General features: G+C 44.6%; 2 protein-coding genes and 1 pseudogene across 2 annotated transcripts; 2 read left to right on the top strand and 1 right to left on the bottom strand.

Annotated features, from left to right (window-relative positions):
• Positions 1 to 14,916: 14,916 nt before the first annotated feature.
• Positions 14,917 to 16,618, bottom strand: LOC146199955 (uncharacterized; annotated as a pseudogene).
• Positions 16,619 to 46,281: 29,663 nt separating this feature from the next.
• On the top strand, positions 46,282 to 85,503 carry LOC146199954 (uncharacterized). Its single transcript, XM_084592242.1, has 5 exons — positions 46,282 to 46,404; positions 49,297 to 49,463; positions 57,035 to 57,128; positions 71,042 to 71,120; positions 85,364 to 85,503. The coding sequence occupies exons 1-5, from the start codon at positions 46,282 to 46,284 to the stop codon at positions 85,501 to 85,503; spliced, it is 603 nt and encodes a 200-aa protein (XP_084448368.1).
• Positions 85,504 to 90,644: 5,141 nt separating this feature from the next.
• Positions 90,645 to 112,139, top strand: LOC146199953 (uncharacterized). The gene is made up of 5 exons (XM_084592241.1): positions 90,645 to 90,767; positions 94,613 to 94,779; positions 99,255 to 99,348; positions 108,402 to 108,480; positions 112,000 to 112,139. The coding sequence occupies exons 1-5, from the start codon at positions 90,645 to 90,647 to the stop codon at positions 112,137 to 112,139; spliced, it is 603 nt and encodes a 200-aa protein (XP_084448367.1).
• Positions 112,140 to 144,179: the final 32,040 nt, after the last annotated feature.

Raw genomic sequence — 144,179 nt, 5'->3', positions numbered from 1 at the left:
TGGCGCTTATCACTTCTGAAGCTAATATACTATTGCATAAAGGATAGAAAGATGCTGGCTTCTTCTTGGAGCAGTACCTTTCCAAAGAAAGGAGGGATCGGGCGAAGGACAGAAGTTCTTAAATTATTTTAAATGAATGCGTTTACACGGAAGTTTCACTGAAGAGGACTAGAAGATTCTGTCGCCTTGGGCAGCGTAATGCATGGTGGGTTGTCTTTGGCAGATTTTCCAGTACTGTAGTAATTTCAAATGACACAGTCCATCAATTAACGAAAGATTGAACATCGCATGCATGTTGTGATGTGCTGATCGATATATGCGTTATACAAAAAACCTACTGTGCACTGGGAAAACATATATTCGGTCTAAACAAGAGTGCACGTGACTGTAGTCACTACGCGAGAATTCGCTGCGCTTAACACATGTCTTCACACTCACTAAAAATTAATCCATGTCATTCCCACAATAAAACATGTTTTCTCTACTACGTTCAAGGGAGCAGGCGAATGGTGCTGCTTCCGCCGACGCTATGCGAATGCGCTCAGAGTATGTCAGGTTCCTGATAGCCCTGTGCTCTTGCACAGGAATCCCATTTCCTGTGCACTTACTGCTTACATCTGACTGGTTGTGTGGTAGCTTCAGTTGTTATTTTTTCCTATCAGCAGAAATGCTGGAGCCGGTGCGCGTCGACGGTAGAAGAAAAGCTTGCCAACTTCGATAACTCTGAATCGGTGAAGGGCTTTTTGGCCGATAAAGTTGGTCGAATACCTGCAATCAAGCTTATACAGGCCCAGATCTACGTGCATATTAAATAGATAAATGAACGTAATGCTAACACCAACTGAACTGCCTAGGAAAGCATCCTACAGCAGCAGCTCAACGTGCGTTATCCCACTTACTTCGTCATGCGGACGCTTCAGGTGGCGCCACGGTATGTCCTCGCGCCAAATACTGGCTGATTGTCATGTTGCATGAAATAACAATGTATATGGGTAAAGTACTTGTACAACTATCTTCCCTCAATTGCAATCTCAGTGACGGTACATGCGTTGCGTCCTGCGTCTCTCATGAATATTCTCATGGATACGGAAGGCGTGTCCGGAGAGTCACGAGAGTCACGAGAGAAGGAGAGGCACGACCTAATAATGGTCACGAGCACGACGTACAGCAATGGTTTGTGCGCTCGCCTGGGGATTGGAAGGACAGTGGTTCAATTCGCCGGTGAAGAGGAAGGCGTTTTAGACTCATAATTTCCGATCACACTTTCTGTACACGCCGCGCATGAGTCAAGAAAGGCTTTCGACCTAGCAACACGTTTCGACAAAATACCTCCCCCCCCCCCCCCACAGGAAGCTTCCTTTTGTTACAATAGTATTTCTGTGCGGTTTCGTATAGTGAACCTGTTGTGCCAACACAAAAGTCTCAAGTAAAAACCATACTTTTGTGACATGACAACAGATGTGTGCTATAACTACCGACTCCAAATGCGTTCTACGCAACAATACAAACTGCCCTGAAGTACAAACGAACAATAAAAATTGTGTACATTACCTTAGAGAACATTAGTCGTATTTCTGGCATAGCTCTATGGATCGCATCATACCGAATGGACCTGGATCACATCAAAATGAAAATTGTATTCGTCACAAAAATATCTGATAGGTCGAAATGTTTAAAGGCGCCTTTGGATCACATGACGACACGTGCGCAAATGAAAAAAACTTGGTTTGTTTTTTAGTATCTTCCTTCTACCAAGAATTCTTGGGATGGTCGAGAGAAATCATTAGGTTCATTGCAGTCGCCAACCCACGCTCGGCCAGGTCACGTGGCTTTGCGCCGTAATGAAACTCGAAAAGTAAGGCATTACGGAGGCGACTTATCATCCTTGTGTTTCGCGATGTCACTTGAATTTAAATATCCCAAGAGGTCGAAATCATTCCGTAGCCCTCCACTACAGCTTCTCAAACTCCCATTTTTCTGTGATTACCACCGTCCTCCCATTCTTTACGGTGCAGTTCAGGTTTCCACAGGGGAATGTATTTGGTGTAATTGTGAATCAAATTTCTTCAAAGCCAGTTATTTTTTTTACAAAGTGGCCAAAGTGCGGCCTATCACTGTCTTTGGAATCCATTGGAAAAGCGAAAATAATGTGGTAGCATTCGTACATTGCAATCAAAGTTAAGGTACTTGAATAGTCAGAAAGCAGGAAGGCGTCCTAAAGTTGCACAAAACTGAAAAAAAGTAAGGTTTCACTGCGAAAGCAGTACTAATCCCATTTTCAGCCCTTCGCGTAGCCACGGTCGGTAGGCACCTTTGACCTTTAATGACTCCAGATGGCTGTGACGTCATACCAGCTGCGAGAGATTGGCTACCAAGTCGAATCGTCGGGTTGCGGCGGCCGGTAGGCAGGGCGCGCCGTGTATGAGATGATGACGCTACTGTAACGTCATACAAGCTGCGATGATGAGGGCGCCGAGCAAAATATAAGTAGAGAAGCCTGGGAGATCTTGCTGCGGAGCGAGAGCCGCGCTCAACCGCAACAAGCCATCCGCCTGGCGGCTGAGGCCGTGAAGCAACAATGTGTCTTCACAAGACCTTAGTTTGCGAGGCTCCGGAGTAGGGCTCCCTTAGGCCTGCGTGTCGGGGTGTCCAAAAAGAAGTTTCATTTCGGTGGAAATAAAACGTTTTGATTGTGATGATGTTGATGAAGCTGCGCGAAAGTCGAGTCGTCGGGTGGCGGCGGTCGGTTGGCACGGCGCGCTGCAGCTGGAGCCGCGCTGCTACCGAGTCGAGGAGCTTCTGTCACCTTTTTTTCTCAGTGTTGAGAGGAGGAGGAGGAACACAATGGGTATATAAATGCTCGCGCTCTCTCAGCTGAGGCACTCGCTATGCACCCTGATAAACAGAAAGAACACTCACGCCGTATTGATGACACCAGGAAACGCGGTCTACCGAGACAGATGAAGAACGGGAACAGCGTTTCGCTCGACGGCGCGCTCAAGATGCAGCTAGACGAGCGCATCGCGCTTCTCTTGAGTCGTTTTCAACCGGTGACGACTCCGAATGGAATGTAATTTACGTTTTGAACAGTCAAAACTCTTTGTCGACGTGTTCACTCAGGAGCCAAGGACGTAAGAATGCAACTAGGCGGCAACGAAGCGTACAGGAAACAGAAGAACGGCAGCGGAACTGTAGCGTAGCTATTCTATTATTGCTTTCGTAACCTACCGGGCTTAACTAAAGCTAAACCCCACCTAATGTTTTTTTTTGCTTAATATGCTATCTTGACTTCTGAGGCAGAAACATTTTCGTATTCTTTTTTTTTTCAACTAGGCGAAAACATAATTTAAAGGATGCCTGTCTAATGCGATCAACAGGATAGGAGAATTAGGGCGGTGGCCGCTATTCTGAATAATTTCTGCTGCTAAAATATACGCTCCCCTTGAAGTATAGGTTACTTAGGTACTCGTATTCTATAGAAACACAGCAAATATATAATTTTCTGCGTTACGTTTGTTCAAAAGACCTTCCCTTGAAAGGTCTAAACGACGACGGTGTCCATAAACATTTTGCAGCCCTTCCCTTTTTATATACGAAATTTGCAATGCGAAGAGACATGTGAATTATGTCTCCATGCGTCGTGCAGAGCAAGAGCGCGTTTACACAGTGGTCTTGTTTCAGTAAACTGCTGACTGCTCACTGAAATGAATTTTTTTATTATATGTTGTCAGTACCCCTATTTAAAAACGAAGACACGTGTTTATTTATTTATTCTAAATGCCTTACAGACCCCAGTTCGGAGCACAGTGTAACTGGGGTAAAAACTGTACACCTATGCAGACTCTGGAATTAACCAGAAAAAATGGGCACCGACGAAATGCAGACAGTGAAATGAATTACCAGCTCTAAAACAATCTGAATATACTGTTCATGATATCAAAACGTAACGTCAGAAAATATTGTTCAGGAATGGAAAAAAAGAACATCAAACGCATTTGAAGAAATATGCTACAGAATAAAGTGGAGAAATGCATTGAAGAAAGAGAACAGCCCAAAATCAGTGTAATAGCTGAATAAAACCAGTCGTAAGGCAATTCGTGGAAATTTGATAAATGGCATAAATGGTATCACAGCGAGTAATGGCTGAACCTCTCTCGAATTGTGTCGCTGTTAAGTATCGAAACGTTAATGCAATGAAGATCATTCCGAAGTAACATAACCCGTGATTATGCCGATGAATTCAATGCCCGAGTATTCCACCGATATAGTCCAGAAAGAACACTGAGCGGACCTTTAAATCTATCTAAATATTAAACAAAAAAAGACTGAATCACTCATATATAATTATTCAAGGTTGCGATGACGTTTCATGCTTCCGGCTATCATTGCTTTTAGTTGTGAATCTTGCCGCACGATTCTGCATGGCTGCATCACGTTATTTAAGAAGAGTTGTTGGCTCCAAACGTATGATGCGGTCTTGAGGATGTAGAAAACGCTTAGGCAGGAAATTTGCAGATGCTGTAAGGAGAATTACGTAATCCTGAGCACAAATATTCTAATGTTGTAAAGGCAATGCAATCTGCTGTGAGAGTGCCAGGCGAGTTGAGGTTTGTAGCGAGATAAAGTTACAGGTATTTCTATGTTAACGCACAGAGCAAACACCCAATTTGTTTCACATCAGCATATTCGAAGCATTCAATTTTCTCTTTTCTACTAAATGACTTTCTCAGCACAAATAATGCCTATACAAAATGCCAAATTTAGCACCACAGTAAATAATTTTTGTTTCTTGTTAGAATGTTCGGTAACTGTTTCTGTTAGCCTTTTGCCTATCTGTGCGTAAAACCAACTACATGCGCTACTCATTTTGCCGACCTGTTATTTCATTTTAATATGCAGATTCAGGTTTTTTTATTGAAAATAATAAGCTCTATATCACACCATTGCGCAGAAATTTAAAACTAGGTCTTTAGAAAACCCACTGTTTTCAATTTCTGCAACGCCAGGATTTCGGGTTTTTCGGCCAAAGAAAACTGAAACAGACAAGGCGATGTGCTCATGCAGCTACTGACGCATGAACAAAAAGAGCAGCGTACAAACGGCAGCAGCTGATCTGACTGGAAAATAATGTTGGTTCGGCAGTGAGAGTAAAATTTATCGACTTAGTAAACCATCGCTAATCAGTAAAGCAGCGCGTCAAAACTACCGGCTGCGGAGTTGAAGAAGCGTGTCGATAAAGACGCTAGATAAGAGAAACGGTAAGGCAGTATGGCAGGAGCGCAACATCACGACGAACTCTTGGTGCGCGCCTCGTGGATACTGGTGAATTCTCTTTGCAGTGGTATCTCCTCCTCTGGTCTTGTGTCTGAGCTATCTCAAGAGGATAAAAATGTAGAGGCCGAGGCTTTGGAGTGGGTTTAGCAGAAATGCAAGAAAATATGTTCTAAGCATGAGAGATCAAAAAGCCCAAATCTGGTAATAAGACAACCTCGATGCATATCGCAGAACTGAAGTGGATGATGGGAGACAAGTGATAAGCGCACTTGAAGCTAAGATAAAGGTAAGGCCTGGAGACAGCAGTGAATGACCTACTGGGTCGAGGTAGTAGCTAAGCTCCAGGGAAGACAATAGTTTTTTTTTCAGCTTTATTATTGTAAACGATTGTAAACAGTATAAAACGCCTTAATACTGTAAACGAATCAGTTATCACGAGCACCTACAGTTGGCATCGTTGATGAAAAATACTAATTTAAAGAAAAGTGCGAACGCCCAACGCCTGCAGTTATTGAGATTAACAACGTATCCGATACGTCGCTGGAGAGACGAGAGCAAATTCAACAGTTGTGCTCTGAGGAGCATCCCGATCCTGAGCCAGATGAGACCGAGAGCGAATTGGGGGCTATGAGGATTTGTTTTCCACGGGATGCAACAGAGGACTGGTAGATATCATCATCTGCTGCAGCAGCCTGCAGATATACCAACTGCAAGGCGAATGCCTCCCCATATTCCTCTAATTGCCCCGCTCCTGTACTAGCTGCATCCACGTGACCCCTGGAAACTTCTAAAAACCTCAGTCGTTCACCGAACTTTCTGCCGCCCCTGCCACCCTTTCCTTCCCTTGGAATCCAGTTTGTTACCAAAAGCGACCATCGGTTAGCCTCTCTTCGCACTATATGTCCTGCCCATCCTCATTTGTTCTTCTTGATTAGTCCTCAATGATTAGTCCTGGTAGATATAAACGGTAGTTAAAGCGACCATCGGTTAGCCTCTCTTCGCACTATATGTCCTGCCCATCCTCATTTGTTCTTCTTGATTAGTCCTCAATGATTAGTCCTGGTAGATATAAACGGTAGTTAAAGCGATCAGCGATGCATCGACGGACATCGCGAGTAATAAAGCAGGAGATCCCGAGAAACCGAGAAGAGGACTTTCCCGAATGTGGTGGAAGCAGCGCGATAATAGCAAGTTACGCAAACGAAGAGCTGCTGTCCCTATTGCGGCAGAGCCTAATGCGGAAAGGCTGACGAGATAAATACTTACGCAACATATGCTACATACATACTGGCGTGTCCCAGAGCGCAGTATGGGGACGGATCACATCATAACGAACGCCGCCCCCCCCCCCCCCCTGCCCCGGGAGACATTACATAATCAGAAGTTCGTGCGCTATGCTGACGTGCCTGAGACGAAGCTCAGCACCCTGGTTATGTGGTGTTACTTACAGGATGTTCCAGAACCTTGACGCTGGTTCAGTAACCGCACTTACTGATTATTATCATGAAATGCGGTGGACCAGCACACTCCCACACGATTAGTGCTACGCTGATGTCAGCCTGATTCCCGATGAAAATAAAAGTTGTGCAACCAACCAACCAACCAATCAACCAGGCAAGCTGCTGTCCATCGATTGATATCCCTAATGTCGTTCACTGGAAAGCTAATGGAGCATGTCATTCTGAATCGGCTCTACCAACATCTACAAGCTATTGTCGTCTACCCTGACCCCCCCATGTTCGGTTTGCGACTGAATATCTTGACCCAGCTAGGACATGCATCTTTCAATGAAGGAAGAAATAAAGCAATATCTGGGCCCGAGCTGTCCTGGCCTTCAACCTGAAGGGGTCCATCGACAATGTGCTGCACGATCTCATCGTGGCTGGTCTAGCTAGGTTGCAATGTGTCCAGAACCATTTATTTATATGCGAGGATCTTCCTCTCCTCCATCCCAATTATAATGCATACATAACTCATTTCTTCCCCGTATTACAGCCAAGTGGAATTTTTTGCCAGTTACTGTCCTTGAATCAAACAATGTTATCTTACTTTTAAGATCTAACTAACAAGAACTTGCAAAATGCATTTTGTATATTCTGTAACTTTATTCATGTTTCTATTGTTTGTTGCGTTGTTCTTTTTTCTACAAATATTTACGTTTTGTTGTTACAAAGTGTATTATCTGCCTCCCACCCTGTAACGGCCTTCACCGGCCAACAGTACCGGAAAAAAAATGTCAGACGTGGACTTCGAGGCAAACCATCTTACAGGCCGAGGCAATCCAAAAGGCTCGGTGCTGTTGCCCACTTTATTTAACGTGTCTATGGCTGGACTTCCCTAACTGCTCTCTACTATTGCTGACATGCGTCATACCTACTACACCTATTTCATTGCAACGTAGATGAGGAAAGGCTTGGGCGAGCACATCCAACACAGTATTCAGATAGCCATAGATGTCACAACATTACACTGCTGAGAGAAGGTTTACATGCGCGCCTGAGAATTCAGAACGGCCTGTTAATAACGCACGCGCGAGTTCCCTATGTAGTCAACCCGAAACTTGACCTCCACCTGGAAAGACCCCCTATCACTAGAGTGGACACACATGAATTTAATGTCCGAGTGACGTAGGCTATACAGCTGCTCCAAAAATATTTCGCACAGGTACACACACGGTACACGGCATTTCCAACAGATCTACGTTGGCGGCTTAAAAAAAGTGACACCATGCCAATTATTCAAGAGCTGCTAATCAGCCGTGCATCTCATGCACCATATCAAATGTCTACATCGAAGTAAATTGAATCACCTGAATGTCCTTTCGCGACCAGTTGTCAAGAAAACTCTCAGACTGCGTCCGTGCCCCCGACATAAATCCTCTTCTAGCTTGGTCTTCACAAGACGGCAGAAGAGGAAGCTCAATGATTAGGCCAGCTGACTACCCTTTGCAAAGGTTGCAAAGGAATGGGCCAGGCTAGTTTGCGCGGGCTAGCTAGGCTACCCGGAGCCGACCACTCCGTTGCAGCAGTCGTACCACGCCATCCCGTCGAAGCTGGAAGGTGAGATCAGAGTCCCGTCAATTCATAAGAACATGCACCCTGATAGGCACGCTGGCCGTATGGCTGCCAGAGTCAAGGCACACCTTCAACAACATACCTGTGACAAAAAGGTCCTATATATCAGAGTATATATATTGTTACGTGATAGGACGACTCTTAGGACATAGACGCAGTCACAGACCGAAACCGCCGTTTTCTTCTTCTTCTTCTGCCTTGATATATGGCACATACCCACAATGGGGGATTGGCTCAGTGTGGACTGCTAAATATCCTACACAAACTGGATTATTGAATTAAAGTAATTGTCAACTAAACAAAAACATAAGATTTAGGATCCCAAAATTGACTGAAAGCACAAATACGCAGCAAAAATTTAGAAGTTTGTAAATTTGGAATACAATTAGCAAAGGAATCTGTCCGTAGCTGTGATGTAGTCATGTAAGTACTGACAAATTTTAGGCAGCGCAAATCCTTTCGCACTCGCATTGAAAGAGAGTAGATGCGGGACCGACAACGTAAATCCCAAGCGTGCAATTGGAGTTTCTAAATGCACCCTCCTCTGATGTGAAAACCTTCGGCAGGCGAGAAGGAAGTGATCAATATTTTCAATCTCAACGCCAGCCTCACAAAGGTTTGTGGGGCTGATCCCGCATCTACATAAAAAAAGATTTAGACGAGGAATCCTGGATCTCATGAGGACAACCTACTCCTTCGTCTTCTTCCTCACGCTCCCCCTTCCATGCGCTTGCCCCGCGCGCTAGCGGCGCCGCTTTTTCTCGTCTTTAATACTGTAACATCTTTCCACTGGGGGGGGGGGGGGGTGTAGAGGGAGAGGACATGCACTGAATGTGGCCCACTCACACACACACAAACACGAAAACAAACTACACAGGGAATGACGATAAGACATGAGGTCACACCAACACATCTCTAAGAACACACACACACACAAACACACATGTATATATATATATATATATATCCCAATTGAAGCATGGCTCTGGGCTTTATATGGGGGCTGGTGTATCTCACTTCGCTGACGGGTATTGTGACTGACTGCTGAACAGCGTTGATGCGCGTGCGTTCTCTGAGACTCGTGTTACTGGGGGAATTAGTGCCAATTCCCGGACTTAGCCTGCTTGCTGATACCACTTGTCTTTAAGCAAACACGAGTGTCGGAGTCTGCGTGTACGTATGATAAGGCCTCCCCGCAATTTGACGCCTCGTTTAAGTCTTGTTCAACAACGGCGAGACCCGCTATGTTAGGCTCTTCGGCAGTGGCATCATCCTTCAGGGAGTCTACCTCGCACCGTGAATAGCAATCATGGAGACAACTGGCGTGGTCACCACGTGTGTGATTGCCTACGGCTCGGTCTCGGAATTGTGCGTAACACTGGGCAACTCCAACCGGAACACTGGGCAACTCGTAACACTGGGCAACTCCAAGAGGACTGTCAGGCAGAACATGAAGGAGAAGTTTAACTTTGAGCTGGCCTCGGACCCTCTCGTTTAGACCACTCAATGGGGAACCCCCATCTGCTTGGTATATCAGACGAAGACAGTTATGCCAGCCTACTGTATAGACAAAGTTGAAACAGCGGCAAACTAGTTCACGCATGACAGGAAAGTCATCGTGACCATCAAGCAACAATATGAATAAAAATATGTACAAGCCAATGTGTGTCTTCTTTAACCACAGCCTAATACCTACACAGCCGAAAACAAAACTAAACCAAGTAAACCAGGCTAAACTTTGCTTTCCCTACGTAAAGACTGGCATAGCCATGTTAAGCCATTGCCAATGTTTTGTTTCTAAGCATTTTGTCCAGTCTGCCATCGCGCAATCTAAAACGATCTATGACGAACCAACAAGCCCGCAAAAACGACCTTTATGTCGATGCGGCGAAATACGTCCTGCATAGACGTTATGATGTTAGCTGTTTTGAACGCCAATGGCTGGTTAGGATTAGAGGCGCCCTTTGGGGCAAGAGCTCGAGGGCGACGGCTGAAGAGATCACCATATCGGTACTGCTCCCTACCATATAGCGCATGGATGCACACAACGAGCACCATACCAGTACAGCATAAATAATAATAAATATTAATTGGTTCACAGGAAAGGAAAGGCGCAGTATCTGTCACGCTTGTTCTGTGGACACCTGCACCGCGCCGTAAGAAAAGGATGGAAGATGGGAAGGAAAGCGGAAAGAGAGAAAGGGGTGCCGTAGAGGAGGCCTCCGGAAATTTTGACCACCTGGGGTTCATTAACGTGCACTGACATCGCATAGCACATGGGCGCCAAGCTTTTCGCCCTTTCGAAATGGATATACTTTTATTGCGAAGACATACTATGGTGTCTATACACCATAGCAATACTACTTTAGCTACCACCTCAGCCCGCGCCATGCCGCGGCCGCATAGCCACGCTTGACCTTTCGCGCGACCTCGCTGCGTGACGTCATACCATCTGTGTAAGCACGCCGTCGCCTTGCGCGGCGCATAGCCACGCCCGCGGTCTGACTCCCGCTCCCCTCACCAGGGGCGCTGCGCACTATGTGACGTCATACCATCTGTGTAAAAACGGGGCCTCTTCCCCGGCACGCGTGCCAGGGGCGGAGAAGAGGAAGCCCATTTCCGATGGAATTAAAAGTTGTACAACCAACCAATCATCACACGCCGTCGCCTTGCGCGGCGCATAGCCATGGGACTCCCGCTCTTTTCGTCAAGTCCATGAGATTACGCCTCCAGCCTTTACGCTTCGGCAGGTTGCAAAGAGAAATTGGATTGGATTGGTAAAACGTTTATTCGGGGCCTGCAGTAGAACGCGCGCTCGTGCGCACGCGCTCCGGACGGGGCCTACGTCGTCCTCTGAGCACCGGCCGTGCGGCCTGGGTCCCCGCTCGCCGTGGCCGGCTCGCTCGTTCCCTGCCGGGCCAGCGCCTTGATGACCTGCTGGACGGCCCAGAGTTGCTCCTCTTGATTGTCGCTCCCTGCGGCTGCTTCCAGTCGCGGCGGGATCCTCCCAGACTTAGCTTCTTCCTGGTACTGGGTACAATTCCGCAGCATGTGTGCGAAGCCGGCAGTCTCCGTTCGACAGACTCTGCATTTGTCTGTCGGGTGCGTCTCGGGATACATTCTATGCATCAGCAACGGACTGGGGAGTGAGCCCGTCTGTAGCTGTCTGAATAAAACGGCTTGCTCTCCACTGAGCCCCGAGCAAGGGGGTGGAAGAGTTCTGCGAGCTAGGTGGAACACCTTGGTTATTTCGTTGTAGTCCGTCATTCGGTCTTTGGTGCTGAACCACAGCGGCCAGTCGACCGAGGCGCGGTCCGTTAGCGCGCGCGCCTCGGCGTGTGCCGTCTCATTGTGGTTGGCGTTTCGGTCTGACGCCTCGCCCGTGTGCGCCGGGAACCACTTGATTCTCACTTGTCTGCGGCCATTGTCGTTTTTGGTTGTCTGCAGTATGCGCACAGCTTCTTTCGCTATCCTGCCTTTGGCGTAATTTCTCACCGCCTGCCTCGAGTCGCATAGCACTGTGTGGCAGTCGCGGTCGGCGATGGCCAGGGCGATGGCCACCTCCTCCGCTTGCTCTCCTTGGTGCATCTCGTGCTGGCGGTCGTGCGAACGGTGCCGGTCGCGTCGACGACGACCGTTGTGAACCCGTGTATATTGGCATACTCAGCCGCGTCAACGTAGCGCGCGTGAGTGTCGGCCGCGTGCTGGTCTATCAGGGCCTTGGCTCTCGCTGCTCTCCTCCCTTTGTTATACTCCGGGTGCATGTTCTTCGGTACCGAGTCCACTCTGATGTTGCGCCTGATCTCATCGGGGATGGAGAGCTGCGTCTGCTCCCTGCCTTGATATCCAATTCCCAGGTTGTCCAGGATTTTCCGGCCGGCCTTGGTCGTAGGCAGTCTTTCGAGCTGTGCGGCACGTTGGGCCTCCGCTGTCTCCTCCAACGTGTTGTGCACCCCTAGCTGCAGGAGGCGTTTGGTGCTCGTTGTTTCGAAGAGTCCCAGTGCCGTCTTGTAGGCTCTGCGGATGAGTATATCTTGTTTCTCTCGCTCTTGTTCCACTTGTGGTAGGCCGCCACGTACGCTACGTGACATATGACGAACGAGTGGATCATTCTGATCAGGCTCTCTTCCTTCATTCCACTTTTCTTGTTCGTGACTCGTTTGAGTAGTCTCGTGGCGTTCGCCGCTTTCGCAATGAGCCGGGTGACGGTCTCGACGTTTCTGCCGTGCGTCTCGATCGTCATCCCCAACACTCTGATCTTGTTTACTCTTGGGATCGCGTTTCCCTCTCTGGTCTTGACTTTGATTGCCTCGTAATCTCTCGGGCTGTTCTTAGGTTTGCGGTGCTTGACGGGTGGGTAGACGAGGAGCTCAGACTTGCTCGGCGAGCACCTGAGCCCCGTTCCGTCGAGTTGGTCTTCGATCCCATCAACGGCTGCCTGTAGGGTGGATTCGATGTGGGCATCGCTGCCCCCTTGCACCCACAGCGTTATGTCGTCCGCGTATATCGTATGTCGGACTTCCTTGATGTTCCTGAGCCTTTCGGCCACTCCTATCATCACGAGCTTGAAAAGAACCGCCGAGATGACCGATCCCTGAGGTGTGCCTGTGCTTCCCAGCTTCTCCTGTGCTTGGAGGTCCCCCGCTCTGAGCTCGGCCGTTCTGTCCGTGAGGAAGTCTTTGATGTAATTGTATGATCTCTCTCCCATGTTGAGTTTCGAGACTTGGGATAGGATCGCTGAGTGCTTCACCTTGTCGAAGGCGCTCTGTTGGTCGAGTCCCAGTACTGCTTTGTTGCCAGTTTTGCCGTCGATGATCTGGTGCTTGAGCTGTATCATGGCGTCTTGGGTACTTAGATGCTGCCTGAAGCCAATGATCATTTCCGGGTAGAGATCTTCTTTCTCGAGGTATTATTGCCACCTGTTGAGCAGGACGTGCTCCAACACCTTGCCCATGCAAGATGTGAGCGATATGGGTCTGAGGTTATTTGTGTCAGATGGCTTGCCCGGCTTGAGGATTAGGATGATCTTGGCCTTCTTCCACTGCGTCGGCAGCGTTCCCATTTTCCAGCATTTGTTGTAATAACTCGTGAGGCTTTCTATGGATTTGTCGTCGAGGTTCTTAAGCGCCGTGTTGGTGATGCGGTCCAGCCCGGCCGCCGACCTGCTGTTGAGGTCCTGCAGTGCCATGCGAACTTCTTCTACGTCTATATCTCTGTCGAGACGGGCGTTGGGCAGCCCCCCGTACGGCCCATGGCACTCCGTGGGCGTAGTAGGCAGGTATCTGTCGCTGATGCGTTTCGTCACCTTATCGGCGCCGTGTTTAGTGACTTCTCGATGGATGAGTTTCGCCAGTCGGTCCCTTTGGTGTGACTTAGTCTTGGTTTCGTCGAGCAGATGCTTCAGCAAGTTCCATGTTTTCCCGATGTCAGCGCACGTTAAAGAACCCCAGGTGGTCAACATTTCCGGAGTCCTCCACTACGGCATCTCTCATAGCCTGAGTTGCTTTGGGACGTTAAACCCCACAAACCAACCAACCAACCAACCAACCATTGTGCATCTGGCCGTCGGCAGCGTTGCATATCTCGTTCCACTGTTGCGCACATAGCGTTCGACAGTGGTCCTCGATTGCTCTGTTGAGTTCTGCGACTTTCTTTCGTAGCCTACGATTAAGGCGTTGTTGTTTCCATCTGTTGAGAATGGACTGCTTGGCCTCGATAAGGTTGGCCAGTCGGCTATCCATTCTGTTCGTTTCGAAGTCTGTTACTATGTCTTTGGTTGAGTTTCGAACATCTTGGAGGATCTTGTTGGTCCACGCGTCGATGTCGTCGATTTCTCTCTCTTCCGCTTCCTGATTTCTGTTATCTCTGAAAGCAGACCAATCGATCCACGTATGTTTCATGACTTTGGTACTGCTCTGCTTCGGTATGACGATTTCCAATATCATGTGGTCGCTACCGAGGTCCACCCCCGTGTTCCTCCACGTGATCGTGATCGGTTCGTTGTTCTTGACGAACGTGAGGTCGGGGCTGGTATCTCGGGACACGGAGTTGCCAATTCTCGTTGGGTAAGCCGGGTCGGTTATGAGGGTATAGTCGAGTTCCGCTGCGTCTTAGGATAGGTTTCTGCCTTTCGCATTGCTTTTGACGTAGCCCCACGCCGGATCCATCGCATTAAAGTCGCCGCATGCGATCAACGTGCTCTGGCCGGCCGTCGAGCTTGCCTTGTTAAGAATGGCTTTGAACCTCTGGAGTCTCCGCGATGGGTTACTGTAGATGTTCAAAATGAAGATGCTGTTTTTTCTTTGCTTGGTCGGTGTGAGTTCGGTGAGCGTGTGTTCAATCCTGACATTGCTTAGCTGGTGTTCGACGAAGGTGAGTCCCTTCCTGACCAGGGTGCACAGGCCTCTGCCGTCGGGCTGGCCCGCGTGCACCCTGTAGCCGGGGAGGGACGGCTTGTCCGTTAGTGTTTCTTGGAGGAGGAGTACGTCGGGCTTGCGAGCCGCGTGCTCGATATACTGCTGGACGACTGCCTTCTTGACGAAGCCGCGGCAGTTCCACTGCCACACTGTTATGCCTGTGAAGTTGGAGGCCATGATAGTCCGATTCGGAATTATCCGTGTTGATGCGCTTGGTTGACTTGATGCTGTACTGGCGCGAACGTTGGGTTGCTTAGTATTAGTTGCACGCTTCTTTCCATATTGTTGAGTCTATTGACGCTCTCCGTTTGGAAGGCTTCGATGGCTTGCTTCATCGATTTGATCATATCCTCGAGGCTCTTGAGTTTGGCCTCGACGTTGTTGTTGCTACTGTCGGTGCTGCAGTTGCTCATGTTGTTCTTGGTCTTGCGCGATTCGACGGCCCTCTTCTTCGTTGCCGGCTCCTTGTCTGCGTCGGCCGTAGTTGCTTCGGCCTTGTTGTTGCCGCTCGGGCTGGATCTTTGCTGTTTTGCGGAGGGCGTTGCGGATCTCCGCGATTTCCTTGGTGAGGTTGTTGATGGTGGCTCGCAGGGTCGCGTTCTCCTTTTTTAGGGCCTCGTTGATCTCTCGTTCCTTGGTTGAAGCGTTGTCTTCTGTCTTGGTGTTGTAGCTCGGATTTGTCTTCATGATACCTTGTTTGGCGTTGCCCCAACCGACTCTCCCACGCGACAGTGATCCTTGGGTTTTCGTTTTTCGCGCGTCTCTGCTGTGGCTCCAGCAGCTGCTATTTCTCGACTGCGCGCGGTCTCTCGATGGCATTCTTGACTTATGGGCAGCTAGCTTGTCAAGTGGTGGGAAATCGCTCTCCGACGGCAGCTGATGGCTGACCTTTCGGCGCTCCCACTGACGCTTGCGAACGACGTAGGGAACCTTGTATCTGGCTTTACATTCTCTGTCGGCGGTCGGGTCAGCGCCGCCGCAAAGTTTGCATTTTGGTGTACATTTGTGGTCACCTTTTGGGTTCGCTTGGCCGCAGCCCCTGCAGATCCGGTTGGTTGGCGTCGGGCACATGTCCTTGCGATGCCCGACCCGACCATACTGGTGGCAGACGTCAATTTGCTTTCTGTACAGGTGGCACGGTATGAGCGTGACACCATATCGGACAAACTTCGGTACCTTGGGTCCTCTGAAGGCTGCTATGATCGTGGTCGTGTTGCCGATTCTTTTGGCGCCTACGGCGAGTGGGTTTCTGTCGTTTACAATGTTGCTGTCGAGATCTTCGGCTTTCTCGTCGACAGGGATGCCTCGGATGATGCCCTTCACGTTGTCGTACGGCGCCGTGCGGTACGCGCTGACTTCGAAGGTCTTGTCTTGAATGTATATAGCTTGAATTCTTGCGTAGCGGACGGCGTTTTCTTCCTTGGGCGTGCTGATTACCATTATATTTTGTTGCGCGTTTGGGCAGATCATGTCCGATGCGTTCTCTTCGTTCGTGATCTTGGTCGCGGCGAGAATGGCCGCAGCGACGGTCGTAGTGCTGATCTTGGTGATGTGGAGTCCCCCTCGCGGTCTGATTACGATCTTGCTTTCCTCCAGCGGCATGGCTGGCATTCTCGCTGCCTTGATGGCCGAGGCTCTAAAGTTCTTATTTCCTTTCCCTTTCTTGCTTACTTGGTTGTCGGTGCCGGCGAGCTTCGCGTCGAGGTCTCGTTGACGGAGTCTTGACATGCGTTCCCCCGCGAGCGTCCATCCATGGCCGCGACGGTGGAATTCCTCGGGTGAAATTTCTTCGCCTTGAACTTCTACGGTAATTGGAGAGTCGGAGATCGTTGCCAGAAGGGACGTTTCCTCCATCTCGGGGCTGAGTGGCTGCAGCCGAGACGGCGAGCGGCGGCAGCCGCGACAGCGACGAGGCCTATCGCTCGCGGAACACACCTAGCGGGACGCCCCCCGCACGGCGGTGATGAAAACTGTCCGGTAAATCGACGAAAAGGCGTATCTTTGGGAACTTTCAATATCCGTCGGTGCTTTTCGACTTCACGAACATGTCGAGATAGAGAAAACTTCGATTCGCGCAAATTAGCACTGCGAAATTAATCATAAATGACGGAGCCGACGTGAATGCGTCCGTTCGCTTCGGCGATCGCAGCGCCACCCCTGCAAAGAGAAAGAATCAGCGAGCTACGGAGACAGAAGAAGAACGAGAACGGCTTTCCAAGCGACGAGCTCAAAATGCAGCCAGGCGAAAAAAACCGCTCAGCGTCTTCTGCAGCAGAATCAACGGCAGAAGCAAGTGTGGCCGACAGTGTGGAATATGCATCTCGTTCCAGCACTACCAGTTTTGAACACCGGAACGCAGCCAAACGGGAGCGACATGCACATGGCGCGCGAATTCTTTGGTCGAGACAGTAGGCCTCGGTTCACTCGCCATCCTGGCGGGCTGGGGCGTTTAGCTTCTTTGTGTTTTGTGGCGAAAGCCTTTAATGGCTCATGCTGTGCGGACAAAATGTGTCCCGCTTTTGCGGCGTTCTGATTGGGTGTAACATGTGTGAGTCGTCATTCTTGTCTGTGCGTGTTTACCCATGCCAAACATAGCAGAAACACACCACAGCCAAGAGTATCACCGTAGCCATACTAGCATAAGCATAACCAGAGCATTACCACAAGCGGTACAATAGCAGAACCCACGTATTGCTTCGCAATTACCAGGCTTAACCAAGCTAAGCCACAACCAATTTTTTTTTTATACTCTTAGCCCTCGTGTTCAAAGCGTCACTTGGAATCCCAATTTTTTTCCCTAAATCTAACCTACACTTTGTTTAAAATGGGTTTTCAATTGTGTTTAAAAAAAGTTTTATTAGACAATAGGCGTTCACATTAGACATTCACATGAGCGGTGACAAATGACCAAAACAGGAAATACACATGATTAACAACAAATGAAAGTGCACATAAGATACATCCTAAGGAACAAATACATCACAAATCAGTATTTCCATTCAGAATAAAATTTGGCAGTTCGTGATGATGACATATACAACTCTGAATGGCAATATACATAAAGTTATAAACAGTGTAGAATAATTTGCCAAATAAAATGGATATAAACATATGCAGCAATCGCATGTACAGTATGTATTGCACATGCGAGTTGCGATGTGAACATAAATATTTACATTATATTACAGGTACCAAGGTTGGGTAAAAACCACCCGTACACGTCCATCCGACACGGAAACAAAAGGGCAAGACCATTGACGGAGGAACTCTCAATTTACAAAACAAGAACCTACTGGCAGCGCTTGCATACCGACATTTCGTGCGGTTTTCAGGCGTGTGCCTGTTCAGGACGCACCGTTTTAAGACATTAGTTTTGCACGTGCATTGACTGTTACATGTATATTTTTATGTCGTATACAGTGCAGCTTTGTTCAAAACACTGCATTAGTTTTGGTAATCGATAATTATAATTGGAAAAAACTGGCTTCGTTTCCGATATCAAAAATTTTGATGAAAAGAAGCATTGCCCGACCAGCTACAGGATGGCGAGAGTGGCACATAGCCTGGGAATAGTAACGGCGTGTCATTCTGGTCATGCTCCTACGAATATCTACGTGGCCTCGCTGTTTGGCTCTTGTTATCTGATAGGCGTTCGGAAAAAAGTTGATATAAAGGGCCTCACAACGTTCGCCTTCGGCGCAAACTGTCAAATGAAACGCGCACATATTTTGGCTCTTCACTGTGCAGTCACGCTCCCTTTGGTCCTATCGATAGGCTTAGTGAGCTCCCGTCGAAGAGTCGCGCCAATTAAGTGCTTTGAGCTCGAATTGATTTATCATAAAATGCTTGATCATATTGCTGACTCATCACCAACAACTTTTCTCGAAGTGAACTCAAGACATGATTGATTTCAGCACGCTTTCGACAGCATTACGAGCGGAATTTCACCGCGTTCGCGAGCGGGACGTTCGCTCGCCACAGAGATTGTGTTTGAGTGCTATATTTTGCCGTGTACCCGGGCAGAATAAAGCCCTTCCCAGTATGCAGCTTGTGTTTGTTCCCTTTTGCTCGACCCCGCCACAGTGGGGACATCTCGCACCGAGTGTGGGGGTCACAGCTCTGACTGCTAGGGCTGGCACGCTGGACCTAGAAGGCGATTTAAGCGTCTAGCCGCGTTTGATGCATTATATCAAAAGTAACCTTCATACAGTTCAGAGAAAGCCAAATTCCTTAGTGATGCACATAAGTTATTTGTTCCGTTCACATAACAACTGCGTGATAATGAGAGGTAAGATCTCCCGGTCAGAACAAAGCATTTGCGTTTTTGGCATAACGGCGCCTTGTCTCATAAGTGTGGTGTCCAAGGTCGCCACGTTTACAGTGTGTTTAAAAGCGTACTTCCCTCGGTCGTTTTTAGCATCCAGTTCGGCATTCCGAAATCTGACGTGCTCTACTGGTCCAATAAATTGTATCGCGCATCCCTGTCAAACACTGGAGTGCGGAGGCCTTTTCCTCGAGCCTTTGATAGCGCTTTATCTAGTGATTCGTCCTTTCGATCTAAGGAGCCCCTTCAGCGAAGGAGGAGTGTCGGGACCTCAATTCGTAAGCGTGTATATTCGTGCTGTCTTTTAGCTCACTCCTCGTCACTCCGGATATTATTCTTGCGGAAAGAATATTCCGGGCATGTCATGCCATCTGGGGAGAAGCCATATAGATGCATAGAACAAGCCGGGTATAGGAATGGATTGCAGAACATTTAGTGTCATTTATAAGCCTTCGTGGGAATATAATAGGTGACTTCGAGTCCATGGCGCTCGGTGACCATGCGAGCCCACTCAGTGGCACGTACTTGTATCAACGTGTCTGAGCTGGCCAGTATATAGCCTCCCACCACTCTAGGGAAGGGACTAATGGTAGGTTCGGGGTAAACTTTAATCAAAATATTGGAAGGGTGTTTTTTCGTTCATTTCCTCATCATGAACTCTGCGTCGCTTTCCCGACGTTAGCATTGCAATCATGCCGAGACACTGTACCTTATGCGTCCAAGGTTCGACGGGCGAAGAATATTAGGAACTGCTGCTGAATTATGATTCAATTGAAAGTGACAGCAATGAAGAAGCTGAGGTGAATGGCTTGTCGAGCGAATACAACGAAGACATGCCTTTGCCTTTTTCAAATGCTGGGAACAAGAGGAAATCCGCCGAGTGTAACAAAATATCTAATAAACTTGTCCTGCAAAACATACTACTGCTTTAATAGCATGAAATTCCTATGGAACTAATATGCAATAAAAGCCTGGCATACACGCAAGAAAAAGATAACCAGCAGTTCATATGCAGCAGTCCACCTCGTCCCCCAAATAAAAAAAAGCTCCGCTGTGAAAAGAATGAAGAAGAGGGAAAGAGTACAAAACAAATATATTATAGCGAAATTCTAACTTGGCTCATGGTGAAAATCATGCGTAGGCTTAATATGTCTGCGAGATTCGGCGGGGTTCTGTCTAACCCAAAATAAAAAAGCAATCATTCGCTGTGAATCGAACTCCTATCCCTCCGATCACCCGCCGTGTGTGTTAACCGACTATTTCACGCTGGGTTTTTATTATTTATTGCCTACTGGCAAGAACTTTACCACATATGTCAAAAAGACATATATATCTTAGTTATTTTCTAGCGTTTCTGCCGTCTCCGTGGCAACGTAGCAGCTCGACGATGACGCCTTCACCCCGGTCAACAGGAGGGACCGTGGCGCATGCCATCTGCCGTCAGCTATGAAGACCAAGCTGCGCAAACTTGTGCGTGCCATCGGCGCCGAGTGAAGCTGCTCACCTTGAATCCGGTGGATAGAAGCGCCCCCCTGTTTGAAAGCGCGTGAAGAAGCGCTACAAATGTGTACCGCCGCCGGTTTCCCCCAACGCCTGCAGTACAAGCTCCCGTGTGCCTTAGATTCGGAATCAAGACGGAGAGCAACGAACACGTTGCACTCCAATGCAGCCGTCTCTTCCCGCGACCTACAGAGAGCGCCACACTGCCACAGGCGCTTGGATTTGCAACGGAAGAGGGCCAGCTGGACTTCTTTGCTGCATCCATCATCAAACCTCGGCTGCGAAAGGGGTTGAAAATGACTGCAGCTAAACAACGAAAAACATCTGGTGACAACAGTGACGCACCACATGAAAATGTGACCTAGCGTGAGGACGAACAGCTGATCCACATTGTGAATGCATAGTTACGGCCGTTTAGTGGAGGCGCACTTGGTGCGGCCCCTCGCGTCGCGTCTCAATGGCTCGGGAAGCGCGTATTTGGAGAAGTTAGAGTTTCTGCCGTCCTTCTCCGCGGGGGCGTCACCACTCCATGAAAAGACGCCGTCGGCAAGGACGAGCGCGCTGGCTGTGTTGGTGCGTTTTCGTTTTGACTGCTAAGCATAACCGCGTGGTTCTGATAGTTCTGCGTGCGTGTCATCGGTACCGATGGTAGCCGAGTGACGTCACTGGTATACTCTCTGCACTTCACAGACGACTATTACAAAAAAAAAATTCAACTTAAGATCCTGCTTCCTTCAGCCATTCCCTCGGTGTTCCCGAACCACCCACATTACAAGTTAAGTTCCTCAGGCGGGCTCATGTTGAGCCAAACAACCTTGAAAAAGTAAAGGTACGCAGGCCAATAGATATATTTTCCCCATTTGTTATAGCTACACTTCATTTTCTCCTGGACAACCTCCAGTGTCATCCTGAAGCTTGTGTATTTCAAGATAGCTCCGCCACGATTCCTGCTATGACAATGATAGCAAAATTGTATGACTTGCTCAACTTTCATCAGTGAAGCCACGGAGAGATCAAGAGGAGCCATTCTATTTGCCAGATGACGAGCGACTCTCTTGGTTAGAGTTGGACTTTGCCATATCGAAGGCATTCAGGTCCAAGGAGGCACGTCGAAGCAAAGGCTAACCAAGCAAGCGTACGAAGCGACAATCATGACAATCAGATCAACAGTGGCGCTAATTAAGTACCTTCTTTATCACATCAAGTATCTTACAATAATGCCTTCTGTGTGCCTTACTTGTGCATTGCATTTAATCGAATCTCATTTTGAGCTTCCGATATGTCCTAAAACAGGTCCTCGACAGCGATCCTGTAGTATCGATTTTTAACAGCCTAAGGCAATTCAATGCTTTTTTTGCACTTGGAAAACATCGGAGTAAAAACGATTTTTTCTTTGTTTCAACTAATATAAGTCTTTATGGTCTGTATTTGTCGCTATACATTTGACCGGCGCTTTACCAAGAAACAACTTGGACAAGCTTGAAACATTCACTTTGAAGAATGAAGAAATGCTTCAAAACCATATATTTCGAGACATCTCGTTTACATGCGGAATTACCGAGCTTATATGGATGTCAGCGGCATTGGCCAATTTTTCATGAGCCACAGATGGCAGTTGCGTTTATTAACTGTAGCGCTGCTACAAAGATTCTAGGTAGGACGAGCATGTTCTGCTCGCAATAAAATATCGAAAGAAACGCAGTTCCTCTTGTCAATTATTCCTTAACTGGTAACTGGAGCCAATGTTGCGTGTCTCTCATTTTAAAGCGAAAGCTTTACTTGGCTCATGGTGAAAATCACCTGGGCCATGAATGTCCGCGAGATTCCACGGGACTGGGCGGCATATTATTGGCTAGGTATTCAGCTCTAACTCAGTAGAATAGGTATTCAGCTCTAACTGAGGATGGCGACATTACCCTAGAGGCAAGGAACAATAATTTCAGAGATATCATTACTGAGTGCGCGGTAGAAGTAGGCGGTAGGATAGTTAGAGAGGATACCGGTAAGCTTTCTAAGGAGACGAAAGATTTGATTAAGAAACGCCAGAGTATGAAAGCTTCCAATCCAACAGACCAGATCGAATTGGACGAGATATCAAAGCTAATCAATAAGCGCAAGGTGGCTGATATAAGGAAGTATAACATGGAGAAAATTGAGCATGCTGTAAAGAACGGGGGAAGCCTTAAAGCGGTAAAGAAGAAATTGGGCGTAGGCAAAAACCAGATGTAGGCGATAAGGGACAAGGTGGGCAACGTCATCACTAATATTGAAAAGATAGTCAAAGTAGCCGAGGAGTTCTATACAGATCTCTACAGTAGCCAAAGTAGTCAGGACCGTAATGAGATTGGCGGTAGGGAAAAACAGTCAGACGTTCCACTAGTGACGAAGGATGAGGTCAAGAAAGCACTAGAAACTATGAAAAGTGGGAAATCAGCTGGAGAGGATCAGATAACTACAGATTTGCTGAAGGACGGGGGGGGATATCGTGCTAGAAAAACTGTCCACCCTGTATACTCAGTGCCTGGTGTCATAGACGGTACCGGAACCATGGAAGAATGCAAACATTATCCTCATTCACAAGAAAGGGGACTCTAAGGACCTTAAAAATTACGGACCAGTCAGCTTACTGTCTTTTACGTATAAGATATTTACTAAGATAATCGCTAATACGATCAGGACAACCTTAGACTGCAATCAAGCACAAGGGTTTCGGAAACGGTACTCTACTATCGATCATATCCATATACCATCAATCAGGAGATAGAAATATGCTCGGAATATAACCAGCCCTTATACATAGCATTCATTGATTACGAAAAAGCATTTGACTCAGTTGAAACCTCGGTGGTGATGCAGGTATAGCGAAATCAGGGGGTAGACGAGCCGTACGTGAAAGTGCTGGAAGATATATATAGTGGCTGCACAGCAACCGTAGTTCTGCTTAAAGAAAGTAACAAAATTCCCATAAAGAAAGGTGTTAGGCAAGAAGACACAATCTACCCAGTACTATTCACATCTTGTTTAGAGGAAGTATTCAGAGACTTGGAATGGGAGCAGTTAGGGATAAGGGTAGATGGAGAATACCTCAGTAATCTGTGATTTGCTGATGACATTGCCTTGCTAAGCAACTCGGGGAATGAACTACAAATAATGATTGATGACCTAGACAGAAAAAGTAGAAAGGTAGATAGATAGATAGATGGATTTATTGATAGGAAAAGGCAGAGAGGTTGGCCCGAATAATTCAAATCTGGCCTGCTACTCTGCACTGGGGAAGGGGAAGGAGAGAAGTGTGCCCTACAGGCCGTTGAGCATACTAGTAGAAAGGTAGGCTTGAAAATCAATATGCAGAAGACTAAGGTAATGTTCAACATCCTCGGAAAGAAACAGCAGTTTACATTAGGTAGCGAAATACTGGAAGTAGTAGGCAAATATGTCTACTTAGGACATGTAGTAACCGCAGATCCGGACCACGAAAAGGAAATAACAAGAAGAATACGATTGGGATGGAGCGCATTTGGCAAGCACTCGCAGATTATGACTAGCAGCTTACCGGTATTGCTCAAAAGGAAAGTATACAACAGTTGCATCTTGCCTGTACTCGCATATGGGGCTGAAACGTGGAGGCTAACCAACAGAGTTCTACTTAAGTTGAGGACAACCCAGAAGGCTATGGAACGAAAAATGGTAGGGGTGACATTAAGAGATAGAAAGCGTGCAGAGTGGGTCAGATAAATAACTCAAGTTACCGACATTCGAGTAGAAATTATGAAGAAGAAATGGACATGGGCAGGATATGTAGTGCGAAGATAGGATAACCAATGGTCGCTGAGGGTAACAAACAGGATTCAAGGGAAGGAAAGCGTAGCAGGGGGCGGCAGAAAGTTAGGTGGGCGGATGAGATTAAGAAGTTCGCAGAGGTCAAGTGGATGCAGCTAGCACAGAACCGGGTTAAGTGGAGAAATATGGGAGAGGCCTTCGCCCTGCATTGGGTATAATCAGGCTGATGATGATTATTGGGCTTCTGTCTAACCTTTAGGAAAATGATAAATAGTTTAGTTTAGTTTAGTTGTGATGGCTTAAAATATTCACTGATGATGAGGATAGTTGTAGTGATGATGACAATGACAATTAGGGTAACAATGGCAATAAAGATGAATATGAATATAATGATGACAATGCGGTTGTGTAGGGCAGTCTCTCTTTCAATCTCTCTCTCTCTTAAGGAATGAGAGAAAGAGAGCGACTCTCATCCTCTCGCTCAAAGAATCATGGGCGTTCCAAGGATCGCAGCAGGGCGGCCAAAATGCTATCGCCTTGCTGTACGTATGGCTACCCAAGTGCTCCAACGAAATTTCGTCATGATGTCCAAGGTAACCACATAAAAGGGCATGTTAAATTGTTATTAAGGCGAAAGCATTTCTGGGCTCAAGGGATCTCGAAAAGTTCACAGGAAACGCTCGCGTAAACGTACACCTGAAAAAAATCTGTCTCACCGTGTCTCTAACCACTAACACTCCGATCCCCAGCCTGGTGCTCAAACCATTACTCCGCAGCGGGCTCGTGAGAAACCAATTGCATTTCTACTTATCTAGTTTTAGGATGATAGTAGTGATGACAATGACGAGCCAGTTAATAATAACTAATAATGATGACATTAGCGACAGTAATGACGCTGTAATGAATGATAATGATAAAGATTATAGTAGCAATGACAATGACGGTCCCTTTCGTTTATATTGATAATACGGCGGTAACGATGATGAAGATGATGAGTGCAGTAAGTATGACAGTTAGAGAAAACACTTCTGCTAAGTGGTTTTTGCTATTTCGCTCTTAAATATACCTAAATGAAGCCATAACTTTTTCAAGGCGTGCAGCTTAACCCTATACAGCGTAATATACGCGTGTCAGAAATGGGCACGATGTGACCTTTTTACAAAGTTCTGCATAAGAATCGGTCACGAAGAAGACGGCGAAGCCAAGCAAGAGGAACATCATGATGAGCACGGTTACAGAGAGGGAGTAGAGCGGGTGTCGGTAGAGCTTGAGCGGGAAACTGTACTCCCGCAGCGCCCCAAGCAGCCGCCGAAGGAGACCACGAAGAGCGCCACCCTCGCATACGAAGACGGCGGCCTCGATGTCGTGCATGAGCTAATCGGTAAGGTCGAGGTTGACATAACTACTACATTGCCCTCGGTCACTTCGGGGGTAAGGCAGATTTATGAGGAACCCGTCATCAGCATGGTACCGATAAACCACAGGAAAAAGTCGAACAGCAGCGGCGGATAATGCACCTGCAAAATATAGACTTGGTGAGTCCATAGCCTACCAAGGATGAAGAGGGAAAACCAAAATACGTCCCAGGGCCGTAGGAATGGACAGGTAGGTAGAGAGGATATCAATAGCATCTTTAGATCAGTAGAGAAGCCGTTTTAAACCTAGTAACGGAGCTACTATTTTATTTTCGGACATCTGTGGCGGTTTTTCCACTTCTGCAGTCTCGCCTAATCTCTCGCCCGCCTCTCCTTTTCTACTCAGTGTCCTCGCACATTTTATACTTAGCATTTTAATTATTCCGAAAATATCTATCTTTTCGAAACCATGTGAGGTACTAAATTACACTCGATCAGGTTCACTGCAGAGCAACGTGAAAGCAACTTATAGGGCCTGCTGATTCGAACAATATTTAGCGAAGACTAAATAATACGCGAAGAGTACTGGCCTGTTTATTCCGAAAAGCCGTCGCCAAATCCTGGTTTGAGAGGGAGCTCTCAGGGTCGAGCTAAAAACTTGCCGGCGAAAACATTTGTGCGGCGCCGTTATCTGGCGCCCTCTTTTCTAATGAAACTTTGATTACTCTCTCTTAATTACTGTTAATACCTTCCAGTACCTCACATAAGGTTATCTTCAAACTGAGTTCGCAATGACGGCAAGATTTCTGAAATTTCGTCTGAGTCAATGCGTTTTAGTAATATACAAACGCTATGAATAAGAGTAGTGTATGTTGGAAGCATTTTTTGATCACTTGGTTGACAGTGTGGATAAGGTGTAACGTCTACGAAATTCTGCATGATACATGTACGCAACGTATTGTAATCTAATCGGTCTATAATTTTTTAAACCTTTGCTGTCCCCTTTCTGGTGGATTAAAATAATGTTGCCGTTCTTCCAAGATTCAATTGCAGTTGTGGTCATCATTCATTGCGCATGCAGAATGGTGGCCTTTTCTGGCATGATATCCTTACTGTGCGGCACCAAATCTGCAGTTGTCTGATCTTCCCTGCGGTAATAATAATAATAATAATAATAATAATAATAATAATAATAATAATAATAATAATAATAATAATAATAATAATAATAATAATAATAATAATAATAATAATAATAATAATAATAATAATAATACCAATAATAATAATAATAACAATAATCAATCTCTATTTATTGTGCGCAGGAACAACCATGTGGTCTTCGCGCTGCAGCATAAATAAAAAAAAGAAACAAAAATGAAAATGCACAAACATGTTTACACATACAGAGAGAACACGAAAAAGAAATAAATAACACCTGAAAAGAAATTTAGGCGAAAATTATCACGGAAAGAAAGCAATCAATGAGTAGCGTCACTTATATAAACAGTCAGAGAATTGTTGAGCACATCATAAAAGAAACAAAAGAAAGAACGGTAGATAGAGAGAAAAAAAAACAACAACAAATAACTGACATTGATTATAGGGATATAGAAATATACATAACGTAAATAACCATTCCAGTCGCAACAAGTGCGTGACACTTAAAACACAGGCTAGAAATACCGAATAATACAATAAAGAAATAGAATCGAACATGGGACCGTAAGATTCGAATATAAAGTTTAAAGTTGAAATATAAGAAACGGTTAAAAAGCAGTTCAAGATACAGACTGCACTGAACAGGAGCAAAAGCAAAAAGTGAAGTAAATACAATATTTTAGGCTAGAAAGTGGAAGTTATATGTGATAAAGTACTATTTAGAATACAACGCTACGAACATCCAATAAAAATGAACAGAGCGAGTTTTGGAAGATGTCAAGGTGAGGACAAAAAGAGTTAATTAACCACTGCACTCTGTCCAGAGGGGAATGGGAAAGAAGAGACGGAGAAACTTGAAATGGTCTGAATTCCTTCATGCTCTTTCGCGGAACGCGCAGTAGGATGTACTCTAAGAGCTGAGGGCACATAATGTGGCCATGAAGGAGTTGGTACAGAAAAGTGATATCAACTCTGATACGACGGCAGTGAAGAGAAGGAAGACTCAATTGGGAGCTCCTGGTGGAGCAAGAGGAGGAACTTGCGCAAGGAAAGCGATAATGAAATATCCGTAAAATTTCTTTTTGTACTCTGTCAACCTTGTCCAAGTTCGATTTGCAAGTCCCATTCCAAACAACCGACGCGTACTCCAAGAGCGGCAAGCATATGGACAGGTACAGTTTTAAAAACGGAAGTGGAGTACGGAACTCTTTCGAAAGTCTGCAAACGAATCCGACTGTGCGCATAGCCCACTGAGCAATGCGTTTAGTATGCGAGGAGAAGCTGAGGGTGCGGTCAAAAAGTACACCAAGGTCATGAATTTCATCAACCCTGTCCAATAGCACAGATTTCACAGAATAATGGTAGGGAAAGCTATGTGTTTTACGGGTAAATGAGACAAACCTAGTTTTGGAAGAATTGAGGGTAAGTCGATTCTTCGCACACCAATCAGAAAAAAGCAGATATGTCCGATTGCAACAACAAGCAATCTTGAAAAGAATGTATTACCTTGAATATTTTTATATCATCAGCACAAAGAAGAAACGAGGAGTTCTTTATCACCGAGAACACCATCATTAATAAAACGAAGAAGAGAAGCGCGCCTAGTACCGAACCTTGAGGAACTCCACTCGTTGCAGGGTAAACGAAATAGGTCTGTCCATTGACACTGAAAAAGCAGAAGCGGTCAAGGAGATAGTTGCGTAGGAGGGCTACGAGTGAGACTTCGACGCCAGAGAGTAGAAGCTTTTCAAGAAGTAGTGAGTAAGTAACAACTTCGAAAGCTTTGCTCATATCGCAGTACACAGTGTCAACCTGACCCCTCTGAAGGACTGCTGCAAAGGCATACGCCATAAACTTGACTAGGTTGGTAGAAGTACAGCGACCCGACATGAAGCCATGTTGATTCGGTACTATGATATGTTCGAGATGGAAGGAAAGTACTTTGTGCAAAGCTAATTTGAAAAGCTTAGAGGTTGCACATAGAAGAGAAATCGGACGATAATTGGAAACATCAGATTTGGTTCCAGGCTTGAAGACAGGAAACACGCGTGCCATTTTCCACACGCGAGGAATGGCAGTATTTTTTAAACAGTTATTAAATATGGCAGTCAGTACTGGTACAAAGATATAACTGAAGGCTTTTATTATGGCGGCTGGAATGTCGTCAGGTCCAGGAGACAAAGGTGGTCTCAGACGCTTAAGACTCTCGTTTATCAACTCCTCGTCGAAGAGAACGGAATTAGATAGTGCGTCAGATGGGAGGCATACGGAATCACAATGTGGATGTTTGTAAACGGATGAAAAATGTTGGGCAAAACTGTCGGCAACATCCCGAATTTCCGACCCATGAGAGTCAACTAAGCTGATATTCAAATCTATTTAATGAAACGCTTGCGAACTTAACTCCAGAACTAACTAGGATGATTTGAGGCACTCCTCCTCTAAAGACTCAAGATAGGAGACGTAGTCCCGCTTGTATAAGCGTTTGTAAAGAGAATACAAGCGGCGAAACTCATCTGCCCAATTGTGAAACCCAGGGCGTTTCGTTTTACGATGGGCCCGTTCCTTGAGTTTTAACGCCGTTATTAGTTGCCTTGAAAACTAGAAAGGGGACTTCCTACGCGTAGGAGTATGCAAAGGTATGTACCGACGCACACCATCAAGAACTATTTAAGTGAAGCGACTGACTTGTCCGTCTGAATCATTAATGTCATTTAAAAGGGACCAGTCGACGGAAGAGAAGAGATTGAAAAGACCGACATAATCACCACATGCATACGCAAAACGGGGCGAATTCCTCACCCAGTCTGATTTAGTAGGAGGTGAGGCAGAGACAGCAGTAGTAACTAGATGTGGAGAGTGAAATTCGTCACAGCGAGTCAGCGGTTCGTCTGAACTCGAGACTTGAAACTTTCAAAATTCGATAGACAGATTTCAAGAATGTTATCACAGCAGTTTTCAATGAAATTGTAGTGCTGCAAAAAGTTAAAGGCTATAAAAACAAGTAGAGTATTACACTTACTTAATATATAATGATTGTTGTGAGAAGAAATAAATGAGTTCCACTTGATACCTGGAGTATTAAAATCGCCTAAAATAAGAAGTTTGTGTTTGCTATGACAGGTTATAACATGTTCGATTGAGAGCAGAACATCATCATAGGCTGGAGGTGGAAGGTTCGGAGGAATGTAGAAAGCTGCAAGTAGAAGTTTTTCATGTCTATTTAAAGTGAGCTCAAGCCACACACATTCTTCAACAGTTTCCAGATCGGAACCTCGAACACACTTCACAGAACTGTCAATAGCAATGAGCAGTCCACCTCCTCTTTGTTTGGGTCCTGTTCCAGGGCGGTCGCTACGAAAAACAGAGTAATTATTTGGAAAGGAATCATTGGGAGGAATTCAGCTTGACAGCCAGGTTTCGGTAACCACGACAGCGGTATAACAACAGGACAAAACGCTAGAAAAAAATTCAGATCCCTTAGTCCGAAGATCTCGGGCGTTTTGATAATAGATGTCCAAATTAGGGGCCACTGCAAATTAGATTCAATTCCGAGGCATTCAGCATATTGTAAAGCTTCCCACGAAAGTTCTTGTATATGCAACCCATCGGTCACATTGAAGGCTCAACAAGCTTACTGTAGGATTCTTCATCAACTTCAATATGGAAGGACGAGTAGGAGTCGTAGCTTGCTTTCAGCTGCCGGCAGGAAATGGGGGTAATATTCACTGATTTTAGATGGTTGGTAAGGTCTACCGATGTTGTGTGGGGACTAAGCTAAGAGACGAAAATAGTCTTCGGACGCTTCTTTTGGTAATTTATTATTATTATTATTATTATTATTATTATTATTATTATTATTATTATTATTATTATTATTATTATTATTATTATTATTAATATTATTATTATTATTATTATTATTATTATTATTATTATTATTATTATCCTCCCCAGATGCTTTCCTCCTTTTCGCACCTTCTAAAGTTTGCTTTATTTGGGTCTTCGCCACTGACAGAACCTCTCATTTCTCAGATTATTGGTATTCTCATTGTAATCCGATTAATTCGGCTACTATTTAAATCAGTGTAGAGGTATCCGGTTCCTTCAGCTATCTTGTGTTTATTAGAAATGACATTTTTCGCCTTGTCCCTGACTGTGAGCGCATGCCCCTCATTTTCATTTGGGCGTAGTTGCTTCGCTTCATTCATCGTGCATAGAATAGTTATGTGCTAAAGACACTACCTGTCTGAAACATTTTCCTAATGTGTCAAGACATCGGGCAGCATTGCGCGCGAAAAAAGTGCACGTTAAAACTGGAATCCAGCTCTGCCTAACTGCGCCTACCGATCATACGCTACAGCCGTGAGAGATCGGCAAACTTGAGAACATTTCAAGCATTCAGTAGAGGAGTCAAAAACCTATTCTCTTCTCTAACGCTGAAACGATATTCCGTATACAAATGCGAAGCAACCATGTATTCAGTAACATAGTTTCACTTGAGAAGGAAAAAAAAAAAAAAAAAAAAAAAAAAAAAACAGGCGTACCTCTCCTAAGTCCTGTTGTGTAAGAGAAAAGTTTATTGTCATTGGTATGCTGCTTTGATATGCAGGTTAGACTTATATAAATAACGTAGTTTACAGAGTGGAAGCTCGATTAATCAAGGTCCGACACACCTTTGTGTTCTTTGTCTCTTCCATGGCTGTCAGCGAACGTCAAGAACACCGCAGTAGGCACTATCCGACCAGAAGGTGTGGAGGGTCTTTTGAAGAAGGAGTCTCATGAGGTGAGCCAGATGACTAGCGGTAGCGGGGAAGGGAAATGGTAGGAATGGAACTGGAAGACCCGTGGTATTCTCCCAAGTCATGTTGTATATTTGGGAAGATATGTACCGGTATACGGATATAGTTTGCGAAATGTGTGAAAACGAGCAGCCGCACCCGGCGTACGAAGTAGAAGAAACGAGGCAGCAGCCGAATAAGATTCCGTTACAGTTGAGGTCAGACGCCATTGCGTATACAGGATGGTGAATTGAGGAGAACAACAGCAACAAACGGCTCTGCGCACCGCATGTGTGAGGAAGGAGCGTGCCGCCGGCTCTTCGCGCTGCACCTGGGATGAAAACCGGCAGGCGGCCTTATAGCTTTATTTAAAGAGCGCAGAAAAATTTACGTAATAATAATTTGTGCCCTCCGTGAGAGCATTGCGCCTCCGGGCGCAGCTTCACATTTGTTGTAGCACAAGATCCCCCATAATGTATCTCGAATTACTGTAGCCATCCGAAGCATGCTTCAACATGATTCCGGACTGTTCTATTTGCCAGACTAATTATCAGCAAGTTTGTGGCTGTCGCCGCCGTCCATTTTGCATTTCGTTCTGGGTGCACATTACTCTAAAATACCTAGTTTTAAGGGTCTTTTATTGTATTTCCGAGTACTCAACTGCCGTAACAAGCACGTGGCAATGTAGGTTTCCCCAGTCTGCTCGACTACAACCTCTTTTCTTGATCTCTAAATTTTCTGCACCGAGTACAACCAGTCTTCTCACCTAAATTTAATTTCAGTGCACCATGCTGGAACCTAGCACCCTGGCATACCTGGTTGTGTTAGGTTGCATTCAGCATGTACTTTGTTGTAATGGGAGAGGCTTTGTTCTCCATTTAAATTTACCATCCAGAACTACTTTCTCTTCTTTTTGCTTGAAATGTTTGGCATTCTCTTTTTTTTTTTTAATAGAAAGGTATCTTGCCTCCAGAGCTGGGCAGCGATATAGCCTGACACAAAAAGAACAAAGATAAAAATGTCAAACTTGCACTAAGAAACGTTTCGTCAAATGCGTTTGTCTTTCTGATCAATGAACTGCTGTTTTGTTGATATAGCAACTAGCCCCGCAAATCGTTCGAGATCTTTCCTTCCTAATAAACCTTTCTGCGTTCCGCTCCCCTTCGTAGCTGCTGTGCTGTAGTAAATGAATTTCTTTCCATGTTTTTTTTCTTATCCATTTGTTCTTTCAATTAACATTCTTAGAAGAACGCGTTTGCAAAATACATATCCCTTATAGGATAGCGATACTATTGCATTCGTCCTTCCAAATTAATTTGGATTGATTCCAAATAAATTTTGTCATTCTCATGACCAGTGGAACTTCGTTATCATGGAAAGCATTTGCGATGCTCTCTGCCCGTGGCTGAGCGTTCTGTTCCAGGCCGAAAGGACAGTTGCAGTTCCGTCCCTTGTGGCTGCATTTCAGAGAGGCCGTGCCTGATAAAAAAAAAAATAACGCCTGACGAAACGATGCGAAAGAAGATGAGGAGGTAAACCAGGGGTCTTGATTCTAATCGCTGTGGAGGCCGCATTGGCAAAACATTATACCTCATGGTTGAGGAGCCAGAAACAGAATAACGACCGTCAATAACTGCAGTAAGAATAGAATAAATAAACATAACAAACAATTACTAGTAACAAAACAAATAATACTGTACAAAACGTTCCTTTGCCAGACCATACTATCTCATTCTTCGTGGAAAAAAAAAAGCGGTGCGTGCTCGTTTCTACCTAGACAACAGGCGGTGATCATTTAAAAATGGCTCAAGGAAAACTACTGGAAAAATGAGACACATAGTAAACACTACGGTCACATGCGCTCAGCAGAAAAAAATACAAAACATTCAGAATAAGGAAAGGCGAGTTCTCTGGCACCTTGTAAAAGAAAATGAAGTCCGCAGGTCCGGCAAACACCAATTTCAAGGATGCAATGCCGCTTTCCATTCGACAACGAACGTGTACCATCTGAGGACGAGGAATTTTATTTGATTTTAGTTGGAGAACACTCCTGGCCCTAAAGTTGATTCGTGAGGATCTTATGTGCTTTCGGAACCAAGGCTGAAAGTTTTCAAGCCCGCCGGCCACACGACAAGTATTTTCGGACCGCCTGTAGCCTCGGGCCCGCGTAACAGGCCTCTGAGGTGCAAATTTTATTAGGCTATGCGGTAAGAGTGTTTACTTTAGGGTCAGAAAAGGAGAAAAAAACTAACCAGTAAGCATGCAGGAACCGGAGACAAGGTAAGTGCGAGCTTAATTCGTTTAAGGTAGTAATCACAAGCGCGAACAAGGTTTCGTCACTGCTACTGACTTCACGTCAGACACCCTTCGCTATTTTATGAACACTCTGTACTAAACTTAAGCTAAGGTTAGTCAGCAGCCAATATGCAGGAGAGGGACGGACTAGTAAATAAATTATTGTGGCCCTCTCAAGCAATGAATTCTAAAACACAGTCGACCGAATTGAAGGCCAGAAATATAAAATGGCATGAAAAATCTGTAGCAAAAATACCGCGTTTCATACTTTCAATGCGTTTTGTTCTTCAGGCTGCGTTAATCAGACAGCGGTGGAAGCATATTTATCCGAGATTTCAAGAACTACTTTTCTACTTTAATGTGCCCCACACTTTAGAAAATCCTTGATTCCATGAAATGAAACACGCAGTGCTGCAAAGAACACTCTTAAGATATCACAGCACAGCCAGCATTCTCGACTGCAGTAAATTAAACCTCGGTCGCAGCCTTGAGACTGTGGACTGGATATTGGACCCAGTGTATGCGCATCAAAGAACTGTTCTAGCCGTTTCCTTGAAGCGCTTGGACAAGAGGCCTCGGCCGGAAGAACTGCTGCTGGGCGCTTGGCAGGACAAGGCAATGTTCTGCCAAGGCAATGCGTGCTCCGGGCAATGCGTGTCCAGGCAATGCGTGCTCTTTGCCGTTTTTTGTGCACCACCGGACTTGATTGACGCTTGTAAAGCAAACTGTCGTGCCTGTATATTTTTCCATATGCCTTCTCCCACATCGTCACCCATCGTCACCCATCATGATCCTCTTTCCTCTCCCCTTCCCCTTCCCCAGTGCAAAGTAGCAGCCCAGATTTTAATCATTCCGGACAACCTCTCTGCCTTTCGTTTCAATGAATCTTTCTATATATCTATCTATCTTGGTCGCAGTGTACGGAGTAAGGCGAACCACAATTTTTAGCACTCAGCTACTTAAGATGTTTCACGGCTTCATCAGTGTTGCAGTATACGCTGGTTAACGTCAAAAATATCTGAATTATGCTAGCGGAGAAGTTAGGTACTACCGTTTATTGGTTTTCTGTCTACCATTTATATTAGGTGCAGTAATGAGTATAGCACGTTTTAATATTTCGAAAACTGAGTTCCCTCGACGCTGAGACTTAGCGAATGCATTTATTTATTGATTTACTTACAACATACTGCTATCCTTAGTTAATGTTGTGGCAGGTTTGGAAATCTTGTCTAACGTGCATTCTTTTCGAAATCCGCACTATGGAAAGTGACTTTAGCCACCATAAGCCACTCCAGACTCACCTGTGAAGTGACCTGTCGGTGCGCGTAGCATTCCTTGCTCGGCACTGCTCCCTGTTTAAGCCCATACAGCAGAGAAGCCATTCTGCAGGCGTCCTACTTCAGTGAAAAAACCTTATGAGTCACAATAACCTCCTACAGATTTCTCGTACTAAACTCGCACAAATCTCATACTGTCTCAACGAAAATCATTCAGAGTATGAGACATATATGAATATCGTATGATATTTTTGTATTTAGTGTGAGCTTATATGAGAAACCTGGTTATTGTGACCCATACAGTTTATTCGCTAGGGTAGGCAGTGAAGTGTAGTGATTAACGCGTTGGTGCTTGTTTACAAGGGCGCGCGGTGAACAAAACTCGTTGTGCCACATCCTAGAGGAAAGTCGCCCTTTGAAAAAGAAAAGAAAACAATTTTGTGGTTATTACCTACGGCCAGCCCTGAGTTTCCATGCACGTTGAAGCAGCAGTTGTAATATTTTAAACTATACTATTTTATTTTAGTGAAGCACCTTACCATTTAGCATGGCCTACCTGTTTTCTGACGCCACCTAAAACTGCAGGTATTGTAAGGTAGATAAATCCATCTCGATGTATTTGAAAGCCAAGTTTTAAAAATTGCGGTTAACTGTCATTGAAACTGTCATTGCTATATTTGTGGTTGACATACAGTAAAGTAAGAAGCTTATCAAATACTGTGGTAAAGCAGAATTTCCTCTAGGCCTGTTAGTGTGCGGTGTGTACATTAAGTGTGCTATAAAACATTGTAAACAAGGCCAATGGCTGGGTTTTATTCGCAGATGACAGGAAAAGCTACTGCTAGCGCTGCATGACAGCCTAACTATAGGATACTGCAAAATCCTATAGCTGTTGCAGTTAATAAGGGGATTTTTTCTAGCCAAATACAGCATCTCGCAAGAAACAAATAGTGCACCTGTTCGACTGGGGCCATAAGTGAAGAAAAAGTAATGTAAGCGGTGTTCATTACCCTTGCCTCTGGAACATGTAGACTAAAGAACCGAGCAGGGTCAGCCGAGCCAAACGCCTGTGTAAAGCTGCCAAAATGGACGCCTGGCCTGGCCTTGTATCAGCACGTGCTTAAACGTGCGGGCCAGGTTCGTACTCGAGCACCTCCATCGAATGCCACTGCATTAAACGACTCCTTCGCCGGAAACTACGGTGTTGGTGTTGCGAGCATAGGATTCCAGGCATACCTCCGGCCTGTTGTATTTGGCAGGTGACACGGCTGGACAATTACAGGTCGTAGAGTTGCGTAACGTTGTCACAAATTGTGACATGGAAGGGTTGGTCCAACCGTAGCACATACTCTGAAGAGTTCGGAGCGTGATCGGAATTCGGAGCATTAAATCCATGAGGAACTCTAGATTAGACACGCTAATTCTGGGTTACGGCGGCACATGATCACGCCTTGATTAAAGCCCGGTTTTTTATTTAAATCGGGCAGCCTTGAACATAATGTGCAGCTTGATACTGAATGCTAATCAGTGCGCGTGAGATTTAAGAGGCGCAATGAGGAATTCTTAGCAAACAGCGCTAATGACGGGACGACAAAAACAAAAGAACAAGCGCAATAAATAGAACAGGACAACTAGGAATTAGTGATCGACATAGTAGCTCAACGTATGTGTGTGGACAACGATCCGCCGTCAATCGGTATAGCCAATAGAGCTCCAGTGTAATCATTTAAAAATGCAGCATAAGTCATTATTCCAGGGTGAAGTAAACCAGAGGTACAAAGCCGCGGAAAATATTAAAGAAGGCCTTTTTGTTGGGTGCAAGAAAAAAAAAAGCATTGTTGAGTAATTTCTTATTTACGCATTCTTTGGTGTGTGTTCAAGTAATGCTTTCTAGCGAAAGCTACACTGCGGTAGGTTTTCAAGGCCTCAGGTGGGCGCAGCTAGGTCGCAAAAGAGGCGCAGCTACCGTCTCCTCATAAAAAAATAGCCTGCAATGACATTTGATTTCACGGTACGCCTATGCCACGAGCAGGAGCTGCCAACTCGGGTCGCTCCTTTCATATGGGAGGGTGATATCGGAACCAGCCTGCTAGAACCGTGTGCATTCTGGTTACCCCTACAGCACCCAGGCACGTCCATGCGGCTTGGTTGCAGCCGGACTTTATGTGCAGGCTGGTAGCTTACGCTCTCGCGTCATACCTTTCAAGGATGTGCTTAAGTGCCCCCAATAACGTAGCACCTCTCTCTGATAGGGTGTGACAGGAGAATACTGTAGCAGCCAAAACAAGCTACCGCCGTTAATTTTGCAATTGAACTAGGGTTCACTAGAGGTAAACCACAACTAAGTTTTCGGTCTTTGGCACGCGAGAGACCAGAAATACTATACTACTCATCTTTTTTTGTCACGTACCGACTTGTTTCGAATATGAAAGACTTCAAAAGCTTAAAATGTTTTTCTCTCTTTTCAAAGCGCATACAGGGAATGCAGAAGTTTTGGGTTTGTAGACTGAGATTAATTACAGTCACTGGCCAGTGTTAAGTTTATTTCGGACACGCAGGCTCAAGAGCGCAGCACAACGAAAACAAAAAGGCTTAAATGCAGTTTTCAGGTAGCAACGTTTCTTTCTGCGGTGTTAAAAGTCAATTCCACCAGTATGCAACTCTACAGCGAGGCTCTAAAATGTTTACAGTTCATGACTCTAATTTTAAAGCCTTCTTAGAGCTGCTGAACGACACTTGGGGGTTTTCCCGGCGGGCGGCTCTCTGTGTACGCATATTATCATTGATCGTGTGCATGGAAGTATGCGTTATCTCGCTTGAACTTTAAGGTCTCTGATTAATTTGCCACCGTCGGTATAAGTGGGGATGAACGCGGCTAGCGGCTTTAGAGCATGAAGGTCGCGTTTACACGAGAGCAAGGAGAAGGAACTGGTTGTCGACAGCTGGAGGATAGTTCGCGAAGCACTCTCGCTTTCCCTTAACAGTTACGCGGCCAGCGACCGGTTCATGAAATGCGGTGAAATTGATAAGCAAAATAGTCTTTGCAGCGCATTCGTGTTTCGCGTCACTCTGCGCAGCAGTCCAGAGGTATCGATGCCTTCGAGGTAAGCGCGCACAAGCGACTACCCTCTACATATAATAGGTCAGCGTGAAAGGCAGTTACTACCCCGTCGCGCCACCAACACGCAAACAATTCTCATCGACCTAAAAAGAACATCAGGTAAGAGGTAGAAACTAGCTAACCGCCATGCGGCCAGCACCGTAAATGTTGGTAAGCACACAATTGGCGTGCTCTTTTTCTCTCTATTTGTTACTCTTCCTCTTCTGCCTTTTCTTATTTATCTCACAAACATCGCTTGCTTGCAGGGTGCCTCATTGTATTACTACTCTTGTGTATAGCTGGTTACGGCCTGTTTTCAGCCTCTGATAACCAAATTTAAATTTGCAAATTTGTCCTCACCCACTATGCTGCTGCTGGTATATATGTACACTTTTTCTCTCAAGAAAGTTGCTTCACATGCGCGAAGATGTTTCCTTACGATAGCCTTTGTAATGCTGTCTATGTTGAATTTCCGTGCACTGTATGGACCTACGAGTCAGAGAACGCGAACTCAGAAAGTTAGAAGCAAGGAAACAGGCTAATTAATGGCAAATGTGAAGGTACTCATAACCTTGCGTAATACGCGAAGGCATCAATTTGTCTCAACTGAACAAAAAAAAAGCTTTTGTAAAATCTGAATGGCAGTTTTAGAGAAATCTATGTGGCTTTCGTCTTGTAACGTTTCTATACTCGATCAAAGGATTACTGAGTATCGTGAATATGACGGAAAGGAAAATAGTTGCTGCAAAATTTTGTTACCCTTTCGTCGTTTGAAAGCGTTATCCACTAGGTTCATTCGTTGCTGCCATCGATCGCTTATCGTCATCTTTGCGAATGTAATGCATTGATTAATTACTGCAACAGATCTCGATATCCTTTCAGATTAGCGCTTGATTTCCAAAAACACAAAGTTGTACCGCAGTTCAATTCGCGAAACTTGTAGTCTTGAGTAAAAGCGGTTGCCTCCACGTTTTTCACACACACGCTAAAGTCACATGTGTGTCCTCATTGTTGTAATACCCAGCTGCCATCAGTTTTTCCTCTTATGTGTTTATTCTCTTCATCCTAAAGCCTATCCGCCTCTTTGGATAGTTTTCTGGAGGTCAGCATGAAGGACACCACTACAATATGGGTTTTCAATTCCTTTCTTTAAACGTCTTTCCAATTTTTCGTGATTCTTATTTGTACTTTTCTTTATAGGCTTTTGCAGGCTCTTCTTGAAACTTCCTTTTCATCCGTTATTAGTTGAAATTTCGAGGGGTAATCACAGGCTAACTGTTTAGGTCCCTTCAGACAGAACTAATCAATTCTCATACTTGTCAGTCAGGAAGAAGACATGCTTCACCATAATCATTTTTATTACAATTTCTATTTATATATTAACCTGCTGGTTTAAATACACAAACAAAACAGTAAGTCAGTTTGCCCCACCGTTGCGGCGCAGTGGATACGGCGCTCGACTACTGTGCCAAACGATATTGGATCGCATCCCGGCCGCGAAGGCCGCTTTTCGACGGAGGCAAAAGGCAATGCGCTCGCGTGCTGTGCGATGTCAGTGAACGTTAAAAAACTCCAGGTGGACGAACTTTCCCGAGATCTCCCCTACGGCTTCTCCTATAGCCTGAGCTGATTTGTAACGTTAAAGCCCCAACCCAATCCACACCAAAACTATTAGCCAGTTTGCTAATAAACACAAGGAGTTAATGCCAACATGCATAACATGGTTATCTTTTATGGGTATCTTTTATGTCATGGTTATTCGTTAACGACATAGCCTTACAGGCCCCATCCCACAAAAAACCCAGCGCCAAAGCAGTGAGCAAACAATCACATGCATGCCTCTGGAGATGGTAGTCGTTTGATTACATGGCCGTGGTCTAAATTTGGTCTCGGGTATTGTGACGTCGGAAGACCAGACGACATGGCGATTTTGCCCAGCATGGGCCTTGCCTTGAGATAGGAAGGTGACATCTAAACAGACTTTCAGGGACCTTCGATTCGGAGACGGACATGTTGCCCTTAGGTAACGCTGACACGATGACATGGCACAGCTAAAGCTTTATTCATTCTTGGGTTTGTCTTGCATACAACTTGATAGCTTACAACTGCATATAAAGTGATACGTGGGGATTAATAGAGAAAGGAAATTAAATATTAGTGATAAACCAGTAACAAAGTGCATTTACATGAACAAAGATCAGCAGGTGCATCAAGCGCATCATACCCTCGAGACAGAACTTCATTGACCCCAAAATGTTTATATTTGCTGCTATATATGCGCCATTCGTTGGATGTATCGCATTAGGAGACTTCACGTTAAACTATTCCTAATGAACTGGAAATTGGCAGACGCACGCGCATTAATCCTCAGTTACGGAATTGGCGTAGTGAGGTGATGGGTGTGGTGGGGGGGGGGGGGAGCCTAAATTAAGAATTATGCCCCTTTGAACGGGGCTGATGCCGGGCACCGTGCTGAGATTCACCTTTTTAAATTTACCAATTTGTCAGAGTCGACGCAATAGTAACAGGAATGTAACGAAATGTCGATACTTAAAATGAAAAAAAAATATAAGAAAATAATATTTGGTTTATGGCTAGATCAAGGTGCTGTGTATGTAATGATAGTTTGTCTCCCTTAAATCTTCATGGCCGGTTTCATCGTTTAATTTTTTATTGCGAAATCAATGCTACACCAGGTCTACTCGCTCGTCGCAGCTGCGAACGGTGGCGGCAGGAGCGCGCGCTGCCCCGCCTGTGGAGCAGGTTACGAGGGACAACGCCGGCGCCGACGGCGACGACGACGCGAAACGCAGGAATGGTCGCCAAGAACTGGGCTCTAAAAACAATGCAGTTCACATTGACTAAAGAGGCAAGAGGCATAATACCTGACTAAATAGGAGTCGAAACACAAGCATATAAATTTTGCTTCGGCAACGTTTTCAGCGCGAAAGGATCAGCGGAAAAAAATAGAATTTGTGCATGTCGTTAATAGATCCGCTATGCTAATATTGTGAGCCTTTTGTGGACGTTCTTTAATTTGTACATGCCATGATCTTCCTCTTTCATTTGTACATATCATCATCATCGTCCCGCAGCGCCGGCTCCGGCACGCGCCTGGGTTTTTGTCATCGGAGTAAAACGCCAGACACGGCATCCCTTGCCTTTCCGTCTCGTCCTTGCCGTCTCGACCTGGCCTTCTTCCACAATATAGACGACAAAATGATGTACCGCTCGAATAGCATATAGATAGAATGAGAGGAAGAAAATGACTACACGGTATGCGTATGAAAGAGCATTGAACGAGGGTAGAGGGGGGGGGGGGGAGACGCCTCAGTTTGCAGGTCGAGCCACCGTTTCGACCAGTGGACTTGTCGAAATGTTGGCTCGACCTGCGAATTGAGGATTCCTTCCCCCCCCCCCCCTCTACCCGGGTTTAGTGCTCTTTCATATTCAACCGCTTGTAAAATTTGTACAAACAAACGTGAAATGGTGCGTGGTAGGCATCAAACTATCTACCCCAGGAAGACCTAGGTATTGAGGCTTGAAATTATATAGTGATTGGTGATGCTTCGCTGACATAATTTTACTTCGTTTTCGTATCGGAGACATCTATCTGGGGCACAAACTAGTTTTTGTGAAAGGTGACAAGCGCAAATGTGAAGAGTGAGGCGGTGAGCTCACAATAAGCCACATCTAATTCTAATGTGAAAAATCTAGAAGAACAAAAAAAAAAATTGTTCGCACAGTTTTACAACAAACAGTTCCGGTTCCCCTCCAGTTATCCCCAAAGGAAGAATGAATTTGTAATTTTTGCGTTTCTTAGTAAAATTTAGCCTCCTACTCAGGCAATAATATGCACTTCTAGAACTTATCAATGCAACAAAGACCCTAAACACCTCCTACAAAGAACAAGATAACCTTAGTCGCTCATGTGCCATAAAACTCTACACCAAGGATGGGCTCCTAATGGGTCTACGATTCTCTGCATTTTTTAATCTACATATCTCTGTGTAATTCTTATATAGTATAACAATTCAGAGTTGGCTCCAAGACGAATTAAATATCAATTACAATTTGTTTCTGTTTCCTGTCGTTTATATTACTGCCCTTTAGCTAGAGGAAGAAGAGCCAAAATGAACATAAAGGCTTGATGTAAGATGTAAAGCTGTAAAAAAAAAAGATCGACGTGACATAACTTTCAGCATAGATACCCATTTTTTATCATATGCACCTGTTTGTTTTTAAGGGAAACAATATTTAGACAAGAAGTTTAAATTCATATCCAAAATGAAATCACCCGTGCTGAAACGTACTTTTCTGTTTTGATATCTATCCCGAAAAGAAGTAAAGCATTTCAGGCATAAGTTCAGTTCAGTCGTTCAGTCGTGTCCGACTCTTCCTGACCCTATGGACAATGTCACGCCACGCTTTCCGGTCGCTCACTATCTTCATAACATCACATAACTTCATCTGCAGTGACTCGAGGATGCCATCTAACCATCGCGTTCGCTGCCTACCCCTTCTCCGGCGACCCTCAACCTTTCCCAACATCAAATCTTTCTCCACCGACTCCTCTCTTCTCATCAGATGACCAAAGTAGCTGAGCTTTAACTTTAGAATTTGACCCTCCAATGAGCAGTCAGGGTTTATGGTCGACAATATCGACTGATTTGATCTTCTGGCAGTCCAAGGAACTCTCAAGAGTCTTCGCCAGCACCACAATTCAAACGCGTCAATTCTTCGGCGGTCAGCCTTTTTCACAGTCCAACTCTCGCATCCATACATCACAACTGGAAAGATCATAGCAAAGTTATACGGATCTTGGTTGGCAGACTGATGTCTCTGCTCTTTACTAGGCGGTCAAGGCTAACCATTGCTCTCTTTCCCAGAAGCAGGCGTCTCCTAATTTCATGGCTGCAGTCTCCTTCCGAGGTAATCTCGGAGCCCAAGAAAGAAGAAAAAATCTGTCACAGCTTCCACTTCTTGTCCATTGATGCTCCAGGACTTGATAGGTCAAGACGCCATGATCTTTGTCTTTTTAATGTTCAGTTTAATCCAAACTTCTCACTCTCTACTTGTACGCGCATCAGAAGTCTCTTGAGTTCCACTGCACTTTCTGCCATTAAAGTAGTATCATCCGCATATCTAAGGTTGTTGATACGTTTTCCAGCAATCTTCACTCCAGCTGAAGACTCGTCCAGACCGGCCTTCCTCATGATGCACTCTGCATATTGGTTAAATAGGCAGGGCGACAGTATGCAGCCTTGCCTCACTCCTTTCTCGATCGGAAACCAATCAGTAAGACCATGCCCAATTCTGACTGTGGCCTCTTGTCCCTCATACAGGTTCCTGAGGAGACAGATGAGGTGAATTGGGAATCCCATCTCTTGGAGAGCTTGCCACAATCTGCTGTGATCTACGCAGTCAAACGCTTTCGCAAAATCAATAAAGCAGAAGTAGACGGGTTTCTGGAACTCTCTTGCTTTTTCCATGATCTAGCGAAGGTTGGCAATTTGGTCTCTAGTTCCTCTGCCCTTGCGAAACCCAGCTTGCACATCCGGAAGCTCCCGATCCACATACTGCTGCAGCCTACCTTGGAGGATTTTCAACGTCACCTTGCTAGCATGCGAAATAAGCGCGATCGTGCGGTAGTTGGAAGAATCTTTGGCACTGCATTTGTTTGGAATGGGGATTTAAACTGACCTCCTGCAATCCTGTGGCCACTGCAGGGTTGTCCAGATCTTCTGACGTAAAGTATGCAGAATGTTAACAGCGTCATGATTGAGGGTTTGAAGCAACTCAGCTGGAATGCCATCATTTCCGCTAGCTTTGTTTTTAGCAAGGCTGGCAAAGGCCCATCTAACTTCGCTCTTCAGGATGCCCGGTTCGAGATCAGTAATCACAACCATCTTATGTTGGGTTTGCACATTCGGGTCCTTCTTGTACAGTTCTTCTGTGTATTCCTGCCACCTCTTCTTTATCTCTGAGGCTTCAGTGAGGTCCTTGTCTCGTTTGTCCTTTATCACGCCCAGCTTAGCACAAAAGCTTCCTTTGATATCTTTGATTGTCTTATACATAGCTCTTGTGTTCCTTAATTGGCTGTTGTCCTCAACTGCCTTGCACTGTATGTTCAGGAAGGCATTCTTATCTCTCCTTGCTACTTTCTGAAAATCCGCATTGAGAACCTTGTATCTTTCTCTTTCCCCCATAACTTTTGCCATCCTCCTTTCCTCCGCTATTTTCAAAGCCTCTTCAGATAACCAGTTTCAGGCATTTCAGGCATAGTTATCTTCAAATAGCTTTGTTAGGAACGATGTGTAGTATTCATGACCTGGCTCGTTTAAAAGGTTTGGTTTGTAAACATTTAATGTCTCAATACAAATCAGCAGCACCGCAGCGAAGTACCCGTAAATTCCGACCACCTAGGTTTTCTTCACGTACACCATAAAGGCATCATAAAGCGCTCACACCATGGCCGGGAGACAACTTTCGTGTTTGCTATCAGCAGGAGAACGTCCTAAGCACTGCAAATATAGTGTGTAAATTTACTGTAGTGTTTATTACAATACACCATAATATTAGGTTGTTTATTTTTTTTAGTTAATGTTTGATCGGCGTTGACATTCTACGCAGCAGTGTACAAATGGTGTGTCCTCATCAAATGGAAATATTTAGTTCTTCTTCTTTGACTTCTGAAACTGTTTACCTGAACAAAAATTAAGTTACTAAATACAAACGAGTACTATATTTCATTATTGCCGAGAGGTTATAATAGTAGAGCGCTTTTATACTTCCATGGTATATCTAAAAAAGGAGACACGCTGCTGAAAATTGCTGATGAGAGCAAAATGTGACAGATTTCATCATGAAAATGCATTGCTTTCGCTTGTTGGTAGTGTCAAAAATAAAAAAGTTAGCCAAGTGAACTTTCAGTTTTATTTAGAGTAAATTACGCATTTGTTGCAATCTTGCAATGCTGCACAATAAGCTAACGTTAAAAAACCTAAATTGTTAGTAATAGGGCGCTTAATGATATATATTCAACTTAAAATTGAGGCTAACATAGATCTGAGGGGTAGGCCCTAGTTTGGAATTCTCCCTCCAGAGTGATTTATAAGCAGGCCAAATGATGGACCTATTTTATAGTATTAAACGGATGACTGCATCTATTTGTTTACTGTGGCAAACAGATTTTTTTTCGGTAATTGCATCGACCCCTTAGCTGAAATCAAGAACAACGGCCACGTTGTACTTTCCAAATCACACGTAGCGCTTTTCAATTCGCCTGTTGAAAAAATAGCAGCTAGCTTGGCTTAGAAAAGCTTGCGATATCAAAGCTCATTGGCAATATTAAGTTCAATTTCGTATGATTGTAGTTCTTACTTCTAAAAAGCAGTTCTCTCATTATTTTCCTGTAACAGTGGCTGCACACGGAAAATAGTTACAAAGTAAACCCTTGTGTAGGGCTAACTGAAGTAAGCGCCCGCTTCGATATATCAACTGTATTACGCTTACATTTAGCACTTTCCTGCCTTCGTCTTTGCACGGAAAACAAAGCTCAGTAGTAGGCCAGGACAAGGAAGATACATGCGTCAGAAAGCGTGTGTAGAAGTATTAAGGAGAGAGGTAGACTTTCTGACGTGGAATGTTGTGCGCTATTTTTCAAGTAATGGCGAACGACTAACTAGCCCAAACCTATTCACTGCCTACATCAGCTCATAAATATAAGTTTAGTAGAAAATACGCGCAAATTGGGCGAAAAGAGGCACACTGCTGTTTTCATGTATGTTGCTTTCTACAACTCAACCTCTTATGCACTGAACGGTACAAAGCGACATTCAGACCATAGATATTTGCTCAGTATGAAGCAGCGCTTTATATATATTTGCGGATTCCCTCTTTTGTATTTGCACAGGTAACCGCTGAGAAAAAAGAATAGAAAATATGTTCAGGTTCCGTACCTTCGTCCACTGGGCTCTAACATTCACATTTGCGGACCTTGCATTCGGTACGTCAACACTTCCTGAAAGGAAAGCCTACCTGGCGCCTTATCAAGATGCTTGGAAGGTAAGCAACACGCGCGTATTCTGAAACTTCTATAAAAGGGACAAAGTAGTCAACTATTTACAGTACTCAGTCAGCATCTAACAATGAGAGTGTGTTTTAACCGATGAGCCACACTTCGTTACCTTTCAGGCAGTGATATAACTGACCTTATCCCAAAAATTACACTACGGATCTTTCACACACGTATTCATTGGCGATTATCTTTTCGTCGAACGGAATCTGCTCGTGAGTTCCGATCTAATGAAAACTTTGCTCATAAAGACATTAAGGAAGTAATAGCTCTCTACTGAAGAAATATGCGGGCCTGCAACATACATTTCTCAGCCACCTTTGCATTTTTCCTGGATTCTAAGCCGAAGCGGGCATTCACAGCTTTTACGGGCATGGGCTTCGATCATAGGTATTCTTTAGTACGAAAATGATGTAATCTCCATTTGTTGCACTCCCTCGACAAGCTGTGCGAAAACTTGCCGTATCTCATCCAGGAATGAAGCTTACACGCATTAATATGAAGTCACATTGTGAACTACGTATGTAATATCAACTTGTTGCCGGCTGCTCCAGCTGTAGCGTGCCTGTCTACTGATGTCAAGAACGCGGGTACGATCCCGGCCTCGGCAATAGCTTTTCGATTGCGGCGAAGAGCGTGACGCCCGTGTACTGCGCGATGTCAGTGCGCGTTAAAGAACGCCAGATGGTCGAACTTTCGGAGGCTCTGCACTGTAGCCTCTCTCAAAGCCCGAGTCACTCTGGGACGTGAAATCCTAACAGCTAAACCATATCTGTCTATTGGCAGGAAGGGTTCATAGTGCTAGCGAACGCTACCCGAACACTGCGTAATGCTGGAGATTATTGGAGAGGAATCGTTTGAAATGAACCAAAGATCCAATATTTTTCTTCCGAATGTTTACGTGCTAACTCTACGTACTGTACACTTTACGAGGCTTGAAGGCGGATTCTTTAAAATTGTTTTACAGAATCTACAATATAATTTATACGCAAACACAGAGGTGGCCGCTTTCGTCATTGACGTATGGTCCGTGTTATGCTGTCACCATATTCTACAAGCTGGCTACTCCGAAAGAGTACATTTTGTACGTAGGTCATCCCATGCGAAATCCCTCTGTTCGTCAGCAGCCCTTGGACATGCTTCTTCAATGAGCATGTTGTTTCCGTATTTGCACAAATTTATAGGGGACACGTAATGCCCTCCTTTAAGAGTATGACGCGGTAGTGTAGCTACCGATAAGCCTCGCTTTAACCGAGCCGTATGAACTTGCCTGTGTGCCTAGGGGTAACGTTATCGAAACGGTTCTGGAGGCTGATTCCGATATCAAACTCCACTATGAAATGAGAGGCCCGATTTGGCAGCTCCATCAGAGCGTAATGTCAACCAACCCGTAAAAATTGGTGCTCGGCCATGTCAGCTGCCGGCTATTGTCTTCTAGCTCCATGCTTGTGATTTTTCGCCCACAACGCCAGCGCGGGCGGACAGACCTAAAAGGTTCTCGTGCGTGCAACTCGTCCACCATATGTCAGAAGCTTCATTCGGAACATTCTAGCAGAATAGAGCTGACATGGTACTTCTGAAATCTCTTCCTAATATACTTAACCTAAGCCTGAGATCTACTAATAGCAGAGGGTACAATATATCATGCACGCTGAAAGCAACAGGTGAAGCAGTAGCTCGAAAACCCTCCACCTTGGTTTCTCACAACGTTAGCGGACTGTGTATGCCATTTGGTACAAAGCTCATTTCACAAAAGACGTGCCCTGGATGAAAGCCATTTCGGGCATCTGTTTCCAGCGCCAGAGTGTTTGTCAGAAATAATGAGATAGAGAGAGAGATACCTTTTAATAAAAAAGTGTTCTGTTTGTGATCCAGAAGCTCTAATAGGTTAAACAGAAGAAATCTGTATGACCTCTTCATATAGAATGTATTTTTTAATGGCCGCATTTCACAGGAAGAGATCAAAACTTTTCTTCGATTTAACGTGATAGAGTTTCTGGTGCACAAAGAGAAGACTTAGGATTCCTTAGGTGAGGAGTGGGGCGCTTTGCACTTTCAAAAATATAGAAAGCTAAAAATAAAGCCAACTATGCTTTGTGCTTTCTATAACCGATTTGGGCATGTGCGCAAGGTGCGTAAAAGGTATAGGGAGATTAAGAAGCGCTGAACTAAAACTGAGGCTTAAGTTCGTCCGGTTCACCTGCACCCGCTGCACCAGTTTAGTAAAGCTCAGCAGGGGTGTCGCGAATGCGCAGAGCCAGTTCCGGAAATCCGAGTCGAGCTTTTATCAAGCTGCTTTCAAAACAAACGATCCAATTCAGGCCCGACCATCTGCTAATCCTGACGTCAGCAAAACATTAGTCAGTAGTAAACTGCGCATATTAACGGTCGCCAGCATCCCGTGCACCTGGCGGATTTTCAAACCGCACCCTGCACGGTTTAAAAAAAGTAATTTCGATACACTGCACTTGCCGTCAGCTGGCACAAAGCGCAGATGGATTCTTGTAAAGGACACGACGGAAGTGTCAACATGCTAAATGCGGCTGTTTAATTGTCGTTTATAGACCTTCTGAAGAGAACGCATAGCCGTTTCCAGGCAAATACCTGAACCAATCTCGGCCACAAGTAGTATAAAGTGGGCCACTACGCCTTTCACCACACCAGAAAAGCCATTGGAAGCTTCCATGCCAGCTGCAAATGCATTATTTCGGCACTTGCCCCCGAGGACCACAGCAGCAATTTTCGTCACATTTTGATGGCCTATAATTACCATGTAAATACACATTGCAGCCTACAAAAAAACCCATGCATTTAAATTTTATCCACAAGTTTGCACTCTTTAAACATACAAGAATTCAATTGGTAATACCTTTTTCTCGCAGACGTTCCTTCAGGACTCCGTGTTCGTGCTTTATCAGAGGTCGTACGAACATGACCCACTGCTCGGCTGGGACGGCCGATGCATCCATGGCTGGAACGACGATTTGAACCATGAAGAAAAATACGCCCTCGCTTTAACATATTTTTGGGACAACGCAATGAAGAAATTGTAAGTGCGTCAGGTCACGTTTCTTCCGTCACATACGCTCTAATTCCATAATTCACCTAATGAGAGCCTATCCATTGGCATTAAGTTTTGCAGCTTTTTTTAAAGTCGAATCACTTTAGGCCATTAGGAAAGACATAGTTAATTTATTTTATTTATTTTACAAGTACTGCTAAACTTATGCAGGGTCTTGGCCAGAAGTGAGTGGTCATGACCATACAGAATGTGTACATATGGCAAGCGAGTGTACATCAAGTAGTAAGTGGAATTTCATAGTAATGAAATTCTCCATGCTGGAGGTGGTTACTGGTTGAAATTATCTTGAAAAGCAGCAAAAGACCCCTGCCAGGTACAACAAAGTATATTTAAAGGCAGCTATTGCTTTCACAACGTGAACACATGTGACAAGGAGAGTTTGATTAAAATATACATACGACTGGTGATGACGCGTGATTCGAGATTTCGCTTTGAGATGCTATGAACAGATTTCCATTTTTTTCCTGCCTTTGAACTGTTTCTTCCCCTTTTCTTTGCGTACATCGTTTTTCTTGGTCCCGTTCGTGTTCTTTATTTTCTCAATCCTATTTTTCCGGCTTGCAAAGAACGGCTTGCATATGCAACGACATGTTCAATGCCATTGTGGCGCTGTATGAGCACAGCACCAACTTCAACTGCGCTGGCGTCAGTGTGAAGTTCTGTTTGAGCTGATGGGCAGAAGTTGCGTAGTACAGGCCCTGATGTCAAAAAAAATTTCAACTGACGAAAGGCGGAGTCACAATCGGCAGTCCACTTGAAAGGCACATCCTTTTGCAGAAGACAAGTAAGGGGATATGCTGGGTAAGCAAACTTGGAACAAAACGCCAGAAATAGGAGCAAAGCCCCAAAAAACTCCTGAGCTGTTTTAACGATTTCGGCGGTTTAAAATAAGTGACAGCTTCGATCTTTTCCGGATCAAGCCTGATTCCATCCTTGTTTACGAGATGTCCAGGTACCACAGTCTGGCGTTCTCCAAAACGACATTTCTTTGAAATGAGTACCAGACCAGCTTTCTCGATACATTCCAAGACAATCTCTAATCGACGGTTGTGTTCACGAAAAGTAGTCCCGAATATCACTACATCATCAAAATAATACAAATGTGCCACTTCAGTCCGCGCAAAACTGTATCCATAAATCTTTCGAACGTGGCTGGGGCTTTCCATAATCCAGACGGCATCACATTAAATTCATACAGCCCGTCTGGGGTGATGAATGCCGTCTTTTCTTTATCTTCAGGATGCGTGGGGATCTGCCAATAGCCTAATCGTAGGTCAACTGAGAAAAAATAGGAGGCACAATGTAAACAATCAATGGCGTCATCAATACGTGGCAGGGGATGCACGTCCTTCTTGGTAACAGTATTCAGCCGTTGATAATCAACACAAAATCGCCATGTGCCATCTTTCTTTTTGACAAGTATCACAGGGGCAGCCCACGGACTAGAGATTCTTGAATGATGCCCTTATGCAGCATATCACGAACTTGTTCTTCGATTGTTTGGCGCTCTGATGAGGATACATGATAAGGCTTCTGACGGATGGATCAGCAGTTCCAATATTGATTCGGTGCTGAGTACGGTAAAAAGGAATCCGTGGTGGATAGTCCCGAGAGAAATCGCAAGCCGCAATATGTTTCAACAGAACTTCCACTAAACTGTGACAGTCCCTTGTTGGCAGGGGCTTGTTAATCATGGCAAGAAATCCTGTCTTATCTGCTTCTGGGCATGCGGTAGGCTGGGAATTGTCTGTTCTGAGCACTGCCACTGATTAAAAGCGTCTTCGTCAAAGTTGGCAAGTTTTAGACCACGTGGTAATACAATAGGTTCGTTAGAGCAGTTAGTCGTCCACAAAGAAGAATGGCCATTCATGTCTGAGATGACGCAGAGGGAAATAAGAATACTTTTCTTCGCGCAGTTGAGGGTGAGTGGTTCAAACACAGCGTCGAACACATCACTGGCACAGCTTGAACTAACAACTTGTATAAACTCTGCTGACATTGCAGGAATGACTATGTCGTCCGAAACCGAAAGCGTGCTGGGATTTTTCCGCAAATTTTCGCACAAAGCAGATTCGAGTGCTCACAGAAATGTCTCAGTTGCGAAAGTCGAGAGTGGCCCCACATTGTTCCAGAAAATCGAGCCCAAGAATTACGTCATGACTTGATCGAGCAAGTACTGCGAATTCAGTTCGGAATGTGTGGTAGGCGATAACGAGATTCACGGAACAGACTCCAAGTTGGTTAAGCGGTTCGCCACCAACGCCACACAATGTCGCCACACTATCCCATCATCATCATCATCATCATCATCAGCCTGATTATACCCACTGCAGGGCGAAGGCCTCTCCCATATTTCTCCACTTAATCCGGTTCTGTGCTAGCTGCATCCACTTGACCCCTGCGAACTTCTTAATCTCATCCGCCCACCTAACTTTCTGCCGCCCCCTGCTACGCTTTCCTTTCCTTGGAATCCAGTTTGTTACCCTCAGCGACCATCGGTTATCCTCTGTTCGCACTACATGTCCTGCCCATGTCCATTTCTTCTTCTTAATTTCCACTAGAATGTCCGTAACTTGAGTTATTTCTCTGACCCAATCTGCACGCTTCCTATCTCTTAATGTTACCCCTACCATTTTTCGTTCCATAGCCCTCTGGGTTGTCCTCAACTTAAGTAGAACTCTCTTGGTTAGCCTCCACGTTTCAGCCCCATAGGTGAGTACAGGCAAGACGCAACTGTTGTATACTATCCTCTTGAGCGATACCGGTAAGCTGCTAGTCATAATCTGCGAGTGCTTGCCAAATGCGCTCAATCCCAATCTTATTCTTCTTGTTATTTCCTTTTCATGGTCTGGATCTGCGGTTACTACCTGTCCTAAGTAGACATATTCGTCTACTACTTCCAGTATTTCGCTACCTAATGTAAACTGCTGTTCCTTCCCGAGGCTGTTGAACATTATCTTAGTCTTCTGCATATTGATTTTCAAGCCTACCTTTCTACTTTTTCTGTCTAGGTCATCAATCATTATTTGCAGTTCATCCCCCGAGTTGCTTAGCAAGGTAATGTCATCAGCAAATCGCAGATTACTGAGGTATTCTCCATCTACCCTTATCCCTAACTGCTCACGTTCGAAATCTGTGAGTACTTCCCCTAAACAAGCTGTAAATAGTACTGGGGAGATTGTGTCTCCTTGCCTAACACCTTTCTTTATGGGAATTTTGTTACTTTCTTTATGCAGAACTATGGTTGCTATGCAGCCACTATATATATCTTCCAGCACTTTCACGTACGGCTCGTCTACCCCCTGATTTCGCAATGCCTGCATCACCGCCGAGGTTTCAACTGAGTCAAATGCTTTTTCGTAATCAATGAATGCTATGTATAAGGGCTGGTTATATTCCGAGCATTTTTCTATCACCTGATTGATGGTATGGATATGATCGATAGTAGAGTACTGTTTCCGAAACCCTGCTTGATCCTTTGCTTGATTGCAGTCTAAGGTTGTACTGATTCTATTAGCGATTACCTTAGTAAATACCTTATACGTAACAGACAGTAAGCTGATTGGTCTGTAATTTTTAATGTCCTTAGAGTCCCCTTTCTTGTGAATGAGGATAATGTTTGCATTCGTCCATGGTTCCGGTACCGTCGATGACACCAGGCACTGCGTATACAGGGTGGCCAGTTTTTCTAGCACGATATCCCCCCCGTCCTTCAGCAAATCTGTAGTTATCTGATCCTCTCCAGCTGATTTCCCCCTTTTCATAGTTTCTAGTGCTTTCTTGTCCTCGTTCTTCGTCACTGGTGGAACGTCTGACTGTTTTTCCCTACCGCCAATCTCATTACGGTCCTGACTACTTTGGCTACTGTAGAGATCTGTATAGAACTCCTCGGCTACTTTGACTATCTTGTCCATATTAGTGATGACGTTGCCCGCCTTGTCCCTTATCGCATACATCTGGTTTTTACCTATGCCCAATTTCTTCTTCACCGCTTTAAGGCTTCCCCCGTTCTTTACAGCATGCTCAATTTTCTGCATGTTATACTTCCTTATATCAGCCACTTTGCGCTTATTGATTAGCTTTAATACCTCGGCCAATTCGATATGGTCTGTTGGATTGGAAGCTTTCATACTCTGGCGTTTCTTAATCAAATCTTCCTTCTCCTTAGACAGCTTACCGGTATCCTCTCTAACTATCCTACCGCCTACTTCTACAGCGCACTCAGTAATGATATCTCTGAAATTATTGTTCCTTGCCTCTAGGGTAATATCGCTATCCTCAGTTAGAGCTGAATACCTATTATGTAGCGAGATCCTGAACTCTTCTGCCCTCCCCCTCACCGCTAATTCGTTGATGGGTTTCTTTCTTACTTATCTGTTGCGTTCCTTCTTCAGATTTAGGCTAATTCGGGACCTCACCATCCTGTGGTCACTGCATCGCACTTTCCCGATTACCTCTACATCCTGCACAATGGCGGGGGTTGAACACATTATGAAGTCGATTTCATTTTTAGTCTCTCCGTTAGGACTTTTCCATGTCCATTTCCGGTTCTTCCGTTTCCTGAAGAAGGTATTCATGATTCGTAAGTTATTGCGCTCTGCACACTATCCCAATCAAACATAATTTTACGACCAAGGCAGTTTTTAAAAGCAAGGCTTATTACAGAAATGGTTGCACCTGTGTCCAACAACGCCATAGTACGTACACCGTCCACAAACTTTTCAACAACCAAACGGGCAGAGGCATAAGCAAGCTAGAATCATTTGCGACCTCACCTTCATCGGCCGCACTCACTATTTTCCCGGTGGTGGCGACCGTCGTTGGGAAGAAGGGGAGCGTCGCAGACGCCGAGATGGTGGTGTCAGGCTACGGTCAGACGCCGGGGATTCGTTTCGTTTCAGCGCCATTCGGCGTTCTTGTCAGCTAGCTGTTGCTCTGGACTCATTCCGGCCAGGTGTTCTTCTGTATGAATCATCATTGTCTGCAGGAAACCTTGTACGGGAGTTCACCCACTGTCGGCGATACTGCTGGTACGGACGGCGATTGCGGCAAAACCGCGAGATATGGCCAATCATTCAACAGGCACAACACACTGGCGGTCCAGATTCATTCGATGAATAAGGCTCATCGTCGCTTGGATTAGACGCATCTTGTTCTGGATGTAGGCGACCAGGAGGACGAGAGTGCTCGCTGTTGTAGGCGCTGATGGTGTGAGGTTGGATGTTCGGGCGATGAGCTGCAGAGCATCGGATGTCCGAAGGAGTTGTAACAGAGGGAGCATAATCGGTAGAAGATGGTCTATTGTCTGCCGAAGAGGTGCTACTGTAGACGGGTCTGACGTGGCCCCCAATATCGTGATGCCTCAGAAGCTCCTCGCGAACGATCTGTCAAATTGTATCTGCCATGCTCGCCGCTTCAGACACATCCACACTGGTGACAGTTGTGACATTAGGCAACCGACCAAACTTTGGAATGACACGGCATCGCTTTAAACCTTCAAACGTGCGGCAGTGTCGTGTTACATCAGCGCTGGTATTGAAATCCTTCTTGCAGATGAGAAAGTTGTACACATCTTGCGCTATTTCTTTGGGGATATGGCCCACTTTATCTTCCTCAGACATCCGAGCATCAACTATTTTGCATAGGTTGAGGACGGTTTCTATATAAGTTGTGCAGGTCTCCCCTGGTACTGCGCTCACTGAGCCAGAGTCTCTTCGGCGCTCTTTTTTCGAGCATCGGCATCGCCGAATCCCGCTCTCATTTCTTCTATGAAGCGATCCCACGTGGTAAGGGTTGCTTCATGATTGTCAAATATGTTAGTGCAGTTTCTTCAAAAAAGAATACCGCCTTCGCCAGCTTGGTATTCGCATCCCAGCGGTTGTATTTGCTCAACCGATTGTAGTGGGTGCGGCAACTATCCACGTCTTCCCCAGGCTTGCCATAAGAGTGTCGGGGTTCCCGATAAGGATATGGGGTGGTCGGTTGTGCTGCTGGCATTGGCTTCATTGAAACATCTACTTGCGCCATCTCTGTCTGCAGGGGGGGGGGGGGAGGGTAGCCCAGCAATTCTTCTGCTTCGGCGGTGCATGAGAGGTTCCGTGGTGATCTATACCCCGCACCTCCACCACACTTGTTACGAGGTTTATTTACACAGATGTTAGGATGCGCTGGAGGTTAGCACACCAGAGCGGACAGAACCAGCTTCCTCTTTTTCTTCTGCTTATCCCGCCAAACCTCATCGTCCTCCAATACAGGACCGCAGGAAGTGCGTGACAATACATAAAAGAGCGGCCTTCACTATCGTACATCGCGATGATGCTTTAATGCGTTGTATGCGAAGAAAAGCTAACACGATCGGGCATATCGGTTCACCTGTGGGTCAATTCACTTACAATTTGAGAGCGTAGTACGCTGACATAATTACAGAGTATACAGCGAAACACAGACACACAGAAGAAAGATGACACAATGTGTGTCTGTGTTTCACTGATTACCACGTAATTATGCCTGACAACCAACTAGCTCAGCAAGTAACTCTCTTATAGTCCGTGTAAGTGCAACATTCTACATTTGAAGCTTTCATTCTATAGGTTTTGTTTCCCACATCAAGATCTATGCGTGACCTTCAATTTGCAAAGTGTGTGAACGAAAACCTCCTTGTCGCTGGACTCTTTCTAAAGACAAATGACACCGTATGTGAAAACAGACACATTTTATTCACATGACAGCCCCTACATATGACATCCTGAAAATTTATCAACGCGGAAACCTCTAGCTCATAGATTCCGAGTTCTTTTTGCCGTCGGTGTCTTAAATATTTCACTGTGACGTTTAAAGTATCATGTGACTGGCACAACCTCTGGTCGAACATTCTGCTTTTTCAATAATTCGTTGGAGAGGTAGAAGTCAAAAGGGTTCCGTAGTGAACAAATGATGAAACTGCGAACAATAAGGATAAGAGAGAGTACTACAAAAACATAGTGCTCTCTTTAAACTGAAAGGAATAGTAGCAGAAAGAACATTTATACTGTCTAGAAATGCGCCTACAGGAAGGAACGCTTAAAAAACAAAGAAAAGAACGCAAAAGGGAAAGGGAAACTCACGTTAATTAGGATTCAGAAAGTCAATTTCTCGTTCAATCAACTGTACGAATAGATGACGAACACACTTTTCTCTACCCCTCCAGATATGGAAGGATTCAAACGCTTCTTGAGTTAGCCTACCTGGGTGATGTAACAAGGACAGAGTTTGATCGGAGAGGTTTATGTATTGACGTCTGTTTTTTTTTTACCTAACCTGCCTCAACCTACCGGCACGTGGCGCAATGTTTAGACCGATGCAATCCAGCCGGGTTACTTAAAGACAAAAAGTGACCCTGGCTCTGGTGTCAGGTTTAAGAACCAACCTTCTTAGCATCTGCCGATAAGATTGCTCACTCCATAAAGTGATTACGTACGCTAAGGCGAAATCAGTTGTCTGTTCGTTTAGCCTGAGCGACTTTCCCGTAAAGAGAGTCGGATGAATGTTTTGTTTTTCAGAGTGAACAGAACGCTGTACCTAACTGCTGAGGCAACAGAAGGCTACATAGTTCCGAATGCCATGGCTGTCTCCCCTTACAACGGCAAGTATGCTGTCGCGACTGGATGATTTCCTAGGGCCACATTCGATTGGAAGCGTCTCTATATGTTTAATCATCTACATGCATTTGTTATAGCTCGGCTTATTAAAAGATAAGTTAGTGTTGCAGTTCTCATTCATTAACACCCGTTTTCTCTATTTCCGCGCAAATAAATCGAAGTTGCCTACAAGCTCAACTCGAGCTGCGTTTGATGCCCTCTGTATCTGCTAAAAAGGTGCCTTAAGTTTCCTTTACCTTAGGTAAAGGATTGCCTTTAGGTATATAAATGTTAAAAACCTTGGCCTCCTAAAGTCTGCAAGGCTATGTAACTCCGATATTGAGTTCTTTAATACTTAGAGGAGTAAGGGAAAGCGATCAGTTTCCATGAGAATGACGCAGAGAGTGAAATAAACCTAATTCTCATGCTTTAAACCAACACGCACAAACTCTGACAGTTCCCTGTCTTCCCCTCAAGAAAATAGTGAAACTATAGAAATGGACATTTGAGTTCATAGTACGAAGTATTGCTGATGGAATTTGCCTACTGACGAACGGGGTAGAAACATTCACGGAGGCTAAGTACAGATGGGGGAAGTACTTTCTAACCGCATTCATTGCACTGGTCCACTGTCCCTACTTAGCTATGTATTCCCGCGCTTTATGTATGACAGTACGGCCTTGCTGGTCATCTTTTTTCCTTTTCAAATACCTTAACCCCTTTACCAAAACCAGAAATTAGTGATAACGTAGTCGCAACACCAATGCGTTGTCGTGAGCTGTGCAAATATAAAGGGAAATCGGAAGCGTATGCGAGAAGCACGAAGCGATAGTCCGAATTTGGTTTTGGTATGATCTCGCTTCAGCCTTTTTCAATGGGCTTCAAATTTATTTGGCAGTGCACGTTTTTTTTTTTCTAAACAAGACAAAACTTTTATTAGCGACGAACTCTCGAATGTGTTCTACTCCTTTCACATCTGCCACCACCGTTAAACTCCGTAGAAACAGGCAAGCCGCCCGCCAGTTTTCGCGTCAGCGATTAGAGGTGTCTCTTAGCCGAGGTTTTATGAACTGGCTAAAATTTGCTCTTTTTTTAAATATTATGATGATTGTGAAAAACTAAGCCTCTTGACAAGGACTGATATCAAAGTGATTTACGTTGCGAAAATGTCGCGTCTTCTTCGTCAGCGGCTTGAGCGAGATTATGCATCCGTTCTGAAAGCAGTACTGCCTCACTCTCCCATAGTCACCAAGGTAATGGATGGATGGAAAACGAGAGCGTACTCTTAGAAAAAAGGTACTGCCAGTTGCCATCCTGTTGAGCTTTTTTTCACTTGTACTTTTAAATGGTGATTGAAATCGGTGCATAAATTCGCCCTTTTATTTATATACATTCGAAATGTTGCACTTAAAAGCACATTAAATCCATCCTGCTTTTGAGGGTCGTGCGATCTATATTCCATGTGAAACATTATAAGCTAAGCGGCGACCAGAGACCTGCGCACAGCCACAGCGCCTTCGCCCGCAGCTCTCGTGGATGGGACCACTGCTACAAGCTGGTTGCGCCCACTGCTGTAAGCGTTCCGAATTTGTCGTCTACATTTAGGCTGCACCCGAGGCGGACGTTTTTATCCCGATAGCTCTTAAGGACGCGTTCTGTTAAAAGAAATCCGCCGTGGTCAGCTATGTAGCCTTTGTAACCGATATATCATGGGCATGTCCAGAGCCATGCCCGAGCGCTGATTCTTCGATGGATCGTGTGACTTAACGAGACCACATGATATAACGAAGTTTGTACATGCCCGGGCTAGTTGTGAAAGGCGACCTAGGGCTGAGGCAGGCACCCTTTTTCGAATGCGCCCTGGATTCACGGCTGATGGCCAAGCGGAGCCTATACCGTCGAGCTGCTGCCGTGTCCGAGCCTATGCTGTTCTCTTAATCTCGAGTGCATGAGCTCGGGGGTTAAACTCCGTCTACTTCGTCGTTGGCGCAGGTGGCGACGTATCATAAAGTTAGTAGGAGCTGACAACTCGGTTTGATCATTTGTGGGAGAAGGGTACGACAGGGTTCCTTGCAGGGACCTTGCAGGGTTCCTGTATGCCGAGACAGGCAAGCTACATCAAAGCCACTCAGACGCTTCCATACGACTAGGTTAAAGTGGGGATTTATGTCTGGTGGCCACTTTGTAGCGGTAGCTAGATAAGGTGGGATTTTAGTACTGTATGCTGATAACAACCCGCGAGATAAAACAGGCGTAAAATTAAAAGATTGACAATAAGTGAGCATAGATTCCAGCCATACCACTATCGCGTCATACTCTTGAAGGCGTAGAATAAAGGACTCCCATTATCGTTTGCACATTACGCTCATCAACTAGCACCACAAATGACGCTTCAAAGAAAGAGCAGAGTTTTAAACGCTGTCGCTGCGTATTGGGCGCACCCGCTGGCTGTACAAAATAACCGTCGGACGACGTTTTACACAATGCTTGGTTTTTGTGCTGCTCTCTCAACGTGCTTTAGTGGCTGAAGTACGTTAATTAAGCGGCACAGCTTTTACGTGTGCTGATCGCTCTCGGGCGCTGATGTGTGCGTTCCACCCACAGACGCCGGTATTTAGCCCTTTGACGACTGGCTCTACAAAATAACCGTCGGACGACGTTTTACACAATGCTTGGTTTTTGTGCTGCTCTGTCAACGTGCTTTAGTGGCTGAAGTACGTTAATTAAGCGGCACAGCTTTTACGTGTGCTGATCGCTCTCGGGCGCTGATGTGTGCGTTCCACCCACAGACGCCGGTATTTAGCCCTTTGACGACGGAAACCGGGCTCCCGTGTAGTTCGTTTAGCGATAACTATGATTTGCGGCGTAATTGTAGTTTGGTTTGGTTTGTGGGGTTTAACGTCCCAAAGCGACTCAGGCTATGAGAGACGCCGTAGTGGAGGACTCCGGAAATTTCGACCACCTGGGGTTCTTTAACGTGCACTGACATCGCACAGTACACGGGCGCCTTGCTTTTCGCCTCCACCGAAAAGCGGCCGCCGAGGCCGGGATTCGATCCCGCGTCCTTGGGAACAGTAGTCGAGCGCCGTAACCACTGCGCCACCCCGGCGGGGCGTAATTGTAGTGAACGTTCCTCATCTGGCGTGTTATTACAAAAACCCTCTGTCTTTCGAATGCAAGTGATTACACCTGCACGGGCCGAGATTCAACTTGGCTTATCCGGGTCAATAGCTGATCGCGTAACTACTGCGCCAGAGAAGCGGGTCTGAATATGTGACAGTCCCTGACGTAAAAACATTTATTGCGATATGAACGTATTGTAGCGTAGAATAAAAAATGAGGCTATCGAGAAGAATTACATGATGTTAGATGGACTACGCAGTGCAATAAAATTAGTGCGGGGATGAAGGCTGAACATCTATCGGTAATAAATCTCATTTTCAAGACCTGAAGCTGCGCGTACGATTTCTTCGCTGTTGTTTGTGTTCGTTTGACAAATAACGTTATAAAACATAAACAAAAATATGTGAACTACGGAAGATGCCAGAGAAACGTGTTCATTGTTAAATGTGATAATAGATCACTAAGGAGCGTTCTATCCATCGAAGCAGAACGAGAGAAATGGTTGAAGCATATTTTATTTAAAGGGACATTAAGTGTGTCAGCAAGACTTCTCTTGCTCTTTCAAGCAAAGAGATTTCATTTTTGAATGACGTTTTGTTCAGCAGACGAACCCAGGGGTGATTCACGCAAAAGCTTTGCTTTCGTCACATTTGTTTTTATCTGGGCCTTGGAGTAAAGACTGAGGCAGAGTTGGGAGTGAGCGCAATTGTCCTGTAGCTTCCTTTTATCTTGTCTTGTGTCTCCCTGTTCGCTCTGTTTTTATTAGCAATGAGTCATTAGCAGCCGCCCTGGCTACTCTTGCTGCAGCAGCCGTTGCACACTACCACTACCGAGGCAAAGCCAAAGATGGCGCCAAGTAGCACCGGTGCGGACTTTCCCGGTTTGACTCATAGGAGGTGACATCGAAAATTAGGGTGGCGACGCAATGACTCCGAGACTATAGGGTATAATCACTTACAATACGTCACAGTGGCGGACATTTTGTGCATGAAGCACGGCGAAGCGTCGAAGATATATATCATACGCTTATCGCTGTCTGTTTCGAGTTACACTTCTTAATCTGTGCTCTGCACTACAAATGGCGGCCGTGAAGTCATTTAATACCTGTTAAAGTCACATAAAATTTAAGTTGCCATACAGAGGTAATGATGAGTGCCAATTATGTCACTCTGCTGAGCAGTAAGCAGAATCAGATTTTGATATTTTACTGTAGCAAGCAAGCCAGTGACATCGACAACCTTAGGATTATAATGTGGTCATATGTGGTCAAAAAGCTTCAAACATAGACTACATTTTATCACAGAGGAATTGTGTGTGGCAATTACTGCAGACATGAGTTGTATCCGTCAATGAATTTATATAGGAAGCCTATGCAGAAAACCGCCAATGAAAATTCTTTCAGTGCCCGCTCTTTTTGGGAGCATGAAGGGCATGTTCTACTTTGTTTATACTGCGCGGTTGTCATTGCAGGGCACAGCAGTCAACAACGGACAGTAAAGCTGGCAGAGACCTGGAATTGTTTGTTGAGCAAATTGCAGTCCTAAAACGAAACGAAAATTTGTAGCAAATGCAACTGACGGTGGGAGGGTTACGAATGATCGCCAGGCTCACATGCGTTAATTTTAAGTGTTCCGACGAACTCTCATGTTAACGAACCTATAAATGACAGTATAGTAAAATTAGTTTCACGTGGATAAAATTATAAGAGAAAATTAGTCCAGTTTTGCATAAAGAACGAATTCGTGGTGGTGGACACGAAGCATAACCAAAGAACGAAGACAACCATGAACATTACTTTTGCACAAGATATAATTTGGCACAAAACTTAATAACTCTTGGTCCTGACAACGTTTTTATCGTAGGCCAAAACATTTTCTATGGAAGTGAGAGAAGCACTAAATTTATTCAGCAACGCCGAAATTAACAAGTGCCCCAACTGCCAATTGGCGGCAGACCCCGCAAAGCTAACTTCACCTTTAGTCAGCAACAACATTAATCTCATGGATAAAATAATAAGATATAATTCATTTTCATTTCAGCAAACGGCTACTCTTACGTTTTCTCTTTGTGAACTGCACTATCTTGCGAATATCTTTCTTGGTGCGGTCACGTTAATTTCATACCAAAACTCTGGTTTACCTCTGTCCTTCTTTAGAGACGTTCTCAGAATATTCAGTGAATACTCTTTGGCTGGCACCGCTAACGGGGTAAAGACCATAACACAACAACCAGTACCATTATCTGCGTGTGGTTATCTCGAAACGAGAGCATAATATTATTACACTGCAACAAATCTGTGTTAATTTACAGGTATTTTAAAAGAAAGTTTTTGTTCCCATTTACAAAATATTTATGCGCCTTATGCCGAAGCAGGTTCACGAAAAAAAATTGGAGGCACTTTGACGATCTAAAGTGCACAGACGCTAAAGCCTCTAACCACCATAATACAACATTTTGGGCGAGTTGGTTACATAAATTCATTATTACAGCGCAAAGACGGACGGGACAAGAGGAGCGCTGTTGTGTCCTCCTCTTGTCCCGTCCTTCTTTGCGCTGTAATAATGAATGTCTCTAACCACCACTGTCACTGCCCTCTGTTTGGCCACTGCTTGGTTTCGTTTGGTGACTTTTGATGCTAACTCTCTTGGCACATTCTAACCTCGCTGCGCTGGTATGCATTAACGAGATCTGCTCAAAAAGCAGATTTAGTGACAAGTATCTTAGAAATATTTCTGCAAACAGCTTGCCTCAAAGATTGAAAATATATTTCTATCCTGTATTTTTTTCTCATTGTGAATCAGCCTATAATATTTATTTTACTCATTGTATAATATTCGATGTGCAGTTTTGCGTGCAATTATATATTATTTGTAATTTGCATCTGTATATATATGACAGTGTAATGAATTTTGCTCTCTGCAATCATTGAAGAAAATGTTATACCAAACACTGTGTCACTGTTGCCTGGGTGGCTGGAGCATTGTCAAGCTGCTGCTGTGCAGCTTTTCCTCCCGTCCCCCCATTTCACCATGTATCTCTTCCTTGGTGAAAATAAAATGTGCGTGAAAAAAAAAATTAAGACGACGTTTTGGATCGACATCGGCAACCATTCCTTTGTGGTCCGAGAAGTGGTCGGAGATGCACTCCACGGCGCATGCGGATTGCGTGCGTTTAAGATGTCTCAAAGCTTATAATATACTAATTATCATTGACATAACGACAAATTACCATTAACAAGTTAACTAGCGTACATTGATTAATTACCTATCATTCATACATCTACTACTACATCATTGATTGAATAACTATCACAACCAAAACCATTATATACCTTCTGAAGATGATTGACAGCTGCCGCGGACGCACGGACGCACGCACGGACACACCGGCGAGGGTGAAAAAAGGCTTTCGCCTTAAAGCAGTAATTCTCTGTTTTCCAGATGAACCATTTGGTGGAAGGTGAACAACTGGAAGGGCACATACCACCTGCTCAATTTCTTAATATAAACTGTTCCGTAATGAATTAGTAGATGAACGCTGAGTTGGAAACTAAACCGCTGTCTGAAGAACGGTTCGGCAACAATTTTGACACGAAAAAGGATGAATAGTTGCATCCTATTGAAGTCCGTTAGTGGTGCCGATGAGCATTAGTGGCCAATAAGAAAAAAGGGCAGTAGGTACTACAGTGGTATGCGTTATGCGTGCCGTCGTTACACTCGTTGTTTCAGTGGGTAGACAACGGCTCTGCATGCCAAACTTGATGTGTGCCATCGAATGTTGCCAACGCCGTCAGAGAGATTTCCACGTAATGAGGCTAACAAGTATTTCGCCTCATAATTGCTTTTTGGTGACAGAATGTGGAGCTATACGCCTAATTTGTTATTTTTTGCATGCAGAAAACATGCTGAATAAAAGAAGAATGAAAAAAGATATGCACATCATAGACGTTTTCTTTTAGCGTAAAAGTAAGAACAGTGTACGTAGTATACCATATATTGTTTGGCAATTAACAAAAATTTGCGTAAGTTTTAAACAGAAAGAACTGCGAAATGAAAGAAAAATTAAAACCAGAAAACGTAGCAAAAGAGAAAATATCTTCTAGGATAGCTGTCACAAAATTTGTGTACTTTAGAACACATTTTAAACGGTTTCTTCTGTCGCGTTTTCAGCAGTTCGCACATACAGCATAACTGAATGTCGACTACGGATTCATATAGGTGCGAGGACTTATGTATCCCACAAAGTATTCGGTAGGCGTGAGTTGGACGCACAAACGACCAGCTAAGTCCGGCGTTCAGATTTGTGCTGTAATATCTCCCTCCACTCCGTAAACCGCCGATACAATTTTTTTGCCCCCTTTCCTTTCTCTCTCTATCCGCCATGAAGAAAGTAGCTTCACTGAGGCGCTGCCAGTCAACACTTCAGCAAAACGAAATGCATCAGCGACCAGTGGAATAGCAGTGGAAAGCAGCTCTTTAGACGAGTCCCAGTGAAGCGCCATTAATCAGCAGACACCCTCAATGGATCACACAGCGCACACCTACGCTTGAATATTAAGTAGGAGAAAGCGTTCGGCGAAGTGGATCAATATATCACCAGGGCCGCGGCAAGAAGGTAGGGTCGAGCCAGCTTCCAAATTAGCCGCAACTGAACCCGAACTCCAGTTGTCAGGTTCCTCGTATGTAGGAAAATAAATCTACAGATTCAGCGCTTATGTTTATCGTACTCCGGTGAAATTTCATATCTCTTCAGAACGGGCAGTTTGTATGCCATCTAAAGAAATTCGTGACTCAGATAAGGATGGAAGGAAGATACGCACGTACCGGCACTCACATGCATGTGTCCTTCATCCGTACTTGCTAATTCGCGCTATTCTTCTTGAAATGAGATATTTCCTCGACATTTATGGCCCACAGCCTGCAGTCTAAATCTCAAGCAGAACGCAAACGCTGGCTTAAATGCGCCATTCATCTCTCCCGACCACCAGTGCATCTTTCAAAACGGAGACACTTAACTCGCATTTGATAGCTCTTCCTGTCCTCCTCGCCCCTCAACCCTCGTCCTTCATTTAAACCGTCATCGGTGCTTTAATGCTTGTCGCCTACGTCACTGCACAACGAGCCACATCAGCCGCTCTGTAAAAGCATTACTTGTTCGAATACCCAAACACCACACGTGTTAACAGCTTCCTGTAATTATATAATAGTGGTGCGGTTAAAAGCTGCTGTACCAAAGGGATAAAGCAAGGGAAATTAGCTTACCTAACGAAACATGCAAACACTGACTATCAATTTGCGGTCGTGGACTCTTTTCGGGCTGCAGATTGTACCATAAAATTTTACTATAAACCAAATAGACCAACAATCATCATTAGGGCGAAAGCCTTAAAATGATCACTCGTACTCTCGGCGTTCATTCATTCGGTCACACTATAACTGTTAATCAAATGACATCATGACTCGACACCGGAACTATTGTCATCAAAAAAATTAAAGCCCGGTCTCAACCGAAATTTGAATCTCCCTCCCTTCGATCCCCAGCCGAGCACTTTAATAATCTACGTCACGCCCAGTATTACGAAACGCCCATCATAATTTTCCTTGTATATTGCGATGATATTACAAATAAATATATAAATCCTATCTCCAACAGAAATCGAACCTCCACCCCTGAGATAACTAGCCGAGCGCTTTAACCAACTGCGCCATGGCGTGGGTTGTGAAACACACATCCTAATTCTCCTTGCCTACAGTGAGGATGATAGTAGCGATGACAATCGTGCTGCGTTTAGTGACAATGACAATGATCCTATTAGCAATGATAACGATGATGCATTATTTGATAATGATAATGAGAACAAACCATGTGCCCAAGCAACACTCAGGCTTTCGCGTTTCTGCAGAGTAGATTCTACAGTGCTCTTGGAATATTTGAAGTAGAATCTTTTAGCATATATATTGGGTCAATTTTAAACCATTTGCTTTTCTCCCCCAAAAGTGCTCGCTATTAGATAAAACGGTCCGAAAAGAAAGATTAGCACCCTCCACACTTCGAAGTGCACACTCAGCACTGGTCGTCATTCTTTTTCTCACTCCCGACGCGTCATGAAATGTACGCAAATATATACCATTGTCACAATATTTCATGGTATGTATCCGATAGGAAACTCATTTAGTTATATCTCGTCAACTGTGTCCTTTCCCCTGTAGCAAACCCTCTCCCATCTACCTGTCACCCACTTTTTTGCTGCCTCGCTTATTGTCCTCCACTTTCCACAGGATCTTAAGGCTGCAACATTGCCATTAGTGAAACAAAACGCAAAAAGATAACATCCAGAGGGATGCTCTGCAGAACCGCCTACATCTTTGCAATTTTATTGCACAGCGCTATAAATGCACACTGATATTCGAAAACAGCAGAAGCGCCTAGGCAAGCACCAGCGCTCTTCAATCAAGTCCTGGATCTTGTGTTGTAGCCAACGTCTAGCCCCAGAGGAATCATCTTTACTCCTGTTTGTGATGAAGCTCAGTTGTGTGATTAGACAAACATTGAAAAACGCATTTAAATACGTTTCTGAAGACGTTTGTTTCCTTTGCAGGATGTTTTTAAATATTTTGTTTTAACATGCAGAGGGAGTCTTAGGGGCGAAAGCGGCCGCAGACTGAAACATTTTATCTAGGAGGACCTAATTTTGTTTTGCTGGTAGTTTTTTCACCGTTGTTTTTAAGGTACAAAATACACTTCCTGGTCTTGACAGAGAGGATGTTGATTTAAGAAAAGCAAGAAGTAAATATCGTGTGCCCCACCCTACCCTGGAGTGGTCCTGAAACATTGCAGTTATTCAGCAATTTGCGAGACCTTTTTTTTTTTTTTTTCACGCAGCGCGAATACCTTAAAAATTCTCAAAGCTTACCCTTGACATATTTTAGCCGCTTGTTTATGTTGTCTCCTTATACGCGTTACTATCACTGAAGTGCTTCTGACAACAATCATAGCCAGCTTGTCTTCATATATTTGAGTTCTCGCTGCCATCGTTCGAATCTCTTCTACTCACTGACAACGCGTGCGTATGAAATATTTTCCACTTGTTTTAAAGAATGTTTTAGAAGCACTGCGCATATCTTGTGGCATGCATTTCTGCTCCCTGTTTCTCAATGTTGTGCGTAAGCTTTGAAACAAACACTAATATGCCTTACATGACACCTTACAATATCAAATACTTTCAACCGTGATTAAACTTTATCAAACCGATATTTTTGGCAGTACCAGCTAATGAGGCAAGAAAGTACGTTTTTTATTGACAATTATTCGAAAAATCCTGGCGAAAAACCAAATGTGCGAGGAGATCAAGCATAAACCACGACACTCTGCCTTGTTTGTCATCGTTTTTGTTTACATCTATTGATGGAAAAGAACACGAGAAAGTGGTTAGGGATAACAAAAATAAAACTGAGCGCTGAAGACAATATCAGCATCCTGTAAGGATAATGCGACTTCGATGTGGCTGAAGTGTACTGTCCAGTACACAAACTTCGTCTTCTTCTTCTTCTCCCTCGTTGTAATGGCACATGCCCACAGTGGGGGATTGGCCAGAATTTGCTGTAGGTGACATAATATTTTTGATAATGTCGATATGACTGTATGATATAGATAACCTAATAATTAGGAGCTAGTTTTGCTGAAATAATTTGAAATTTGAGACCATGTAATAGAAAGCAATGAAATGAATAAATATAATTGTAAATTACTTAAAATAATAATAAGAAGAAAAAATACAATTCAGACAGATCAGCGCTAACACAAATCTTCCAGTAGCAATATTATAATTATGAAGTAAGTCACACACCGGTTTTAGGGCATACCCTTTGACGGTTGCACCAAAGGAGAGAAGGACAGGAACTGTAAATGGCGAGTAAGAGGTATTTCTAGATAATATCTTCTCTGAGTAGCATACCTGTGGCAGGAGAAGATGTAATGTTAAATTCTTTCCACGTCATTACATGACGCACAAAGATTCGATGGCGTGAATCCAGAGCGACATAAATAAAGATTGAGGGAAGGAATTCTACAAAGCATGAGCGTCATGGAAACCTCACATTGCCTCGAGGTACAACATCGGACATTCCAATGGAAATTTAAATGGTTAAAATCTGTAGTCGCAAGGGGTGGCTCATGGCTCGAGGAGTTTAACGTTTGAAATTGTTCAAAACAGGATATATTTAGACAGATAATATTGGGTACAACATCGGCAACAATCCCATTGAAAACTGAAATTGCTGAATAATCCGCCATTTTATTAGAAGCGATGCCGCAGTGTCCCGGAACCCACAGAAAACGTACTTCCTGTAAATGTATCGGAAGGAAAAACATTAGGGTTTGTTTCAAAAAGCGCATTTTAGGACTTTCTAATGCTGCTAAGACTGACAGGCAGTCAGAGAGTATGATTAGGTGAGTAACACTACCTGGTACTTTTTGAAGGGCCAAACCAATTGCAAGCAATTCAGCAGTAAATATTGGTGTGTAATCAGGGATCCGTACAGAAAAACTCCAATCAAGTGCTTGGGAGTAAATCCCTATTGCTGCTTTTTCATTTCGTTGTGAGGCATCTGTAAAAATAGCTACGTGTCGTGGATACTGTAATAGATAATCTTCAAGGTGTCCCTTTATTACCGTGGTAGACAAGTGTTTTGCATTAGATGGCAACGACTGGTCAAAGCACAGTGAGGAAGTAGCTTGAACACTGCCAACAAGCGAAACTGCAATTTTGGATAGCAAGGACTAAGTAAATACAAATTGTGGTTGCTTATATTGCGGCCAATGATAACCTAGAAACTGAGATTGAAACTGAGAAACTGAGATAATATACACCTAACGTTCCGTCTCGCCAGATGATTTCAGAAACTTCTTATCGATTATTACCGTCTGACCCCAGGTAGCCCAAAATGGGCTATGACGTGGGGCCCCCCGTTCGACCCGTGGGGGCAGCCCATACGGGCCCCATGCGGGATATGCAATGCGTAAACCAGAGGGGGCCCCGTGGGCTGCCCAATTTTGTCGCGATTGGTCCCAATCTGTACCCGTGTGGGCAGCCCAAATAGGGCTGCCAGCATTCAGCCCAGATAGGTGAATATGGGCCATTCCATTTCGGGCTCGCCCCCGTGCTGCCCTCATGTGTTGAATCTGGTATTTTCGGGGCTGCCCAAGTTCCATAATCATCAAGTGTGAAACATTGAGCACTATTTATTTATCTTGTATTCGGCAGTCAGTAACATAAAAGAAATTTATTCTCAATTCACTACAATTATGTGGGCTGGCCCACATCACCCCCCAAATGTTGGTTTGAATTTTTATTTCGGTGGTGTATGTAGAATATTAATGGCGCAGGAAAAATTTTGAGGTAGTTCAGTAGATGCTCGTAAAGCGGAACAATTACTGCTGCATATTTGCTGCCAGTACTGCATAATTAACGTAGTGCTTAGAGTAAAATTAGATAGCCTTTATTCATGGCACGGATATGCATAGAATGGTTATGTGAAACATCCAGAAGATGCAATTTGCGGCCGGTATAAGGTGAATTACATAAATAAATGGTGCCTGAAATATAAGGTGAAGACGTTTCAGAGCGGTAAGCCCGCTTACGGCCTATTTGGGGCCCACTGCGGTCTTTCATGGTCAGCCTCAGTTGGGCTTATCTTATTTTTACCACATGGAGTACGAATATATGTTGCATTTGCCCGCAATTAACCCAAGAAATACCCATGTGGGCGGCGTAGAGGCATGCCCACTCTTCAGCCCGGCAGCAAACCACGCGGGACCTATTCAGTTTTTCAGCGAGCAGCCCTATTTGGGCTAGCCCGTCTAATATTCGCTTTAGGCCCACATTTGCATCGGATGTGCCCTAAAGTGTCCCGAAAGAGACCGATGCGAGCAGAAGCGGGAAGGAGCACTTTCCTGTCCCGCTACAGGCCATGCGGAAATTATCTAGGTTTTTCATGGGAGCCCCATTTGGAGCAGCCCAGGAAGTTTCTGCATGAAACCTACATTTCCGTTTGACCTTCCCTCGAGAACCCCTCAAGGGTCCCATGTAGGAAATAAGTTGGCATACCCGTATTTAGCCCCGCAGCGGCCCATGCGGGACATATTGCGCTTTTGAGCGGCCAGCCCCAATTAGGTTAGCCCAGGCTTTTTTCACACAAAACCCAAATTTTCCCTGCATTGGCCCTAAAATTCCCCAAGAGGGGCCCTTGAGGGCCAGATGTGGGAAAATGTACTCAGTTAGCCCTTTCCACGCCTATATGATGCCCAGATGGAAAAAGTAGGGGCAAGCCTAAATTGGGCTTGCCCACTTGATCTCTAAAAGGGGCCCTCATGGGTGTTATCGTGGTTGCCCAAGCCCAACTTGCCCATACGGGCCCCTGGTGGGCCACGTAATGTGTGCTACTTGGAACGGTATCTTCTTTTTTTTAAGCATTGCCATTCTTCTACCTTCGCGGTACATCAGCTGAGAATATTTCAACAACAAATATTAAGTTTTTAAATTGAATTTTATCGGTAAAATGTTCAATAATATACACCTAACGTTCGCTCTCGCCAGATGATTTCAGAAACTTTGGTAATGAGTATGAAGAGGGCACAGGAAAATTGAAATTAGCTTTTTCATAGCCCAGAAGCATATTGCAAATCGCAAAATATTTTCATTCCAATTTTGTGGTAGATGAATACTCAGTGAAAAGAAAAACGCTGGTAACAGGTGAACTGTCCAATACTATTATTATGCGCGTATTTTTGTTATTTCACGCAGACAAGCTGGTCTCCGTGTATTACCCGTTTGTGGCATCGGAATACCGTAACTGTGACATACTGCGGGTGCCACATCGCAACAACGGTGAGTAGCTCGGCAACAGGAGCGTTAGTAGTAGGGCCGCCTCACGGCGGTCAAAAAAGCTTGACTCTGTAGTACTACGGCGGCCTCTGGCTATGCTGGCGCGTAATCGTAGACTTTCTACGTAGACTTGCGCTTTCTTTGCCCCTTTGTGAGCGTAAAAAGAGTCGTCGAGCCTCACATATATTGTTGTCAGCCGGAAATAGCCATTCAATAAAGAAGAAGCACTGCGCGTTAACTTCGGGCGAAACGTTCAGAGCATGTAGCATTGATCTTGCCGTGTGCTCCTCCGTCTCAAAACATCATCGTTACCGATCTTGCTGATCGCGTCTTAACCTACCATAAACAAGCTGTTGCTGTCATCATCATCATCAGCCTGATTATACCCACTGCAGGGCGAAGGCCTCTCCCATATTTCTCCACTTAACCCGGTTTTGTGCTAGCTGCATCTACTTGACCCCTGCGGACTTCTTAATCTCATCCGCCCACCTAACTTTCTGCCGCCCCTTGCTACGCTTTCCTTCCCTTGGAATCCAGTTTGTTACCCTCAGCGACCATCGGTTATCCTCTCTTCGCACTACATGTCCTGCCCATGTCCATTTCTTCTTCTTAATTTCTATTAGAATGTCGGTAACTTGAGTTATTTCTCTGACCCACTCTGCACGCTTCCTATCTCCTAATGTTACCCCTACCATTTTTCGTCCCATAGCCCTCTGAGATGTCCTAAAACTTAAGTAGAACCCTATTGGTTAGCCTCCACGTTTCAGCCCCATAGGTTAGTACAGGTAAGATGCAACTGTTGTATACTTTCCTCTTGAGCGATACCGGTAAGCTGCTAGTCATAATCTGCGAGTGCTTGCCAAATGCGCTCCATCCCAATCTTTTTCTTCTTGTTATTTTCTTTTCGTGGTCCGGATCTGCGGTTACTACCTGTCCTAAGTAGACATATTCGCCTACTACTTCCAGTATTTCGCTACCTAATGTAAACTGCTGTTCCTTCCCGAGGCTGTTGAACATTACCTTAGTCTTCTGCATATTGACTTTCAAGCCTACCTTTCTACTTTTTCTGTCTAGGTCATCAATCATTATTTGCAGTTCATCACCCAAGTTGCTTAGCAAGGCAATGTCATCAGTAAATCGCAGATTACTGAGGTATTCTCCATCTACCCTGTTACAGTGTTTGACGTTAAACTCTACCGTTCGCATTCATAGCCATATGGAGCAAGGCTATTATGTGATTGGTATCTGCAACACGGCGCACTATAGTTCGAGAGACACTTCCTTCTTGCCAAGATACTTTGTTGGGCGAGTTGGTACTTATTCATTATTGATATAAACAGCGCGAACACGAAAACAAGGGACAAGAAACACGAAAGCCACAGTACATGCGCTGACTCACAACTAAGCCTAAGCCGTTTACTGCAAGGCCCAGAAAAACAAACATGAAGAAAACGAAACAGTCACGTGAAAAACCCCTGGGTTCATCTGCTGCATAAAAATTACTTTAAAAATCACTTAAAAAAGACACCTCTTTCCTTGAAAGAGCAAGAGACGTCTTGCTGACACACTTATTGTCCGTTGAAATAAAATACGCTTCCACTATCTCTCTCGTTATCTTCTCTTTGTGGCGATATAAAATCTTAACATTGTCAAACCTATAGGAGTGCATTTCTTCTTCTCCTTCTTCATTATTTCACATGACTGGCAATGGGATACTAGAAACGTTTTGTCCTTTCCAATTTCCAAGTTGTTACAGTGTTCCTGTAGTCTCTTATTTATACACCGTCAGGTTTGTCCTATATAACTGGCTCCACAAGAGAGTGGAAGCCTATACACAACACCTGTCTTGCATCCAACATAGGGGTTTCTATGTTTCACCCCACATTCTTGCTTCTTCTCTTCTCTTTCCCTTTGAACAGCCGGGCAGATCCTCTTCATCTTGAGCGGGGCGGTCAGTGCGACGTCCACATTATACCTCTTGCCTACATTTTTGAGGCCATGCGAAATCCTGTGCACATACGGTACCACGGGAACCTTCCTCTTCCTCTCACCCATGCTAGGCAGGGATTTCAGTCTGTGCGTTCTTTTAAGGTTCTTCAGTACCCGGCAACTGGCCTCAATAATAACTGACTCGCGATAACCGGCCTTTGCAATTCTCTTCACTTGTCTTTCAAAACTCTTGCCCATGCCGTGGTAACAAGATTTCGTCAACGCACTTAACAAGCAAGTGTTTATCATCCCACTCTTCACTAACTTGGAATGTCCTGAATTGGAGCCTAGCAACGGCTTCATCGATCTCGGGTTGTATTCCCAACAAACATGATCATCACCGAATTGAATCAAAATATCTAAAAACTGTAACTGATCGTCCACTGGTTTCTCAACAGTAAATTCCAGGCCGGATCCACACTCAGTAAAAACATCCATAATGTCCTTCTTCTTTGATTGAATCCCTCACGGTCTGTTAATACTAAAAAGTCGTCCACATACCTGAAGGTGGAATAATGCAAGCCCTCCAAGTTATCCTTCAGGTGTCTGTCCACGTACATTAAGAAGATGTCACTCAAGACCGGTGCAACACTCGATCCAATGCATACTCCAGCCTTCTGTGTATATAGCTTGTTCTTCCATCCTATGAAGGTGGATTCCAGGTAGAACCTCAAAAGTTCAAGGAAACTTTCAACACTAACACCTGAGGCGTCAATGAAGTCACATTCATTATTGTCTTCTGTAATGCACATTTGTACTCGCTTAAGGAGGCAGTCATGGGGAAGGCTATAATATAAATCCTTGACAGCCATGCTGAAGCCGACACAATTTCTTGGGTTGTGTTCTGTGAGGAACACGACAAGGGCTTCAGAGTTAGGTAGCCTTAGAGGGTCTGATAAAGTCAACGAGGAAAGGTGCTTCTGCAAATATTTGGACACCAGGTGCTGCCACGTGCTCTTCTCAGATACGATGGCTCTGAACGGAACATCTGGTTTATGGGTTTTTGCCGAAAAGAATACTTCCAAATGTAGTTGCTTGCATTTCTTCACCTGTTCACGTATTCGTTCAAGGCCCAGATCATCTAGAAGAGCCATAGCCCTCTCTTTTATCTTGGTCGCTTCCATAGGAAACCTTTTGAAATTCTTCTCAACAGCAGCCTCGGCTTTTTCTTGAAACTGATTCTCAGAAAAAATAGTAAAATACCCTTACGTGGCAGCACCTGGTGTCCAAATATTTGCAGAAGCACCTTTCCTCGTTGACTTTATCAGACCCTCTAAGGCTACCTAACTCTGAAGCCCTTGTCGTGTTCCTCAAAGAACACAACCCAAGAAATTGTGTCGGCTTCAGCATGGATGTCAAGGATTTATATTATAGCCTTCCCCATGACTGCCTCCTTAAGCGAGTACAAATGTGCATTACAGAAGACAATAATGAATGTGACTTCATTGACGCCTCAGGTGTTAGTGTTGAAAGTTTCCTTGAACTTTTGAGGTTCTACCTGGAATCCACCTTCATAGGATGGAAGAACAAGCTATATACACAGAAGGCTGGAGTATGCATTGGATCGAGTGTTGCACCGGTCTTGAGTGACATCTTCTTAATGTACGTGGACAGACACCTGAAGGATAACTTGGAGGGCTTGCATTATTCCACCTTCAGGTATGTGGACGACTTTTTAGTATTAACAGACCGTGAGGGATTCAATCAAAGAATGAAGGACATTATGGATGTTTTTACTGAGTGTGGATCCGGCCTGGAATTTACTGTTGAGAAACCAGTGGACGATCAGTTACAGTTTTTAGATATTTTGATTCAATTCGGTGATGATCATGTTTGTTGGGAATACAACCCGAGATCGATGAAGCTGTTGCTAGGCTCCAATTCAGGACATTCCAAGTTAGTGAAGAGTGGGATGATAAACACTTGCTTGTTAAGTGCGTTGACGAAATCTTGTTACCACGGCATGGGCAAGAGTTTTGAAAGACAAGTGAAGAGAATTGCAAAGGCCGGTTATCGCGAGTCAGTTATTATTGAGGCCAGTTGCCGGGTACTGAAGAACCTTAAAAGAACGCACAGACTGAAATCCCTGCCTAGCATGGGTGAGAGGAAGAGGAAGGTTGCCGTGGTACCGTATGTGCACAGGATTTCGCATGGCCTCAAAAATGTAGGCAAGAGGTATAATGTGGACGTCGCACTGACCGCCCCGCTCAAGATGAAGAGGATCTGCCCGGCTGTTCAAAGGGAAAGAGAAGAGAAGAAGCAAGAATGTGGGGTGAAACATAGAAACCCCTATGTTGGATGCAAGACAGGTGTTGTGTATAGGCTTCCACTCTCTTGTGGAGCCAGTTATATAGGACAAACCGGACGGTGTATAAATAAGAGACTACAGGAACACTGTAACAACTTGGAAATTGGAAAGGACAAAACGTTTTTTTTTTTTTTTTTTTTTTTTTGTACGCAAACTTGCCATAAGACATATTATATAAACTCATGTAAATGGTTTTCCGTGAGGAACCGGAGCAGGCTCCCGCTCTTAGCGTTGTCGGTGAGCCATTTAGAAAAGTCATCTTCCCTTGTTGTGGTTAGACCCACTTCGCGTAGAATCTTTGTCCTTGATTCCCTTGTCCCTGCACAAGTCCATAGCAGGTGACGAACATCCACTTCTGCAGCTGGTGTGGAACACTTTGGGCATGTTGTTGGTCCGATTTCAGCTTGCGATTCCCATCGGCATTTTACCGACGGGGTAAGGGCCGCCCCAGCTCTTATCCTTCTAAGGGAAACCTCCTCCAATCTCGTTAAGTTACGAGGGAGTGGGAATGTACACGGGGGAATGAGGGCACGTGTACTTTTCCTTAAAGAGGATGCTAAAATGGAAACAGCGGAGCGGGCATCGAAAGGGAGCCTGGTGGGGGGCGCATTAGTGTGTGGAACTTCGTGTGTGAGGTGGTCAACTTTTCTCTGCTCAGCGTTCTCAGCATTGTCTTGTGTCCAATGTATCTGGATGCTTATCTTTGTTTTTTTATTGAGTGCGTGGATTTCCTGGGTAACAAATAGCGTTTTCGTCACTTTCTTTAGTTGTTTTATGGCGGCTAAGGAGTCTGTATAGATGTGGGCTTCTGTTATCGAATCTATTTTATTTATGGCCTCCATAGCATCGCGGATTGCATAGAGTTCCATCACAAGCGGGTCCGGGTATTCTAAAAGATATTCTTTATGTACCTTTAGTTCGCTGTGTGTTGGACTAGTAGCTGCTGTTCTACCGCCATTTTCTATAATTGATGCGTCCGTATATGCAATTAAGGTACCTGGAAGTGCATCAACCAGAGGTCGAGATGCCAGCTTTTCTTTGCGACGAAGCCGAGTGGTCTTGTTTGTCGTGATGGTAGTGAATTCCCAAGGAGGGGGGTCAGCCATTGGTGGTGTTCGAACTGCCACTTCGTTGTACAAGGATGCTATGGGCGTAACGTACTTTCGCTTCATATCCCTTGTTGCCTCTCGTTGCTCAATTAATTCTGTCAACGTATTTATCTGTGCAAACTCTTGGAGAATAGGGATAGGGGTAAGTTTTGTTAAGGCCGTGATAGTGCGCATTGCGTTTCTATTTATTGTTTCCAATTTTGCCCATTGCCGCCTCGTGAGTCTTTGGAATTGGGCCTGGTATAGTATCCTCGGCTGTAACACTGATTGTACAAGACGTCTTGCCATGTCCGCTCGAGCTCCTCCTCCCCTAGACGAAATGCGTTTTATCAAGTTTAAGGAAGTCGTAGCTACTTTTTTCACTTTATGAAGCCATTGTGTTCCTTTGCCGGATTTGTGAATTTCTAGGCCAAGAACTCTCAACTCGTCCACCTCTTCCAGTGCCTGATTTCCAATCTTTAGGGAGACTCTTTGCGTTGCCAATTGTTTTCTTCCATTCTTGTTGGCAACATGAATGTAACTGGACTTTTGAGGTGATAATTCCAGGCCTGCACTTTGCACGTACTCATCTATGGTATTTAAAGCCTCTTGCAGATGCCGAATCTGTCTGTCAATTTGTTTATGAACAGACCAAATCGTGACATCATCTGCGTATATCATGAACCCCACTTCTGGTATTTTAGCTAATTTCCACGCCAATGGGATCAGTGCGATATTAAATAATAAAGGTGCTAACACTGACCCTTGTGGCACGCCTCTGTTCGAGGTGTAATTGCCAATTTGTTTTCCGTTTATCCGGATAGAAAACGTCCTGTCCTTAAGCAGATTATGTACTGCTTTTATGACCTGCAAGGGAATGCCCATACATTCCATGTTGCTAAGAATCTTGGCATGTAACACGTTGTCGTATGCCTTCGCCATGTCGGTAGCCACTACAGTGCGCACTAGGTGGCTATAAGGCGACACGTGTATGACCTCTTCAGCGAGCACAGCCAGTCCATTTTCTGTCCCAAGGTTTGTTCGGAACCCAATTTGTCGAGCATGGTATTTTTTATTACTTTCCCACCACCATGACAGGCGGGTGGCTATCATCTTTTCATAGATTTTGCAAATTGTGGGTGTTAGCGAGATAGGCCGCAAAGATTCTAGACTTGTGGGAGGTTTCCCAGCCTTTGGTATTGTTACCACCACCGAGTGTTTCCAGCCGAGTGGAATGTCTCCTCCTTGCCATACCTCATTTACCACATCCAACAAGCCGTCAACTGCGGCTCCTTCTAAATTCTTGAATACTTCATAAGGAATATCGTCATGTCCAGGCGCAGTTTTACCATTCGCTTCTTCTATAGCAGCCAATAACTCCAATTTTGTAAATGGTAATGTTATTCCTGTTTTATCAACCGCATCCACTGTCGGTGAAGGCGCCGGATAATGTGCGTGGTTCGGGAAGAAGCTGTAATGCGAGTCTAATACTTTCTGCATAATCTTTAACCTGCCGCCTCTTTTCCATGCCATGGAAAGTCCTCCAGAGGGCCTTGTTATTCGTTCCTGAGCCCAAACGACTGCACCACTTATCCCATCTCCTATGAGCCAGCTGTTTTTCATATCGGCGTGCCTGTGCCGTCACTCTGTTTACCTCAATTCTTCTTTGCACGTCTTCAGGATGGCGACCAGCCTGTATCTCGGCCCGCTTTCGGCGTGCCCAAAGTTTTAGTAGGTGCAGGTCGGGAGTTGGCTGATCTTCGTTCACTGTAGTTGTAATGGTGTGATCCTTGAGTACCTTTTGAAGGGTAGTAACGAGAGTATTCGGGCTAACTGAATGCGTTCGAGTATCCTGCCGTACACCATCCCAATGTGTAACAGACGCTTTCTTTCGAATTTTCTTCATATGTCCCAAATTAAGACCAATACCAATGGGGACATGATCACTACCCCACGCATCTAATTCCGCCTGCCATAGTGGTGCACCAGGGCCCTTCCACCACGTCAAGTCTGGTGAGCGTGTTTGTGTTGCAGGTAGTGTTGCGACTCCTGGATGATTTAGCAGTGTAAATTCCATTTCTGTGAAGGCAGTATGAACTTGATCACCCCTTTTAGAATCATAATCATATCCCCATACGGTGTGCGGAGCGTTAAAATCTCCACCGATTAGTATCGCAATTCCAGGGTATGAATGGCGAATATGCTTAACCCATCCAAGATTAAGCACTGTGTTTCTTGGCCTAGCGTACATGGACACTAATATAAGGGGCGTTTTGTTCGGACGCGTGAGTACAGCAACTACTTCCTGCTGAGTGTTGCACCACTTGCTCAAGTCAAGTGGCGTTTGGGGAATGTTGGCCCTAATGTAAACGGCAGCTTTTCCTGGTGTTTCGGCCTCTGCTCTTGTTCGTTTATCAGGGATAGAAGGACAATGGTACCCTATATATCCTGTTATTGAATATAACCTATTGTGCTCCTGTATCAAGAACGCCCATGATTGTAGCTTACCGTACAATAATTTTGTATTTATTTCCCCAACTTTATTACAGAGCCCTCTGCAGTTCCATTGTGTAATCTGTTGCCACTTGTTTCGGCTACTTCTATCCATGATGTAAGCTGCTCTGAATGAGGTGTGTCAGTTGCGTAAGCGTGTCCAGTACCGCCTTCCAAATAGGTATGTTATCGGCAGGTTTACAATTCGGAGCATCCACTAACCTTGCTGTCGTACTGCCTGCAAGCGTTTCTTTCTGTTTTTCTGAGCTCTCCTTTCGTCGTTGCGCTATATGTGCTTTCTTTTGTCGCAGCTGTGCAATTTGTGCTGAAAGCATCGCAATTTCTTTTTCTATTGCATCCTGCTGGCTTGTGCAGTCTTTAAGGTCCGGAAAATCATCAGTAGTGAATGCCACTGTGCTCCGTTTTGTGCGTCGTCCATGTTTTAGCGTAGAAGCAAAAGATGCACTGTTCTGTGCAACCACCTCAACAGGCTCTTCTTCTTCTAGCGGGTCATCAAACAGCTCTTCGGCCAGAGTTGCAAATCTGTTTTTAACCATTAACGGTGCATATTGTTTATGTCGTCCAGCCCTTGCTAACTCGAGCTTTCGCTTTTTTGTCGGACACTGAGATGAAGTGATATCGTGATCATCAGATTTGCATAGGCCGCATTTGAATTTCGCTTCTCCAGATTCAGTTATGTATTCGGGGTTAACTCCATATGGACAAAATTTCTGCATATGACCTTCTCTGTAGCACCTGTAACAGTGAACCGGTCTAGGTTTGTACGTTTTGGGTCGCACTATGCGGCCATTGTAGTAGAATCTGTCCGGAAGAGTATCTGGTCCCTGTAATGTGATGAGAAAAGTGCCTCTGTTCCCCATACGACGTGCGGCTAACACAGTATGTGTTCCTGATATTAGGTCTCTGGCCACCGTCTCCGGGGAATCTTGTAGGTCTAGGTCATAGAGGACACATCGCTGAGTATTTGGACCTGACGCAAAATACGTCTGGACAGGAAGATACTCCTCTGTCGTGATTGGAATCTGTGTTACTGTGGTCATTTTGCGTGCATCCTCAATGGTGGCTAAATGTACTGTGACAGTATTAGATGCCCTGTGGCTTACAAACCCCTGGTAACCTGTGGTACCAAGCGCTGCGTCTATTACTCTCTGCATTGTTCTGGTGGGTATCTTAGTGATATCAAACTGCACTGTAGGTCTGATATGCACTCTGAAGGATTTCTGCAAGGCTGGTGTTGGATAAGCGGATGCTAGCTTATCAGGGGCGGCCCTTACCTTCTTTGCCGGTGGTGTGTTGACTGGTGGCCCAGGTAGTTTGACCAGCCGGGGTGTCCGTTGAGAAGCGTTAGTGACGACTTCCTGTTGCACATCCATAGCCTGATGTGTATCGTTTAGCTCGGGTAGCGGCCCGAGCGTTGTCCTCGTATTCGAAGTAATGTCTACGTTGCTCTGTGGCCAAGTGCTAGCTCCAGGTAAAGGCTCGTTACCGCAGCCTGCCGTTGTGCTTGCAGAAGTCACAGCGACTACCGGAGGGTCCATTGGCGTCCCCATTCTTGCCATATTATCAGAGCTGCGGCTCCGCCGAGTCCCAGTAGGCCTAGCAGCATGGCCGCGTCGGCATTCTGCAGCGTCTACCCGGAGGGCTGTGTCCTTGATGCTCTTCTTGCTACGCACGGGTTGTTTGGCCTTTATGCTCTTCTTCAAGAGTTTGATTGCCGCTGTGTGGGCGCGGACTGCAGACGTAGTTCGAAATCTTACTGGACACGATGTAGCCACGGTGCTCAGCGACACGTCTTCTTCTTCCACTCTCTTCTTCTTCCACAAAACGTTTCTAGTATCCCATTGCCAGTCATGTGAAATAATGAAGAAGGAGAAGAAGAAATGCACTCCTAAGTTTGACAATGTTAAGATTTTATATCGCCACAAAGAGAAGATAACGAGAGAGATAGTGAAAGCGTATTTTATTTCAACGGACAATAAGTGTGTCAGCAAGACGTCTCTTGCTCTTTCAAGGAAAGAGGTGTCTTTTTTAAGTGATTTTTTAAAGTAATTTTTATGCAGCAGGTGAACCCAGGGGTTTTTCACGTGACTGTTTCGTTTTCTTCATGTTTGTTTTTCTGGGCCTTGCAGTAAACGGCTTAGGCTTAGTTGTGAGTCAGCGCATGTACTGTGGCTTTCGTGTTTCTTGTCCCTTGTTTTCGTGTTCGCACTTCCTTCTTGCTATACTGGCTATTTCCGCTGGTTCCATACTGAAGTCGAGTACCATCCCGACGACTAAGTGCATAGTCCATGCCGTCAACCTCAACCTGGGTTAGCGCGCGTGCTCCGCATGAAGTCCTATACTTCGCGCAGGGCCGGCTATTGCTTTCATTTTGAGTTTTGTTTTCTTTAAAGGAGCGTTCGGCTGCCATTTATTGTCATTCAGTTGTTTCGTTCACGTTCCCACAACAGAAAGCTGGAACCTCGACACTGCTTAATCATTTTCTGGAGGGGGGGGGGGGGGTTGCGTGTAATGCCAGCGAGTGTCTTTAAATGGTACCCGAAGACGATGATGTCTTGAAAGAAGAGGACACACGTGCTATCGGAACTGCAATGGGGCTGAATGTTGGTTTGCCTCTTCTGCATTGTGACAATAGATGCCTTTAGTTTACCGTTGCCGCTTACAGCAGTCGTCTACCGCTACCGTGCGCTGTCAGCATAGCAAACACTGAATGGTCGCTGCTTGCGGGGTCAGCCGGTATTTGATGGGAACGTGGCGTCATCTATCGCCCTCGAAGTGATCGGCGCATGTGCACGACGCTAGCGCGGTAGAGGTAGACGGTAACATTGAACGGTAGCGCAAAAATAGAAGTACTTGATATACGGAATACAGTAAGCTATTTAGGTAGTTTCAATCGTGCTCGCAAGTGAAACAGTCTGTGATGCTATTGTTTTGAGCAGAGGGGCAATAAGAACTGCGTATCAAACAACAAAAGTGAAGGATCGTAAACTAGAGCTCCCCTAAATCGTTTCCTATCTCAATCATTGAAAGCAGCAGTTCGCTTTCAAGGAAAAATAACAATAGACGGAATATGGAGCGTATTCAAGCACGCGACAATACGCGTGCTTGAGCTGTCAGTACGTTCTTAATATTCAAAGCACACAAGTTCAATGCAAGATAGTTGGGCAGTGGAACGAGCTCAACGACTTTTCATTGATACCTTAACCAAACGAAGAACTCGCACTGCAACTCCTGTATATCGTATAAAGTCGGATATTCAGATAATTATTGCCTTTTCCACATCTTGATAGTCGTGAAAGCGTCGCCAGGGCTTAGACTTTGCTGCAATCCGTGTTGTAATACAACTACGTAAAAGAAGCTGTGGATTCATGCCGATTGCAAGCATTGGGATACAGACGCCAGGATTTGTATTACCCAGAAAGCGGCGGGCTTTTTGGCACCGTTTTGGGCAAGTAGTTACTTTCTGTCACGCAACAAAGTGTACGATGCTAAACCAGAGTTCACCTAAACTGTTTGCTCTCTCAACCATTGAAAGCAGAGGGTACAAGGTACTATTGATATGAAGTACTTAAACGATATTTCGAAAGGAATAATGATACCCGGGCTACCTTCGGAAACGCAGTTTTGTGCCTAAGGGCAGAAGTCTAGTCCAGGTTAGAAGTACACTAGAGATGGTTGTTAAGAATAACACTTTGAGCCTACGGTGCAATTACCAACGAAGCAGTATAGGAAGGCATAGGCTGGGCCTCTTTAGAAGCATCATAATCTCATAACAAACCATTGTCCAAAGGCCGCGTTTGAAAATGGGCGACAATAGGTGGGAAGCTAAACTATATAAGCACTTATGCTGAAAGTGTACTAAATCACAGTGGCGGAAACGGAGCAGACAACTAACCAGTATTTTGAGAGAGAGGACTGAGAAATAAAGAACATAAACTATAGGTAAAGAACAAAAAGTGTAAAAACTCGAATAAATAAATGAAAAAGGAGCCGGCCTTAGGCCTATAAACAAAATTGAAAACTCAGAATCAAAAGGAGAATTTCTATGCCAACTCAAGAGGCAGCGGCCTTCTCTTTGAAAGTAGTTCAGTATGTCTCAGAAAGCGAAGATACAAAAGGAAGTATAGTAACAGAGCGAAACTTATGGTATGTGTGATAGATGCCCAGAAACGATAAAACACCTTATATATGAGTGTAGCAGTATTCATCAAGATGTCATTGCAGAGACGGCATTCCAGCCAAGGCCCTGAGGTTAAGAGGTAACGAAGGAAACGTGAATGAATTTGTGGTGGAGGTTAGCAAGTAGTGTTCGGTAGATTCGTCACTAAACAGCAAGGTGGGGACGCGAGGATGCTAAACCAAAAGTACACAAGGCTTTCAAATATAACGGTTCCAAAATAAAGTTGAAGCACAGAAAGAGGAAGAAACTCCAACAAATATTCCCGAATAATTGTTGAATTTTCTCAGGATGACAACCTGTTGTTACATAACGCCTTTAAGCATGGCTTGTTCCCGTATAATAATTTCCTAAAGTGATATCGGCACTGGGGGACGCCGTATTGAAGACGATAGGAAATTTCAACCCCATCGGGTTCTTTAAAATGATGTGGCAATGTATAGCAGACGTACTCAATGCATTTCGACTGCTAGGAAACGCAGCCTCCGCTTGAATGGAGCTTGGCACCTCGAGGTCAGCAGGCAAGTTTGCTAACCACAGATCCGCCGAGGCACGTATAGGACACGGTGTGCCAACAATGAATTCCATGTTGCCCGTGTTTGAGTTATGCCTATCAATATTAGAGCATTGCTTTATGTACTGCAATTTTTTCAGATACCGGTGCGAAGATTATTATTCGTTCTCTGGCAGAATTGCTAATTTAAGATCTTTTATAACAGCCGACAAGTGCAAGAAATTATGCGATATATATATATATATATATATATATATATATATATATATATATATATATATATATATATATATATATATATATATATATATATATTAAGGATACATTAAATAACTGTTCAAATATCTTTTATCCTTCCGTCCGTTCCTTCGTGTCACAAAAATATTTACGCTGCCCTTCTTTATCATTGGATATTACATACAGTAGGACATACACGTATAATGCGTAGATGGTTTGTTTGGTTTCTGGGGTTTAACGTCCCAAAGCAACTCAGGCTATGAGAGACGCCGTATTGGAGGACTCCAGAAATTTCAACCACCTGGGGTTCTTTAACGTGCACTGACATCGCACAGCACATAGGCCCCTTGCTTTTCGCCTCCATCGAAAAGCTGGCGCCGAGGACGGGATTTGGTCCCGCGTCCTTGGGAACAGTAGTCGAGCGCCGTAACCACTGTGCCACCCCGGCGGGTATAATGCGTAGCCTCAATACACGATATTAATATGAAATATACATCCATTCATTCGTGTAATAAAGCGTCCAGACCATTTTGCTTGCTTTAGCATAAAATGGGGGTTTAATTTTTCTTGTTCCGCAAATAACTGCAGGCAAATAAACAACAAGCACTACATGCTATGAGGTTCGTTCCAACATTGAAGGCGCACTTAGGAACGGATGAAACTCACTCTTTATAGTAAAGGGCAGCCGTGTGGCAAAAACATGCGTGCGGAAAAGTCGAACAGATGACATATTTAGCAATATTTATTAAACGTTAACATTATACAAAGTTGGCCTTTGTACTACCAAAACACTGCAACCAATTAGACACCATAGAGTGTATACACAACCTTATGTAGAGAGGCGGGCGCGGTGTTGAACACTATCGCCACGTTACATTGACCACCTGTTATCGAAATAAGGAGCTCATATCGCTAATTGGTGTTTAAATGTATTTATGATGAGTATAATTCAATGCTGCAAAACACAGGTACTACGGCAGATCCGAGGAAAGAATCGATTGTTTTAATATTGTTACGAAGGTGCCGAAGCGGGCAGTGGCGCGGGGCGGAGCGCTCGCACCAGGCCCGCTGGTCATTAAAGCATATTTCATCGTCATGGCGTCACCTCGTCCTGTTTCTGTTGTGTCGCCGTGTTCCATCGCTTGTCATGCCACCACGTAAAATTTGGTGGAGATGCGGTACTGCGGTGAAGGTGCGGAGGCACTACCTATAGGTACAAGGAAGCGCGAGCCTCTGCGCGAAAAGCGTATATATTAATTGGCCGAATCTAATCAGTTTAGAGGATATTAGATCGAGAAGACCAAATTCTGATGACCAATTCATCATCACAGTTAAAAACGGTAGCATACGCTGGCTACCTATTCCTAAAACCCAGGTATCAAAACAAGTGTTATGAATTAATCCACATCTCTCGCACAGGCTGCGACATGTGGGTCACCCTGGAAGGTCTGCACAACGTCAGCAGCGAATGCTTCTTCATCTACGATCTGCTCTGCGGACCCAGCAAGTTCAAAAAGTATGACGAGGAATTCTGCAGAGACAAAACGCAAATAAAGTGAAATACTAGCTTTACTGGTTGCTATAAGACCCAGCTTATATTTCTGTTTTGTTCCCCAATGCTTTTATTTAGTGGGACCTCGCTACCACCCAAGGAATCCCATAGGAAAGCATCATATTACCGTTGAGAGCCGCATATTTTAGATGCATGCTGGGAAGCGTCTACCTTTTCACGTTTTTGCAGAGGTCATGCCGCATCTAAGTGCTCCTGGTTCTGGAAGAAAGAGGTGAGATATAGCCAGATTTTACTTCAGAGCATAGTGGTTCGCGAACGTTCCCTCGGAATGTTGTTTTTACAAATAATAATATTTCTGCAGCCATAATTGTGTTTTAGGGCCAAGGCAAAAAGTAGCATGCCTTTCAGACATTCCTACTGTGGATGAAAGAAGTGTGCACTTTTATGAAGCACCAGTAGACAGTGGCCCAGCTTTCTAGGTAGTATTTAGAATCTCTATAAAAAAACACGCGACCACTTGGCTCCTCAAAGTCCTTTTGGGCAGGGCGCTAGGCTGAATGAAGCAGAGTATCCTCAACTAACAACCTCTGACAACAAGCTATACGTGCAAGGCCTGCAGCCGAATTTAGGAGCAAAGAGCAAAGCGGAGGAGCCATCGACTGTAAATGTGCGGAAGTAGCTTGCCCTCTTTATTTCAGACATTCCGTACAATCATTAAACGCCTCATCGCCTCAGAAAAGTTGGCGCCCGATAAGATGTCAGTGTTGTCTTATAGGTTAGCAGAAGGCTAAGCAACATTTCATAATAAGTTAGACGTAGCGCTAAAATATTGCAAGGGTTCAACGCTGCTGAACCAAATATTAAGCGAAAGCATTGGCTGAGGGTGACCGAGCGTTCTTCTTGTTCTCTTGTTTTTCTCCCTCAGCCCAAATATAAAGCGCCGCTTTAACCAACTCCCCTGAACGTGCCTTAGTAGCCTATAAGGGTCATGTAAATTCCAGGGTCCTAGCAGGCTTATTCTGACATAACCATCCCATGTGGAACGAGAGACACAAGTTGGCAGCTCCTGCCAGCCCGTGTGTCACGTGGGTAAGATGTAACTGCGGCCGGGTCAGGCGATGTCTTGAAAGTGCGAGTAGTATTGCTTTCGCAATAAAACTGTTCAGTAATTTGTTCTTTCCTCATTCTTTGTTGTGTGTTCAAGTTCCGTTTTGTAGCGAAAGCTACACTGTGGTAGGTTGTCAAGAACTCCCTTGGCCGCAGCTACGTCCTGACGAGGCGTATAGCTACGGTCTCCTCATAAAAAAATCAGCTTGCCATATTTGAATTCCCTTTGCCCCTATGCCACGGGCAGGAGCTGCCAACTCGGGTCGCTCCTTTCATATGGGAGGGTTGATATCAGAATCAGCCAGCCAGAACAAATTGCATTCTCGTTACCTCTACGACACGCAGGCGCGTCCATACGGCTTGGTTAAATCGTTAATTTATATGTAGACTGGTAGCTTACGCTCTCACGTTATAGCATTAAAGGATGCGCTTAAGGGTCACTAATAATGTAGCACCTTCCACTGACTTAGCGTGATGGGGGGAATAATGTAGCAGGCAAAAAAAGCTTCTGTCGTTGTTTTTGCAATTCAACTAGGATTATTCAGAGCTAAACCACAACTATTTTTTTCTTGCTTTTGCCGGCGAAAAGCTACAAATAATACTACTCACCTCTTTGTTCTACCGCCTGCCGGCATCTGAAAGAGTTCAAAAGCTTAAAATGTTTTTTCTCACTTTTTGAAGCCCATATTCGGTATGGTGAAGTTTTGGATTTGTAGACAGATTAATTACTGGCATTCGCTTGCCAGTGTTAAGCTTATTTCGGACACGCAGGCTCAGGAGCATAGCTCAGCGAGAAAAAAAGTATAAAGGCACTTTTCAGATATAAACGCTACTTTCAGCGATGGTAAAATGCAAGTCCACTAGGAGGCCACTCTGTGGCGGGTCTCCAAAATGTTTACAGTTCATGACTCTAATTTGAAAGCCTTCTTAGAGCCGCTGAACGACACTTCGTGGTTTCCCCGGCGGGCGGCTCTCTGTACCCAGGCTATCATTGAATGTGTGCAGTCTTGTGTGCATGGAATTATGCTTTCTCTCGCACGAACCTTAAAGTCTTTCAGAATTTTGCCACTATCGATATATGTGGGGTTGAACGCGGCTAGCGATGTTAGAGCACGAAGGTTGCGCGGACACGAGAGCAAGGAGGAGGAACTGGTTGCCGACGGCTGGAGGATACTTCGCGAAGCACTCTCGCGTTCCCTTCGCAATGCGGCCAGCAACCGGTTCACGAGACGCGGCGAAAGTGAGAGGGAAAATAGCCCTTGCGGCGCATTTGTATACCGCGTCACCCTGCGCAGCAGTCCAGAGCAGTCGACGTCTTCGAGGTAAGCACGCACCAGCGACTATGCTCTACATATATTGGCAGGTACTACCACGTTAAGCCGCAAACCCGCTACCAATGCTAATAGGCCTAAAACAACATTAGATAAGAGGTACGCACCAGGTAACCGTCAAGCGGTCAGTTCCATAAAATTTGGTAAGCCATAAGCTTGGACAAAACCGGTGTGCACGTTTTCTCTCTATTTGTTACACTTCCTCTTCTGTATTCTCTTATTGATTTCATTGATCTTACTGAGTCGCTTGCTTGCAGGGTGCCTGATTTTATTACTACAGACTTACAAAACAAACTAACAACAACAATAGCCTAACAATAATATAGCACCTTACACTGATAGGGCGTGATAGGGAAATAATGTAGCAAGCATAAGAAGTACCCGCCGTTGCTTTCGCGATTCAAGTAGGTTAAACCAGTGCTAACCCACAACTAATGTTTTTACAGCGAAACGCAATATTTAGACTGAAAGTTTAAACTCGTATGCAAAATGAAATCCCCCATGCTGGAACGCACTTTTCTGCTTAGATATCTGCCAGAAAGAAATTAAAAATTTCAGACATAGTTCTTTTCTAATACCTTTGTTAGGAATGGTGTGTAGTACTCATAACCTTGCTCATTTAAGGGTTAGGTCTGTAAAAATTTAATGTCTCAATACTAATTAAGAGCACAGCAGTAGAGTACCCCTAAGTTCCAATCACCTATGGTTCCATTACATACCACGCATCGTCCCTTACATTGAGGAGTTTCTTTTCGTGGCCTTCATAAAGCGCAGACACCATAGAGGAATGCAACCCTCGTCTTTGATATCTCCAGGAGAGCGCCATAACCACTGTACCACCGTGGGATGTGACTTATATAATGAAACGAACAGAAAGCAAACCCTTGTGCACCGTGGATCTTCGCCAGCAACTTCGTGCCCATCGCAACTGCCAGAACAGAAAATTATCTCCTCTCACTACCTTAACCAAAACACACTTTTCGTTTCCTTTTCTTTAGCATTCATTTCTATTAATTCTTGTTTCCATTTCCGCTGTGTCCTCTAGTTCACCGTTTAATTGCTTTTTTTGCCCCATTGCATAATTTTACTCTGCAGTTTGCTACATTACACTTTATTTTCTGCGTTTTCTTTATTTTATTGTAGGTAATATGTTTGATGAGCATTTCCATTGTCAAAAGTGAGGCTGACATGAAGCAAGGAGATAGGCTCTAGTTAGTAATTCTCCATCCGGAGTGATTTATAGACAGGCCAAATGTTAATTATCATGCAACTGTTCCATAGTATTAAGCAGAGACTTTTTGCATTTCATTCATTTATTCTGGCAAACTGATTGTTTTTCGTTAATCGCATTGACCCCTCAGCTAAAATCAAGAACAACAGCCGTGTTGTACTTCAAATTGTACACACATAGCACTTTTTGATTCGTGTGTTAAAAACTAATAGCTAGCTTGGCATAAAAACCTTAGCAATATCAAAGCTCATTACGACTATGTCTTAAAAGCAGTTTGCTGATTATTTTCTTCTAACATTGGCTGCACACAGAAATGTGCTGCAAAGTAAAACCTTGCGTAGTGCTAAACTGAGGTCAGCAGCCGCTTCGATGTATCAACTTTATTACATTAATACAATATATATATATATATATATATATATATATATATATATATATATATATATATATATATATATATATATATATATATATATATATATATATATATATATATATATATATATATATATATATATATATATATATATATATATATATATATATATATATATATATATATATATATATATATATATTGTAGCGTGATAATCTTCGTGTTCATAGCCACTGCCATGCATCGCGTGCTGGCGCACTCGAGGACGAAGAAGTTGGTCGCCGCCTTGCTGATTCGCCATGCCTGACGCTCCGCTGCGAGTTCCTCCTGAGCGGCTAGATCCATCTGGGTTTACTGAATAAACACACCCCTACAATTGGTGGAGGTGCGGCGAGGTAGTTCCCATCCACCCTGAAACTCAGAAGCCGCACATTGCACTCTGCTTCCACCCTGCCGGATGAGACCACCTCGACATCGCCACCCATCCCAACCACGGTACTGTGTTCCGGCGTTCTACGGCAGCGTAATCCACGCCTCTTCAGTGGCACGGCCGACCAAGACGTCGACGACTGGTTGTCGGCGTATGATCAACTTCGTCGTCCTCGAGTGCGCCAGCACGCGATGCATGGCAGTGGCTATGAAGACAAAGATATATATATATATATATATATATATATATATATATATATATATATATATATATATGTATATGTATATATATAGCCTTTTCCTGTCTTCGTCACTGTGCGGAAAACAAAGCTCAGTAATACGCGAGAACAAGGAAGAGATATGCGTCAGAAAGCGTGTGTTGAATTATCGGGGAAAGTGGTAGACTTCCTGATATACAACAGTGAGCGCTGCTTTTTGAATAATGGTAAACAACCAACTAGCCCAAAGTTATACGCTGCCTACATCAGCCTAATATTATATGCATATTAGTAAATCCGCTCTAATAGGGCGGAAAAACGCAAGGCAGTTTCCATGCTTGTTGATTTCTCCAACTAAACTTCTTATGCTCTTAACTGTACAAAGCGAAACTCAGACCACCGATATTTGCTCAGTATTCACCAACATTTCATTTATAATTGCGATGGGCTTTTCTGTATTTTAGCAGGTAACCATTGAGAGAAAAAACAGAAATCATGCTCGGTTCCCGTTCCCTCGTCCATTGGGCTCTCAGTTTCACATTTGCGGCCCTTGTATTCGGTACATCAACACTTCCTGAAAGGAAGGCCTATCTGGCGCCTTACCAAGATGCTTGGAAGGTAAGCAGCACGCGCGTATTTTGAAACTTCTGTCAGATAGGGTGAAGTGGTCAACGACTTCGAGTACACTGTTTTGTAATCGTCAGCATCTAACGATGGAGGTGTGTTTTTAATCGTTGAAGCCACATTGCTTTATATTTTAAATGGTGGTATACTGACCTCATTCAAATATTGCACTATGCCGTTTTCAAACACGTATTTATTAAAAATAATTTTCTTAGTCGAACGGAATCTGTTTGTGAGCTTATATCTAAGGACAACATTTTTATAAAGAACCTTTTAAAGTGATGGCTCTGTCGTGAAGATACATGCTTCACGCAACACACAATTCGCAGTCATTTGCGTTTTTGCTGGCTGCTCAGCCAAGCGATAACTTGCTGCTATAACAGCATAGTGAGCTTCGACTATAGGTGTTCTTTAGTGCGAAAATGAAGTAAATTTTACTTTTTGCGCTCCCTCGCAAAACCAGTCAGACCTCGCATTATATCACCCAGGAATGGTTCGTACCCGCCTTATCGTAACAGTCACATTGTGATCTACATATGTATAAGTCGTTAGGCCGCTGGTCTACTCAACTCAAGGATAAGAGCCCAGCAACGGTGGTCGTGTTTCGATGGCTACGAAGAGCGAGATACCGTGTACTGCGCGCACACAGAGCACGGTAATGAACCCCAGGCGGTCGAAATTTTAGTGCCCTTCACTACGGCGTCCCTCATAGCCTGAGTCACTTAGGGACGTCAAACTCTAAAAACAACCAAACCATATCTGTCTGTGTAGAGCAACGGCTCACAGTTTCAGTGAACGTTATCCAAATAATGCGTAAGGTAAAAAGCGATTGTTCGAGAGAAATGGTTTGAAAAAAAAAGCTAGCATCAACAATTTTTGCTTCCAATGTTTACGTGCTAAACTCCACATTCTAGATACTTTATTGTAAATGAAATTGGCGGATTCTTTAAAATCGTTGTCTAAGATGTACAATATAATTTATACCCAAAAACAGAGGTGCAGCCCTCGTTACTAACGTTTGGTACCGTCTTTGCCAAAAGTAACCAGGCAGCATGTTTCGCTTCTCGCTTGAATTCTAAGCCGACATAGATTCCCAGGGGAAAACAACGTGTTAAGAAGTGAGGACACGAGTTCGCATTTACTTCGCACAGATTTGCAGCTTCATAAGTGGAGTGAAGTCTCTAGTACCTTACTCGGATACAGAACACGCAGCCTGGTCACTTTTGGCAAAGACGGCACGTGCTACGCAGTCACCCCTTTCTACACGAAATACGTTACAAACTAATGAAGCTGGCTACTCCGAAGGAAAACTCATTCTATGCGTAAGTCGTACTATGCGAAAATCCTTGTGCGTCAGAGGCCCTTGGTTGTGCTGCTTAAATATGCATGTTGTGTCCACATTTTGACGAAAAATGTGGTGGCGCTTAAGCTCTGCGTTTAAGGTTACGGCGCGAATGCGTAGCCAGCAACCCACATATAAAACATCGCTTTCGGCAGTTCGTATGAACGTGTCTGGGTGGCCTAAGGGTAACGAAAATGCGGCAATTTGAGAGGCTGATTCTGAAATAAAAAGGAAAGGCCCACTTTTTCAACTCCTACCAAACGCAATGTGACAGAAGCCTACGTCCTGCTAGTGCTCGGCCTTGTCAGTTGAAGGCTGCGGCTTGCCAGCGCCATGCTTAGAGTTTTCTCGCACAACGGCAATGTCGGCGGACAGCTGACAACGCTTTATTTTCGCTGCATGCAGCTTTCAACGCTATCGCATTAATAAGCATTGTTTCTAAATTTTCTGCATTCTAAAGTTCATATTAGATAAAGGCCTTCTCATGTTTCTTGCGTTGCTCAAAGGGGAGAGAATAAAACAATGTTTAGACATGTTCTACTGCAAATAGCTTTGAAAAGAATTTTGGCTAGTGCTTAAGCTTCGCTCTCATATGATGTGACGCGAGAGCGCTAATGCGGCCAGCTTTTTCCATTACTCCTTTATTTTTTCAACACACGCTAGTAATCGACAGTAATGTGTGGCACATCTCCAGATATACGCATAATGCGCTGCCTCAGCTATGCCGGACGACCATGCTTTGTTCAGTCAACGGCAGCTGGCGGTTCTTTGCTAAATATTGTATATTTTGTGTGCAATAAAAGCACGGTCCAGGTGCAGCATGTCAGGCTCAACATACTAGGCTCCCAGTGTGTTCCACTTGCACCTTACCCTGCAATCTCCTAGGCACTACACTACCCATGTTTGCCGTTCTTGTCGTGTCAGGTGATCTCGTTACCATGCATCCCTTTAACCAGTCGTTGCCCGCTCACATCTTCTGCCACTACCACCTACCCAGAGGCGCATTACAATGCCTTTCCCTCATAAAGACCACGGCGGATTTTGTAATGAACGGAATCATTACGCTCGGAGAGTTAAAACTTCGTGCACGAACTTTTCACCTAAGATGTTGCGCTTTACACAGTCCACATTGCTAGCAAGCGGGAGGCAGATGGCTATTTATGATTGTTTTGAAGGGCGAAACTGACAGAACTAAAAGGTGCTTCTCCAGCGTGCAACGCATTCACCGTGAAATTAGAAACTGCCTCTGAAACATTGGTGCGAAATATAACTGGCATGGTACTTCTGAAATGTGGCATCAATATACATAAACTAAGCCTGATATCTGCTAGAAAAAATGGTACAATATGTTAAGCACGCTCAAAGGAAAGGGTGCCACAGTGGCTCGAAAACTGCGCCACCCTTGTTTTTCACAAGTTTCGCGATATTTGTATGCCGCTAAGCGCAAAGCCCGTTTCACAAAAGACGTGAGCTGAAGGAAAACAACTTTGAGCACCGGTTTGCAGCGCAGAGTGTTTGTCAGAAATGAAGGGACCTAACATATCTCTACTGTAACCTACTAGAGCTTTTGGCGCCGAAAGGGAATTCGTTGGAATTTCAAAAGGAATTGAATGCCTTTCAGAAGGAAAAATTTTGAGAGAATGCCTTGGACTTTCTTCGCTGAAGAGAAGAGCGCTCTGCAATTTCTAGAGATTTAGACGTCCCAAAAGCAAGTCGCTTGTGCTTAGTGCTTTCTAGAAAGGATTTACGTATGCGCGCAGAATGCTTAAACGATGCATTCAGTTTAAGAGGTACTGAACGAACAAACTGAAGCTTAAGTTTCATCAGTTTAGCTGCACCCGCTGCACCAGTCCCGTAAAGCTCCGGGCGGTGCCTTGAGCGTGCAGTGCCAGTTGCGACTGTTCGAGTCCAGCTTTTCCGGTCTAGTTTAGGGCCTTACCATCTGCTAACCCTCGCGTCACCGACAAATTGCAGCCAGCGCTATGCTGCGCACATCAACGGTCGCCAGCATCCCGTATCACCTGAAGTATTTTCAAACCATGCACTGCAGTAGTTTGAAAATAAAGCAGCTCTATATCACGTGCACATTTCGTCAGCTGGTAGAAACTGCAGATGCATTCCTGCACAGCGCACGATGGAAGTGTCAACATGCTACATGCATACGTTTGGTTTTGGGCTTTTGTAGACCTAGTTACCAGAACGCATGGCCGCGTCCAGGCAAACTCTTGAACCATTCTTGTCCACAAGTAGCGCAAAGTGAGTCACTTCACCGTTCAGCACGATGGAAAGCCATCGGTTGCTTTCATACCAGTTGCAGCCAAACAAATTCGACGCCCTTGAGGAGCGCTGCAGTTTTCGTGAAATGTCGGTGCGATATAACTAATATGTAAATAAACATTGCTGTGTAGAAAACAACGCCATACATTTAAATGTTGCTCATAATTTCTTTACTCTTGAAGCCTGCAGAGCTTTAAGCGGCATTGTAATTGTCTCGCAGACGTTCCTTCAGGACTCCGTGTTCGTGCTTTACCAGAGGTCTTACGAGCATGACCCACTGCTCGGCTGGGACGGCCGATGCATCCATGGCTGGAACTACGAGTGGAATGATAAAGAAAAATACGCTGTCGCTTTAACGTATTTTTGGGACAGCGCTACGAACAAACTGTAAGTGCGTCATATCGCATTTATTTCATCCTATGCGCACTAACTTCATTTGTCGCCTACTGATAATCTATCCGCTCGTATTACATCCTGCAGCGTATCTTTAAAAAAGGTATGCTTTTGGACCGTTAGGAAGAAACGTAGTCGTAATATGCTGTCTGCTTGCACTCGTTCACTGCCTAATGTCACCTTGAAAAGCAGTACAAGAACCCTCCCAGGAACAAAGAAAAAGTATATTGAAAGGAAGCTATTGATTTCACAACGCGATCGCATGAGATAAAGAGAGTTTGTTTAAAATATAGATGAAAGCGGGAATACGTCTTATTAGAGGTTTGGTTTTTAAGCTAAAGCGAAGGTGTTTTCGCATTTTTTTGCTTCAGCTCAGGTCTTGTGATTGCTTCCGAGTGCAGTTTATTTCACTCTTTCGCTGTAGAATTTTGCTTCGGGGGGAGGGGGGGGGAGGGGGGAAGGGATATCTTTAGAGCCTTGCTATGCACTGACCGCTTTTTATTTTCACGCTTTTTTAACTTTTTTCTTCACCCATTCTTTGTGTGCATTGTTTTTTATTGGTCCTGTTTGTGTTATTGTTCTCTTTGATCGCACTTTTCAGCCGTGTTTTTTATACCGCTCATTAACTCTGTGCATTGAAAAGGAAAGATGTAAAACAAAAAGAGTTCTTCATAACTGACACAAAACTGTAACACTAAAGCTTTATGCTACCAAGATTTTCTTTCTGAAGCTGGAAGGGAATCCTTAACAATACATTTGCATCCGTAATCTGCACTACCAGAATATTTTTTGAAAATGGTTGTTCATTTCTTTGTGAGAGAGGGCCGCCATGTTTTGTGTTCTTAGAAGAGAGCTACCTTCCAAAATTATACTCTATTGACGAGGTCACATTTTTCTTTTTGTAAATGATTCTCTATCATCTCGGTGACCGAGAAGGAGGAAGCGGGCTCATCGTCGGAGTCTAGCAAGAAATCTTTATCCGATGGTCTCCCCGGAGGTGGGTACGAGGGTGTGCGGAGGGAAGGGTAAAGCTGTGCCGGAAAAACGGTGCTCACTAGCGCGGTGCCATTCTGGCCGCCATTTTCCTAGAGCGCATCACTGTCACACATCGCATTCACGCGTTAAGGGAAGGCCGGTAACGGTCTGAATTGGTATTTTAGAAATTTCTAAAACTAATACAGCTATATAACGTTTAAAGATATATTTCAACATTTCTTGGACAGTGATTGGGTCATAAGCCTTTAAGATAGGACTACTGTTATTCAAGTTAGCGAACAGACGCTCTTGCTGTTTCGATTTAAATTGTCAGCTTTAGAAAGTCTTGTGAGCCTTTGATTATGAGGCAGCGCAACAAGAAAAACACATGTAGGAAGGGGGAAAATAAAACATAAAAATTCATTTGTAGCATGCCAGTACTTCGTTGTATATGAAATGAAGTTGTCCTGTGGGAAAACGTAAATCAGACAAACAGGCCGATGTTTCAACGAAAGATTGTACGAACACAGTTATAGTATGTGTAAAACCAAATCAGGCTTTCTGTTAAAGCATTGCCGTGAGTGCAAGCATGAGCCTGCTTGCAAACCTAACTTCTCGGATTGCAGCATCCTGGCCAAAATCGTTTGCAAAATAACAAGAAGATTATCGAGGCGAAGGCAATAGCGGATGCGGAGACGTCATGCGTCAGCACAGTATAGATTCATGTTATCCGAGAAAGAGTTGCATTTTCTTGTTGCGCCAAGGTAAACCGTGATTAAGAATGCCGGGAAATCCGCTTGTATCCAACCTTTTTGTGTTGCTTTTGTTGTAGTTGTTTCATATTTATTCTTACGGGCTCCTGAATAACATTCAGTTGTAAGTTCAGCTCTTTTCGCATTTTCCTTTCTGTGTGTTTCATGGTGCGCTGCCTCATAATTATATCTGTGAGCCTGTAGTTGCAAGCTGCTATTTACTTATCAAGATCATATCGTTATTCTATATATATATATATATATATATATATATATATATATATATATATATATATATATATATATATATATACAAGAGCCGCTTTCAGTAAACTGCATCCCGATGCCACTATCGTGTGTTATATACAAAGCAAAAACTAACATGATCGGGCATATTGCTCCACCTGTGACTAAATGCATTTACAAATGTAGAACCTATTATGTTAAAGTGCTACATGGTACATTTAAAACCTTCATTATTAGGTTCACTCTCCACATCAAGATATATGCGTGAACCTCGGACTGCAAGAAGTGTCAACGACAAATGGCACTCTATGTGAAATATTCACATCATCGTTCTTTTGTGGTGACGTTCCGGCAATATATACAAGCGAACGCATAGAGGTTCAGAGCTCTTTTTGCTGTCGGCCTTTCAAGTCCCTTTCCGTGACACCTAAGGTATCATGTGACAGGCAAAACATTTGGGCGAACATTTTTTTTCTCAGTAGTTCGCTGATCAGAAAGAAGTCAAGAGAATTACGTTGGGAACAAACGATGAATCTGCGAAAAACACTAAAAACAGCGAAAAACAGAGAATAACAGAAATTAAACAGCTGTCTCGCAACTAAAATATGTTGTTACAGAAAGAAGACTTATGCTATATGAAAATACGCATACAGCAAATGAAGCATAAGAAACCAACGAAAAAACGCGAACAAGGACCTGTTGTCCCCGATAATGACGATTCAGAAATGTAACTTCTAGATCAAATCACTGCGCGGATGGATATCTGACGCACTCTGTTCCACCACTCCAGATATGGAAATATACAAACACTTCTCTGGTTAGCATATATCTGAGCGACCATAACAAGATCAGTTTGATCAAATAGTTATATACATCATGACCTCTTTTTCTTTCTTGCCTTGTCTCCATCACTCTGCCGACATGTGCAACCAATGGATAGTAGACTGATCCGCGTAAAATTTCTCAGGTCTGTGAGGTCCCTTTTCTTTGTACATGAAGATAATATTAGCGTTCATTTAAGGTTTGGATACACTTGAAGCCATGGGGCATTGGCCACTTTTCCAACTACAAGTTCACCACCTTATTCAGCAGATTTGTAGATATACCTCATTCTCAGTAGCGGATTTTTTCCGTCTGCACGGCTGGAAAGCTTTCCTGGAATTTCTTGATCACCGACGACACATTTGTATCCAATATGGGCACCGCAAAACGCCTACATTTCCTTTATGCTACTTGTTCTACTAGAGCGAAGGAATTTTTTAGTCTGACTGCTTGGTTTAACCTTTATATTAATTTGAGCCAATCTCAGATGACACAGCAACAGCAAAGTGCCCGAATAAACAGTGCTATTAAGGACGCTGCTTCTAATTGCAGGTTGTGTATAATTTAAAAAGAAAAAAAAAACGAGAAAGGAACGGAGAAAGAGCGAAAGAAAGAAGGAAAGGTGGGGGAAGAAATGAAAAGAAAGAAGGAAAGAAATCAAGAAAGAAATAGAAGCAACGGCAGCGAATGTAATAAGCTGCAAAGACAGAAATAAAGATCCAAAGGCAAAAAGAAGAAAACAAACAAAAAAACGAGCGAAATCAGGAAAGAAAGAGAGAGAGGGCAAAAGAAGATGACGTAGTTTCTCGCACCCTATTTCGGTTCTGGTGTAAGGTTTCTGACAAACAGCATCGTAGCCTTTGCCGAGAAATTATTCCCTCTATAAAGCAATCGTGTAAGCTGTTTAATAATAGTTAACCTTAATTGGTTCACAGGAGAGGAAAGGCGTAGTATCTGTCACACTTGTTTCTTTGGGCAGATTGATTTATATGAAGGGAAAGGTGCGGGAACTGATTGATTGATTTATTGATTGATTTATGGGAAAGGAAAGGCGCAGTAACTGTCTCACTTGTTTTCTGTGGACACCTCTACCACGCCCTAAGGGAAGGGAGGAAGGTGGGAGTGAAAGTGGAAAGAGAGAAAGAGGAGCCGTAGTGGAGGACGAAGGAGTAATTTCGACCACCTGGGGATCTTCAACGTGCGCTGACATCGCACAGCACACAGACGCCTCTTCGTTTTGCCTCCATCGGAACGCAGCCGCCGAGGTCGGGTTCGAACCAGAGTACTCCGGCACAGTAGTCGGGCGTCTTCCCACTGCACCACCCCGGCGGCACCTGAACAGCGCCGTAAGGGAAGAGAGGAAGGTGGAAGTTAAAGTAGAAAGAAAGAAAGAGGAGCTGCGGTAGAGGGCTTCGGAGTGATTTCGACCTCCTGGAGATCTGTTAACGTGCGCTGACATCGCCCAGCACACGAACGCCTCTTCATTTCACCTCCACCGAAACGCAGCCGCCGCAGTTGGGTTTGAACCCGGGTACTCCGTTCAGTTTTGTGTTCGGGTAGAGCGGCTTTACCATCAGGACAATGACCACCAACTAAACATGAATGACCACCAACTAGCCCAAACCTCCGTTCTCCCGTCAGGAGAGTTGGATTAGTGATTCTTTTTTTTTTCAGAGTTAACCGAACCGTGTACCTAACTCCTGAGGCAACAGAAGGCTACACGGTTCCGAATGCTATGGCTGTCTCCCCTTACAAAGGCAAGTATGCTGTCGCAACTGGATTATTTTTAATTATTAATATATAATTGTGAACCGCCATTGTGAACCTGGGCCGAAGTTTGATTGGAAGCATTTCTATATGAATCTTCCACGGCTTTTTCAAGACGTGTTTCAATTTCTAGACGTGTTGAAATTTCTCGTTCGGGCTCTCGCTTTTTCCTCCTTTTCCGCTCAACTCAATTCAACGTTATTTACAAGCTCCACTCGACCTGCGTTCGATACCCTCTGTTTCTGTTAAAAAAAGGTCGCGTACTTTTCCATTGGAAAATAATTTTATCTGTACCAAAGTTAAAAAGTTTGGCTTCCTAAACGCTTATATAACTTATCTCATAAGCTAACACTCAATGGAGTGGGGAAAAGCGGTCAGTTTCCGTGAGAAGAATGCCGGTAGTGAAATAAATCTAATTCTCATATTTTAAAACAACGCGCGCTAACTATGAGAGTTCCCTTCCTTCCCCTAAAAACAACAGTAAAACGAAGGCAATGAAATTTTTAGTTCACAGTGCGAAGTATTGTAGATGCTGATTGCCTACTGGCGTCCGCTATAGACCGATTTACTGAAATCAAGCACAGGAGGGCAAAGTACATTCTAACCGCATTTATTACAATTGTCCACTGTTCCTTGTGTGCTTGCATTCGCGGGCTTTATGCATAGCAGTACAGTCTTGATAGTCCTGAAACCATTTACCAAAAACCTTTTATCAACGCCCGAAATCAGAGATAACATCGTCCGGACAGCAATGGGTCATAGGGGTTCACAAGAAATTATGGAAATCAGAAGCGTAAGCAAGAACCACAAAACGATACCCCAAATGTGGTTCTGCTATGTTTTTAATTCAGCCTTTTCCATTGGGCCCCAAATCAAACTGGCAGTGAACATTTCCTTTTCTAAGGAGACAGACCTCCTAGCAGCGGCAAACTTAAATGTGTGCTACTCATTTCATTTTCTACACCGCCGTAAACTCCGTAGCACAAGCTGTGCCCCCGCAAGCGTTCTCCTCAACGATACGTTGTATTTCTTGTACAAAGTTCAGAGCTGGCTAAAATTTGTCTTTTGTTTCTCGAACCTTAGGCTGAACGTGAAAAACCAAACCGGTTGCCAAGAACCACCAGCATTTGTGATACCTGTTATCTGGAAATTTGAGGGTTGCGATGTTTGTAGCAAGCACCTGGCGTCTTCGCCGTCAGCGATTTGATTAGATATCATGCCCCCGTCCTTACAGCAGTACTTTAACACCTTCCCACAATCAGCATGTTAATGCATGGAAGGCAGATTAGGACGTCGTCTTTCTTTGAAACGGGGTACGGATCGTTTCCACCCTGTTCAACTTTTTCTCTTTCTATTCTCTCATGGTGATTAAAATCAGTAATTCACCATTTCATTTACGTAGTACGTCTCAAATTTTGTACGCCTAAGGGCATGCAGCAACCCTGCTTTTTAAGGGTTGTCAGATATTCTCTCCATGTAAAACAATATAAGTCGAGTTGCATAAGCTGCCAGCTGGTGGCAATCACTCCTGCAAGCATTTTTGATTTCTCGTCTACATTTATGATGCAGCTGAGGCCGGAGGTATTAATGCGATAGCATTTAAGGCTCCGTTCCCCCGTTCTATAGTAAATGCGGCATTGTCACAATTTCGCCTTTGTGCCCGAAAAATCACGGGCATGGCTCTGGCATGTGGCAGTCTGTAGGTGGCATGTCCGAGCGTTCATTCTCCTATAGAATAAGTTAGTAGGCGCCCGGGCTAGTTGTAGAAGGCGACTTGTGGTTGAGGCTGACTTCGCGTAGTGAATGCGCCCCGGATTCACGGCTGCTGAGCAAGTGGAGCCTGCCATCGAGCTGCTGGTCTGTCCGAGCCTATGTTGTTCTCTTAACATTGTGTGCGCGAGTTCGCGCGCCAAACTATACTTCGTCGTTGGCGCAGGGGGCGATGTAACACAAAGTGAGGAGGACCTGACAACTAGGGTTGCTCATTTGCAGGGGAGGATAGATGAGAAATCATCTTTCAAGGAATCTTTGATGCCGAGAGAGGCACGCTACTTCAAGGCCACTCAGGCGCATTTATACGACTAGGTTAAGGCGGGGATTTATATGTCGGGTGACCGCTCATGAACAGTAGCCAGATAACGTGGTAGCTTAGGACAGTATGCTAATAATGATCTGAAATACATTAGAAGCATAAAATCAGGCGATTGACGATTAGTAGCAGATACTACACGCACGTACTCGAAGAGGGAGCCGCAAGTGGGAGCCCTTAACATTTTCGCGTGATACCCTTGAACGCATAGCTTAAAGGGCCCCCAATAATTTTGACAATACGCTCAACCATGCTGTGCTGCAAAAAGAGAACATGGTTTTAGAAGCTGCTTCTGCGCCATCGGGTGCACTGGAACGCTGTATAAAGAGCCTTCGGATGGCAATCTGCAGAACGCTTTTTTTTTTGCACTGCTCTTTAAACGTGGTTTAGTGCCTGAAGAACTTCATTTAGGCGAGCCCATGTTTACGTGTGCTGATCGCTGTCGCGTGCCGGCGTGCACCGTTCATGCACAAGTGCCGGCATTTAGCCGGTTAAAGAACACCGGGGTCCCGTATAGCTCAGTTTTCTATAACAGCGGCTACCGGACGATACCCATGTGGCACGTTATTACAAAGGCCTTCTGTCTTTCACTTGGGAAAAAATATGGCAGTAAAAGACGGGCCTCAATTGGGTCCATCAGGGTCAATAGGTGAGCGCCCTAACTACTGAGCCAGAGCAGCAGGTTCGCACGTTGTGATATGTCCCTAACTTGACATCCTTTAATGCGACATGAAGGTATTGCACCATAGCAAAAAACCGAGGTTATCAGGAAAACATTCATGACGTGAAGTGGGCCGCCCAGCGTGATAAATCAATGCGGTGATGAATGCAGAGCATCTCTTCGTATTAAATCTCATTTCTAAGATAGACAGCTTCGTGTACGGTTCCTTTGCTGTGTGCTTATGAGCCCGGTTTCAAGAAGGTATATAACATAAATCAAAACATGTGCTATACCAGAGATATCGCAGAAACGTGTTCTCCGTTTAATGCGACACTGGTATAACTGAAAGAAGTTCTGCTTGTCGAATCAGAGCGCAGTCTTTAGCAGTCAACCTGGCCACTCCTGCAGCTTCCAACCACTTCGGGATGAGACGTTTGGTTGGCGCGCTAAAAACCAAATCACCAAGGGGTCAGACAGTTTGACCAGCACCTTGTAGCAGTCGTTTCACGCTGCCAGTCTTGAAGCGAAACCGAATATTGCATCGAGAAGCACCCACGCGGACTTTCCCGGTTTGGGTCAAATGAGGCTCCACCGTAAAATCATGATAGCGGTTCAAGGACTGAGTCTATAAAGAATAGATGCCTACGTCACAGTGGTGGACATTTGTTGCATGAAGCACGGCGAAACGCTGCAGGCATACCTCATAGTCTTATCGCTGTCTGTTTCGGGCTGCACTTTTTAATCTCTGCTCTGCGCCACAATATTGCTCCAAAGACGTCATTTGAACACCCCGTTTAGTAAACTAAAACTTAAATTTTCTAACTATGGGCAACGATGTGTGCTGTAAAAATTGCTGCACTGAAAAGTAAACAAAATTAGTTTTTGATATCTTACTGCAGCAAGCAAACTACAGACATCGAAATCCTTAACCTTATAATGTGATCAGCTGCTTAGATTTTATTTAGGTAATATCCTGACTACTTTTTATAACGATAGGAACTGCATGTGGCAGTTACTTCAGACATAAGTTCTATCCGTCTATTAAATAATTTATGTCAAAAGCCTGTGTGGAAAACCGCCCGATGAAAATGATTCACAGGGCGCGCTCTTTTTGGAAGCGTGAAGGAATGTTGTACTTCGTTCATACTTTAGCGCGGTTGTAATTGCAGGGGCACAGCGTTCAACAGCAGACAGTATAGCTGGCACGCTCTTATTCCTGCTCCTGACAACTTTTTTACTGGAGGCCTAAATGTTTCCCATGAAAGATATCAGAAGCAATAAATTTATATTGCAACACCAAAATGAAAAATGCCCAAGCTGACAATTGCCGTCAGAGCCCTAAAGCTAACCGCACCTCTTGCCAGCCACAACTTTACCCCAAGGGATAAAATCGTAAATTATTCTTCATTTTCATTTCGGGACAAGACTGTGCTTAGTTTTGCGCTTTGTGAACTGCAGTATTTTTCGAATATCTTTTTTGGTGCTGCCATATTCATTTCAGACCCAAACTCTGCTTTATATCTTTCACGCGCAGGACTCAACGTATTCTGATAATCTGTGAATAATCCTTGGCTGGCACAACTAAAGGGTTAAAGGGCCATAACACAACAACCAGTAGCATCACCTGCGAGCGGTTATCGGCAAATGAAAGCATAATAATATTTATCTCTAAGAAATGTGTGTTAAATTACAAGTATTTTTCAAGAAAGTTTGTTCTCATACACAAATATTCATTAGACGAATTTTACCGAAACACGTTCCAGGAAAGACGTAACCCTCTTTTTTCCAGCCAAAACATTTCTTGGAAGGTGACCAATTGGAGCTGAATATGTCGCCTGTTCAATTTCCCAATGCAAAGTGTTTCACAATAGAATAGCAGATTTACGCCACATTGGAACCGAGACAGCTGTCCGAAGAATGGTTGTGTAACCAGTTTGGTATAGAATCAGTAAATAGAGAGATTTAGCTTACCGTGATCCGCAATCCGCCACTGTAGCTCTCTACCGCGCGTGGGCGGGGCGGTCAAGCTGATTGGTGTGACGCGGCAGGTCTGTATGCCGATGGATGGATGGATGGATGGATGGATGGATGGATGGAGTATAGGAGCGTCCCCTTTGAAACGGGGTGGTAGCAGTAGCTATCATGCTCATTTTTCTCCATATATCTTAATTATTGATTTAGAATGGTTAACTAAACCATCATTCTATTTACATCCAGTATGTGGCGCCATCTGTCGGCGGCAGGGGGGGTCTGGGCATGCGCAGTGGAACGCGCGGTGGCGGATCCCAGTAGCGGATCGCGGATCACGGTAAGCTAAATCTCTCTAATAATGACCCCCCTCCCCCCCCCCCCCCCCCCATTGAGATCCGTAGGTGCTGCCTTTCAGCATAGAGTGGACAAAAGGAAAAAGGAGGAGCGGCTCCTTGGTACAGTTTTATCTCTTATGCATGCCGTAGTTCCACTCGCGGTTTCGGCGGATAGACAACGGCTGTTGCAGGGCAGACTTTAGGGCCAACGCCGACAGACGGATTTTCACGTAATGGGTCTATCAAGGATTTCGCCTTATAAATACTGCTTATTGACAGAATGTGGGGCTATACGTAATTTTCTTTTTCGTTTCACAGGCAGAAAGAACCCAGAATGAAAGAAAAAACTAAAACGAAAATGTACATCATAGAAATTTTCTGTTAGCTCAAGAGAAACACCTGTCAACAGAGTAAACAGAGATAAAAGTGAAAAAAAAAAAAACACAACGCGCAGTATACCAGATAAAGTCTGTCAATTAACAGAGATATTGCGTTTAAAACAGAGAACTAGAAGACACAGAAAATTTGAAACATAACGAAACAAAACATTTCTGTATTTTTCGACAAATATTTCTTACAGCGTTGTTTTTATCAAAGTTTTCGACGATTCGGACATATAATATATCTACACGGCGACTACGAATTCATAACAGAACGACGACTTAGGCAGGCCGCAATGCATTCGACAGGCGTGATTTGGATACAAAAACAGCAATCTCGGCCCATCGTTCAGCGTTGTGCTGTATTTTTCACTCCGCTCTCTTTAAATCGCTGATGCAGTTCTTGTCTCTCTCTTTTTCTCTCTCTCTATCCACCGTAAAGATAGAAGCCTCTGTGACGCCCCGCCTTTTAACATTTCCGCAAAAGAAAATGTCTCCGCGACCAGTGGAACTGCAGGGGCAGGCGGCGCTTAGACGAGTCGCCAGAGTAGCGCAGGCAACTGCCAGGGATTACACGGCGCATACCTGCGCTTGTAAAATAAGGGGACGAAAACAACCGGCAAAAACAGGCCATGGTACCGTCAGGGAGGTGACAAGTAGGTAGGGTTCAATTATCTGAAATTGAACCCGAGCGTCGCACGTTAGGTTAATAGCAGGTCGGACAAGTAAATAAATAGAAACAGGGGTTCTATTTATCGTGTTCCTTAGAAGAGACGCATCTCGTCAGAACTGATCATTGGCCAAGTTCGTGCGCATTTCAAGAACACCGTGACTCTGACAAGGACAGAAGGAAGACACACGGACCACCGCTCTTATGTTGGCGTCCAACTTCCGTCCTTATCTAAGTCGCGCTGTTATTCTTGAAATGACATATGTCGTCGACATTTATGGTCCACAACGCACGGTCGGAATTTCAAGCAGAACGCACGCGCCTGGCATAACACGCGGAATTGAGCTTCCCGGCATCTGTCCAAGAGACGCCCCCTACCCTTCTCTCCCGTTAGATAGCTCTTCCTATCCTTTCCGCACCTCCCCTTCGTTCTCACCGCCATCGACGCTTAAACGGTTGTCGACTACCTAACGAGCCACATTAGCAGCGCTGTAGAATCATCATTTGCTCGAATATTCGGATATCCCGTGTTCGCGATACTCTGTATTCGTTTCTGTGCTAGCTGCGGCAAAAACTTCTGTGCTTAAGGAATAAGGCCAGGGATATAGGCGTACCTAACGACATATGCAAATATCGACTATGAATTTGCGGTCTTCGTTTCTTATTGTGAAGCCGTTTGTAAGCATCTGAATTTATTTAAAAACTAACTAGACCAAGCATTATGGCTGTAGAGCTTCTTCATATACGTCTTGGGGCACTTTAAAAGCAATTGCTATCTTCTACCAGAACGGCTCGCTGTTAGGCACAACACTCTCAAAACGAAGAGCAACACCTTGTACGCTCCGAAGTGCACAGTCAGCGCTGATCACCATCCTTTTCTCTCAATCCGACGTGTCATGCGGCGCACGTAAATATACAACATTATTGCAATAGTTTATGTTATGTATCAGTTCGGAACCTCGTTTAGCTATATCTCGTCAATCAGAGCCTCTTTTCATCTCCCAAACCTTCTGTCACCTATCTACCCCGTTCAGTTTCTTGCCCTCTCACCTACCCTCCTCCACTTTCTTCAGGTTCTTAGTGCTGCAACATCACCATCACTGACACAAAACTCAAAAATGTAACATTATGAATCAAGCCATGGGGAGGTATCTTTAATTCTCGTCACAGATGAAGCTCAGTTCTGTGATTAGGAAACCATTGAATATTGCATTTATGAAGATTGATAAAAACATTTATTTCGTTTAGACGCTTTTTTTGATATGTTTGTTTTAAGAGTCAGAGGGTGCTTTAGGGAACAAAAATCGGCTACAGACGTTTACATAGCAGGATTTTTGTGCTTTTATTTTAGTGGTTGTTTTCTGTCCTTCTTTAAGCTACAAAAATGTTTTAAAAATTTTGTCGCTTACTTATCATTGACAAATTTTCGGCAGCTTTTTATTTCGTTGTGTAACGTGCCATCTTATAATTCACCTTCCGTTGTCGTATACCTTCAAATGTTTTCCTACTAACTGGTACAATAACGCGTGTGTATAGCATATTTTGTACTTGTTAGGAATCTTTTAGGAGCACCCCGCATGTCTTGTGGCATGCATTTTCTCCCCCTGTTTATCTATGCCTTGCGTAATCTTTTCAAACCACATTTATTAGCTTTAAACGGCGCCTTACAATGTCAAGTATTTCCAATGGCCGCACAGAACTCTATCGCTCCTTATTCTCCGGGAAAAGAGTGGCATACAGGCCAGTCAGACGGCGAATACGCTTCATCGGGCTGATATTTTCTGACTGTACCAGCTAATGAGACAAGAAATTATGTTTTTGTTTTCGATTGACAATAACTGTATGGGTAGTCTGCCTGGCGAGGACGCCAAACGTGCGGAGAGATCCATGAACCAAGAAAGTATGCCTTGTGTACCTCCCTTTTCTTGTTTCCACCAACAGCAGTCGGAAGAGAACATTGAAAATTGTTCAGAGACGACAGAAATAAAGTTGATAACTGAAGACTTTATCAGAATCCTGTAAAGATAACGCGACTTCGACATTGCTGAAGTCTGGTAATGGCGCTGACTATGGACAAGTTAGTACGACATTCTAGGAAAAAGCAGCGCACCAGCACCAACGCAAGGAAGAAGAACCAAGACACAGCGCTGATACAGAGTACCTCTCTGTAAGTACATGAGGCCACTTCTATTTACTAGAAATGAACAAAAGGGAAAAAATAGCAACCACTCTGATCATTCACAAGACAATAATTTCTGCTACGACAGAAGAAACTCGTGTTCTTTATTTGATATGGCGACGGACGGACTGCTAACGGCGCTTCAAAATCTCTGATGCCTCAATGATCTCTTTTGTGATAGTATCTTTGTGATATGCTTCACCTTGGTGCTCCTCGTCCAGCAGATGACAAGCACAATCACGGCAAATGATCCCGATGATGCGAGCAGCATTTCTAACATTATTGCTGTGTTGTCTTGTGATTGCTTATTGTGAACATTATTGTTTTGTCAAGTATCAGAGTGGGTGGTATATTTTCTTGTGGTTTTTCCTTTTTGGTTTATTCCTGGTTTTTGTGCTGGTGCTGGTGCGCTCTCTAAGTGCATGTTCATCTTTTTAAAGTTTTTTGTTCCTTGTATGTTCACAGTGCATTAGCTGAGAAAATTCAAAAGATAAAATATTCATTTTTATTTGAGGTTTATTGATAAAATGGTGAGTAAAATATATCTAAAGTTTGCTGATGCCAATGATGTCGGAACCTTCTGTAATGAAGAAATGGGCACAAGAAAAACAGCTTTCTCACAGTACACAAACATACCGTAAAGCGCAAAATATTTTAATTTCTCTTTCATAGTAGATATAAACCTTCAGTGGAACTGAAAAGGCTGGTAAGAGGATAACTGTTTAGTATTATTAATGTTCGTGTGTTTTCATTATTTCACGCAGATAAGCTGGTCTCCGTGTATTACCCGTTCGTGGCATCGGAATACCGCAACTGCGACATAACGCGGGCGCCACACTACAACAACGGTGAGCAACTCGGCTGTAGGAGCATTGGACTGAAGTTTTGAAAACCTAGTAGTGCCGCCGCGTAAACGCCTAAAACAGCTTAACTGGGCAGTACAACAGCGGCCCTTGCTATGCTGCAGCGCCAATCTCGCAGACTTTCTACGACGACTCGCCCTTTTTTTCCTCCACTTTCGGGCGCGTAAAAAGACTCGTCCAGTTTCAGAGATATCGTTGTGAGCCGGCAGTAGGTTATGAATGAAAAATGAATCGCTGCTCGTTACCTTCCGGCAAGATGTTCGAAGCATAGTCTCTTACTGTTACCTAGAGGGAAAGCTGTGCTGCCGTCTATGGGAGTTTACATGGAGTTTCCAGACGGCCAGTTCAGCCACCATGCGCGCTCAAAGCATCATGGGCTGGAGAGCTACCGAGTGCAGAACTACAACTTTTGGACAAAACTAATGCAAAGATAAACGTTGTTCTACAGTAAATAATGTCCTATCATTCAATATTATGACTATAAATTGCAAAAAGAAAAAGAAAGAGCATGTCAGTGTGAGATTTATACAATATAAGCGATGGCTCTTTCTCCTATTGGCTAAGTTTTGAGCAGCCCAAATACCAATATTTCGCACTTAATAGGCAAAATTTGAAACAGAAAAACGTTATAAAAATATTTATGGTTGTGCAATCACTTAAGAAAGTTTTTAATGGCATTTCGGGAAACAGAAACCATTTATTGACGACGTCTGCTTTTGCGCCTTCGCTACTATGGCTTTCGCGGTCTATGTACGCACCTTCAGATGATGATGATGACGAAAAAGAAACATCGCAGTAACGCCACACCACGTACCCGAGAAAAACCGACTGTCCCGCAACAAGTAGCACACCGGCCCATGATTCTTAGCGCGCCCATGGTGGCTGAAGTATAGCGCCCTCAGCTTTCCCTCTAGTTAGTGTAAGGAACTCTATGGTTCGAAGCATGCAGCATCTATCCTACCGTGTGCCTCTTCGTCTCATAATATCGTCGCCGTTGATATTGTCCCTCACATCGTAGAGGCCCATAAACAAGATAGCAATTACAGTGTTCGGCGTTCAACTCTACCGCTGTCTTTCATAGCCGTACGAAACGGTGCTACTACATGCCTACTACGGTAAACTGGGGCCGTAGTTTGAGAGACACGTCATTGGCGCTATGCCTGTTATTCCGCTGGATAAAAGCTGAAGTCGAGTACCACTCGATGACTAAGTGTGGGTGTGTACCTCTGTCCGTCGCCCAGGATTGTCGGAGAAGTTGCCTAACCTCTACTTTGTCCCATACAAAGAGCTGCGTCTTCTCGCCGATGGAGCTTATGAAATTCTCCAGATGGCATTGTGCATAGTAAATGAAGTCAAACTCAACCTAAGGTAGTGCACGTGCTCCGCATGGAGCCTAACTTCCTGTTGTGACGACCGGTGTTTCCGTTTTGAGATTTTTTAATCAGAGGAGTGTTCGGCCTGGCATTTATTGCCATTTATTTGTTCTGTTCTCTTTCTCGCACTGGACAGCCAGAATCCCACCGCTACTTAATCATTTTCAGGAAGAGAAGCGGAAGGGGGGGGGGGGGGGGGTATAATGCCATCGAGTGTCATTTCGTGGCACTTGAAGTTATTATTTTGAAAGAAGTGGTGGACACACGAGCTATCAGAAATTCAACGGTGCCGAATGTGAGCCTGCTTCTTCTGGACCAGGACAATATACAGAATACAGACACCTATGTAAGCATGTTCATTCGTGCTCGCAAGAAAAATTGTCCGTTATGTTACTGCTTGGAACAGCTGGCCAAGAAAAAGTGCGTGCCAAGCAAATAAAGGGCAGTATAACATACTAGAATTTACTTAAGCCATTGCTATCTCAATAATTGAAAGAAGCTGTTCACATTCAATGGAAAATAACAATATAAAGCATTTAGAGCGTATTTATGATTACTAACCACTCTACAATAGCATTCAGACCATGAAATGTACCGCGTGCTTGAGCTGTCAGTACGTTCTAAATATGCGAATCCCCACTGTTCCAAGCAACAGTGCTGGCTCGAGGGTTGGAAGCACACAAGTTAAGTTGAAGGCAAGACAGTCGTGCAGTGGAAGAAGCTCAGTAGGTTTTTATTGCTATCTTTACCTAACGACGAACTCGTATCAAAACTCCTGCCGCTGCGTAATTCGAACATTGCTGCACTATCGGTTAAGTACACCTTTTTGTTTGACTTCCAGTTCATGGATTCTCAATTCCCCCAAAATACGAGCGTAAATAAGCAGTTAAACGGGGCGAATAGAAAGCAAGAACCAGCTTAGGATCAAATAAACTTTCAGGGTCATGCACGCCGTGAACGCAACCCAAGCACCCTATGCACGGCTCCCGCAAGATGCCTACCAGGGGGCTACTTCTGCCTCTATCGAGGGCTATCGAGGTTGCCTATCTCGGTTTAGGTTCCGTGGATTCAGCACCTCAGCTTAGGTTATGTAAAGCTTTAGTAGCGCTCCACTACGCACATGTGCCTGGCTATCGACCATCAGCTAGCTTAGACTTGGCTTTTGAGTTATGCACGTCGTATAATGTCTGAAATTTGGTTATTTATTAACGTTTTAGAATCCTGGCAGCCCTGATATCGTTTTCAGGGCTTCCAAGTTGTTGTAATCCGCTCCGCTCCGTAATGTAACCAGAAGCTGCGGCTTATGCCGATTCCATGCATTCGGACGCAGATGCCGAAATTTGCCCTATCCAGAAGACGCCAACAGGGGGGGGGGGGGGGGGGCGTCTATTTATTAGGCGTCTATTAGGCGTCCATTTATTCGAGTAATAAAGGGCTCCGACCATTTTGACAACTGTAGCGAAAAATGGGGGTGATTTTTTATTTTCTGCAGATAACTGCTGAAAAATGCACAGCAAGAACTACAGCTGTGAGGCTCGCTCTATCAATGAAGGAGCACTTGGGAACAGATGAAACTTCACTGCGTAGACTAAAGAACAGTCCTGTGGCAAAAACATGTGCGCTGAAAAGTCGGATACATGAAATAGCAATAAATATTAAGTGATAACGTCTGTAAAGAGCGTCTTTGCTGTACCAAAATAGTAAAAGTGATTAGAGGCCGTAGAGTGTATGTGTAACCTAAAATGAGAGAGGCGGCGGGATGTACAATATCATTGAAGCGCAGCATTGGCAACCTGTTTATTAAAATACGAAGCGCCAATCACTGAAGTGTGGTTTTGTTTATAAATGATGAATATAACACAAGAAGAGAAATACGGGTACTACTGTTGCTAAATGAAAGCAGTCGATTCTTTTAATATTACACTGCATACAAAGAACTGCAGGCCTCTGAGCAAAAAAGCTTTGGTATAACCTGGCTGATTTAAATTACTTTAGCCGACCATAGATTGGGAAGGCACAATTCTAGTAACATATTCATCACAATAAAAAACGGTAGCATACTCTGGCTACCCATTCATCAAACCGAGGTATTGAAAAGTGTGTTATGTATTAATCCACGTTTCTCGCACAGGCTGCGACATGTGGGTCACCCTGGAAGGCCTGCACAACGTCAGCAGCGAATGCTTCTTCATCTACGATCTGCTATGCGGACCGAACAAGTTCAAAAAGTACGACGAGGAATTCTGCAGAGACAAAACACAAATAAAGTGAAACTGGTTGCCTATGAAACCCAGTTTATATTTCCATTTTCTTCCTGCTATAATTATTAGTGGTATCGGGCTTCTACCCAGGGCATCACAGGTATCGTCTTTACTGTTGACTGCGGCAAAATTAGATGCACCTGGGAAGCGTCTGACTTTTTACTCGCCCCCAGAGCTTACGTCGTATCTGCGTGGTCCTGGCTAGGGGAGAAGGAGGTAGGGAAAACGAATAATGAAACTGCGCCGAAAAATCACGAAAAAAGAAATCAAAGCAACAAATAACTCACCTCCAACCATCCTTAATAACTTCACTCTCCTGCTGCAAGATTGAGGGCCCCTGCTAGTCAGACATGCAATATTTTTGCAGTAGTAACATTACTAGTTGGGCGAGGTGAATCTTATATATACTGGAGGTAGCGCAGAAAAAGAGGACGAAGAAAGAAAAAAAGAAGGACATAACACGAGCGCTCATGTTGTGTCCTTCTTTTCCTTGGTCCTCATTTGATTTCCGCTACCTCTAATATAAAAGATTTCCCACTAACTAGGCAACACATGTGTGTTGTTGTATCTGCTAGATTTGCTCTTGCGCATCAAAATGTGGGCATGCAAGGGGGCTTTTCAGTTTATGGTTTGTCGGCCAGATAAGCACTTGCACTGATTATTTTGCCAGTGGTGCCAACGTCAGCGCAAGATAATTTTTAAATACGCGTGATCTCCCCGCCCGCTAAACTAAAGCAACCTTTACTATTGTCACGGCCAATGCGCCGTTCATACGGCAATCGTCTTCGGCACTGTTACGGGCTCCTACCAGTGAACATTGCCCATGTTTTTTAATAGTAATTTGGCCTGCCTGGGGTCGGCTGTCCTGCCGAAAACAAGAACGAAGCGGCTAATAACAAAATTAAAATATAAAAAGAATACGTCGCAGGGAACTTCCACGGCTGGCAGGCATGAATTTCGCACTCGACATCACCGTCTACACAGGCTGGAATACTTACAACTCACACTTTAAATATAAGAGCTTCCAGTTTGTGTTTTTTTTTAAATAGATATTTATTACCTCAGGGCATCAGTAGGGCATGGGATGAAGGATGAATAAATGATTAAATGAATGGAAAAAGGTTGGCTGATTTTATGAATTCCAGGAGTGAGCGATGATGAGATCCCTGCGTCCAAGTGACATGGTGTAAAGATTTTGCTCACGCTTCTGCAATTGAAGCTGCAGCTGTTATAAGTAATAGTTCGTTATATTGTCGCTTAAACGAGGACTCTCGCAGTTTACTTCGAGGCAGGTTGGCTACATCTGTGCTCGCCTGAATTCTCGCCAGCTCATGTCCTTTGAAAGGCGCAGTAGTAGGACAGAACTAGAAGGCAATAACAACTGGAGGGAATGTGAATTTATTCACTGTAGGGTGATACGGATTTTAGAGCGCCACAGCGCGAAACACTAACGATGTAGCGAAGAGCACGAGCATATTGAGTGGAAACGCGAACTCATAATTGTTTAATAGGCAAGTTTATTCATGTTCAGTGCCCTGAATGGATCGGCCGCCCAATAGAAAAATAACCGAAAAGCTTCCAACATAGTCAGTAGAAAGCCCCCATACGTTAAAACAGCATGGAGGAACACAAGGCCAACAACAACTAATCACAGTTCGCAGCAGGTAGGGATTCAAGGTTCAGTTCAGTTCAGTTGTGTTTATTTTCTTTCAAGCAGAAGTGGAAGACGAGACAAAAGGCATGTAACCTGAGGGTGAGCCCTATGGACACGCAAATGCACCCACAAGCGCTAAATTTCTTTTCAACGTAGAAATGTCAGCCGCACCGGATAAGAGAAAGAAAAAATTTGGCCTGATTCTGCGCGTGAACGTGCGCACCAAATGCGCACAAAAAAAGAGAAAGAAGGCGCAGGATCTCCATCATCACCACCAGTGACAAAGGCCCGAAAGAAGCATACTGTACCAGTAGCATGTACTCTGGTTACGGGACGCCCAGCGGACCTCGCCATGCCCGCGCACCGCGTCGCGAAAGCGTGCAGTTTTCACCCGGTTCCCCGTCGTTTCATAGATACCTGTCGCCGACGGCAGAGCACATCCCTGGTCGAGGCGCCGTCTATGGCCTCTCACCCTCTGGCTCTGGTGCGCCATTCTACCCAAACAGCGACCTCGTCCCGCTGGTCCCGCATTCTCCAAAGTCGCCATCCGGCTCAGGGCTCGAGTTCGCGCGACGTCCGTCGTCGGTCAGCAGGTTTGGATTCTCGCCAACCCGTTCCCGGTCCGGCTCCCTGACACTAGCGCGGCTCTCACCCTCGGCCTCTTCGAGGTATGCTCATGTCCTGTCACGTTCTGACTGGTCGCCATGTGCGCAAATTGATGCTTCCATGTAGTCAGGCATGTTTCTACGAAGTCTGTGCCGAATGCGTTTCATATGCATGCGATATTATGTTTGCGGAATGATTTATAGCTTATCGGGTTGGAAAAGTAAAAAGAAGCATGGACAAAAGGATCTATTTTATCCAAGAAACGAAATCACGTAGGACGTGCTCGCAGTGAGTTCTTAACTAATCAGTAGTTAGGCATTGGTAGTAAGCATTTTTCTTATAGGCGAGCAGATCCCCTGCTCTTTTGGCGCAGGTATAATGTACGAAAAGTGAGACAGTGGTAGACCCTGGAAAATATACATTTATAATGTTGGGAGGCGAATGGAACAATTTCTCCAAGGACATGCGTAAGATCTATGACGTTTGAATCTTTCAACGATGGCTACGGCGCATATACGTCGTGCATACTTCGTAGAAACGAATGTTCTAGCTCGATATCTTTTAATAAAACCATCAGAGATCACTTTGCGGTGCTGTTACAATATATTAGGCTGCCGAAATGAATACCTAGTATTATGGTGCGGTGTTAATTGTTCTGTCGCTAAGTTTACAGCTCTGTAATGTCCTATCAAATAAGGAAAGGAAAAGGCCTGTTGGCAGGAGAACTGAGGAGAAAAGAAGTATCGCTGTAGGGGGCGGGGGGGGGGGGGGGGGAATCGGTCATTACAACTCGAAAAAATAAATCACTGTAGTGATTGTGGAAGGATAAATCCTTTATCTGCAAATAAATTTTAGTTTTACTCCTAAAATTTTATTTCAAGCAAGGGTCGTAAGTTTAATAACTTCTAGCTAATAATTGAATTTAAATCAGAACAGTGCGTCACACTTACGCCACGAAAATGCTGCGAGAGTGTAAAACCTAGACAAATAAAATCAACATTTTCTGAACGGCACAGTTATCTGTTCACAAGGAACCCGCCTGTCAGAATGATTACCGCGTTAGAAAGAATCGAAATAAGGGGCAGTGTGAATGTCCCCCGCTTTAGTGAGATTAATATAGCATATACATTGAGGACAGCCCTCACCCCCCCACCCCGCCTTCCTCCTCAGCTTATTATACTTACAGAGAGAGTCTACTCGCTTTTGCAACCTGGCTTGTTTCATTGGAAAGCTCCATTGCCTATTTAACGAACATCCGGCTGTGGACGGGACTAACACGACAGAACCATTTGAAACGTTACGTTAGTGTCGCCTTCATAGCGGTAGTTCGCTTATGCAAACACTGACGTCGTGGACACGACATGCCGTTAGTATATAATAAATGTGTGCAGCATTGCGCCGCGCCACTCATGTAGCATGCAAAAGGTGTCATTAACTTAGGATGCAAAAATTTCCTAAACCTGTAGTTGAGAGTACCAAAATTGCTTAAAATAAAATGAAACGGATAAACGAACTCAACCAATCCGGTGACATCTACCGCAGATATGAACAATCTTTTTGTCCTGTAGCAGCACTACTGATGGCAGTGCTGCTGCAAGTGTGGCGGACTCTTTGGTTATGTGGTGTTCTGTATTGAACGCACATTAAAAGCTTTAATCAAGCAAGGAAACAATAAATGTAGTGGTGATTTATTGAAAGAGAAAAAACGCAGGCTACCTTAAGCTGATTTAACACAAATACCTGTATTTATAACACGGTGGTATAGCCACGAAACGTAGTATATTCACTTGGGATTTTCCAGACAGGTGACACGTTTGTAGCAAAAAAAAAAAAAAAAGGCACATTAACGCGCCACCATTTGCTAAAATCTGACTTTCCTGATTATTTTAAATATATATCCCTGGTCAAACCTAGATTTCAGTCTTCGATACTGTCACCAAGAAGTATGATAAACCAGAATATATTAATTGTTATACTTGGCTCCGGCAGTTGACTCTCCATTGAAGACTTTTCCGGTGTGATATAGACATTGCAAGAGCTTTTTGGCAATTATGGTGCATTCTTCGTGTTAAATGTCGTATTTGCCACTATAGATTCCGCTTGCGTTTTTGTTTTCCACAACGTGAAGACGACCCACTCCCGTCTGCCTTATTCATAAGCTCACGTAAAACTTGAATGAAATGTAAACGTATTTTCTTAGAATATCTGTGCGCTATACTTTCTATATAGCAATTTTATAACGGGGTTTCCAAGTACCGATTCTATTAGTGCGACCAAATTTGCCTCATCAACACATGCGCTTTGAAGTTTAAACAAAATATGTCGAAAGCATATGGAAGTGCATCTCGCCCAATTTATCTTCGTTGTTTCAACCTCGAGCGTCAAGTGAATCCTTTGCTAGATTTTTCCCAATTCCCAAGAATGATAATCACACGTCGCTGGATGTTCATTTGTATTTAATTTATGTGAATGAAAGTTAAGCATTAATTGTGGTACTAAATGCTCAGAGGCAAGGTAGGGTCAACAACGAAAAACCCTTTAAAAAGGTCATACCATATTTGTAACCTGGCAGATAATACTGAAACTTAGTATTTTATTTTCAAAATTTGAGCTCCATAGACACATTGTTTATTTCAAAACAAGTGACAGGATTTGAGACCGCGTACCGCTTCCCACCAACAGCGATCGCTATGTTGAAATGGTTATTTAAGTTACATACCTACACCGGCCACCTTGTCGTCTGCTGCTGTGCTGAGTCCAATAAGCAGCCGTTATACTGTACAGTGTTTACGCTTGATCAAAAACCAGCATGACTCTAAATGAGCGTACTCAGCATGCTTCTGAATACAGAACACATGCTGTAGTTAATCGCTATTTAGCTCTTGCCCACAAATGCCCCTTCGACGCGACCGCCGCCGCAGTCCGATGGCAGCGCTGTCCCCACCGCCGTGAACACCACCGCGACAGACACACAGGCGGTGCGTCCCGAAAGACGTCTGCATCAGCGATGCGGCGGATGCGGCAGTGCCATAAAAGCATGCGAAATTTTTTTTGTCGCTATAATAATAGGGACTGGGAAATATAATTTAAAAAAACATTAATTAGAAATGCTGACCGATAGATAGCAGTCCTCCGGTACAGTGCCTGAGCTCCTGTAAGCTATCTCCACTCCTAAGGTTTCGCCGAATATAATTTCTTTTACTCCAAAACATTTGGGTTGAGAATGTAAGGAAGTTCCATGACCGAGTGGTACATTAAAAACTTGTCACCGATCAGTTACAAAGTGCCATCCTTTGCGGCTTTGGTGCGAATCAACCTAGGCATACAGCGACGGTCATGGAAAAGCAGACGACCAGAGCGCCGCTGTCCGCCGCGCTCTTGAGTGACGCTGTTGTAGGCTTACGGCACACGGTGGTGCTGACCTTTACGAGCTTATTGCTGTATTATGCAGCCCGAAATGGGCCTGACAAAGAGGAGCGCGAGCGATGCTGTTAAGACGGGACAGGGTGCTGGGTGCCTCGACTAATAGAGCCCCGTACTCTGCTCGCTACACTGCTGAGCCATCTAGTGCTACTCGAACTTTGTACGAAAGCGTCGTCAGCCGGTACTTTATAACTGCATTTTTTTTGCGTTGCTTTTGAGGAGTGGTTCAGCGTACAAACCTTTTTGGAGCGAGCCATCTCGTGCTGCTTTCGTGCTTGGTCGCCGGCGTGCACCTGAATACCGCCCACAGCGTCCTGCTGTTTGCTATAGGAATCGAAAAGCCCTGTTTTCGCGGAACGCTCTTAGAGGCGTGACTGCTGTTTAGTCCCCAACATTGGCTTGAGGCTTCTTCGCGTAACGATTGCGTCGCGGTTGACTCTGCTCGTGCACAGAACATGTAGCATAGGACGCGCCATCGGTGTATTTCGTCACCGGCTGCGCCGGCTGCCACACCACTAAGCTGTTCATGCAGAAACTAATATATAACTAAATTTAAAATTATCTTCACATCCAGAGCTTCAGATAGAACTGGACAATTTAGGCTTAGTTGTCTGGCACAGTTAGTATACGATGCGAGAAGCAGTTTCTGTTAAAAAAGTGGTACCATGAGCCCTGTGAGCATGTAAAAATAGTGTAATGCTTGCTATGGGCCCTACCTGTCAAAAACATGGTATATTTGGAGGAACATTTCTTGCTTATGGGTGTCGTGGACAGGATGAGTGGGCATGATTTGTGAAGACGAGACGCGTACATTACGAAGGTATATGAACAGAATGAAATGATTGGCTTCATCGCCAAGACTCGAACCCCGGTCCTTCCTTTCCCCAGTACGAGCGGGAAGCACTGCTCAACGCCATCTTGGTGAGAATATGCCCATCATTTTTGAGAAAAAACACCGGAGGGCTTCGTGGGAAAGGGGAACAGAGTCAATAGGTATAAAAGAGAAAGATATAAAAAAGAAAGCTAAAACTACACTATGAATAGAAAGGTTAAAAATACTTAAAGAATAAAAAAATATTAACAAAAAAAAAACAGAAAGCAGAGCAGCACGAAGGATTCACGTGAAGTGTTCTTGACCGCTATTGTCGCTGAGCCGCGGCGGAGCCGTACGAGACTTGACGGGAAGTCTATTCCGCGTGCAAGATGACGATGACATGGTGCGATTAGTACGTCCTCGTAAGCGATGTGGTCAGAAACAGCCATAAGTACTTTTTCGTAGTGAGGAGACGAAGCGATATCAGCTGCAGCAACTAAGTGAAATGAAAAATCGGCCCGCCGTATGGATGACACGACGCCTTAATAAATTAATGCTCAAGCGGTTGACAAAAAAAAACAAACATCTAAACTTATCAGATGCGTACATGGTGATAGCACAGCGAACTGCAAATTTTGGCTGACGGCATCTATAACAACTCTCACAGTGCACTTTGCTGAAAGGCGCAGAGCGACTTCATTGGCTCCACAAAGTTCAGACCCATCATATGTTGTCACTTTCCGCAGGCGCACAAATCAGCGTAAATGACAGGAAGTGAAGCCCCTGTGTAGAGAACGTTTCGACCTGTAATCCTTCGGCTAAGACAGATATCATATTTTAAGTGCGATCTGGGGGACATTTAGTAAGTTCGCAAAATGCAGATTCGCCTCCAGTAACTGCATCGCTTACTTTTCCGAATGGCGGAGAAGAAGATTTGTTGAGGGCCGGAGCGGAAAAGCTGAGCGGAGGTATGAGGATGCGGACCAACATCGGGGGACATGAGAACCAGTAGGTTCAGACGAGGATACCTGCTGCGAAGAGGATAGGCGAGACGGGCTGGAAATAGGCCGGGGCTGATAATAAGAAGGTAAGCCACTTTCGAAGGCGTTGCAACCACGGCACTCGTTCTGAAGGCGCCGCCCACAGAAGCGGGGTATGTGTCCTAGAGTTCCACAATAGTTGCACACTGGTCAAGAGGTGTGCCAAGGTGCGTAATAGGATGGCGCAGGTTGAGCCGTCGCCATTGCGGTGATGTGATTGTAGGGCGGTGCCGGTCGGGGTGGGAGGACAAAAGGAAGGGAGCATGCAGCGACATGAGCGTGAGTCGGCTCAGGGCGGGCTGCAGGAAGGTCGGATGCGATGGTTTGGGTGATATTTGCCAAATATTCTTTAATGGGTTTCGCGTAAGAATGATCACACTCGTTTCTACAGAAAGGAAGGAGGGCTTGGTGCTCCTCGCGGATGATTGATTGAATTAGTGCCACCGGCTCGAGGTCAACAGAGATCGGGCCAGTGGCGAAGCCGGGCTGCAATAAGGAATACCACAGCTTGTCGAGGAAATAACAGGTGGTAATAACTGAATCAACACTTAATGCTTCTGGGTAGCTAGGATGTTAAAAGCCACACAATTGATTCTTTTCAGGACGTGGTGTAAGCATTCAGGTTTCCGCATGGAATAACGGTGATAAAATATAAGTACTTGCTCTATGTAAGAGGCATATGATTCACCGGGACCTTGAATGCGGAAAGCGAGCATTTTCTTCACGACCTGAGTCCGAATAGCCAGGTCAGTGAACTAGTATTATCGGAACTGCTGTTTGAAGGTGGGCCAGTTAGAGGTGTGAGGTTCACGATTTATGAACCAGTTTCTGGCGACCTCAAAAACATAGAAATTTTGAGAAATTTTAAAACATTGTCTCGCCGATTGTATAGGCATTGCAACGTTCATAGGTGCCGATCCAGTCACCCACGTCTTCGTCGCGGCGACCATCGAACAGCGACAGCTAGCGTTGTTTTAGGCACAGGCTGAGCTAGAGGGTTGGACCGGTTCGGAGCTGCTCTCGGTTGACATGATGATGGTGGTAGTTGCAAAACGGGGACCGAAACGTAGCTCCAGCCAGAGGCATACCACGGCATAGAAAGGGATCGAGTTTCACCTCCTCGACTTAATTGTGAAAAAAGTCTAGGTTGAAATAGCAAGGCAAAGTATGCACTGTCTGGCGTTTATTATAACGGTGAATCGAGGCGCGTGCCACTGGCGGCAGCTCTGGATGATGGCGATGTACAAGTGAAGCAAGATCTATAGAATGCTCACAATAACTATAGAAGACCATAAATAAAAATAGACTGACAAAAATGTACAACCGCAAAGAGGCCTAACTGGAATGACGGGAAAATTGGCTTAAGTATTCGCCATCGCCGTGAAGCAATAGTTATGGGATACCTGGATAGGATGCGTGGTGCTTGCTTTCCCGATAGTTGCGTACACAGCGTTCTCGCTAGCTATAGGTGTTTCTCCGCGTTTTGCGCGATGATGCGGCATCACACGCTCTGGTCACGCGTTGGAGTTTTCTTAGCCCGGGAAGAGGAAATCGCGCATAAAACTGCCGCAGCTCGAGCACCTCGTGGGAAGTAAGCGACAATGTCATGTTACACTTTCATTTCGTATCTAACCTTACCAGCTGGTCTTTCTCGCGTTTACTTTAGTGTTAGTTTTTTCCTTCGTTTACGACGACACAGTGCTTTTGTCTTCCTGTGGAATTCACTTGGAAGCTCATGACACTGGCCACAACATTTTTTTGTGTCAGCTCCACGGCATTCGGAAGAAGTCGCGATGTATTCGAGCTCCTTACAATTATCTCCCCCCCCCCCCCCCGAGTTTTTTATGGACGATGTGAGTGAGCTACCCAAGCAGCATTTCATCTTTAGACAATTTCTTTTGTTCTCGAAAGGTATATTCTCTGAGGTTACCCATACGCCTACATTCAAAGTTCACATATTTTTTCAAAACTTACACGAAGTGATAAGCCATTCCTAAACTTTTCGTGCGCAGCGGCGTGCCTTAAAAGAACGCAGATTGAATTACCAGTCCCTGTCATAATAATGTGGAGCATGGTTCACCACTTCAATTTCTCACGCATAACCTAAAGATTATGAACACTTGATGCTGGTGCGAATGAGTCCAAGAAACCTTTGTATCCTCTCTTCCTGATAAGTGCACACAATAAAGTGTGCTAAGTAATATTTTTTCACCACCAGGTCGTCAGTTTTCTCAAAATGCAGGGGCGGCTTTTTTTACAGTAACAACTTTCATACGTTACGCACACTGTTTATAATCTGAAGTAATAATATTTATCATTTAACATCTGGAACGAAGATATAAATGAGCTTTCTCACCACAATAGAAACAACAAGGAATATTCTAATCACACTCATTATCATTACCGTTTTGCTACAACAGGAGAAGCTCCCGCGGCGGCTCCAGCCAGCAAGATGAGAGCAGTGTTCAATCTCTGCTGGGCGGAACCGAAATGGTGACCACTTCATCTATGCCCCGTTCCAATTCGAAAAATTCGGGGCTATTGATCGTGGGGCTTGCCATTGTTGCCCTTTTATCCTGCACTACCCTGATCGCCACGCTGTTGAACCGGACAGCAGCTGGCAAGGCTGCGTTGTTGGACGAAGGGCTGGACTTCAAGGCAGAGATGTCGTTGCGCATGAGAACTACGACAAAGCTCCCCGAGGATCTTGGGGTGGTGCTCAGGTTCACTCCACGCATAAGAGCAACCACAAGACCCTGGAGGAAACCCCCTTTCTTCTCGGTCACAATGAGGCCCCGAAGGAGGACGTTCCCTGACGAGCGGTCGACCTACCAGCCTGGAGGTCTAGATTGGAGAACAACTAGTGATGAAGATTACTTCGACACAGGCGCCGACGATCACTACGTCGAACCGCCTACAGCTCCGGATACCGTACTACCTATAGGCGTCGACCACGACTATGTCCAACCCCCCTCAGAGCCCGAAACCGTACCACCTCTTCCGGAAACGATCAGCCCTGCCCAGAATGAAAGTGTTGATTTGGAAGCAACCAGCGAGGCTTGGGCAGGGAACGCGAGTACAGGAGTCACTAGTTTCGAAGTTGAGCCGGAAGAGAAATCTGACATCACGCCCCCGTCAACCTCGTTCGCGTTATCCTCGATGAAGCCAGACACTAACACATCTGAATCTTCTGCCTTCACAGAGGGCTCATCAGATGACACCGCTTCTAATGACATCATCGTCCCTTCTGAGGTCACTGCCTTCTCAATTGCGAGCAGCACACCAGAGGCTGCTGAGTCAGAACCTGAAGCTGTCGACGTAACTGCCTCCTTAGATGTGAGCAGCGCGCCAGATGCTTCTGAGTCAGAGTCTGGAGCTGTCGACGTAACCGCCTCCTTAGATGTGAGCAGCACGCCAGAGGCTGCTGAGTCAGAGCCCGCAGCTGTCGACGTAACTGCCTCCTTAGATGGGAGCAGCGCATCAGAGGCTTCTGAGTCAGAGGCCGGAGCGGTCAATGTTACTGCCTCCTTAGACGTGAACAGTACGCCAGAGGCTGCTGAGTCAGAGCCCGCAGCTGTCGACGTAACTGCCTCCTTAGATGTGAGCAGCGCGCCAGATGCTTCTGAGTCAGAGTCTGGAGCTGTCGACGTAACCGCCTCCTTAGATGTGAACAGCACGCCAGAGGCTGCGGAGTCAGAGGCCGGAGCAGTCAGCATTACTGCATCCTTAGATGGAAGCAGCACGCCTGAGGCTGCTAATTCAGGAACCGCAGCTGCCGTCATCACTGCCTCCTCAAATGTGAGCAGCTCACCAGAGGCAGCGATATCCGAGCACATAGCGGTCAACGTCACTGGCTCCTCAGATGTGAAAAGCTCGCCAGAGGCTGCCCTGTCATCGGAACCCAGCGCATCAGAAGCCGCAGTCAATAATAGGCTGCTTGTGTCTGATGATTACGACGATAACAACTTCGACATGCTTCAGAGCGCGCTACGAGCGCCATAAAGCACGTCGAAGAACAGACGAACGAAGGTAAGTTCATGAAACATATAGAGATTATTGCAGTACCCTATGACAATAATTTTTTTTCTATGCAGAGGAGCTACCGAGCAAAACTCTTTCCAGACTTTTTATCATTGCTTAGCCAAGCTACGTATGCACTAAATTGCATGTAGACGCTGTGAGAATAGTAGTAGTAGTAGTATTAGTAGTAGTAGTAGTAGTAGTAGTAGTAGTAGTAGTAGTAGTAGTTGTTGTAGTAGCAGTAGTAGACTTTATTGAAGCGCAATACTTAGGCGCCTAATACATCGATGACCTGCTGGACAAGCAGGCGCTGTTCATTCTCACCCTGAGCACCAAGGCATTTCACCCAGGTCTGGATAATATTGGAGGGGGTGGGAAAGTATACCGGTTGCATTGCAACCAGGCAGGAAAATAGGCACTGAGAAAGGTTGGCATAACGGTAAGGGCAGTTGAGGCATGAAGGATAGCGGCTAAAATTGTACAGAGATAGCCGCGCATGAGTTATAAGCGTATTCAGCTGTATCTGGCAAATGACGGGAGCCTCCCGTACGGAGAGATTAGGATGAGGGTCGGAGTAAAGCTAGCGGTCTAATCGAGCTGCATTGCATAATTCTACTGGGGCTCCTAGTTCTAGAAGAACCTAGGACCAGAGCAATGTGCTTCGTTCGTGGACAATTGCATAGCGGCTAAACTCATGCGCACAAAGTCCCTGGCAATGTTGTTGCTGTTGCCCTCATCCAAGTAATATTTACAGATGTTCTTTTCTGCCAATACAATTGGCTCAGCACAAACGAGACATACTGCTGCTTTGGAAGTGAACCGTTTACATGGGAATCTTCTAAAGCATCCTAATTGCGAAAAAAAAAACAGCGAAAACAGGTTTTGCCACCTGTCTGAGATCCCAAAAGGTAGTAAGGCAAGTCATTCACGTTATACGTGTTTTGGAATAAATTTGGTGCTTTGAAGGGCACAACCTATCTTATCGGCGCCTACGTGCAATATTACAGGTATTCCATTTTAATTTATCCCCCTCTACGCGGGATTCTGTTACGTTTATTGTTGTCTTACTAGTGCACGAAAACTCTCCCTGGCCTCCGCTTTCTCTGGCTGAATAGAAAAAAGAGGTGATTATCAGGGAACATAGGAGATGACACATGAAGTCGTCGGTAGTAGAACAATGTTTGTAATTTTCAATATATATTTACCTTTTTGGCCTACCTTTACAACATTCGTGTCAACCAAATGAAGTCCACAGTTTACCGTGGCGATACATCCAGATCAAAGCATCTGATCGGCTGCAGCGATGAAGAAATTTATGAAGATAACACTGCCATCATTATTGTAGGAGAGTAGAAAAGAAGACAGAAGAAGAAACATTTGTTTTTTTGCTCGTACGTTTAACAGGATGAGCTTTTTTCTCATGAATACTCTCGGAAGGCGGTATCCGTATAGACCGTTACGAAAATTCCTTCGCGCGTCGTTACTTCCCATAGCTACTGTGGCGCTAGCAATTGTCGAACCGCCGAAGCGGCGAATGTGACGATGTCGCGTACGTGACGTAACGCAGCCCCTCTTTTCGGAGGAAGAGTAATAGGTCTATGAAAAATGTTCAGCCGACGGCTGCCAAGCACGAACAGGGCAGACACTAAGTTAACTTTATGCTCACACCTTACCTCAGCGTCACTTTTAGACAACTTTTTTTGTTAAGTCCGGCCAGCCCGTAGAGCGTTCACGTATGTCGGCGCTTGCCAGCAAGAAACAACTAGAAGAGTGGGCATAATACCAAATGCATTAAGGTAAAGACGTGAAAAATCATGAACGCGACAGAGTCGGAAAGGAAAAGCGAACTCAACCTAGTTAAGGCGAAAGAACAATAAAGTGTACAATAAAATTGCTTGTAGGAAGGCGTGTATTCACATAAGAGGAAAAAGTCAAACGAACAGCCCAAACATGGCGAGAGGTGGAGGTGATCGATGCGGTGAATAACCACACGCACCCAGCGTCTGTACGAATCACACACGCTCTTCCACTAAGTGTTTCCCAATCACTGTGCTAGCGCTATTCGCAGTGATGCAGTTCGCTGGGAAGGCGGCCGTGCGAGGATTTAAACCTCGATGAGCGACCATAAGCAAAGGGGGCTCTGAAAACGCAAAGCCTCCGCCCGGACTCATCGCATTCCAAACCCTAATGCCTCACACGGAGCGAACACATGCTTCTCCATAACCCGGAGCTAAAGACGCTTTGGCGTTGGTCTGTCAACAAGGGGCGCTATCAGAGAAACAGAGAAAATACAGAGTACACCACGTTAGCGATCGCGAGAGCTTCCGAACAGACAATTCAAAACCGAACTTTCTCCTTCATACACGTACCTTGTCCTAAAATTATCTGAAGATTTTTGTTTTTCGGGTGGCAGCTTCCAAATCTTTTTTTGAGCCAGCGAATTTCAGCACTTTGATCAAGATAGCCATACACATATGACATTTACCACTAAATGAAATTGAACGCATTGCGGCGAGTTGTTGTTGTCATTCATTTTCTACAATTAATAACATTCTTCACGAAACCCAGCGCGAAACAGGCATTGTGGTCTCTTTTTCCAGAAAGCTACACTCCTAGTTCACAGCTAGCAGTATCTCATACCAACATTGGAGTGCTTCCTGGCGTCGACACTAGACACATCACAACTGAGCTAACATTCTCACTATTTTCTTTTAATTTTAAGTATTTACTATAACCTACAAGCGAAAGGGCGTTGAAAAGCTGCTCAGGAAAGCTTCAAATGTCCACCACCCCGGGCTACATATAGCAGCATTAGAAAGCAGACGTTTCACTGTATGGAAACTAACCAGCATTCATCCAACCATAACCATTCGCAAGAGCGTATTCATTAAATATGTTTCCACTCCATACTGAAACGAAGAAAAATAAAGATGAGTGAAACACCTAAAAAATATAAGCAATCAGCTGTTACCTATATAGTGTATTATACTCGAAGCAATGAAACATTACAGCAGTCTGAAAACATCTCTATGTTATGCATACTTACAAGAGGCCCAGAGTGCCAATCAATGTTCAGTAACTCAAGTTTGAAAAAGCACGCATTAATCAGTGGAAACACATTGAGCGGGATACGGGAGGAGAATGTTACCTCTCCATGTTTAAATGTCACCTGCCAAGCTTGACCAGCGAGGTCGCAGGTTTCATGCCGATGAAAACTTCCTTGAAATGAGGATCTATATCCTAAATGACGAAAAGAATTACATATAAGGTTTATTTCAGAAGATTCCCTTAGTTGTCGCAATAGGTGAGCTCAAGTTTACCGCTAGCAGTCTTGATGCTCCTATACTAAATAGGGCTTGGTAAGTCTAGGGAAATGGTTTCACAGCGCTACAGTGGCGTCACTAGTGGGGTGCGAAGGGTGCGTACCGAACCGGGGGCAGTGCTCAGGGAGGTGTAGCTAGGGATGGGAGAAGGTAGAGGGGGATGAGGGGGGGGGGGGTTGTGTGCGTGGCGAAATGACAACCTTTTAGTCTGTGACGAAATAAAAATTTTCGGGATGCCTCTCGCTAAGTAGAAAAGTAGCAATTCAATTATCGATAAGCACTGACTCTAAAAAAAAAAAAAAAAAAAGCCGTAAACACGCAGACATGCGTAGGCGGGAGCTTTTAATAAAGTTATTCTAAGTACTTTAGGACCTAGTTAAAAGAAAACATACTGTCTTAACTATTTCAATTTGAACACGACAGATTTGTTATTGGAATGAAAATTGCAAATCAATTCATCATAAACACGAGCCTGACGACGGTGGCCGACACCCAGCGTCAAATGGCGTTTCGGGGTGCCTTGGCAACATTTCAGCCTCAATGCAGGATACAACTTGCACCATGTTGGCGCAATGGTGAAGTCGAAAGTCTGTGTTGAGAATGCAAAGTGAATTGATTTCGCTTGTTCGTCTGCCAGAGTTTGTGGTCGGTTAAAGGCTCTGCATGACACTAATTTAAAACACTTGAAGGGGTTAGAAGGAAAATTCGGCTGAACTTTTTATTTTTGAGACTGCGCTTAGAGGTGATGTGCGTACAGAGCCACAAACAATACAGGTCAGTGTATTCTCCCTTTTTGTACATGCGTTTTCACACTTAGAGCGAAACTATAGGACCGCGTGGCTAGTGATCTTGGAGGTCGGCTGCTGTCGAATGCCTTTGCGAAGAGGTGGCTGAAAACGTTTGTACAGAACAGTTAGCCTGCCATACGTACAGTGCACGTTCGTTTTCTGTCGATTCTGCGGAGTTCTCGGCGGCACAACTTCGCGAATCGCAGTGGTCACTCGCTCCCGATTTCTTTTCTGGTGTGAAACAGCCTGTACATCGCCCGCTGGTCCTTATAATGAAAACATAGAGGGAAATGCTTACTTCGTATCGGCAGGAGACTTAATTAGACATGTTTCATTTGCAAGCTTCCTGTCTGCTATGTAGCCAATTAAGACCTCAAATTACTGCTTTTATGTTTCATAACTTCAGCATTTTAGTCTGTGATCGAGTTGTCTTTCAATATTATCGTGTTTAGCTCTCAAATGCCATTTCTATGCATCTACTTACGCGCGTGATAACATCATCAAACACTGTTTTGGTTGACAATTCGTTTATTCTTTATCATTCCTACAGATTCAAGCGCAGTCACCGTTTGTGTGCGTGGTCAAAGCATTAAATAGTCCTTATGCTGAATTTGTTGAACCAGCGCAAGGAATATCAGCCACAGGACGGGCCATCTACCATTTCTTACGGTTTTCGATGCTTCTGCTATCCTAGACACGTATACGAAATGGCCAACATTGCCACCATGTTATAATCTTGCCAGCATTTGCCAATTCACTGATTCTATTTAGTTAATTGTGCACGAATCAGGCCATGCTTTTCTAGATGCTCAAAACTTGCTGTTTCCCAGGTTTATATATGCCTCTTTATTTTTATGGTCGCAATCCGGAAGTTCACCTGCCGAAGCGAACGTGCTCTGTCTGTTTCTTCACAACTTCACGTTTCTTATGAAAAAAGAATATGTAATGCCCTTATTTTCATCTTGTTTCATAAAGAGGCGATTAAGTTTTTTTTATGTTATGTTTTGCTGTAGATTCACTCGTGCTGTTCGTTCGCTATGTGGCCATGAAAAGGAAAAATAAATTTTCTCGTCTTCAATCTGGTCGCGGGTACGAAAAACAAACTTCCCTTTCCCCTCCCCACTCTCCTGCCTAACGGAGCCACGAGGACAAAGGAAGGTGCGGTTTGGCAATCGTGTGGTTGGGGGGGGGGGGGGGGGGATGTTGTGCCTCGCCGACGCACCAAATGCTGCCAACCATAGTGACGCTACTGCAGCAATGACATATTCAAGCTCTTGTAAACCCGCTCACAAATTTATCATTATGTAGCCACATCGAGGTTAAATAAATAGTAAAGAGGGTCGTGCTAAAACGGTGCTGAGTTTTTTGTCATAAAAGCAATCCTTTTCGCAGCAGCAGCTGCGTTGTCCTGTTGTTCGTGTGAATTGCTATCACCCCGAAAACTGCTTTATGACGCTATTCCAAATTTATCGTATTTTACTTATGCAGGTTGACAGCGGGAATGGAGTGGCCTATGTGGTGAAGTGGATATGGTGTATCCAAGCGTCTTGACCTTAAAGAATGCTCGCATTTATTTTTCGGCGTGAAAAGTGGCTGCCCGTTTTGTAGCATTCGCTCATGAAAGAAACGGTTCCGATATAGCGTCTGTCGTCAATTTCTCACGCAGACCTAATTTTTCTTATGATAGATTTTCAGCATCAGCAGTAGAAATAGGTCCAAACAATTTTAGTTATTGGTCATCCGACGTGGCCTTCTGTTCATAGCGCCAGTATTTGCCGCAAAATTTAAGTCAACTCGTTCACAAGTCACAATGCGGCCTCTGCTCACACTAAACATGTATTAAGTGTGAGGCATATGTGGCACTCAATGGATGACACTCCATTCGTATGGAAGCAAATTTGGACACGTTAAGAAAAAATTAAAGAGCACTGCAGAATCTCCAATGGAGTAATGCGAAAGCACGGGTAATGCTGTTGGTTGCTTCTAGATGCTTAATTTCTTGCTTACCTATTTTAGTTTTTGGTACTTTTAAATTGCACGCCAATGCCTTCCTATGCCTTTTTTCGGCTTTGCTTCCGGTTGCACCCAGTCGAGAAGAACTACACAACCGTGTCAAAATTACGACAAAATATTATGTAGTTCTGTTATAGCCATAAGATTTTTCTGCAGTTCTGCAGTGCTTTTCTGTAGCGTAGTTTTTCTGTAGTATATTTCTGTTTTCTGTAGTTCTGTAGCACTTTTCTGATAAACTACAGAAATTTCTGATGTTATTACAGAACGTTCTGCTGTCGAAATAGTTTTTCCAGCAAAAACCGTACAGAAATTCGTATAGAAATTCCGCATCTTAAACGCACATTATACACGTCATTCGGCTTCACTGAACTATGTCGAATAAACTCAACTAAAATCAATGGCATATGAACAAAACGAGCCCGTTGCTTGTACGGACAAACTGTAAATAGACTGTTATTTCAGAGAGTACGGTACATGCCTTTATCGTGTTTAGATACCAGCCTTCCTTGGGTTGCTCTTTAACGACTGCTTCCGTGACACATGCCTTTATCTTGTTAAGATACCAGTCTTCTTGGGGTGGCTCTTTAACGACCGTTTCCTTCAGGTATACTTTGTATTGATTAGATTCACGTGGTGAAGTGATGAATCCCTCCTTGGAAGTCATTGTTGCGACAGCAATTCCAGTTATTTTCTAGTGTAGGTCTCCTAACAATGGTCGCTTCATTCATCACTCTTGCTTCGCTTTTTCTCCTGCTTTCTCCAGCGCTTGCGCTTCTGAACCCACTAATGATCGACGTCATGAAAGCGATAGACAAACGAGGATCTAGCATCGCCGTTCTCATTAACTCAAGGCAGGACGTAGTCGATAAGTTTAGGCTATCTCTCCAACTGCCAGTAGCAGTCACTCTTTGGACTTGTTCGGGTCCTGGTAATTGTCATGGCAATTTGGTCCGCTACATGACTAGGATTTTTCAATTTGCAAGACCGGGCTTCATATTCTTGCCTCTTCATAGTAAGCTGCCGGAGCATGTCCTAAATACCGCACGGCTGTTTCACCAGTTTCATTCAAATATACTCTGGATTTTCGAGATGTGCCACAGGAGCTAGGGAGATACTCGTGCCAGGTTATTACTATCAGCGAATACAAAATCAGTGCACCTTACAACGATTACAAAGACTGCCAACGGCGCAGGATACTGGACAACGCTCTCAAACTGGTACGCGACAATGTTCCCCCACAAGGGACTTATCCGAAGAACAGAGTGATAAATTACGCCTCATATGATTCGCCGAGTAAATTCTGCAAGAACTTCGGGGCAACGCTGTTAAAGCAGCCGTGGTAGCTTATACTGCCCTGAACAATACTCTTATTCATCGATGTAACAAGCGCATGGGCAGCTCTTCCATGCTGCTCGACCGAGTAGTCGACATCCTTTTGGGATCGCGGCCCGTATCCTGCTTACCACACAGGGAATGCTTTTACTACGCGTACTCCATGCACGCGCCGACTTACTACGTGTTCGTCGTTCGTCGTGGCCAGCCTCTGTATCCTTCTTTTGCGAAACATTGGTTTGCATTTTTTTCTTCTTTCTGCATCCCTGGTCCCCAGTGTGGCACTCGTTTTTCTCTTGCTTCATATGTAGCATTATTCGCATTCTAAGCAAACGGCTAGCCTTTCTGCTGTGGTCGACTTCTTGGTGAGCACGTTTCTCGGCTGGTCACCACCCCTCGGAATGATAATGGGCTTCGTATCCAGCAACCTTGGCGCAATATCTTGGGTAATCGAAATGTTTTTTCTGCTTGAACTTGTTCAAAAATAAATCACCGCCTCTCGTAGTGTTCCGTCACATTCTTGTGAGATTCGGTACATGCACGAACTAGCGGCGAAGTTGGACGTTCATCACGTCTTGCCGTGCTTGTCAGAGTCGCTGTTTCTTGAATTCAAGCGTCCCTCTGGCAACACTTGGTATTTGGAGTCGTTACGCTCAGCTATGCAAGTGTGTGGAAGTTCGTGCCTCAGTGTCAGAAACAGCAACGGCTGCGCACGAAAAATGAAACAAAAAAAATATGCGGGTATTTGCCTGTTTAAAGCATACCTGGTGGCCGAGGCAGACAAGACGGGACTGGCCCTCGAGGAAAACTTTCTCACTGCACTCAGGACGTCTCCGACTCACGGCAGGTACCCTCTCAGGTAAAGCAGCAAATTGAAACAATGCACTTGCTCTAAATATTGCTTTTTTGCATGAATAAAAACTCGACTATTTATTGTTTATGGAAACGAAAGTATTGTACTGGATTTTTCTTCGCGGCGTTGTCCTGTGATATTGTTGAAAGCAATGTCGTTTAACCCTGCTTTGTTCCGGAACAGCTGCCTACATGCTCCAATATATCAAGCCAAACATCGCACCCGTCTAATATATAAGCAGTAAACATTTTCCCATCGCATTTTCTAAATGAACAAGTACATTTTGCACCTAGCTATTTGGGCCACACACATAACTTCATCTCACGAGCATAAATTTGGCAGGTGATGGCGAGAGGACAGCGACAGCGGCATTTACAGCTACCATTTACAAAGATAAACTATGCCGAAATAGTGATCTTGCGAGAAAAACTAAGTTAAGCCAGGTCAAATCGCGAAGGTGTATTTTACGTTTAAAAACTGTCGATACCTTATTGAACCGGAGAAAAAGAGGAGACACAACTTTACCTCAAATTTAATTTATGCTAAACCCAGCGCAAATCAGCGAAAACTGTTTAAGGGAACGAGAACGCGTGCCGATTATGTTGAGGAAACCAGGGTAAAGGACTCGACGGAATACTTTCTATCGGAAATCAAGCATTGTGATCGTAGAAAACATACACCTGCCAAACAAAAAAAGAAAAGGTTTGAAAGCATTTATATGTTAGAGCAGTTTTCATCACTTGAGTGTGTAATGTTCTTCAGCCATTAACGGTACGTGAGCCAGCACCGTCTTCTTGGCTGTACTGTGTAGAGCGACGCAACCTCTGTGAAGCCAGCTTTATGCCCTAGTTCTGAAAGTGTTTGCTTCGTATTCTATTTGTTATGACGTTTTTCCTATAAACGGTATCGATGAGTAACGTTTCAAGCAAACACGCTGGGCACAGGTTCTCTTTTCCGGTAGCTTCTCGAGGACGCTTGTTCTACCTAAATCAACAGTGTCGTGAGTGCTCTGAAAATATATTTTTCACGACTGCAACGGGTTTCCTTGGCACACTGAGTAGCTCATCCCAAATATGTGCAGCTTTCAGATAGCTCCTACTACAGATGGCGCAAACAAAAAGTGGCCAAAGTGGCATCAATGCACAAACAGCCGATCATAGGCAGGCTCTTATTCGACTAATCAAGCCAGACTTGCATACAACGCTGTCCCAAGTTTAAGGAAGTTGTTTTTTTTTTGTGCTATTCTACAGCCCATGGAAGTGAGCTAGGGCCACTTCCATTTTGACTGTCAAACTACAGTAGCATGGCTACTTTTTAAATTTTATAGCCTTTCTTTAAATGTTAGGAAACAAGCATCGTGAAAGACCTATAAACTTTATCAAATGCATACAACCTACGCGGCTTGTCTCTGGGCTTTGCCGTGTAGTTGTTTTGCCCGGCCACCGTTACAGGTTGCTGGCATGCAAAACAATTTCTCTTTCCGTCTTATTCGAAGCTAATGATATTCTTGTGAGCTGAAGATCACCACTGCTCGAATCACAAGTAAACAGCAACATTTTTGAAAACAAAAAAAAGCAAATCATAACTTTGTTATAAATAAAAATTATTAACTTTATCTGGACCGCCGTAAACATTTAAAACGCGCTTTGAATCTAAGACAGTTTTTTTTTTTGCAAATTTACATAGCTAATATCTCAAGTATATATATCTTATGCAGTGGGGTTTAAAAGTACTTGGGTTAAGCAGCGGAATGATAAAACCGTGTTCCTTGTTTCATTTAAAGGGAAAGTTCATATTTCATTGAAGAGCGCCGTCCCCAAATTTGCGAATACCGGTCTGTGGATGTAAGAAACATAGCAGAACCATTTTAATCTTACTTTATTGTAGTGAATTCTCATTTTCTCATTGATAGCCATCGTCTGCAAACACTGACGTCGTGTACATGGCATACAGTTAGTATAGTAACTCTTTCCACTTCTATAAATACAACAAAAGCCGCGTCGCTTAAGTGGCGTAAGTATAATGTTTTGTTAAAAATATAAATTACATCAAAATCGCCAGCGATAGAATAAATGAAAAACAAACGTAATAATCCCGATGACGTCTGTTGCAGATACCAACAACCGGTCAAGTTTATGCCACTTTTCTTTTTGCCTTTTTGCCTCGTCCCCCTTCTGTAATGCCCACCAGGGCGGATGTAGGTACTGGATTTTATAGATAACTGAATCTCTGCCTAAAGCCTCGCTGCGGATGCCTGCAGCGTCGCTTCAAGTATGATGGCGTCTTTCGTTGTGTGATTTTCTGTTTCGAATTCATTTTAAAAGCGAATCAGGCAGGATTTAGGAATTAAAGTCGCTATAATTTACTTAAAGGTAAAAATCTAGGCTGTCCTAAATTTATATGAATACGGAACTTGTCTGTAGAACGTTGTGGCATGGTCAGAAAGCATGGTATATTCACTTCAGACGCTGCAAACAGATGAGATGTTAGTAGCAACGAAAAAGCCCAGCATGGCGCTCCCGTCTGCTAAAACCTAAAGTTCTTAATCAATTTAAAATACCAAATCCTTGTTAAACCGAGAGTTCCTCCCTCGATACTGCTAACAATTTGTGAGGTCTACCGGAATATGCCAATAATTTTATGCTCGTCTCCAGCATTAGACTGTCTGAAAAATGTTCAGCTGAACTTCCCTTTGAGCTTTTGCTGCATCGAACAGCCATGTAATCTTCTTGCCTTAAAATAATATTTGTTGTTTGGGACAGAAAGTTCTTTTCGAGTCGAATGGGCGTTTCTACAGGCGCTAACCAGTGACTCCCATACCCCGTTGTATTTTAATAGTTCATCTCACTCTGAGTACTTCGTATTCCGGGAGAGAGTTTAGAAAAAAGTTCTTTTCTTGGACCACTGTGTATTCTCCGTGGATGTTTTCTGTTGACGACAGAAAAGATGTCAGATCTAACTGAATAAACAGTTAAAGATGCCAGTGATGCGGTCACTGATAAGGAAAGCAATCGATGGGAAAAAATAGCCGGCGTTGATACCTCGTCTCACAGCTTTCCAATGGGCAAATAAATTTATGAGCAGACGCTTTAACTAAGAGCACATAGTTTTTTTTTTCTCCCTTCAGACTAAGTGACGCCGATTTTTGTTTTTGTTTTGTTGTTTTCGGGAAAATATGCTGGTCAAAGGCGCGTGTAAACCAATCCTGTCTTGCGGTTTGTACTCTGCAAAACGCAGTAGTCACTTTCTTGTCACTATGCTGAAAATTGATTATTTAAGGCATACCGAGAGTTGTATTACTGTGTAACACCGGGCTAAGTGGTGCGGGAGCCCTTAAGCAAGAATGGAAAAGGGGGGAGGGCGGCAAAAGGAGGTGATCTTGTGTGGACTACTGCCGCAGTTAAGGGAGCAGGTCGAGGAAATGGGATTGAGCCGAAGCTAAACTGGTCTATAATAAATGAGCACTTTATAATCCAGTGCGCTACAGCCGGCAGAACACGTGGGGAAGAGGTGACGCGTCGGCGCCGTATGCATTCCTCCGCTATACGAGACTCAAATCCTCCCCAAAGAGTTCCATGTACTCACTAGATGAACAGCTGAGACACTTTTCACTTCAGCTCCGAGAAGCAGTGCCGCCAGAGCTCGTGTTGCACTGATTTTTGGCATCAAGAATCACAGCAGACACTCTTTCTCGTTCGCGATCTCTGTGTCCGGATTCTTCTCATAATTATTTCTTTCGGCATTGAACCACCGTGATTTTACCCTGCAAAACTATCTAGCTAGGTCAAAGGTATCGCGCGACCTTCCTTTTCATCGTGAACTTGGGTTTTGCGCACTCCGGAAGCCGCTTCGTGAACCCACTGGGGTCCGCGGAGACCCGTTGAAGAAACACTGCCTTAAAAGGTTAGCAGCACTCGCACATGGTCTTCCACGGCTGTTCCATACATTGAGTCCTTAAGTAGGAATAAACAGATGCGTGAGGATAAAGCATAAAAGCATATCAGGTATATTCCACAAGCCTTGAATATTGTAAATAGCAACGACTAGCATTCTAACCATGCCTCAGAGTGGCTGACAGAAAAATAATGCTCTTGTTGGTATGGCTTCGTTCCACGAGTGTGCTCCAACGTCAGCGCAACGTGCAGTGCTTTTTTAAGCGAAATCTTTTACTATTCCCATCCCTATCTTCTTCGCCTTGTGAGCTGTGAGAGCGTTTGTCCTTGAAACGAGGAGAAATCAGGCGGCTGCTATGACGTCACTCAGCCGCCGCCGCCGACACCGAGGTTACCGCGCGCTCACCCCTACCTAGTCACGTGACAACCATGACGTTAATCAAGCACAGCTACGCTAGACAGCCTCTACTGCTGCCAACAAATCACTACAGCTTTAAACAATTTGACGGCAGCAGTTGTTTTGGATAATCCAGGCGATACGGCTTGTCATCTGTCTGCGTCTCAGAGGTTGCGAAGACGACAGGGCGAATACTCTCATACAATGGGCGTAGCTTGCCAAAAAGCCACTGCACAGAGACGAATAGAGGAGGGTCGAGCGGAACATATCGTCACTTACGCCTTGGTTTTTTATTGGTTTGGTAAAACTTTATTTCCCACAGTAGGGGTCCTGGAGGACACTCGGCTAGGCGCCAGGTGTCGAGGGCAGCTCCCACGTCGGCACAGAGAGCCCGAAGGTCTCCGCCGCCACGCGGGCCTCCTGGACAGCCCGAAGGTGATCATGTAGTGAAGCACTTTTTAAAACTTTGTCCCAACGTTCCTTGTTCTTGGCGTAGGCGTCGCTCGATGCACAACTACACAGCATATGGTTTAAGTTTTTTATTACGCCTTGGTTATTTAGGCTCAGCAGAGGTAAACATTTGCCTAATTTTTATGAATTATTCGGGCTGGTGTTTTAATGGCGTAGCCGTTAATCAACCTGTTCCTCTGTCGCATGGTGCCGGGGAAGAACAGCGAGAATGCAAATGAGGAGAAAAGAGATAGGTGGACGACTCGGTATCGTGTGATACCGATACAGGAAACACCGAATAGAGCTGCGGACGTATCAGAAAAGGGGGAAAACTGTAATACGCCAAGCTGTTCGTGCGATATAAATATTCGCCTCTATGCGGTTTATATGAGCAAAAATTTAAGTTTACGCGTTGCTTCATTGTCACTATACAATGACACAGTTCAGATACCGTTCTTTAAGTCAGCTAAAAGTAGACAGTCACGCTCTCTTTTTGGCTGACATGTTTTGAGAAAGTAGGTTCGGTAGAGAGAGGATATGAGTGCCGTAAATAATAAACGGCATTCGTAGCGCGGCGGTGAAAAACGTTTATGTTTCAAGAAGGGTGGAGGTATGCATGAGCCGGATCTTCAAGATCCGGCCCTCATATATACTAGCTGGGGTCCCTAGTACTGGACCCAAGTGGCATCGGCCGCTGCCCGGGCGCGCTCGACCAAGGCCCTTTGGACCTGCAGGTCAGACAGCCGAGCTGGGTCGCCTCCCAGTCTTCCCGTGTAAGGTTCGGGTGAGGAGAAATAGCTGGGTCGGATGAGCAAGCCCACACCATGTGGTAGATGTTCGAAGGCTGCTCCGCATAGTGCGGGCAACAGACCGTGAAGGAAGGATTAAAATGCTTGAGTGCTGCCGGGCACAACAGAGTGTTGGTATAGACACTGAGTAGAAGCCACTCCTCCGTCTTACATTGACCTTTATTCAGGCGAAGGTAAAGGCAATGGCAAGATTGAAACAAAGCAATAATGTACTTAAAAGATTACGCGGGTTAGAATTCAAGATCCTGATCAAGAGGTCGAAAGAGGAAGCCTGGAAAAAGAGCACGCGGGTGGCGGCGTCGGCTGCCTCATCCCCCTCGAGACTCATATATGAGCAGGAGGCGATACAATATTCCTGTGAGCGGGGTCCCTGGGATAGGTGCAGTTTTGAAGTAGTCGGTAGGATAAGTAAGGATCCCAGCCTTGTTAGACGTTCGGACAGGCCCCTTGTGAGTCGGAGATAATTATTTTGGAATCAGTGGGGGTAGCTGCTAGCGCAATGGTGACCTCCGCTGCGTGCGTTATGTCTTGGGCGCGAAATGTAAACACGTTAACTGTTTGGGACTGGTGGACCACTGCGGCCATGTACCATCCCCCATTGTGCGTGCCGGAGGCGTCCACGTAAAAAGTGCCGGGTTTCGACCCGTAACGGCCGCCGAAGGCTTCCGCTCGCGCCAGGCATCGGCCTTTGTGGTCTTCACATGTCATGTTTTTGGGAAGAGGGAGTGCGTGTAGGGCGCATGCAAGGAGCGGCGATGCGACTGTGTCTTAGAAAGACGTGTGAATTGGTTGGTTAAGTGAGCCACTCGGATCTCCCGGAACATGTTCACCATGCCCAGGCTCAGAAGCTGTTGCTTTTGGGTGTTGACGTAAAGATTGATTTTTTTTTTAATTTTTATTCAGACACTGTCTCTGCACAGAGGGTAAAAGGCAGATGAACTGTGCCTGACGGGGTCCAGGCACTCAACGCAATTCCCAAGGGCTCTCTTAAACACTTTGCGCAGGATGTCTTCGAGTGCATCCTCATCTAGTCGTCTGGCAAATGTATTGCAAGCTACACGCAACGCATTGAAACCTCAAACATAAGAATCAAGGAACAGCAGGAGAAGTGACAGATGTAGTGGAAAACAATGTAGTACCTAAAAGAGCGGCCTTGGTTGAAAATACGGAACTCTCAAAGTGACCTGCCGCCATACGAAGTATCCCACAGTGTGCGTCATGCGTGTAATCTCTCAGCAAATACAATAAACGGCGTTTGTCGACAAGCTAATCGCTACAGTGCCGAAACTTGTAACCAACAGTATTTTCCTTATGTTTCAGTTGTTACTTTACCTTGTGTATATACGTAATAGGTGAAGGCAAATGATTAGTTTTTAACCGCAACTAATTAGTGCGATATATATTTTCAGACTGTGAATGAATAAATAATTGCACCTTCCTCACTCAGCTGCTGTTATATACGCACCTCTTCATCCCTGCAAGACATCTAAAAGTAACTCGCTCTGTTCACTTAATATCTTGTGCAATGCAATTTGTAAGAACATCTGGCTAGATGAACGTATTAAAAGAGCCGCGATCAGGAAACGATGCAACGACTGCGGCGAATACTGTAAACATCTTTTTTGCGCCACCACGGTCGTTTGAGAACAACGAATACAGCCGTCTGATTGGCTCCTTCTTCCCCGTGGCAAGTCCATGAACGCATATGTGACAAGCATATTACAGGCCCTTGAAAAATGACTCAGCACATTGGACTCAAGGACCCGAGAACACGCGCAGTTCAGCACATTTAGATCCCATAGCTCCTTCAACCTTATCGTGAACGCGAAGTGCGGAAATACTCTGTTCGCAATGCGTGAGTTGAGGCCACTGTTCAGACATTCCTATTGCAAAAACCAATGCCACTGTGTCCCGCCGCCCCAGCGCCATACCTGATTTTGGGTTCAGTAAGAAGCTGGACACTGGGCGCACTGGGACGTGGCGTACTGGTACGCTGCATACTAGGATAAAGACCTAGGATAAAAGCATAAGGCCTAGGATCAAAATTAAAAGTTAAAAAGTGACGAAGAACCTAATGTAGATAAAGAAAGCAAAAAAAGTACAAAAAGGAGCATGTTGCATGCTTCTAACTCGCTCCCTCTTAATATGTAGCCCACTACTCTAACCACTCGGCCACGCCGAGTTATTTTTTACATTTATTTGCTGGTAACAATGATATTTATAGTGGGGCAAAGTCAAAGTATAATGCCACAAAGCGCTTTAGCAAAAGTAAGGGCTCACGAAGTTTCAAAACCGCTTTAGGTTGGCCAGTTCACTCAAACCTGGCATCCATTCAGGTTTTTCACTTTAGGTATTATAAATAGCGCTCAGGTTGTTGATACTTTCAAGGAAATACTCCCTCGCTGAGCGAGCATCCACGTACGCGTGTCTCACAGTCATTCTCGCCTTCCATACACTGTGGAGGCCAAGCAACAGGAATAAGTCATATGACACACCCCCTTGATTATGGACTGGGAGGAACCGTATATCATAGGTTGTAATTGGCAAGTTCTTTTTTAGTCCTCTGCAAGATATCCCACAGAAAGACTGCATACCAGCAGTCATAAAAAATATAGTTTATGGTTTCCGGCTTATGACAAATCAAGCAGTGCACCGACCATAGAACAAAGACACCTTTTTCCCTCAACCACGGTTTAACAGGTAATGTACCACTGTTTAATAGGAAGGAAAAAACATTTTGCTGACGACCGGGCTGGCATTTTTTAACTCTCTTTTAAGACATCCTTACCTTCCCCTCCACAGTGTAATGATTGGTACAACGGTACTGGCATCAATACATCAAGCAGGCCCTTATACATTTGCTTTTGGGTTACAGCGCTTAGGTATTCCATTGAGAATCTCTCATCTAAAATGTTAAGGAAGCCACAACATCACGCAAAAAAAGCTCCGTCTTCTGTGTTTATTGTTGATAGAGGACACCAAAAATTCGGGCAAGTCTTTGCTTAGTTTAACTTGAAAAACCGTATGCAGAAAAGGATCGGTTTGGTTCCTTAACAGCATACTATTTGTCGTAAAAATAAATGGGCCAAACCAAGTCCTCCACTTTTTACCCAGCGAAACAAATTTGTACGACTTTTTCTCTCCCAAACTGAACCCCAGACGAAAACCGCCAGCAATCGGTGAAATTTCTGGACGCCAATCCTTTACATAGACAATGCTTGCAAAACATACCAGACTTTCGCGACGATGAACAAATTGCCTACAGCTGAAGACGCAAACATTGATAAATCAAGGCCATTCCACTTTGTTGTTTTTGGCTGGACACGTTCATGTTCAGCATTCCAGTAATCATTCGTATCCTTGTAGTGTTCCAGTGGCACTCCAAGGTACCTCGCAGGAGTGGCAGGCTAAAAAACATTTTCGAAAATGGAAGATGCGTTACACCAAACCCCACGCCATAGCTCCAAACATTTTTCCCAGTTGACTTTGCTGGCCGTTTGCCTACAAAATTGACTAGCAGCTTTGATTGCTTCTGAAACGCTGTCTTGATATTGACAAAAAATGGCTATGTCGTCAATATATGATAATATCTTTACTTCGCTTTCTAAAGTCTAAACCTTCGGACCCTTCCATTTTTAATCACCTTTAAGCAAAACGGTTCTATATAAATAGCAAATAACAGAGGAGAAATTGGACATCCTTGTCTTAAGGACGATCTTATCTGAAAGCTTTCTGTGACTTTCTCATTTACAATAATGCTAGTGAAACAATTTGCACATGCCATTTTGACACCATCTAATATAACTGAGCGTACATTTACATAATCCAGTATTGAAAATAAAATTTCGTGAGTAACCCGGTCAAAAGCTTTCTCCAGGTATAGTTGCAACATTGCAACGTGATCTGCAAATACTTCACAACATTCCAAAATGCTTCTAGCTATGCAAATATTTGTATATATGCTTCTGCCTTTAATTCCACATGTTCGATGTGGCCCAACAATATCTTTAATTACGTTCTGCAACCGTTTCTTTAGGACCTACTCGTCCTCCGCGTGGCCGAGAAAACTCCGGCCATACCGAGGACGTGAAACCTTTACAGCATTTTTGCATTTAACGTCATGACCACATTTATAAGGGGACCATGTTTTGCAGTCTACATCCCCCCCCCCCCCCCCCTTCTATGCTGCCACTCTAACAATTACAACTTCTTGATCTTTGGAGCTTGCTGCCTGTTCTCACGACTTGCAACTCATGTTCTGGATGCCTACGCGCACTATGTTGTGCACTGGAGTCATTTTAACATCTGGAGTTTGTCATCGCTGGCAAATTTACCAGCGCCGGCTCTTCGGGGGTGCTCTGCTACCGTGGGCAAAAGTTTCACAGAACACGGAGTTTGAGTACAAACCTTCACGGAAAAAAAAGTGCGACCAAGCTTCAATATCGGCAAGAGCAGCAGCAGTGACGACAATATTGCGTCTAATTAAATCTTACTATTATGTAAATATCTCGGGAAGCGTTGCGATGACCGAGGGCGCGGCTACTTTATACGCTGAGCAAGAAGAAGCGCTCAGGCTTGAGAAACACGAAAAATATTATGCATTACAAGCATTGTATGATTTTTTTTTCTCTCATGGGCCCATCGCTCGGTATACTACTTTCTTCCTTGTTTTTATTTTCCTTCCTGCTGCTTATACTGGGCCGTGGTGCCGGCTACGCTCGCTAATGCGTAGGCCCTGTTTGGAGCCTGCGATTGAGCCCGCATTGAACATTGTGGCAGTAATCATTGTGTTAGAGTGCCTTCAAGATCAGCTGTGAGGTTTGATAAGTATGGTTGCCCACATTATTCAATTCCAGTTTTAGTTGTACGAAATAGTGTGTCATGAGATATGAGAGGAGCGGCGATCGTGGTCTCCCTCGAAATGCTAGAAACGACCTATCGAAACATGAAAACTGCAGAAAAAAGATACTGCCTTTGTTTGCTTACAGGTGCGCAACGACTTCGCAGCAAAAAGCGCTTACTTGAACCATATTTTTCATAAGCGCCCCGATAATCGATTGCAAGTACGTTGTTGCCATGTTGGCCCCTGAGGAATGCTAACCGGTCAACGCTGCGGGTCGCACTGGCTATACTGGGACCACTGTGGCCCCAGCGCACATACAGCGCTTCTCCTAGTGCATCACGAATGCCAGCGACCTACCCAGCGTCAAAACGCTACTCTCAGCGTTTTTCTCCCATTGTACCAGTGCAACCAGCGTGTTTCGGTTACTGCTCCAGTGCATATCGCACACTTCCAATGTGTCCAGCAGACCCAGTGCAAAACCAGCGCGAAAACCTTACTGGTTTCGCAATAAACGACGCTCGGAGACGATGGTTTTTGCAACAGGGATAGATGGTAAATGACCGTGTATTTCGGCTTTTAGCTTTTATTTCTAAGAAAGGCACATTGAAGGCAGTAGCAATTTAGTCTCCCTTGAAAATATTTGTTTCTTTATAAAACAATATTTCCTCCAAGCGTTTTGTTTCAACTACATTATGCGAGGATAACGCAATTCATGAAATATGCAACAAGTAGGTCATCACGAAACGTGTGTTGTTCACAGTAATCTACCACGTGTCTATCATTCCTGAAAATCGTATTGTGCAACAATGCATTTTCTAACACCACGCTAAAGATCGATACATGACAGCGTCGGCCTACGTCTGTTGATGAAATATGTGCTCCTTAAGCGAATAACGCAGTGTTTATCTGGTGTAGAGGGAACCATGCTACAAGGGTGATGAATCACGCTTATTTTATTGCGCAGAAGAAGGAAGGAGATGCATGCTGCACATCCAAGAGCAAATTTCTTGGTAGTTTTTGTTTTTGCAGGTGTTTCTTTAGCCCGTTTACTGACGTTTTTCCGGCAAGTTAAGAAATATTGGCAACCTGTTTCAGTCGCACAGGAAGAACTTAGAGCCACTTCTTAAGGCCAATGTAGCCTTCTGTTAGCGACGGCGGTATCCTTGCGCGCCCGTATTCAAAACGGTGGTACCACCGTAAGCAAGGGGGTCAAACTGGCCACCGGCAAAGGCTGCACCACCATAGCCGTAAGGAGAGGGCATCCCGTATAGGGGACCACTGAAAGCAACGCCACCCGGAGCGTAACCGTAGCCCGCGTACGGAGCGGCGCCGTAGCTAGCCCCAACGTCACCGTATGGCTTGTATCCATATTCATTGTGGCGTCTGTATGCACTGTCATAGCTCGTGGCCCCAGCAGTGGCGCCGTAGCCAATATCAGAAGGCCCCGTCTTCGAAGTGCTTGTTCCTGCCGGCACCGGTGGCCTGGCCAAGTTGGCGTTGTTAACCGGCGCGGTCCCTGGCTGACTAACGGCAACACTTGTACGGAAGATGTTATTGCCGACGCCATAGTTGACTCGTCCGTGCAGGCCGTACGCATCCTGGTAGCCCTGCGGGCCGCTCCTGGCGTTTCGGTAGTCTCCATCTTCGCTACGCAATTGGCGATGACCGTACTGGTCCATCATCTCATAGCCGTACCCGTATGGCTGTGGTGGCTGTAAGAAAGCATTGCACATTAAACAAATATTATTAGAAAGCGTTCAGTAAAATGTCCAGAAGGTACTATATGCTCTTA

This window comes from Amblyomma maculatum, chromosome 2, assembly GCF_055883805.1.
Source record: "Amblyomma maculatum isolate TAMU_Amacu chromosome 2, ASM5588380v1, whole genome shotgun sequence".
NCBI lineage: Eukaryota > Metazoa > Arthropoda > Arachnida > Ixodida > Ixodidae > Amblyomma > Amblyomma maculatum.
Note: the sequence above shows the minus strand (reverse complement) of the source record. Positions and strands in the feature narration are given on the sequence as shown.

Excerpts from the sequence above, each read along its gene's own strand:
- LOC146199954 (XM_084592242.1), top strand. The coding sequence starts at position 46,282 with ATGTTCAGGTTCCGTACCTTCGTCCACTGGGCTCTAACATTCACATTT. Across the intron at positions 46,405-49,296 it reads CTTATCAAGATGCTTGGAAG|ACGTTCCTTCAGGACTCCGT; the intron begins GTAAGCAACACG and ends TTTTTCTCGCAG. Across the intron at positions 49,464-57,034 it reads GACAACGCAATGAAGAAATT|AGTGAACAGAACGCTGTACC; the intron begins GTAAGTGCGTCA and ends TTTGTTTTTCAG.
- LOC146199953 (XM_084592241.1), top strand. The coding sequence starts at position 90,645 with ATGCTCGGTTCCCGTTCCCTCGTCCATTGGGCTCTCAGTTTCACATTT. Across the intron at positions 94,780-99,254 it reads GACAGCGCTACGAACAAACT|AGTTAACCGAACCGTGTACC; the intron begins GTAAGTGCGTCA and ends TTTTTTTTTCAG. Across the intron at positions 108,481-111,999 it reads GGCGCCACACTACAACAACG|GCTGCGACATGTGGGTCACC; the intron begins GTGAGCAACTCG and ends TTTCTCGCACAG.